Here is a 144,179-nt window from a genome sequence, read left to right as displayed (position 1 = left end):
GATGCTGATATTGGTTTGATAGGATGCCCCGGCTCTTGATTGATAGATTACGGTATGGTGATTCCCCCTCAGGAGATCAATTGAGATATTTGCTCTTTGGAGTTTTGCGAAATTGATATCTTGATAGATTTGATTTGATTCGATTGATAAGATCTAGATTCAGTTTGGTTTCAAGAAGAATTCATCCTGTATAAGACAAAGATGATCAAAGTGTCTAGTTTCAAGAAGGATTCATCATGTATAAGACATGATTGATCACAATATCTGGTTTCAGGAAGGATTCATCCTGTATAAGACATGATCGAAGTGTCTGGTTTCAGGAAGGATACATCCTGTATAAGACATGACTGATCACAACGTCTGGTTTCAAGAAGGATTCATCCTGTATAAGACATGATCAGAGTGTCTAGTTTCAGGAAGGATACATCCTGTATAAGACATGACTGATCACAACACCTGGTTTCAGAAAGGATTCATCCTGTATAAGACATGATCGGAGTGTCTGGTTTCAGGAAGGATACATTCTGTATAAGACATGACTGATCATAACGTCTGGTTTCAGGAAGGATTCATCCTGTATAAGACATGATCAGATCATAATGTCTGGTTTCAGGAAGGATTCATCCTGTATAAGACATGATCGGAGTGTCTGGTTTCAAGAAGGATACATCCTGTATAAGACATGACTAATCACAATGTCTGGTTTCAGGAATGATTCATCCTGTATAAGACATGATTAGATCACAACGTTTGGTTTCAGGAAGGATTCATCTTGTATAAGACATGATTGATCACAACGTCTAGTTTTAGGAAGGATTCATCCTATATAAGACATGATCAGAGCGTCTAGTTTCAGGAAGGATACATCCTGTATAAGACATGACTGATCACAACGTCTGGTTTCATGAAGGATTCATCCTGTATAAGACATGATCAGATCACAACGTCTAGTTTCAGGTAGGATTCATCCTGTATAAGACATGATCAGAGTGTCTGGTTTCAGGAAGGATACATCCTATATAAGACATGACTGATCACAACGTCTGGTTTCAGGAAGGATTCATCCTGTATAAGACATGATCAGATCACAACGTCTGGTTTCAGGAAGGATTTATCCTGTATAAGACATGATCGAAGTGTTTGGTTTCAGGAAGGATACATCCTGTATAAGACATGATTGATCACAACGTCTAGTTTCAAGAAGGATTCATCCTGTATAAGACATGATCAGATCACAACGTCTGGTTTCAGGAAGGATTCATCCTGTATAAGACATGATTGATCACAACGTCTGGTTTCAGGAAGGATTCATCCTGTATAAGACATGATTGATCACAACGTCTGGTTTCAGGAAGGATTCATCCTGTATAAGACATGATCAGAGCATTTGGTTTTAGGAAGGATTCATCCTATATAAGACATGATTCAGAATCAGAATTGATTATGTGAGGAAAAAAAATATATATAGAGGAAGAAAAATTAGGGTGGAAGGGATAAATGAGGAAGATATATGAAGTAGTCGTGAGGTATTTGGAAAGAAGAATAAGAGATGTGAGACCGCGGAGGAAAATGGGGGCAATTGAGAATTCCATGGGATTATTGAGTTTAGGATTTGATGGAATGATGGTGAGATTTTGTGCACAACAAATGTGGAGAGCCAACCTAGTTTTATGTTGCCCTGAGTGACTTGCACCACTGATTATAGAAATCAGGATGCCATGAGAAACCCAGGGCGTGGACTGACTCTATAGACAAACGGGAATTTCTTGCACACAACAATGCAAGTGTTAAGAAACACTAATACAAAACTGTGGGTCCATGCAAGGAAACCCTCAAACACACCGATACCTCTTGTACACGAGAAGGTAAGTGTTGATAAACACTAGTACCAGGTCGCCGATTTATACAAGAAGGATCCAAAACATGTCATACTATGAAATATGCCCCAGTATGCACCTATCATAATGTACCTGGATATGGAAGAACCCAAGTAGTTGTAAATAGTGGCAGTCATAGCGCAAAAGATGCAAGCCTATATGAAAAGATCTAACAAAATCTAACAAGTCTCTTTCTTGCAACCACATGATACCTCTTGCCAAGAGTAGAACTAGGATGGACTTGGGATTGTTTCACAAGACTTCTTGAAGCTTACACATAGAGGCATAAAATCTCAGTTTCAATGGGACATTCCTTGTTCATGACTCGGGTGAAGACTCATCATCATACACATGTTTTATTGGGAGGCAGAAAAGAAGGAATGTTGCGCATGGGTGGGCTGGATGGCAGATGATTTGTAGTATTGACATGATAGACGGTGGATCCGGTTATTTACCTTGGCGTCTACACAAAGGTTTTCACCAAGGTACTTGTCCATAATGCCACCAAGTGGTTTTCACTAATGGACGAATTGTTTTTCTTTCTTTTTCTGATTTTTTTTATTTTTATTTTTATTTTTATTTTTTTTGACCATTTAAGACTTTCTGAGGACTAAGCATAAAATCTTTTGAGGTGCATGATATTCATTGGATCATCCAAAGGATCGCCTTCAGGAGTAGCCAACTGATAAGCTCCTGATCCATATTTCGCTGTGATTACATATGGTCCAAGCCAATTAGGCTCAAACTTTCTTTTCTTTTCTCTTTCTTGTAGATTTTTCTGATTCTCCATGAGGACAAGATCACCAACTTGGAATTCTCGGGTTTTGACTTTTTTATGATAACTCATGCGCAGATGATTTTGATATACCCGGAGATGATTCAAGGCCTTGAGGCGCCTTTCATCTAACAATTCTAGATCAAGTAAGAAGGCAATTCTGTATTCTTCCTCTAGTATGATGTTTTGCAGCGATACCCTTAGAGACGGGATCTCGATCTCAAGGGGAAGGATGGCTTCAGAACAAAATCCTAGGGAATAAGGAGTGGCACCTGTGGGGGTGCGGATGGAGGTGCGGTAGGCCCACAATGTAGGATGGATTTGGAGGTGCCAATCACGGCCCGCTTCATTGACTGTCTTTTTGAGGATTTTTATTAGGGTTTTATTAGAAGCCTCAGCTTGGCCATTGCCTTGGGGGTAATATGGAGTGGAGAAGCGGTGTTGGATGTTGAATTTTTGGCAGAGTTCTTTGACATCCTGGTTCTTAAATTGTTTACCATTATCTGTGATGATAACTTTTGGGATGCCATATCAGCAGATTAGGTAGTTCAGGATGAATTTGGATATTTGCTTGCCGGTGGTGAAAGTAAGAGGGATAGCCTCTACTCACTTGGTGAAGTATTCAGTGGCGGTGATAATGAATTTATGTCCGTTGGAAGATGAAGGGTGGATTTTCCCAATGAGATCGAGCCCCCATTGCGAGAAGGGCCATGGTGTAATGAATGGCTGCAATTCTTGTGACAGTGCATGAATGTTGTCGCCATGCTGCTGGCAAGAGATGCATTTCTTCACATAATTGTATGCATCTTCTTCCATTTTAGGCCAATAGTATCCTATTCTCAAAAGTTTTTAGCCAACATGAGTCCACTTGAGTGTGCCCCACAGATACCCTCGTGTACTTTGCGTAATGCCCATTCTGCTTCTTGTTTATCTAAACACCTTAGGAGGGAACCATCAAAATGCCTTCTGAACAAGGTGTCTGCAAGGATGGTGTAACGGGCACATCGGGGGATGAAGGTTTGTTGTTGAGTTTTGGTGAGGTGTGGAGGAATGGTGTTGTCTTTGAGGAAAGCAAAGGTTTCTTGGTACCAAGGGGACTCGGGACCAATGAGAACACACACCATTTCAGACTCTGGTAGGTCGTATGCCGGTATAAACAATTGCTCGACCAAGAACTCGCACTTCTGATTGTGTGCTGGCATTTGAAAGAGGGAGCCAATGGTGGCCATTGCATCTATAGCCCTGTTGTTTGTTCGTGGGATTTGGTCAAACTTGATTGCCGTGAAATATTGCTTAAGATCTTCAACCATGGTATGGTAGAGAAGGAGTTTATCATCTTTTGTCTGGTATTCATCATTGACTTGTTTTATGATGAGTTGGGAATCACCATAGACTTGTAATTCCTTTATTTTCCAGTGGATAGCCAAGCATAAACCTATGATGAGGGCTTCATATTCTGCTATGTTATTGGTACATGCAAAGGCTATCTTGTATGATTTGGGGATGCCATCTCCTTGAGGTGTGACCAATAATATTCATTCCCCCAATCCATTTTGAGTGTAGGAGCCATCAAAATACAATTTCCATGTGGAGGATGTGGTAACAATCATAATGAACTCATATGGTAATTATGTGAGAAGAGGATGGTCGCCTGGAAGTAGAGCTTCAACCAACTGATCTGCAATGACTTGTCCCTTGATTGTCTTTCTGTCCACATATTCATTGTCAAACGTGCTTAAGAGCATGACCCATTTGGCGGTTCTGCCAATGAGAACAGCTTTGGACAAGAGATATTTAAGTGGATCAATTTTAGCAATTAATTCAATCTTATTATTTAGCATATAGTGTCATAGTTTCCCTGTGTTGAACACTAATGCTAAACATGCTCTTTCAATGGGGATGTAATTGAGTTCATATCCTACCAACGTCCGACTGATGTAGTAAATGGCGTGTTCCCTCCCTTGATCATCTGTTTGGGCCAATAATGCCCCCAATGCCACTGCAGTAGCACATATATACAAAATAAGGGGTTTTCTAGGAGCAGGAGGCATCAATACGGGAGGTGATGCTAGATATTCTTTTAATTTCTCAAAGGTCTTTTGACATAGGCAATCCCATTTAAATTTTTTGTCTTTATGCAACAGGTGTGCAAATGGATGGCACTTGTCTACTAGCTGTGAAATGAAACGCCTGATAGACTGGAGTTTTCCCTGGAGACTGTGCAGTTGTCTCGGAGTTTTTGGCAGAGGCATTTCCATAATAGCTTTTACCTTTGCGGGATCAACCTCGATGCCTCTGCAGGAAACAATGAATCCCAGCAGTTTTCCCGATGTGACGCCAAACATACACTTTTTGGGATTTAGGCGCAGCTTGTATTTTTCCAATCTTTTGAAGATTTGTTTTAGAATGGGGATGTGTTCTTGTCTTGTCTTGGATTTTCCTAGCAGATCATCCACGTAGTCCTCCATAATTTTGTGCAAGAGGTCATGAAAAATTGTTTTCATTGTCCGTTGATACGTAGCTCCAACATTTTTAAGGCCAAAAGGCATGACTCGGTAACAGAAGGTACCCCATGGTGTTGTGAATGCAGTTTTATGCTGATCCTTATCTGCTATCCTGATTTGGTTGTATCCAGAAAACCCATCCATTAGTGATAACATTTCATGTCCTACTGTAAGGTCCACAATCATGTCTATATTAGGGAGCAGGAAATCATCTTTAGGACAAGCTATATTTAGATCTCGAAAATCTGTGCAGATGCGGATGCCCCCAGCAGGTTTGCCGACAGGTACAATGTTGGAGACCCATTCAACATAATTTATTGGTTTGATAAATTCTACCTCTAACAACTGTTGGAGTTCCGCCTTGACCAGGAGTGCAATATGTGGGTGCATTTTCCGCAATTTTTGTTTTACAGGTTTTGCATCTGGGCGGACAGCGAGATTGTGAACCACCAAGGCAGGGTCCAACCCTGGCATATCGGAATAGGACCATGCAAAATTGATTTTTACCTCTGTTAGGAAGTTAATGAAGTCTTGTTTCTCGATTTCTATGAGGGATTTGGTAGTGAGCACATTTTTCAGAATGACCTCGGTGCCCATGTTGATGCTGTCTATTTCTTCTATCAACAAATTTGATTTGTCCTATGGAAGGTAACCAATGGTAGGGAGGTCAAATCTCTCATCGTCAAGTGTCTTTTCCAGGTTTTCACTTTCAGATACGGCCTTTGTTTTTATTTCTTGTTCATCCAAAGGCGCTTGAGGGAGGTTTTCACTTAGGGAATCATATATTTTTCTTTTATTATCTTTTTTGTGGCTAAGGGCGTTGATTTGACTACCAAAGTATCCCTTTTTGTGTAGTTGAATACCCTCGATTCTGCTACAATCTTCCATATTTTGCGCTGTTAGGAGAGAAATGAGAGCATTATCGTCGGTGCAGATATCTAAAGTGGGTTTGTCTCATTGGCCCCAGTCAATGAGTTCAGGATGGATAAGATGTAGCTCATGTGAAGTGGGAGGGGTTACAAGGGTGATGTTATTGATGTAAGCGTCCAAGAAGATATCTTTCTCATATTCATAAGGAATTTCGTAGAATTCCTCTTCGTCAGCACTTTTGATATTCGAAGAAGGACTAGAAGGGGCACCAGCGATAGTAATATTAGGCACCGGGGTGTACCCCAAGCCTCTGTTGTATCTGTAGGAGATAGGATTTATGGGTGTTTTTCTTCCTTTCTCCTCTGGTCCCAGGCCGTGTCCTTTGTAACCCATTTTTTCAACTATGGTAGATGCTTTTGGGTACATTTCTTTGGATATTCTTGTTGGATCTTCATCTTCTTCCCGGTACAGCCATGAAGAGATATCTGCTTCGAGGCTCTCGTTATCAAGTGGGCCCCATTGTTGGAAGGTAGTGTTTTGGCATTGCATGACTGGTTTTGGGTCCTTTTTTATCTCTTTTGGTTTGCCAAATGACTTAGGAGAAAGAGGGAGGTTGCCTATTAATAAGACATCCTCCAATTTGTATTCTCCACAGCCATTGTCCAAGATCTTGATTTGATTATCTAGTTGGGATGATGTGGAGGCAACATTTGATGTGTTAGATGGAGGCGTTGGCGAGGGTCTATTTAGTGGGCAATGATACGGATGCTTCCCCTCTAATAGTTTGCAATATTGAAAAGGTTGGGGATCACCTTTGATAGTGATCACTCTTCCATTATAGGGGAATTTGATGCATTGGTGATAGGTGGAGGGTACGGCCTGCAAGGAATGAATCCATGGCCTCCCGAGGAGAATGTTGTAGGGGAGATCAAGATCCAGTACTTGGCAAGGGGTTTCAATTGTAATGGGGCCCACTTGAAGAGGTAAGGTGACCACACCCTTTGAAATTCTTTATGCATCATCATATGCCTTTATTGTGATCCTTCCTGATGTGTCTATCAGATCCTCAGAAAGTCCCAATTGTTTTATTAATTTGTATGTGCACAGATTAAGCCTGGATCCACCATTTATTAGGATACGTTTGACCTTGTGTTTGTGGATAAGAGCTTCGATGTGCAAAGGTTTGTTATGGTCTTCATCTGCGGGAGCATCTTTGGAGTTAAATACAATGTGCTGCTAGGCAACAAGGTTTCCAATGAGGGCTTGGAATTGGGTGGCGTTGATGTTATCTGGAACGCGTGATTGGAGAAGGGCTCGTTCCAAAATTTCTTTATGGACCGGGGAGGTCTTGAGAAGTTCCAAAATGGAAATCTGCGCGGGTGTCCTCCCAAGTTGATCAAGGAGGTCATATCGGCGGGTGGAAGACATGGGTGGGGGGTTTGGTGGGGGAGGGACTCCTTGGATGGTGACCCTTCCTCGACATGTAGTTGCATTGTAGTCATTCTGGAAATGGGAAGTGGAAGGCGTGGCGCCTTGAATGACTATCCTAGCAGGATTTGGTTTGCTTTGGGAAGAAGGAGAATTGACTCCTTGGATGGTTATGACATTGACATGATTGTCTATAGGTTCAATGCGACCTACTAAAAAATCAAAACCGGTTATGTGATTAGAGTAGTCATAACCCATTGTGTTAGATGATGAGCCTTTTCCTTTATCATGATTCGGGAAGGGTTCCTGGTACATTTTGAGTTTGTCATTGTTATTACCAGGTTTTGCATTTGCTACTTCAATCTCACCTCTATCAATGAGATCTTGTATGTAGATCTTCAGTTTCATACACTTTCGTGTATCATGTCCCTTGATACGATGGTATTCACAATACTCATTTTCATTATACCATCTCGGTTTAGGTTGATTGGGGTCAAATGGGTGAGTGATTGGAAAAACCACTGCACCTGCTTGGACAAGTTTTTGAAACACCCCTTCAATAGGCTCAGCCAGAGGAGTGAAATCTCTTGGAGTTCTATTATTCGATCGGGGTGGTCATCCCTGGATTGAGACATTGTTGTGAGGTTTTTTGGATTGATTTGGATTGTCTCAATTATTGAATTGATGATTATTGGTGGTGGATTTTGGGGGAGCGGCCACGATTTGGACCCGCTTTGCATCAGTTATACCATCATTGACCACATTTTTGTTTTTGGACCAGAATTTTGGCTTGTCGTTATAATAAGAGGAAGAACTTTGTGTTGATTTCTGGTAATGTTTCAAGGTTCCTTCCTCCAACAAGACATGTTCGAGGGTGAGGCCCTTATCTATCAATTTTTGGAAGGATTTGATACATTGAGATATTAAAGGTCTTGAAATTTCAAGCACTAAGTTCTTTTGGAATAATTCAATTTGATGTTGTTCTGGCATGTCCCACTAGAATTTCTTGACAAGATGTCGCCATCTTTGTAGGAAATTGGCGAAGGTTTCTCCGGGCCTTTGTTTTGTATTACATAGGTCCATCATAGAAACATCATTACCCATGTTGTATGCATAGTGGGCCACAAATTTTTCTACCAAGTCTAGAAAAGAGACAATGGAACCTCGTGGTACAGATGAGAACCATGCCAGGGCGTCTCCCGTGAGACTCTTGGGAAAGAGTCTGCAAAGATAAAGGTCACTATAGGAGACTTCTTGGCATAAGATATGGAATTCTCGAACATGATTACGGGGGTCTCCTTTGCCTTCATACTTGGTGAATTCAGGAATCTCAAATCCCGAGGGATATGGTGTAGCTGATATAGACGGATCGTAAGGACAAGGGCAAAACTCTTCGAACGAGTAAGTTTTCTTTTATTAGTCCTTTGTTTCATGTCCTTGATGATATTTTTCATGTCTTGAATTTCCTTGATGAGGTCTTGTTGTGGGCTTTGATAATGGGGAAGTGTATTTGCCCCAAGAATTGGATGAGCCAAAGAAGGTGCACCACCACCAATATATTGATATGATGAGGAGGTGGGAATGTGGAATGTGATGACCGATGTCGCTGGGGTTTGAGTGACAGTCGGTTGTGGTCCGCAAACGATTGTGATGGGATTGAATATGGCCCGGATAAAATTTGCAACATTGTTGGGAGGAAGGGAAGTTTGTGGAATAGAAATTTGTGGTTGAATAGAAGGAGGTGGTATAGAAGTTTGTTGGAGAATGGATGAGATCGGATTTGATAGTGGTATAGTTGGTAAGGAGGAAGAAGGTGGGATGGAGACCATGGTGGGAGGTACCGCGGGTGGCATTGATTGAGCTTGGATGATTGATGGGGCTGCAATTGATTGAGTTTGAATAGTAGGTGCAACATTTTGTGTGGGAGCGAGGTCTCCTTGTGGTTGTTGGGTGAGAGCGGATCTATTAAATTCAGGTGGAAGTTGAGATTCATGTTCAAGGAGAGTTTTCAGAAGTGTAGTAGGATTGTGTTTAATAAACTTTTCCATCATCTCTTGGTTATAAGAATCCGCTAGGAAAGTTTGCACTTCCAGACAAAGTTCATCTTGGTTAACCATGTCAAGATTTTGACTTTGATCTTGATCGCTAGGTTGCCCACTTTGTGTATGATCTTGCGTGGGATCTTCATATAGGACATCAATGTCCGGCATGCCATATTGTTGTTCATCCATCTTTTTCTTTTGGGATCGAGTTGCAACCATACATGATATTTGTGATGAAAAGACTTAGGAAAAATGTGATGAAAGGACTTAAGAAATTTGTGATGAAAGGATTTAAGAAATTTGAGGATGAAAGGACTTAAGAAATTTGATGATGAAAGGACTTAAGAAATTTGTGATGAAAGGATTTAAGAAATTTGAGGATGAAAGGAATTAAGAAATTTGTGATGAAAGGATTTAAGAATTTTGAGATGAAAAGACTTGAGAAATTTGTGATGAAAGGATTTGAGAAATCTCAGGATGAAAAGACTTGAGAAATTTATGATGAAAGGATTTAAGAAATTTATGATGAAAGGACTTGAGAAATTTGTGATGAAAGGATTTAAGAAATTTGTGATGAAAGGACTTGAGAAATTTGTGATGAAAGGATTTAAGAAAATTGAGGATGAAAGGATTTGAGAAATTTGTGATGAAAGGATTTAATAAAATTGAGGATGAAAGGATTTAAGAAATTTGAAGATGATTGATAAAGAAGGTATGGTAGTGATGGTTTAGAAGAAACTTGATAATTAGGTTGTCTTTGACATGAATACGACTTAATGGAGGATCAATTTGAATGGCAAGTTGTATGAAGGGATATGACCACCCTAATTTGGATGATAGTTGGTGTTTCAAAGGACAAACTTGAATGTTGATGGAGATGATGGACTCTTAGCTTCTCTCTTAGGCTTATGAAAAATGGGACGGACAGAGTTTTGACACAATTTTGGACTTTGTGTGGGTAATGACTTGGACAATTGTTTGTGTCTTGACAAATGTTTTTGCAAAGTGTTTGGGGATAGTGATGTGTTTTTAGTCTACTCTTGGCAAGTATGTATCAAACAAAGCAAACACAGTGATCAAATGCATAGTATATCAAAGACACTCATGCTCATATACAACATTCTTAAGGCTGGCAAGGACAATAGTCATTGAATCCCAATTGGTTTCCCATCTACACTTACCTAGAGTGGACACTTAGATGCTTGACCCCACTGGCTCCCCTCCACGGCACTCACTTCTCGGGGCAGCCAAGCATCAATTCCCATGAAAACTCCTCATGGCGAACTTTGTGTCTCTACTAAGGGCCATAAGAATATGGGCCACTTCAAAGGTCCAACCTCCTGCACCAATGACTAGAAGGTTTTTGGCCACTATGAATAATGCGTTTAGTAAGTCTTTCCGTTAGGAGCTACCCATCGAAGTTGTGCAAGCGCAATTGAGGCCTATATCCCAACGAAGCATCGAGAACTTAGTAGTCACGCAAGCATGATTGAGATCTTTAGGATCCTACTAAGCACCCAATGTAAGAGTGAACTCTCATATAGCCCCAACCATTAACCCTTTCATAGTTAGTGGCCTATTTATTATAGTGAGTTGGGAACCCCAGGTCCGGGTGTACTCACTTGGGTCGTTCCCCTCTTACCTTCTCAAAGAGCAAGTTGGGAGGACAGACCCGCTAGAGGTAAACACACAATCAAACAAGAAAAGGTTGGAGGGTCTGGATTTCTGATCGTCTAGTAAGACAAGAGCATACTTTCCTACCTTTACGCTTTTCTTAAAGACACATAAGACAATGGTTCATTCCATTTTAATCAATATCTAGGTGCCTAATTTAAATAAATGCACAATATTTGGTTGAATAAGCTAGGAAACCTGCAAAACCACTTGATTAGTAGTTTGAAAAATGGAGTCTTCAAAAAGCATCCTACAAAACAACTTGATTAGTAGTTTGGAAAAACAGAGTCTTCAACAAGTGTCCTGCAAAAAACAACAAAATGACAAAAATATTTTTTATTTTTTATTTTTTGGGAATGAATAGAAAAACATGAATAAAAACTTTTTTACTAATGACAAATGTGGATTTGAAGAAAGCTTTGATGGGTAAATGGGGTTTGACTAGGTTTTTGCCACTTTCCAAGGGATAGGCAAGCGAAAAATGGGGATTTTGGAGGAGAGATGAAGAAATGAGAAAATTTGTCCAAGAGGGACAAAGAAGCAAAAGTTGGAGATGGATAATATGAGAAAAATTTGGAGGTGATTGGATAAAAGGGGAAGGAGTTATGACAAACCCTAAAAATAGAGAAATATGAGATTTAGGCTTCAAAAAGTGGATTTTTTAGATAAGGCCCCCAAGGAAGAAAATGTGGAAAATGGCAATGCGGAGAATCTAGTGGAGTTTGGAGGAAAATGTGGAGATTTTTGAGAGCAAATAGAAACCCTAGATTTAACAGAGAAAAAACCCTAAATTTAACAGAATAAAAAAAAATGTCAAAGGTCCGAATTTCTAATTGTCTAGATAGACAAGAGCATAATCTCCTACTTTCACACTTTCCTGCTGTCAAACAGATTATCTTTAAATAGAGCAGATAACAGGAAAAAAAAAAAGAAATGCAAATTACAGTTAGCGCCTAAAAATTTTAGACAAATTAACAGAGCAGACAATAGCTCTAAACAGATAGAAAAGTGTCAAAGGTCCGGATTTCTGATTCTCTAGATAGACAAGAGCATACTCTCCTATTTTCACACTTTCCTACGATCAGAGCATATAGTCGCGCTAAACAGAATAGAAAAGTGAAAGGTCTGGATTTTTGATTGTTTATATAGACAAGTGTTGGCAATATAACAAGGATATCGAGAAGGTTGTTGATGATTATGGACATAACTAATTAAAGATGTTTTACTGTCTTGATATTATTATTTTGTTATTGATGTCAAGAAATTGATTTTCTCATTCAGTATGATGTTGCCATATCTTAAGAAATATGATATGAAGATCATAAAGAAGTCGGTAAAGACACAGGAAAGAATATGATGAATAAAGGGATAAGTTATTCAATGGGCAACTCTACCGAGTCAGACAATTATGAGATCTTGATGTTTTAAATTGTTTTAACATCATACATATGTTGTAAAATGTAAAGGTTAATACTACACTATGTTATCAGCCAAAGGACCTAGTCGGTAAACCCTAAGGTTATCACAATCGGTTAATGAAGACAGAATGTCTACCGAGTAAAGTTTAGTATTCACCGAGTTGTAACCGAGCTATAACAGAATGCATTAAATGTTTACATGTGATATTTAATGAAAGAAGCTGCTGAGCTGAAGCTGATCAATGATTGGCAAGCCGTGGAAGAAGTTTGTTAACAAATCTAAGGCAATGGAAAGTCGGCAAGAAGATCTACAGCTCATATGGAACCGCATTACCCTAACACAAGTTCCAAGATGATTGTGCAAGTTCCGAGGCAGGGTAAAACATTTTTCAAATCGTAAGATACAATGAACCTAGACAAGATTGAAGATCTGATGGCTATGATTGATCATGGGAAATGTGATCAAGAAGATTAAGCGGTTAGATGATTGTTTATAAATAAGGAACTATTGATAAACAGTGTATGCGAGCAAGTGTATGCACAGGGATGCTACATAGTGATCACCGAGCATAGAAGCTTGAAGACCTGTTGGAATAACAGAGTATTGATGCCCAACAGATAGACAAGATTAGTTCTATGTCTAGATTGTGATTGAACAAATAAGAATCTGGTTTAGCATTTTAGATGTAAAGTTGCAGATAGATTGTATTACTGTTAGCTTGTGAAAGTAATAGAAAATCTCTTAACCGAGTGGACTTAACAGTCTTATAAGTAAATTCTCTAACAAGGTGACATTCTAAATGAGTGTTTGAAATCCTTTGACAAGGTCACTTCTAACAAAGTGAAGATCCTAACAGATCTGAGGGAAATCCCTTAACCGGGTCACATCTAGCAATGTGTTTTGTAATCTTTAACAGGATTGGCTTTTAACCAAGTATACTCTAGAAGAGTATATTTCTTAGTGGGTCCGAAATCCCACAGTGATTTTTTCCTATTTGGGTTTAACATGTACATGAAGAATGATGAAAATGGAATACTAATCTCAGCCATATTTGTTGATGATATTATATTCTGTGGAAATGACTCTTTATGCAAAAACTTTGGTAATGAAATGAGCAAAGAATTTGAGATGTCATTAATCGGTGAGATAAAGTATTTTATAGGCTTACAGATACTGCAAATGAAAAATGAAATTTTTATTACTCAATCCAAATATATAAAGGAAATCTTGAAGAAATTTGGAATGGAGGATTCAAAGCCAGTAAGTACTCCTATGACTACAAACTGCAAACTATCAAAGAATGATGAATCTGCATCTGTTGATGAGACACTCTACCGATCCATGATTGGAAAACTACAATATGTTGTTCACAGCAGGCCTGATATAGCACATGCAGTTGGTATTGTTGCAAGACTCTCTGCAGATCCTAAGGAAATACACATGACAGCAATCAAAAGAATTTTCAGATACTTGAAAGGCACTGAAGATTATGGCTTAGTATATCAGAAAGGAAATGATTTTGATTTGAAAGTCTATACTGATGCTGATTGGGTAGGCAACATTGATGACAGGAAAAGCACAAGTGGAGGAGCTTTCTTCTTAGGAGAAAGACTAGTGAGTTGGCTTAGCAAGAAACAAGGATGTGTTTCTCAGTCAACAGCCGAAGCTGAATATGTTGCTGCAGCACTGAATTGTACCAACATTGCATGGATCAAACAATTGTTGGAAGGTATAAATGAGAAAGTTACCGAGCCAGTAACTATATTCTGTGACAATACTAGTGCTATTAATATTTCAAAGAACCCTGTTATGCACTCTAAGACAAAGCACATATCTATCAAATATCATTATCTTAGAGAAGAAGCTCTTGAAAAGAGAGTGGTGTTGGAATATGTTAACACAAAGGAACAAATAGCTGATATCTTCACCAAGCCACTACCAAATGATATTTTTGAATATCTCAGAAGTAAGTTAGGGGTCCTACCCCTATCTTCTACTCACTGACCGAGTTCGGTGAAAGCATCACTTCGATGAATCTATTGAATATCTTTTAGGGAGCTGATGCTGGAGTGTTACACTTTAAGAATGCTTTTCTGAAAGTGTATTGGAACAATATTGAGATAATACAGACAATGATACAGGGGACAGGAATTGTAATCAAATGCTCTGATCGAGACTCAGTTGATACACAACAGCAGGGAATAACTTCTTACAGAAACAACTTATGTTTTAGTTCTTTTCTTTTTGGCATTGTTGTCAAAGGGGGAGAAGAGTACCCAAGGGGGAGAAGACCTACCAAAGGGGGAGAAGACTAAAGGAGGAGAAGACCTGAGAAGATTGAGAGAAATTTGATGTATGGGGGAGAGCAAAAACCCTAAATTTAACAGAATAAAAAAAAATGTCAAAGGTCCGGATTTCTGATTGTCTAGATAGACAAGAGCATAATCTCCTACTTTCACACTTTCCTGCGGTCAAACAGATTATCTTTAAACAGAGCAGATAACAGGAAATGGAAAAAAAAAAGAAATGCAGACTACAGTTAGCGCCTAAAAATTTTAGATAGATTAACAGAGCAAACAGTAGCACTAAACAGATAGAAAAGTGTCAAAGGTCCAGATTTCTGATTCTCTAGATAGACAAGAGCATACTCTCCTATTTTCACACTTTCCTACGATCAAAGCATATAGTCGCGCTAAACAGAATAGAAAAGTGAAAGGTCTGGATTTCTGATTGTCTATATAGACAAGAGCATACTCTCCTACTTTCACACAGATTCTAATTAAACAGAGCAGATAACAAAGAAAATAACAAATCGGATAACAGGAATTCAAATTCCCACAAAAACGCTCGCGCTAATCGCAGAGCTATCGTGCTGAAACTGAAACAAAAATAGAAAAAGAACATAAACAAAAATGCAATAGAAACAGAAAAGAAGCTGTTGCGCAGAAATACAGAGCCGTTATTCTGGAACCTGCAAAAAACAATTATTTTTTTCTGCAGTCGTGCTATTCTGGAACCTATGTCTCACAACTCACAAAAACCTAAAAAAAAAACATTAGTTCTTAGGGACATGGGTCCCACCAGGCGTGCCAAAATGAAGAGGAGAAAACAAATTTGAAGGTCAAATGATCAAAACATAACGAAATAAACATGCAGAATGCTAAAATATCATTAAAAGACCATTTCACCTTGCTATTTTACCTTCTCCTTCGGATTGAGCTTGATGAAGTGAAGGCGCCCCTTGATAATGCTCCACTTGATGTGCTCCTTTGATTGTTGGATGTGGATGGCTCTCCAATGTTGTGCACAAATGGAATGGATTTAAAAAATGATAAGGATGAGATGATCAAGTTGCCAAGATGATTTCCTGGGCTCAAAAGGGCAGCATAAGCTTACTGGATTTCAAAATGTTTTGAATGAAGGGATGGAGCCCTATTTTATAGGAAGAGGAGAGGAAAACAGATGGCTAGGATGAATTCGAGATGAAGGGCTAAGATTTACTTGTGAGCTCACACAAGGTCCAAGAGAGGGTGTGGAGACCAAGAAATATGCCTTAAAGGCATTTTGTATCTCCACACTCCACAAGATGCATTGAAAGAATTAAAAATTCTCCAAAAAAGGATGTCATGGGGATTGGAGGAATAAAAAGGAATTAAAAATTCCTTGGGAGAGTGGATGCCTAGAGGAATGTGTGATTTCGAAAATCTTACATTCACCTAGGAAAAGAGCATTTAAAGCTAGTGGCTGGATGAAAAGGACAAAGAGTTGACTTTGTGGCTAATCATGATGATTAACCATTAATGACTCATTAGGAGGGGGATTAGAGGAAATGTTAGGTGGGATTAATATTTGTAGGAGAATTTGACTAGGAGAGAGAATGAGTGGAGGGAATAAAAAATTAGAAGAATAATGTTAAGTGAGTTTAGGGAGTTTCTAGAAGAATGAATTAAGAAGATGATTTGTAGGAATCATGTAGGTTAACTAATTAATTGAAATTAATTAGCTAAGAGGAATATTTGTGAGGATTTGATTTTTTTAGAAGAATAAAGAAAGGGATTGATTTTAAATCAATCATATGCTATAGTGACAATATTAATTATATTTAATTAATATTGAGAGGAATTTGAATTAACATAATTAATTAATTAATTAATTATGCGAGGAATAATTAAAATAATTATTTTTAAGTGTCCACATACACTACGACATCAAATGACTCTTCTTGTCCCTCATGTGAATGTGCTCCTCTTGAAGCACTATGACATGGATGACCCTTCCTTCCATTTCATACACCCTATTTTCTAACCCACACCTCATAACCTTTACCTCACTTCCTATCATTATTACCTTCCATCTACCTTTCATATCCCCTCTCTTAACCCCCTTCACTTTCCTACATCCTATCCTAAACCTTAATCTCGTACACATTTACTTTTACTTCGCCTACCTAACCCCATTCCAACATTCACATCATTTTAACTCCCCCCATTCACTTTCCTACCTTCCAAACCCCTGACATATCCTAACTTACTCTTTCACCATTACATCCTTCATCACTTACCTCCCTATCTTATCCTAACCCACACCTCATAACCTTATACCTCTCAGCTTCCATTTTATACCACCTTCCTATCACGGTACGCTTATCCTCCCTTCCAAAACATCGATAAAAAATGGCACTCTATCACTACACAATGTTCTGACGGTCCTACAGCAGGGAGTTTCTATCACAGCCATATATACTAAGATCCATACCCAAGGTAAGCTCCTGAGCCAAAGCCTATGTTCAGGCCACTTCCAACGGATGTCGGATACAAGAGTGGCACAATTTGTGTTCTTCCCTATTTGATCACGCAGGTTTAGGTCATCCTGGTCCTTAATTAGGGTCTGCCCTAAGAGGTTATGCCTATAAAGAGGATAATTGATCATTTCATTTGATCAACCATCCAAATTAATCTTATTTTTCTCTTTTTCTACCAGACTGAATATGAGATAGGGAAAAAAAATTATGAGCAGGAAAATTCATTATAATACCAACACAAATGCAACCTCCTATGTATATTTCAATCAATTTCATCACTACATAAAGCAAATTTGACACATTATCACAAACATAACGATTTATTCTTCAAGAAAACATCTTGTGAATGAATTGGTTGATTACCCTACCTTTTTTCTTCAACCGGATCTTGGCGGCACCACAATCCAAAACTGTTTCCCTCCTTGTAATGCCCAATTTTCTTTTTGAATATGGCAGAGGTCGACGGGACGAAGAGGTGGGATTAATGTTTATCAAATGACTTGGTTTTTTTTTTTTTTAAAGTAATGCCCGCTTTCGTCGCAATTTTGACGAACGCGGACATTTTTTCAAAAAAACACAAATTTTGTTGCCAATTCCTTCTCCGTCAAAACAAAATGTTGAATTATCGTCTAAATTCCAATGAATGAGGGCATTTTTAAAAAAAAAAATCAAATTTGGTCACAATATGTCTTCTCCGTCGGAAACCTTCGTCGGAATTTTAGGCCAAATGTATTAGTGACCCTAACAAAAACCCTAATCCTAACCCTAGCCCTTGTTATATTATAATCCAAACCCTAACAAAAAATTAATATAAAGTCAAATAAAAGAAAAGTACATTGGATAGATTATGGTTAGGGTTAGGATAAACCCTTACCCTACCTACTAATGTAAACCCTACTCACTAGATGTTTTTATTTCTCACAATAAAATGAATAAAGTCAAATAAAAGAAAAGTATATTTTGAAATATTTTAGAAATTGCAAAAGTTTTAATCCTGTAAGAACCATTGGTCAAGTATTTATTTCAAATCCTTAATAGTATGCAAATCTTTTAAATTTTTCATTTTTCTCAAATTATATTAAATTAAAAACATGTATATCTTGTAATTTATTTAGCCATCAATCACACAAGTAATAATCACTTCTCGATCATAAGTCTCCATTATATTCATGGAAAAGCTACTCTACAAGAGAATGTGCAGGAAGTAATACTATCGGCTGGAAATGGAGCGCAGGAGGAAGCTAGGGTTTGCAGGAGGTGGCGATTTTCGATCACGAGAATGGGAGAATGGCTCCAGGCGGATGGAAAATAGGCAGCCATGGCGTCCACTGTGTGTAAACTAGTGGCAGTGGTAGGATGTGAGCCGGAGGAGGAGAGATGGATTTAGTTTTTGTGAAGCCAGATTCCCCTTTGAGCATGACAAAAACAAATGGGGGTACTCTCGGCTTCTGAACTTCTCGAAGTGGGGCAAGAAATAGACAAAGGATAGGTTGAGTAAGAAGTCTCTAGCACCAACAGATAACCCTATCTCTGGTGAGATTCCGATGATGTCTGATAAGAGAACTATCAGCATCTACATTGAATCAGAGGCTTGGAAGGAATCAGTTTAAGTCCTAAGTGGGGAGGGGATTGGTCGGCCTTTTTCAAGGTTAGGAAATGGGTTGATGAGGAGTGGGGGAGCCACTTTGAGATCAAAACCCTAACGAATGGGTTTTTCCTAATCATAGTTGGGTCAGAAGAGGAGAAAAACAAGTTGATAAACAATGGGCCTTTCATGATGATGGGAATAGGCTTTTACATCAAGCACTGGATCCCCAACTTTGATCCCCGACAAGCCACCATAGAGGAAATACATGTTTGGATCAGACTATACAATCTCTCGCATGAATATTGGAAGGAGGAATTTTTTAAGGTTATTGGTGATAAGCTAGAGAAATTTATCAAATTGGATGAAGCTATTGACAAACTGAATTCATGTATGTATGCCCGTATTTGTATCATGTGGAAACCACACCCGGGGCTCCCTAAGGCTATTGGGATTTGCTCGCCAGAGCGCATATGGAGGCAAGAGATTAAAGTTGAATAAATCATGGTGAAGTGTAAGTCCTGCAAAGAATGGGGGCATGAGAAACTTGATTGCAAGGCAGGACAGAAGGGTAAGGGAAGGGCAGACAGAGCTTTGGAGGACCAGTTGTTAGCAGGGTCGGAGGCTGTAAAGAAGTTGTTGGTTCACACAGAGTTGGCTCCGGGCTTTGATCCGACTGTAACACTGGTTGGGAAGCATCATCATAGTGTTATAGACATAGGTGGGGTCGAAGCGCCTTTGGCTTCTTGCTCTGTTCAAGAGGAGTTGATGGTTAATCAAGTCAAGGTTTATGTTCCTACTGGAGATGAGATAGCTGAGATTGAGAATGACTCGCTGGGAGAGACCTCCTTGGATCATCTTCAGCTTCTGACAGGCTATGCAGATGGGTCTCATGTGCGTCAAGCAATTGGAGAGGAGTGTGGGGACATTTGTTTCCAAAAAGTTGGTTCGGCCGCGGAGGTTGGTCCTGGGATTATTCTTCATGATAATGCAGTAGGAGGGGGGATTCCCTCCCGACACAGGTTTTTTTCTACTTCTCGGTTTGGGTTGGAGGGCCTGGTGGATGGCATGAATGGTAAGCCACTGGTGAACCAGAGTTCCGATATTGGTGCAGGGTTTGAAGAGGATAAGGTAAACAGCTTTAAAGACATCCACATGTCCCCGGTCAAGGTGGATTATGGTATCTCAGTGGAGTTGGAGTCCAATGAGGAGGATGGGTTGAGCGATGATTCCTTGGGGATGTCTGCAGAGGTAGGGGAGATAGAGGTAAGGACCATTAAACAGACTAAAACAAATCATGTTAAGTTGTCCAAAGGGAATTTGAGAGGTAGGAAAAATAGGCAGAAGTTACTTGAGGAAGCAGGCAACATGAAGGGTCAAACAAGACTGCTTAGATTTGGGAGAGACTTGTTCTCTCCTGGGTAGTAATGAAGTTCCTTACTTGGAATGTTAGGGGCTGCAATGCCCCTGACAAGAGACGCCTGATCAAAAGAGGTTTTGATCAGGCGAAGCCGGATGTTATTTGCATTCAGGAAACTAAATTAGGTAGTGAAGAAGCAGCTAGTGTTCTTGGTGTTAGGCAGAGATAGTCTGGTTTCTTTGTGGATTCGGAGGGGGATTCAGGTGGGTTAGGCATCTTGTGGAATCCCATGGCTGTTCAGGTGGATGTTGTCTCAAGTTCTAGATATTGGCAGATGGTTAAGGTGAATTCAAGGATTCTGAAGTTTACTTGTTTTTTAATCAACGTTTATGGTCCCACTATTGCTGCGGAGAAAAGTTGTCTGTAGGAGGATATTTCCAAGCTTCTAGAGGAGGTGAGGTCGGCCTTAACGATTGTTGTCGGGGATTTCAATGCCACTCTCTCCTTCTCAAAAAAACGTGGGGGGGTGAGAAGGATGTGGAGGACTCAAACAGATTTTCAGACCTTTGTGGACTCCAATGCCTTGTTTGAAGTGGCTGCTAAAGGGGGGAGTTTTACTTGGACCAATATACAGTGGGGCTTTTCCAACATTGCTGAGAAACTTGATAGGTTCTTCCTTGGAGGGGATTTGAATGTGGCTCCCCTTATCTTTAAGGCAGAAATTTTAACTATTTCAGGTTCGGACCACTACCCGGTCTCCTTGGTTGTGCAAAAGGACGGAGTTCTGCTTAAGTGTCCCTTCAAGGTGGAAGAGATGTGGCTAAGGGAGCATGGCTTTAGAGAGCAGGTGATTTGTTGGTGGAAGGAGGCCCTGGTGGTGGAAGGCTTCTTGGCCTTTAGTTCTTTAAAAAGCTTAGTAATGTGAAACTGAAACTGAAATCTTGGAACAAGGATGTGTTTGGTAATATCTTTGATGAAAAACATAGGATTGAAGGAGATTTGGGGGCCTTGAACTCGAAAGTCTTGGCTGAAGGGATGGATCAAGTGGATTATCTCACGGAGAAAGATCTGCTTAGTAGTTATGGTGAAGTTCTATAGAGGGAGGAGATTCACTGGAAACAAAAATCGTGAGAGAATTGGCTTTAAGTTGGAGATAGAAACACCAAATTTTTTCATAGTTCGGTGAAGGCTAGGAGATGTCTCAATAGAATCCTTTCCCTAAGACTTGTGGATGCAACCTTAACGGAGGATCATGTTCAAATTAGCAAGGAGGCAGTGGATTTCTTTGGGAATCTATGGAGGAAGAGTGGGACTAGTCAGGGCAGTATGCAAGCAGAGTTTTTGGAGGTAATTCCTCCATTAGTCTCTAGGGAGGATAATAGGATGCTTGAGGAAACAGTCTCGCTGAAGGAAGTGAAAGCTGCTATCTTTGGTTTGGGTGGGGAGAAAGCATCGGGCCCAGATGGTTTTTAGGCTTTCTTTTTTCAATTCTTTTGGGATTTGCTTGGTGGGGAGTTACTGGAAGTGATTGAAGAGTCAAGGTTAAGGGGATTTGTTCTGAAATAATTTAATTGTACTTTGGTAGCACTCGTCCCTATGAAAGACAAGCTGGAGGGATTTGAGGAGTTTCATCTAATCTAGTTGTGTAATACCATTTACAAAATCATTTTAAAAGTTGCTGCAAACAAGCTTAAATTGATTTTAGACAAACTGATTTCTTGTAAACAGGGTGGATTTACCCTAGGGAGGAATATTGTGGATGGGGTTATTGTGGCTCATGAGGCGATTCACACGTCCATGAAGAGTAGACAGAGAAGAATGATTCTAAAGTTAGATATTTGAAAATCCGACTTTAGAGTTGATAGGTCTTTCCTGGTGGCTGTGTTAGCCAAGTTCGAGTTTAGTAAGTCTTGGATTAAGTGGATTTCTAGTATGATTATGCAGTTTTTAGCTTCGGTTTTAGTTAACAGCAGCCCCCAAGGTTTCTTTCCCACCTCGTAGGGCATTCAGCAAGGGGATCCAATATCCCCCTTTCTCTTCATCTTAATGGCAGAAGTTCTTGGTTGTTCGATTGCTTGAAAGCGTTCTCGGGGGCTGTGGAAAGGCATTGAGATAGCTCGTGGGGTGGATTCCACAACTCATTCTCAATTTGCTAATGATACTTGTCTTTTTGGAGTAGCCTCCATGCAAGAAGCATTGGTGATGAAGAAAGATGGAGGGTTGGAAAAGTAAGTGGCTCACCTTGGTTGGTTGCCTTCTAATGCTAAAGACAGTTGTCTTGGCTATGTCTATCTTCCCCATGGCTTGTTTTAAACTCCCAGGCACAATCATTAAGAATATGCAACAGAAGATGAGGAAGTTTTTGTGGAATGGTAATCAGGAGCAGGATAAAATCTCGTTAATGGCCTGGGATAGAGTGTGCAAACCCAAAGGGGGAGGAGGTGCGGGGCTTCGCGACTAGAAGCTAATCAATGAGGCTATGAGGGATAAGTTAGTGTGGCAAACGTACAACAAGCTGGAGTAGAGGTGGGTCCGAATTCTTCAAGCTAAGTATTTGGATTGTGGTGACAGGGAGAGGATTCTCACGGTTGAAAACTCCTGAGAGGATCAGCTTTGTGCAATTTTTTGGTGAATTGCAGGAGTCTGATTACAAACCATCTTTCTTGGCGGATTGGAGACGGGCGCTAGTCGTGTTTCTAGCAGGATTCCTGGGATGGTCGCCCATCGTTGGATTCCAGGGTCCCCTAGCAGATTAAGCTAAAGACTGCTCAACTTTGGGGTACCAAGGTGTGTGATTTTCTATCTCATGAATCATCTGAGTTGGGCCAGTGTTTGAACTGGAAGGATCCCTGTGTTTTAAACCTGGAGGAGGAGGATGAAAGGTTTCTCAGGGATGTCCTAGACATCAGAGAGGTGTCATGCTCTAGGGAAGTGGATGAGATAATTTGGTGTGGTACCAAGAGTGGCAGTTATTTTGTCAAGCTGGGGTATACTCTGTTGGAGACAGAAGGCAGGAAGAAGGATTGGGAAACTAAGGTTTGCTGGAACAAAGAGTGTTTACCAAAGGCGGGTGCCTTCTCCTGGCTGGCAGGCAATAAGCAGATTCTGTCAAGAGATAGACTCAATAAAATGGGGTTTGCAGACCCATTCCGTTGTGTGCTTTGTGAGAAGGAGGAGGAAGATGTGGACCACCTTCTGCTGAATTGCGAGTTTGCCCAGGAAGCCTAGCGTTTTGGGTTGCAGAGGCTGAACTGGAAGGGATCGATGGTAGGGAATTTGTGTGATTGGTTGGAATCTTGGCCAGTTTTGGGTAAGTCTTCAATATTTGCTACTATTTGGAAGATTATGCCTTCTACTGTAATATGGGAACTCTGGAAAGAATAGAACCGAAGACTGTTTGAGGATAAAGCGGAAACTATGTATCGCTTTCTGATCAAATTAGAGAAGGAAATTTCAGAATTAGCCACTAACGCTGCTTCCCAGGTTAACTTGGCAAAATCTCCTTTCACTCAATTTGATGTTGGAGTCTTGGTGAGTTGGCCTTTGATTAAATTTAGGCCTGCTAATGGGATTTTGAGGGCTAATCCTCATAGGAAGGGTGAAATATGACAGGAGTGGGTTCCGCCAGATAATGGTTGGACTAAGGTCAATTTTGATGGCACTTCAAGGGGGAATCTCGGGGTTTCTGGAGTCGAGGTCATAGCCCAGGATGATTGTGGAAACACTCTAGCCATTGGGGCTAAAAGGTTGGCGGATGGTTCGAACAATGAAGCCGAGTGTCAAGCGGCTATAGAAACCATTCTTTTGGCTAAGAAATTGGGAGTGAAGAAACTCCACCTGGAGGGGGACTCTCAAATTGTGGTAAGTGAGATAGATGGAGGTCATATGGAGGCATGGCAATTGGATAAACACATTAGAAGAATGAATCTCCTTCTTTGTGGGTTTGAAGATTTCAAGGTGTCACATGCTCTCAAGGAAGCAAATGTAGAGGCTAACAAGATTTCGAATGTGGGAGCAAATGGTTCTTTGGATAGCAACTTTAATTTATTTGAGGACCTATGAAATGCATTTCCTCATGATTTTGGTTGATTTTGCTTAAAATATGGGAAGAGAACCCGAGTTGTGTTTTTGAGCCTGGTGTGTTTTTTACATTGGATATGTGTGGGAAGTGATGTCCCTTGTGGATTATGATCTATGATCATATAGCAAGTTGCATTGGTGGTGTAGGAGTGATGATGGAGGCAATTGCTGGGCTGATCAGGTGATGATGCTTGATTTGAGATGCTACGTGTGAAGTAATTATTTCTTGTGGTGTCGCTGGCTATTTTAGGGCCTTGGTTCTTAGTTTCCTAGCAATTCGCAGTTGTTGGTCTTGGCTTTGTTAGTGAGTGCAGGTTTTGGACGAGGGTGAGAGGAAAGATGGAAGCCAATTTATCTCTGTCGACTAGCGGTCAGATGTCAACATTTTGTGGCCCAATTTTGTGCAATAGGTTGTTGAATATTTTTAGGGTTGATGGGGATGTGTTTTGGAGGGTCGTGCATTTGATGGTTGGGGAGGAATTTCTGGTGTTTGATTGTCACCCTTGAACTAATATGGACATCTGGTCATTGTTCGTTGTGTTGGCCTTGATGGTGGGTGGGTTGACGGAGGACGTGCGGCGAGTAAAGTCCTTGGTGTTGCGACCTAAATTGTCAGGCGGGTTGGAAGATGTGATGGCTCGTGCAAAAATTGGCAAAGGTTTGAAGATACTGCAAGAACTGTGGCAGAGGATTGGTGTGGAAATGGGGGGTGTGCAGTCGTTCGTGATCTGGTCGGCTTCTCAACCTGTGGAAATCCAGCTAGAGGATGCAAGAAAGGGGTGGAGGGATGTTGTGAATTTTGTGCGAGAATTGGGACTGACAGAAAGAGAAAAAATGTGTGGTAAGATGACCCCAATAAGGTCAGAGGCTCCATTGGATGAAGACGGGCGACCACTGATCCGTCATCAGATTCCTCAGAAGCATGCGAAGGTGGTGGAGCGCAGTTCACTTCGAGATGACAAGTCGGGAACCATTCCAAGTGGTGGGAGGGAGACTCATGTGGCAGGCCCCAGCCAGGGCATTCCGAATTTCTCAAGGGAAGAGGCCCTGGGTTGGTTTCGTTAGGCAAGTCCCTTGGGTTTATCAGGTTTTGGGTGGGGAAGTATGTTTGTATGGTTTGTTTTTTTGAAGTGGGAGGACTTGTAGGTCCAGTGTCTTTCTCGGGTTCTAATGGTTTTGTAGGGGCGAGACCCCATGTAGTGGTAGGATGTTGGACAACTTTATGGATGTAATCTTTCCTTTTTAAGCAATATAATATCCTAGTTATTGATAAAAAAAAATAAAAAAAAATCACTTCTCGATCTCATGTAACATAATATATGAAAAGTCAATAAACATCTAAATTACAACGAAAGCACTACATTATATCACAATCAAGAACATATAAGATGTCAAAATAATCAATATTCCATCATCTCCTCTTAATTGAGTAATACCTCAAGCATATACCAAAATAATAATAAAAATATTAAATAAAGTATCGAATCAAGCTTCTCAAATGATGTATCATAATAGTGTATCATATAAATGAATAATAAAGTAAAAAGAGAAGGGTATTCCTTAAAGTAAATATGTCACCATCTTCCCAAGTAACACCTATCATCAATTTATGCCTATAACACCTTCAATTGTATGACTATCCTATTTAACCTACCTATGATTTATTAGGATCCATGCAAGACCCCCTTTGATAATCCACTTTTACATCTTGTCACTATATCATGTGTGAAGGATTATACATATACTTCCTCAATAAAGAAATATGGAAAATATCATTAATTCTAAAAAATGTTAGTTGTGAAGAAAGGTGATAAGACACATAATTGATCTTCTCTAGGATATCATAAGTCAATTTTGAAGCCTTCCAATATTTTATTTGACTCTTATATAGTGTAACTCTTAGAAACACCTTGTCTCCTACCTCAAATTATTTATCAACTCATTTAAGACTTGCATAACTCTTTTAATAAGATTATTCTTCCTCCAATTTCTCTCTAACTATTTGACTACATTGGTGACCATACTCTCGAAGCATGTCATACTCACCCATCATTCAATTCTCCAAAGCCTCCCATTTAATAGGATTGATGCAATTTCTATAATACAAAGCTTCAAATAGAGTGATTTTCTATGATGCATGATAATAATAATAATAATTGTTTTATGATTTTTAGTAATTTTAGATTCAATTAGGGTTATGGTTAGGGTTAAGACTAAGGCTAAGGTCTAGCTATGGATATGGTAAAGGTTGGATTAGAGTCATAGGAGAAATACTTGATTCAGGGTTAGGGTAAAATTATGCTTAGACTTTAAACAAGGTTAGGGTTAACATTACATTACAGTTACATTAAGGTTATAGATGAAATGTTTTATTTAGGGTTAGGGTTACATTAGGGATATGACTTAGTCAGGGTGCGACTTCAATGAGAGTTATTGGAGAAATCTGTGAGTTAAGGTTACAGTTCAATTAGGGTTAGGGTTAACTGTTGGTAAAAATTTAGATTTTTTATGAAAGAGATTTTTATTATTAAATATTTTCTATTTAATTAAGGATTAGGGTTCAATTATAGTTAGGATTAGTGTTTAATTAGGATAGTACGAGAAATATTTGATTTTGGGTTAGGGTTATAGTTAGAGCTATGATTCAGTTAGGGTTAGGCTTCAATTAGACTTATATGAGAAATCTTTGAATTAAGTTTACAGTTAGAGTTAAATGATGATTATGAGTCAAATATTGTTAGGATTATGTTTTATGTTTAAATAGGGTTGGGGTTAATGTTAAGCTAGGGATTAAATAGGGGGAAATAGTTTACTTGAGGTTAGCATTGGTCTTCAATTAGGCCTATGTTAAAGGTTAGATTTCAATTTGGGTTAGAGTTTAGTAAGTGTTAAAATCTTAGGGTTTAATGAAATTTATGATTAGGGTTCAATTAGAGTTAGGATTATGGTTAGGGCTAAAGTCTACTTAGGGATAGGTTTAGGGTTAAATCAGGGTTGCAGGATAAATACTTGATTTAGGGTTAGGAATAAGTTTTAGTTAGAGTTCAAATAAGGTTACAATTAGGGTTAGGGTTAGGGTTAGGATTTAATTAGGGTTAGGTTTAGGGATTAATTAGGATTAGTCTTACTATCAGGTTTCAATCAAGTTAGGGTTACAAATAGAATCAAAGTTAGGGTTAGAAATAGAATTACAATTAGGGTCAACATTCAATTAAATTAGAGATTAACATTAAAATAGCTTTAGGATTCGGGTTCAGTTATGGCTAAAGGGTTTAATTAGGGTTAAGGTTGAATTAAAGTTATGATAAAAAATAAAGTTAAATTAGGGTTACATTTCAAGATGATTATGGTTTAAACATATTACCTAAAATAAAAAAATTCTCATATAAACCTGATTGAACCCTAATCCTAACTATAATTGAACCCCACCACTACCCCTAATTGCAGTCCTAACTCAATCAATAATAATAACTCTAATCCTAACCCTAATATTAATCACACTAATCCTTATTATATCTCTATCCCTAACCCTAATCTTACCCTTAACCCTAACATGATTTTATCTCTAATATTGGTACCTAACCCTAAACATAATATCTCTATTTACTTAACTGTAATCCTAACCCTCACTCAAATTCATTAATGTCATTACCTTAATTAGATCTCTATTGATAACCCTAATTGTATTTATATCTACAAATCTAACCCTAACCTTAATTCTAAACCTGACTTTAATCCTAACCTTAAACTATTATTATTACCTTAAACTTAATAATAATAATATTGTTCAATATAATATTATAATGTGATATCATTTAATAATATATTTATTATATAATATTTTTTTGAATAAAAGGCATAAAGCCTAAAATATATATTAATGTAATAGATACAGATACATATGTTTGGATATTACAATTGATAAGAGAGCATTTAAACCTTTTACAATAACATACTCAAACGGGGACAAAAAGTGTGTATGAAGATCTGTGTACATGCTTAACAAAAAACCATCTCACAATACCCATATAGCTAAGAGAAAAAAGGTGTTGTAGATGTTAATATATATATATATATATATATATATATATATATATATATATATATATATATATATATAGACATGGCAATTGTAAGAGGCATGTATTCTAAACACAACCAAACTTTCAAAAACATCAGAACTTAGGAAATTTTTCTCTAGTTTTCTCCTCATCTTTATCATGATTATCCATAAAGAAACGCCTTTTCTATGCATGCACATCCTCCCTATAATGCAAATGAACTAGCTTATGGGAGTGCGGTTGATGAAATAATAACTGGTGAAGATCATAAAACAGAGGAAAAAATTGGCTTGCCATAGAGGGGGATATGATATCCGAGAACAATCCTAGCTTACTTTGAAAGAGCTTGTAGTTATTTACCTCCAAACTTACCTTCATTGCATCATATATTTTAGCATATGTAGGTTGTTTCTTTAGATGCTTCCTAGAGAAAATCCCCCTACCCAAACTTTACCCACAAAAAGATCATATTTCTTAACTACCCTATTTAAACCCTCCCTAGAAATGAAATCCTCTTTGGCATATTGCATTGCAATTTGAAGCAAAAGACCATATTTCTACAAAATATCAAAACTATTGGAGAGAAAATTAGAGACAACCTAAGAAGGATGGATGTTATGAGAAGCTTTTGGGTTGAACAGGTCTTCACCTATCAAAATGACTCCTTAATATTTCAAACCATCCCAATTAAACATGTGTTTCAGATGCTCAATAGTGAATGGGATAGAAGTAGGAAATTCCCAACCTTTGAAAGGAATTGAAATCCTACAGTTAAGTGACCTATATTCCATTGCGACTGGGTGCTTAAACCTGCAACCTCAACAGAGCCTTATAGTTGTGCTTCACTTGGCAACTAGAAAAATATGCCTCCACTTCACTTATCTATAATCAAACCACTTGGAGAGAACACAAGCTATCACAGTTGATTCAAGATGATATGCATTAAATCACACATGGAAAAGGACTCAAAATGATATCTTGAAAATTTGAAGTGCATTAAAAAACTCATCCTTGCTAACATATCAATTAATGATGGAAGACATACTATAAGGTACACCAACTTCATGTGAAGATCTATCAAAGTAGCCAAACACTAGCATGAACGTGTGTGTGTGTGTGTGTGTGTGTGTGTGTGTGTGTGTGTGTGTGTGTGAGAGAGAGAGAGAGAGAGAGAGAGAGAGAGAGAGAGAGAGAGAGAGAGAGATGTACACACACACATATACATATATATGCTAGTCTACTTGTGTGAAATATCCATGGTAATTATGTGTAAATATCTATTTTATTTTGACCTTAGCTATCTCAAGTAGGGGTGATTTTTTCCACTCCATTTTATCTTGGATTTATAGTTTTTTATTCTTATTTAATATGTTTGTTTTAAGGTTTTGTTTTGTTTTAAATTTTGTGACAACTCCAAAGTCTTGAAGTCACTTCAAAACAATCAAAGAAAAACTACCTTAGAAAGTTATAAAGTATCCTCCTTTTTTTTGCATAGCTTTTGGCCTAAATAAATGTATTGCTTTTAGTAACTTGACAATGCAAGATGGAGATGGAGGTTGTTTTGAACATGTCACGAAGAAATGTAATCAATTTGTTCATCTTTTGGAGTTTGATAACTTTGTATTTGTGTTTTACAAAAAAAGTTGATTTGTAAAGAGTATTTTTTAATGTATTCAATTTTATTTTATTTTGTCTATGTTATAAGTAGGTATGGAGATTCAAATGGATCTCTTCCATATTTTCATCGTTCACCTCCTATTCATTCTCATAATCAATCAGTTTGTGATTTAAAGTTTATTTAGAAGTATTTACCATTATCCTATATTAAGTTGACACATAAATCCTCATGTGGTGTGTGATGTCCCTGATGTAATTAAATAATAAATTTAATTACTTTATTGTAAGGCCCCAAATTTAATAACAATCTTTCGGGCCCTTTTTATTTAATTAGATTAGACGAGTCTTCGTTGGTCGTGTCGCCCCATTTCTAATCCTTCGAGAAGTTTCTCGGAGCCCATATATATGGCCGAGTTAGTCTTTGTCATAGGCATGTGAATTTTGATATTTTTCTCTCTTGTGTGAATTCCTGTTGGAAATCTGGTATTCGCCATTTCAGAGGTGAAAGACCCTCCCTATTTGGTATTTACAGTTTCGATGAGAATCACCCCTCACCGTATTATGTTTTGTGTTCTTGTTTCGGATTTGGCAAATCTTGAATCTCATCATTGTTACTTCTCCAGTTGTGTATTTGTTAATTTGATTTACATGCATAAAGGATTCCTAATATTCAAAATTTTACGCTTGTGGGAGACTAAACCCTTCACAGGTTGAAGTCCACCGTACCCCCCCTTCACCGTACGGTTACACTCCCTCCTCACTATCGTACGACCTGCTTCCCACACAACCATACGACCCAGTCTCACACTGACCTATCTTGGGAACCACTGTACGACTTGTCTTGGCACCACCATACGACCTATCTTGGCACCACCCTACGCCCCTCTCTTGACAACCATATGCCCAGTCTCACATCCACCGTACGACCTTTGCTCAAACACCCGTACGACCCTGCTCCAACACCACCATACGCCTTTGCCTCCTCCGCCAGTACGGTCAGGGAACATTACATGGTGTAGCATATGGGGCAAATCCCTCTATCTTGTTTAGGGATTTGCTTCTTCAAGCTTTACATTGTCATTACTCTTGCATAATATTGTACTCCCCTTTGAAGACTGTGGAAATATTTTTAGTTTTTTATTTATTTCTAAAAATGTTGGCATTCAAATATAGTGGTTATCCTTAGATTCACATCAAATTATACCTTGTTACATCTAGAGGGGACTTTGTGTTGAAGGTAACTTAGTTTTGTACATCAAATCAAACAAGGCTTTTGCTAACTAGTGTTAAATAATCACTAGAGAATATTCTTGTAGACATGATTTTATTTGTCAAATGGTAGATGAGGAAGGGTAGTTGTCATTACTTTTCATCTACATGAGTTTCTTTGAATTTTTGAAAGAGTGCCTAATGGTATAACAATATCTATATAGTTAGAGATCTTGTAACTTTTTAATTCAAATATTAATGTTTATCTGTTGAGTTCCTATGCATTTTCATGCTAAGTGACAAGGGGATGAGATGTAGGTATGTATTGCTAGATGAATGCAACATGTGGGAGAGGCTAATATCTTTTCTTTCCCTTGTATTTTGTCGACAATTACAAAGGATCTAAACATATTTTATTTTGATTGATAAGCTACTATAAATATTCAATTATTCTCTTGGCTTTTGTTCTATAGAAGCACTATTCTATATTGATTTTTTTGTTATTTATGAAAATTTATAACATGATAAGAGTTTAAGTTTGGTCTTTAAATTTGATAATTACTCACGAGCCCAAGAAAGTCTAAATAACAATAAAAATGTAGTACACATTAGAAATGTCTTTCATTGTTGCATATTAGTCATTACTAGTGGCAACATTATTTTAGCCACAACTTCTTACATATGCCCTTACAATTATTTTTTGTGTGCATGCCTTATATTTTTAGAAAATTTGATATATTTTTGTAATAAAAATTAAGTCTATGTTTTGTGTCATCTCAAAATGACAACATAATTTTTAATTATTCTATATTCTTACTACTTGTATCCATATAAAATCATATCATTTTATTTCCTCATTTATGGGGTTAATCAGATTGATGTAACTATTAATCCAAGGATGAATGTGAGACGGACCAAAGTCAAGATGGTTCAAGATAAACTTTGATAGCCTAGCACATGGAAATCTTGGCAACGTTGAGGCAGGATGTATCATTTGAAACCATAAAGATATTCTCTTGTTGAGAGTGACAAATAAATTGAGAGTGAGGACTAATAATGATGATGTGTTTCAATTAGCCTTAAAGGGCTTCTCAATAAGAATCAAATTGAGGCTATGAAGAATTGAAAAGAATTCATCTGACATAATACAACTCTGAGCTAAAAATTTAAAAAATGGCTAAATCCAATATGGGAGCATTATAAAGTTTTCCACATATATAAGGAAGGTAATGGTGTGCCTGACATCTTGCCAAATTTGGCAATTGAGAATGACATGATTGATGTACTTGAGGAGGATGGGCAAGTCATTATAGTGTAAGGGTTGATTTGGGAGGTGATGATGCCATACAAATATAATAAGATAGGTTAGTTGAGTAATGATTTCATTGACACTAGGCTTCATTCGTAATATGGTCGATAAGGTGGCCATTAAATATGAAGCTTGGAAAAACATAATTCATTTCTTGCCTTTGGTTGCAGTTGTGAGTGATGATATCCCCCTTCGATTAACCTGCAAGCACAGACAAATGGCTTTTGCTGGGAGAGATTATGGTCTTGCGACTGAAAAATGTATTCAAATCCAATAATGGGCTGGTGTTATTTGTAGTGAAGGGGTTATGGGAGAATATTTTCTCAAGACGGACCACCGTCATAGAGTAAATTTTGACATCTTTTATATGCTCTTGGTGGTATTATTAGATGTGGGTGAGACAGAGGAAATGGCAAAGACACTTCGTAAGAAGATCAGTAAGAACAAATTTTTGGGTGGTTTGGGGGACGCATTATACATGGTGTCAAAAGGGGTTACTGTCTCCTTTCCGTTGGATTAATACAAGACTAAAGCCAAATGGGAAAACAGTGGAGAAATTTTCGTTGGTATTCTTGATAACGTACTCCAAACTCCCATACAACAGGTTGGGGGAAGTGAAAGGTGTTTGGTTCCTAAAAAAGTTATTGGGGTTGGTACCTATCGAGGGTTTGGAATCCCTATGAATTCACCTGCTAGTAGAGCTCTAAGAGGATGGCAGTAAAGTAAAAGGTGGATAGTAGTTGGGATGTCAGGTATGACAATAGAATAGGTGGTAGCATAGTTAATCTGTGTTTTCTGCATTTCCTACAATTTCATTTCAAAGTGGAGCTAGTATAGGCATATCATTAGATTTTTTGTAATACTACATACACAAGACAATGTATACATTACATTTGCCCCAAATTTTGTATGGCTGAAGGCCATGGGGTGCAAGCACTATAAATGAAAAACAATGTACACTTTTACTTTCTTCTTCTTTTTTTTTCTTTCTTTTGTTCAATCAATACAATGGGTGTAGTTTCTTTAGAATGTTATTTATCGATAAAAACATCATATCATGTGGTTCTCATAGTGAAAAACAAAAATATGTATCTTTCTCTAATTACAAATTTAAATATTTTTTCTCTACTTTCAATTTTGTAGTTGTAATGTAATGGAAATGTGGTTCCCTAATCTAACATGCAAACTAGGAATCAAACCCAATCTCATCATTTACATTGGAGAATAACCAATAGACCCAACTTCAAACACTTCGGAGAGGTAAGCACTTGATGGTTTTGAATGTTCTCTTTTGTGTTTGATTGATCAGGTTAAATGATGCAATATTGACAATAAACAACATAAACAAACAATGCAAATTTGGAAACCAACTAACATGTACAAAACCAAAAAGGGGATATAAAGAGGAACTCGTCACAAAAATCTAAGCTCAAAATGGGTAGACATTGTGGCTAGGCACCCTAGTCCAGACAACTTTTTAGGAGTCAAACAAGAATAAAACTAATTTTGAAAGCTTCCAAACTGTCTTCTAATTAATCTATAGGTCAAAACACCTAGACTATGATAGTATGTGCCCTAGTCCTTCGCCTTTATGATGTATAATTGCCTCTATCTATGTCTACACTATACTTTTGTACCTTCAAACTTATTCCTGGACCTATTTCTGAACCTGCAAATGCACAAAAGGAGAGGGAAATGGTGTTGGGTTGTATAGGGGCTTGTCTAGAAGTCAAACTCTGGGTTAAAATTAACCTACAACAATGATGATTGGAAGGAGAGCTTACCCTTGCAAGGTAGAGATAAATTTGGAATGAAATGCTTGAATAGAAATACTAGATTGAAATGATTATACCTTCAATTGATGATGCAATTCTCTTAGGATAAGTCATCCATGTGTTGATGTAATAACATAATAAATCATCACAAAATCCATCACGAAAACATACTTGAAGATGCCTTGTTGTAGCTTGATGCTCCTTGAACTCAAATTTGCTCTTGAAATAAAATTTGTAGATGATAAAATGAATTAGGGGTGATGTCTTATATAGGGTTCTCAAGGTATTTTCACTTATAGGCCAACTTATAATGGTCATATCCCAACTTTGAGGATAGATCTAGAAATGTCAAGGTCGACACATTACTCCCAAAATTTCAACCAAAAAAGAATCAAATACTTTAGAAAAGTTTGAAGTGTCTTGACAAACTAGGCCCAAATTTTAAGGAAAGTGAGATAATAGGGCCTTGATATTGGTTTTGTAATTTATATTGGGATTGATGACATTTAAGTGGGGGAAAAGGTGGTTTGAAATTTAAAATGAGATAGAACCTATATAGACATAAAATGATATAGAAGAAAGGGCACACTAAAAGTAAGGGCCCAAAAAGGAGCGTGTTGAAGTTTTAAAGTAGGATAAGACTCATTTTCTTGAATTTAGGATTAATTCAAGGCAAGAAATGGTCCCAAAATGCTTAAAGGAATGGGAAAACTAAAATGAGTGCTAAGGAGAGTGTGAAATTGGACTCAATAATTAAAGGAATACAATTTACATCACTATGATAGTAAAAAATGAATTTAGATTTTTTTTATTCTTTATGAGTTTGTAAAGCTACTTAAAAAATTTGTTCTATTTGTACTACATATCTATTAGCCACTTGTATGTGGACAATAGTCAAGTTTCTAAATATAGGTACATATAAACACTTTCAAATTATCTATGGAATATCTATTCCAAATCATTTTAAAAAAGATAGTTTTGTAACCAAATATCAGCACAACAACCATTGAATTTATTCTTTAACTAATTAGATAATCAAGTTAATTGTAATATTTACATTAATTAGTCATAAAAAATTCATTGCATTGACCAAAACATTCATAAGAACTTGACACAATGCGACTTGTTTTAGAATAACTATAGTGTTATATAAAAGACACATTACTTAATGTAAAATTAAATAAATTAAATTTCTTGTGATTTATATTTTTATAACCATTCTTGGCGTTGTTGGAAAATTTTTTATTTTTTATTTTGGTAGGTAAATCACTACTAAGGAATGACACTCATTAAAAATAAAATTTACAAGTATAGTCCATCAACATGGGTCATTCATTTTTGCTACATATCAACCCCATATCCTCCTATACATGTTTAATATCTAATCTCTCCCCCACATTCAACCTCCACACCACAAAAATGGAGGTGTATAAACATCTGCTTTCATTCCCATTCACTATAGACAAAATGGTGATAATATCTACATTCTCTCTTATAAGAGTATTTAGCTATATATAAGCTAACTACACAACAAAAATTGGGGGAAGAAGTTGCCAAAACTTGATTTCACATGGTTGTCATGCAATTCTTCTTCACTTGCCTTTTTAATTGCCAAAGCTCTAGCCACCACAGGGCATTTTGGCCCACATGCATCATTGACCACAATGTTTGTCATCTCCAAAGGATCAAGTATGCCATTCTCTACCCATTATTCCTCCTAGATGAGAGACCCAACATCTAGGCTCACATCTAGTTCCACTTCATCCTGTTTCAACAAACACTCCGATTTCACGTATTACTTCACCCATCCGTCCTTTGTAATCATCAACATCCCGGTCAACCTTTGCAAAAATAGAATGCTTCTCCCAATCTCCTCTTCCCGTCCTACCAAAAAGTCTGGCTCCAGGGTTTGAATAAGGGGAAATTTCCTCACCTTACCATCTTGGTCTTTTTGCATGTATTAATTCTCATCCATATTGTTCAAAATTGCATCAATCTCACCTAGGAAGGCATGCTTAAACACCTTTTGACATAACACCTCGGTCCTAGCCTTCGGCTCCCAAAAACATGGCAAACACATTAGTGTTTACCCTATGGTGATGAAAAGCTGAAAGGAGTTCCTTCCCCAGGATGACCTTCACCTCATGAATGACCAGAGGATGGTCTATGACCAGTATAACCATCAACTTTTTTATCGGTCACTTTGTTGCAAATAATTATTGATATTGATAAATTATGATATATTAAAAGTCACTTCTTTTTAATATATTCATCAAAATGTCTTGAATTATTAAAACCATCAAATTGTTATAAATTAGTAAGCACCTAAAGTTATTATTAGATGATTGAAGGACACATATATAAATAGTTTTATCAGCCAAACATTAGATTAAATGACTTTGACAAAAAAAATTAAATCTGCAGTGCTCAAGAACTATATATATATTTGTTTTTTTTATAATAATAGAATATAAATAAAAATGAATTATTACTAACTAAACTAGCCACATGAAAAATTTGATTGTCTTTTATCTGTTGACCTAAAAAAAAAATTCGATCGATAATTGGGTCACTTACACTTTTTGACTGGAGCTTTGAATAGTTGGATCACATTGGGGGATCCCATCCTCGTGATTGCATTGTCGACACCTCCTAGATTTGACTCTTGCGGCTTATAAATTAGTAAGCACCTAAAATTACTATCAGATGATTGAAGGACACATATGTAAATAGTTTTATCATCCAAACATTTTATTTAATGACTTTGACAAAAACAACTTAAATCTGTAGTGATCAAGGACAATATGACTCTCTCTCTCTCTCTCTCTCTATATATATATATATATATATATTTGTTTTTATAATAATGGAATATAAATAAAAGTAAAAATGAATTATTACTGACTAAACTAGCCACGTGAGAATTTTGATTGTCCTTTATTTATTTATATATATATATATATATATATTTGTTTTTATAATAATAGAATATAAATAAAAGTAAAAATGAATTATTACTGACTAAACTAGCCACGTGAGAATTTTGATTGTCCTTTATCTATTGACTGGAGCTTTGAATGGGTCACTCACGCTTTTTGACTGGAACCGTAAAGCCTTCATATCTCTCCGAGCGCCTCCAAGCTCGTGCAACTCCTTATCTCTCCACTGCTACGAGCATCTCCTTATCTCTTCGTCAACGATTCCTTACCGCTCCACTGAAGGCTCCACAGGACCGCAACCATTGTGTTTTTGGACCACCACGATAGATGGTATTAACACCATCTACCCCGCATTCCGCACACCAAACTGCCTTTGCTCCTCTGTGGCGCAACAACAATGCAGATTCGAGGTGTCCACTGTGGCATGTAGGGGTCAGCATCGTCAAACTCCTCGGGCATATCATCTCCAAGCACCTGCGCTCGACTCGAACCTGTGACGCCGTATCAACACGGCCTACAGTATTGCCGCTGCACTGTGGGGTGAACCCATCCATTGACCTAAATATTCAAATGTACAAGAAAATAAGAAATTTGATTTCCAACAATACATATATATCATATTTTCCATAAAAAAAAATTATCATCTATAAACTTTAAGAAAACATTTTAAAAAATTCATTGATCCTATGTTATACATTCAAAAATGATTTTGATTAAAAATCATCAATTTATATCAAATAATTTATTTTTTGGAAGCCAACCACACTTTAACCGTAGGAAACAAACCATAATACTATTTATTGATAGTTCATATAATAAGCTTGCCCATAAGAACAATGATGCCTAGTGTCAATAAAGATGATTAATGGTTTTATAAGAGGTAGTTCTCAAATGGCAATGATATACACCATTTCAATAACAAGTAGTTGAAAGCTTATAATCATATCTCAGTTGGATAGATAGAAGCTTAGTTGGATAAGGTTGCAACAAAGCTAAACATCTCGCCTCATACAAAAAACACTATGTGTCGTGATTCTAAATTCACAGAGCTACCAAAGCTTGCCCCACAAGTGAATATGAGATTATGGGGTTAGAGATAAGTCATCCATATTTTAGGGGGTATAATGTTAGTGTAGCATAACTAGACGTGCACAATCTATATGTGTTTCCACACAAACAAATTACAAAAAGGCTACATGTTATAATTGCCATGAGCAGGTCTGTAAAGTTGGACATATAATATGTTGAGATTAATCTAATTTTTCCTAGAATCCTCATTTTGTATCTTAAAGAAAATTGGAACAGTAATGGATGCCATGAATTTCATTTTGAGCATGAAATTATGTTTAAGAAGATATAAGGGCATACACTATTGAAGAAAATTACAATAATTGATCTGATTCATTTTCATTCAAGCTAATGCATTCATCATGTACATAAATAAACAATTTTAAATTGAGTTTTGACATGATGAATTTGGTTACGAGATATGTTAAATTTATATTTGTGAAGGATCTTGTTGAAATTTTACACATAACATGATATTGAGATTGGATTTAACTATCAACTTTATGTATGAATAATATTTAATTAAATACAGTGTTTTTTTGGATTAAATATCATAAGGTCATTACATATCACCAGAACTGACTGAGGAAATCTACATCAAGGCACCATAGGAGGGTGCAGCCAACAAAAAGAGACATACCACTAGTACTGACTGAGAGTTATAGTTCTGGAGTTATAGTATCATCGCATAAGGGGAGATGGTTACAATAGTTACATCGTAATATACGAGCAAAAATATCAAAATAAAGAGACATAATAGATTATGTGTAAGAAATTTCAGAGTCTGGAGAAGAGTTGGCTCCCACTGGTTGGATCCAAGTCACCCAACCCATATCTGCATCTTGCCATACTTCCATACGACCATCAAGAATGTCCTGCTTGTGAGGGTGTGAGGTGTTCTGGTGTATCAGGTCAGCTTCCTCCCAAGAAATCTCCATATGTAGATGTCTACAGTCCATCTGTTTCATGAAGGCCATCAGTGCCTGCTCAAAGGTCGCCTTTCCTAGTTCATCTCTTTCCCATGTGAATCCGTGGGATAGCTCTCTGATGTAGACAGTGGTGGCACCCTCCTTTATCCATTTATCAAACTTATCTGAATCTAGCTTTATAACCATAGTGACTTGCATTGAGACAGTATGAAAGATGAGTCTCCTAAGAGACTCAGTGAGGTGTCTGGTGCTATTATTAAAGACATCATCATTATGATATTTCCAAATGAGCCAAAGAATTTCTAAAGATAAACAAGACCAGAAGATATTTGCAGTTTTCCTACGGCCCTTAATGTAGTCTAAAACAACATTTATGATTTCAACATAATTAGCATCCAAATTTAGTCCGAACAAGTTCCAGATTTCCTTTGCAAAATGACAATAAAAAAAAATATGTTTCACAGTCTTTGGAATCCTACAAATCTTGCAATTTAGGTAGTTACCCTCCTTGTCCTTAAGAGGGAGTTTATTTAACAGTAGTCTCCATCCAAAGAACTATTTTTTTGGTTCATTTGGAGTCATCCAAAATTTACCTAATCTCTCTTTCCAAACCCCAGGCTCCCAATTTAGCTCCCAACATTTATTAAGGTGAAGAAAAATGGTATCTGCCTTAGTGAGGGATTCATAAATGTTTTTGGCTTTAAGAGTGGAAAGAGGTGTGCCATCAACCCAACTAAGCCCAAAGAAGGAGAAGAGGGGGGGAGAAAGGTGAGGGGGGGGGAGAGCTTTGGCTAAGGCCGTCTTGAGGATGTTATAGGTTCTGCTTTGGGATAACGGAATAGAGAAGGAAAGTTGCATATCCTCCCATGATCTTAATTGGCCATTCACCAGAATATGTTCAAAATACTTGATTCCCATATTGTGCCATTTAAGTGCAGAGCAACCTTGAAGAGATGTCAATGGTTTTCCATTATGTACTAGATTCCACCAGATAGATCTATCACTAGTGACCTGATTTTGTCTATTTCCTTTCAGATTGTACTGTACCAAGTGTTTCACCTGCTCCCAGGCCTTCCATAGGGACTTGAAGACTCCCGATCCAGCTGGGGCTATATCTATCTGTCCAAGAAGAAGGTCACTCATGGGAAGGTCTTTCCACTTCTTGGCTTTTTGGGGGTTGAGGATGATATATTGTTTCTTATTAGGACTTTCCATGGCTCGTCACCATCCATGGCTTTAAGGATCCATTTGGAGGTGAGTGCAATCCCTTGTGTTCTAAGATCTTTTAGCCCCATCCCACCATACAACTTGTGCATAGTACACCATTCCCATTTCACTGCATGTTGTTTCCTAGTACCTTTCCCATGTGACCAAAGAAATTCCCTTATCTGTTTTTGGATATGGTTAAATTGATAGTTCTTGAAGAGCCAGGTAGCAGAGAAATAGATATTATATGATGCCAAGATCTTTTGACAGACCTGAAATCTTCCAGCCAGAGATAGATAGTTCCTATTCCATTTAGAGAGTTTCTTCTCTATCTTATTCCTTACCCATTCCCACATTTCTTTTAGATTTGGGAGGACAGAGAAGGGGATACCTAGATATTTAACCATATGGGAAGGACCCAACCAATTGAGAGAGAATTTTGAGAGCCAGCCCGGAGGGCTATCATCCCAGCCAAGAAGGTTAAATTTGTGCATAGCTATCTTACTTCCAGAGGCAAGGCAAAAAATATTTATATTTCCCAATAGGGCAGTGAGGTTTTCTTCATCCAGTTTAATTAACATTGCAGTATCGTCAACAAATTGAATATTACATATTTCCTTTTTATTAGGTAAGGATATGCTCTTAACAGGAGGAGTGACAGAGGAGTCATTGAGTAAATATTACATTGCATCAACAACTATAACAAATAGTGCAGGGGCTAGAGGGCAACCTTGCCTTATTGACTTGGATAGTGCAAATTTGGGGGATCTCGTTCCATTCACTTCAACTGAGGCATTAGCATCACTTAATAGTGTTTTGACCAATTTATAGAACCCAGGGGGAAATCCTAGTTTCTGAAGCATCTGCATAATATACTCCCATTCAATTCTGTCATAAGCTTTCTCGAAGTCGATGAGTAACATAGCTCCATTTTGTCCCGTTTCTCTTGCCCAATGAAGTGATTCCCAACATGTGATTAAGTTCTCTAATATATATCGTCCTTTGACAAACCCTGTTTGTGTATTACTGATGATCTTAGGTAGAATATTTTCCAATCTGCTTGCTATCAATTTTGCTAATATCTTATATGATATATTTAACAATGTAATGGGTCTCCAATTTTTAACAAGGGTTCTATCTCCCTCTTTGGGAATGAGTTTAATCAGTCCTTGGTTTATGCTTTCACCTAGGGATCCCTTGTGAATAGCCTCAGAGTATAGCTCGTGGAGATCATCTACAATCCAGTCAACATTATCCTTGTAAAATTCTACTGAGAACCGATCAGGGCCAGGGGATTTGTCATTACTGAGGGCATCTATAGCCTCTTTGATTTCTACTTTGGAGATATCTCCTCCAAGGATCCTGCTATCTTCTTTATCAAGGAGTTTGGGAACTAAAGACATAATTACTTTCCTTGCATTTTCCTGTTCCTCCCTAACTGGTTCTGCAGAAAATAATTGCTTGTAATACTGAGCAAAACATTCTAGAATTTCTTTTGGTTCAGAGAGGTTTTTATTGTTTTCCCATATAGAATCTATATTCTCTCTTGCTTGTTTCATTTTGAGCATCTGGAAGAAGAACTTGGACCCCCGGCCCCTTGAATCTAACCAGTTAAGCTTAGCTCTTGCTCTCCATCCTTTAATTTTTTGGTTTTGTAGCCTTCTAAGATCATTTTTGGCTCTGATTAGTTGATAGGTGAGTGTTGCATTTTCCGGGTCCCCTTGTAGATCAAATTCTGCCACTTGTAGTGCATTGTTCAATTGCATCTCAGTTGCCCTGGCATCCTTAGCTTTCTTTTTACCTACCACCTAACAAAGTGAGGTCCAGGTTGCAATATTTTGGTTCCACCTTTCTATGTTTGACAACTTGTTGTTTCCACATTTGTTATACATTCTGACCAGGTATAGTGCACATTTAAGATCACCATCTTTTAGCAGGTTAGTGTTCATTCTAAAATTCAAGTTCGGGCATGGATGGGCCATTTTAGTATTATTTATCTTAAGCCCAATCGTGATGGAATGATGGTCAGATAATGTATATGGTATGACAATATACTGAACACCTTCCTCATTTTTAATAATTTCAAAATAATCCCTGTTGAAGTAAAATCTGTCTAGCTTGCAGTACACTCTCTTATTGTATTGCTGGTGGTTACACCAGGTGTACCATATTGAGTTGTGTTCTCCTTTTTTACCTGCTATTGGGTCAAGAAACCTCATTTTATTGACCATCTTCTCCCAGTGCAACCTCTCCACTCCTTTCCATTCCACCTTATTCCCTCCTTGCTTATCTTGTGCATTGAGTACCATATTAAAGTCTCCTCATAAGAGCCGAGGGATGTCTTCTAATTTTGCAATCCATTCCCACATCTCCCCTCTTTCTCGGTAGTCATTTGAGGCATAGATTGAGCATAGACCAAATGTCTTATTTTCATTCTGTATTATTACCCATACTGCCCTATCACGGGGGGATTGTCCCCATTTGAGAACCTTGTTCTTCCATTTCAGACTTAGCAATATTGCAGCTCCACCCTTGCCCTTAGGGTGTTTGGTAGAGAAGGGGGTGGCTTCCCTCCATATGGATTTTAGCCCAATTTCTAGAGAGAATCCTATTGATTTTAATTCTTGGAGCATAAGACAGTCAATTTCCTTGTGCATATTTAAGAATCTCTTGACCACATATTTCCTGTCAAGGGCCTCTAGTCCCCTGATGTTCCATGAAATGGTTTTCATCATTGGGGGGTTGATTCAGAATTGTCCCCTAAGGCTTTAAAGCCTTCAAAACATTTGGGCCATTCCTCAGATTTAGAGAGGTGGCTGGCATCAAAGGCCATAGTTGATAGTGGTCTCCCTCTTTTTTTCCCGAGTTTAGAGAGCTGATCAGGTCCTAAGGAATCTTTCGTAGCTGAATTCTCTTTATTAACTCTAGGAGACCTTTTCCTCCTTTTTTATTTATTTTTGGTTATATTACTAAATAGTTCCTCTCCTCCACCATTGGTTCCAACCTCAAAGGTTCTAGGATCAGGGGAGAATGTACTTTCCCTTTCAATACTGTTATTCACTGTTTCTGCCAACTGCAACCCTGGATTAGTACCATGCCCTTTCTCAAGGGGTTGGTCAGAAGGGGAAGTGATAGTCTCCACCTCCCCATCAGTGTTATCAGAGGTTTTTTCAGTAAGATTTAGCTCTCCTCCTTCCTTAGCCTCCACTGGAATATTTTCCATATGAGGGACACTTGTGGGGGCATTTACATTAACTTTAGGTCCAATAGGGGAGTGACTAACCTTAGCGGTAGCACTGGTGGCAACCTGAGTACCACCATCTTCCCCTTCGATCAACTCTTGGAGGAAGGGTATGGTACATGATTCAATTTCCTTTTTTTGATTAAATAATGCTAATTCCAGTTCGATGTTCTGCAGCCATCTTCAGCTTTTCAAATACAATTTCCTGAGCATTTTGCTTCCTAGGTTCACCAGAAGGAATGGAGATTTTGATCTTATCTATTTCCACTACATCAGGTTCACTAGTGGCCCGATTAGCTTCTTTTAATGCCAACTGAGGGAGGTGAAGTGGAAGGGCAGGGGGGTTGGGGTTGAGAGAAGAGGGGAGAAGGATCAGATGAGGGTAAAGTCTCAACAACCCTAGGTTGAGGGGAAGGGTCAAGGGGTGGGTTTGCAGAGGGAACGGGGTCTGACTTATTGATTTCTTCTGACTTCGGGTGAAGGCGGGTTCCGGTGGAAGTCTTCTTGAAGGAGGTACCATTTTTCTTCACCAACAGAGGGCAGTTCTTCAAGTAATGTCCACTTCTTCTACATCTATGGCATGCATTAATCCCTCCTAAATATTTTAGTGGGCACGATAAGAGATGGTTATCTATACAAATGTCAATACCAGAGGGGAGGGTTACTCCAGGGTTGAATGCAATGAGTACCCTCGCATCCATGTGACGTGGTAGAGAAGCCGAGGAATCAATTTTAATAACCTTTCCAAGTGGCTCCGTGATTTTAGAGATGTAGTTCCACAAAAAAGGAGGGACATTTTTAATAACTACCCATTTAGGGTTGGAGAGTGCCATTATTTCTTCATTACAAGCAAGTGGAGTCCAGGGAACGGCCCTAAAACAGGCATTGCCTATACTCCAAAATTATTTTTCAATAACTTTACTTTGCATCTCATTATCATTAAAGAATATAAGAAATAAACCTTTTTGTAACATTCTGCAAAACAAAAATTGAATTCCAAATTTAATAGACCAAGTATCCTGAAACCATTTATTGAGATATTGTCTAGATGGCATTTTATCTACATCAAGGGCTGCTAAAAAATTTGCAGAATCCCTAAGCCTAGCTATTTCTTTAGAGATACATTCAGTCATAGAAGAATTAGATTTAATGATGACTCTCGGGGCTGAGGCAGCCTCAACTTCTTCGCAACTTGCTGCTGCATCTTGTATTGCCTCTGGTTCGAACCTCGCCTCGTCTGGGAAGGTCGCTCGGAGCCCTTGAACTGCTTCATTGAAAGTCTTTTTGCCATTGATGGGGGTTTTGCGGGTATTATGCCCTTCACTGTCGGTTTTGCTCTCCATTAATGGAGGCATGAAGAGAATTAATGCGGGGGCCTCCCACTAGGTTTGGGAGCCCCCGGGCAGAGAGTCAACTTGCAGCCAAGGACCGTTCATGTACCTTGGTTGCAGAGCTCCCTCTCCCCTCTTTTTTTCGTCTTAAAATAATTATCTTAGATAATAAATACAGTGTTAATATGTAAAATTCAATTATTAAATAAACATAAATTTACATCAATATTGGGTAAGTGCACAAATATGGAGGACCAAAAAGTGGAGTGCTAGAGACCATAACGTGAGTGCGTTATAATGCACTCGCATTATAATGTGCTCAAGTTATGGTTTGGATCAAGACCAAGCCTCAAGCTTAACCAATTTAAACCATAATGTGAGCACATTATAGTGTGCTTGTGTTATGGTCTATTGATCATTAAAATAAGAAAAATTGAACCATAGAGAGGGAGAGAGAGAGAGATGGAGGAAGAGAGGGCTCATGGGAGGGAGAAAGGGAAAGAGAGGAGGTAAGGAGGGAGGAAGGGATAGGTAGACCCTCAAACCTCAATTATGATTTGCAAACACTAAACACTTTATAATGAACCTTAAACCTTGAACCATAGGCCCTAAACTCCAAATCATATTCCCTAAATGCTATGCACTAAATCCTCATCCCTAAACACTCATTACATTCATAAAAAAAAACCTAATTCATAGAGGGAGAGGTAGGGAGGGCGAGGTGGACCCTTAAACCTCCATTATCAATTGTAATACCTAAACCTTAAATATTATACATTGTATCTTAAAACCTAGGCCCTAGAGAACGGGGTAAAGATGAAGGGAGAGGTAGAGAGGGAATGAGGGGGGGAGAGACCTAGGGAGGGGAGAGAGAGGTATGAGAGATAGAGAGAGACGAGGGGGGGGAGGGGGGAAGGAGGGAGGAAGGGAATGAGAGAGAGAGGGGGGTGAGGAGGGAGAGTAGAAGAGGTAGATTCTCAACCCTCCATCATTAATCATAAACCCTAAAACTTAGGCCCTATAACATAAACCCTAAACCATGAGTAATTTAGAGATAGAGGAAGAGAGGAAGATGGAGGGAATGATGGAGAGGGAGGGGGTAAGGGGGGAGGGAGAGACCTAGAGAGAGGGTGGGGGGGAGAGGTAATGACTTGGAGAGGGGAGAGAGAGATAAAATAGAGGGGGAGAGACCTAGTAAGTGAGAGAGATAAGAGAGGGAGAGAGAGAGGGTCAAGTATAGGGAGGGAGGGGTAAATCCTCTACCCTTCATCATTAATCATACACCTTAAACCCTAAACCATGAATACTTTAGAGAGAGGAAAGTAGAAAGATAGTTTTGGATCTCAAAAGAGGGAGAGAGAGGGAAGGAGGAAGGAAGGTTGAGGGAAGAGAGTGGGAGAGAGAGAAGGTGAGGGAAGTAGAAAGTGAGGGATAGAGGTTATTATCCTTCAGAGAAATGCAAGTGTGTTATAAACATAAGCACATTTTGTATTTTATTTTGTTTGCCTTGGAAATTTCCAATCTTTTGGGTTGGATTTGCCTTGGGCATCCAACCCAAAGGGTTGAATAGACATTTCAACACCCAAAGACGCATTTTATTAAATTATAAAAAGAATTGTCACAATCTTGAGCACTGCTTTCCATGTGTTTCAATGTTAAGTAAAAAAAATGACATGGTAACATTAAGCTCTCTTATATTTCTAACGATATAAATTGTTTCACGTTTTGAGTATGTTAAGGTTTTCATTTTTAATTTCTTTTGTTAGCATATGCCCCTTTTTAAAAAACCAATGTGTGGTATTTTGATATCTTTTTTTACTCATTCATTGGAATTTGAAGCAAATTACATATTTAGAAAGTTAAGTTCTCTACACGTATTCAAAAAAATATTTACGATTAGTTTCCAAAAAAAATAGGGGGAGCACACTCAATTTTTTGTTTCCAGGATGTTTCCACATCAAAAATTAGTAAATAATCATATATTCATTAAAAAATAGTAGAAAAATCAGGCATAAACTACATGGTGTTAGCTAATTTCTCACTAAAGTGGTTTTTGAAATACTAAAAAAAAGTTATCATTTTAGGGGGCCACTGAGTATGCTATGTTATGTTTATAATTATTAATAGGACCATCGTGTGGTCCTCCTTTTTGAACCCCTTAATCTCCACCATTAAAAAAAAACAGTTGTTTAGAAAGTAGATTTAGAGCACTAAAACTCTTTTTCTAATTGCATCTTGAAATATTGAGCATAACTATCTTCAATTTCTCATCCAAGCCTAGACTTTACTGATTTAGAAAAGTAAGTGGCCATTTAAACCCCATATTTGTGCACTTATCCTATTATCAAATTTCAAATATCACATTTGAAATAAAAAATAAAGTAATGCTTATATGAGATAAGCCCAAGGATTAACTCTACACTCTCTAACAGTATGGTCATGAGGTATTGCAATTATGATACAATTTTAGGAGGAACATATGTAATCAACATAGAACATGCACATGCACCACAACCATAGCTAGGGTAGTTCCAAGTGACACTGTACCTTGACTTGGATGCACATTGTATGCCCCTTCTCCTATGCCTATAGTCTACCTACAAAACAACCTTTCCAAGAGTGACAAAAAAAATAACATGTCATTTTACAATTATTCCATGGGTTTATATAATAACATGAAGGGTGACTTCCAACCATTAGACTTGTCTATTGCATCATTACAATTATTAATTTCTATTTACACTATTTTCATAACATTTCACTCAAATACAAATATTATGTAATATTTTAACTTTATTTTTATTTTTTCTATTAAATAAATTACTATTTGATTTTCTAATGAAGTTTCATAAACTTTGTTTTTTTTTAAATTCTTTTCATAGGAATGAATTCCATAATATTTGAATTAATAAAAATTAAAATCCCTCTAAAAATACTTTTTCGACAAATCCACGGTATGACAAAGAATGCAAGGCTACAAATAGAACTTTGAAAGAGGTATGATGAACGAAGACAATAAATAAGCTAATGAGAAATTGATACAATAAAAAAAAATGTGAACATGAGAAGGAAAGAATTTAATCATTTAAAAAAAAACCACCCTAGAGGCTTTTGGAGGGAACTCTAACAAAAAAATTAAAACAATATTAAATAAATGTGAGTAATGTCCAAAAGTTAGAATATGTGAAACTTATTTATAAGTGAGTCTAGGATAAAGACACCTCTCTTGCAATTTCACAACAACTAAGCTATTTGGTGGAGGTTATCAAGTGGGGCATAAATAGTATAGTATGAGGCAATATCAGGAATATAATTTAAGAGCAATATATAGTAGAGTGAATGCAAAATTAAAAGATATAAAATAACACAAAACATAGATACATAAATATACATGATTCATTCAATATGGACTACATCCATGGAGAATCAACTAATCGTTCCTGTGAATTTATGTGATAAAACAAAGGGATGCAACTTACAATAAATCCTCTACAACGCGTTCTTCTCTCTATCATAGTTTCCACACACAACACACAACCACAATGAAATGCCCTCACAAAAGAGGGTTGTCTTATGTGTCAATAAAAATCAACATAATCTCTATCGTTAGATATGTGATCTAATGACGAATGATCTAGATTTACCAAGTAAAAAATAACATATAATTAAAATGTGTATCTAAAATTTGGCCTCATGGGCATTGCCCTCAAATCCCCACCCATGGGATAACCCCCCCATCCTGAAGGGAGGTAACCCCCCTTCCACCCCCTAGAATGAGATGGGCTCCAAACACTGTTGCGAAAACACCCAAAAAATTAGACCTTTGACAATATCATGCTCCATTCTCAATAGATATAACACAAGATATAGGTGGATAAAAAACTAAAATTTTAAATTGGGGAGTACAGACCCTTGCACTACTCATCAAAATAATTTTGAATCTAGCATAAGCCAAGATGGCTTCCCAATAGAGTGGATGATTAGTGTCGATGTTCCTCTCTCTCTCTCTCTCTCTCTCTCTCTCTCTCTCTCTCTCTCTCTCTCTCTCTCTCTCTATCTCTCTCTCTCTCTCTCTATATATATATATATATATTGTAGACACTAAAAAATGGTCAACACCTATGTCTCCTATTTTTAACATGTCATGCACATAGTGTTGACTAACCTGATTCCCCCAATTCTTCCCATTTTTGTCCAATTTGACCTAATTTGATCTAATTTGACTTAATTTGACCAAATTGAGGTTTATGGATGTCAGTTTGACTAATTTGACCTCTTAGGTTTAATTAATTAATTAAACCCCCTTTTACTAATAATTCTTCAAGTCCTTAATAAATAAATTAAATAATTTATTTTTATTTGTCTCCTTTGTCCATTAATTAAATAAATTCATTTTATTTAATTAACTAATTCATAAATATGAACAATAAATTAATAAATCATTTTTATTAATTGACCATATTTATCTTCCTCCAAAATAAAGATAATTAATAAATTTTATTTATTAATTCATCTTTATCTGCTTTTTGCGAGGAGATAATTAATAAATCTTATTTATTAATTATCTCTATTTATTCTCTCATGTGACGATATTTCTTGCTTTTTATTTTATTTTTTATTCTTTGTTTTATCCTCTTATATGGAGATATTTAATAATTTAATTATTAAATCTTCTCTTAAAATCCTCCTAATTTTTGAATTTGAAAACTAATATCTTTCCTCAATTTTCAAAAATCAAGCTTTTTGGCAATATCTTTTTAATTTTATTTTTTAAATTAAAAAATGAGGTATGCATCTTCAAAAATCTGTTTTTTATGTGAGAAGACATTTAATAAATCTTATTTATTAATTTTCTTATAAGAGGATATATTTTTTTTTTAATTCTTCTATTTATCTTTTCGAATGAAGATATTTAATAATTTTTAATTATTAAAATCTTCTTGATATTTTCAACTTGCTAATTTGGTATTTGAGAAGGTCATTAAAGATTATATTATTTATTCTCATCATATCTTCCCATTTCCATCTTCATCCTTCTTCAAATGGAAGCTCTGTCGTGCACTCAATCAGGTCCATCCATCTAACCAAAAATCTTTTCAATCTTAGCCATCCAATCAATCCTAATTTTTCTATAAATTGAGCTCTCATTGCTCATTTTTAACAACCATGCTTCTAGTATCCTTACGTTGTCGATTTCACAATCATCTTGTCATCCAATTTGCTTTCAATTGCATTTGCACTTGTAGGTGAGATCCACAAATATCAATCTGAAGGAGAAAGAAGAACAATGGAGGAACAATGAAGGAGATTCCAACATTTTGGTTTGCATTTCAATTTTAGAATCTTGTCTTCATGCCTTTGTTGAACGTGTTAGGAGTATTTTCATTGCATTTTAGTCTTCATGGTTGGCTAATTTATTGCTTTGATGTTTTACCTAATTTCCTACATCACATATATAATCCATACAACTATTACACTATTATAGTTAGCCTTCTTTTAGTATTGTTTTGGGAGAATGATTGAGTATATAATTAGCAATTAGACAAAAAAAGAGAAAAAAAACAAAAGGATTTTAGGCCAAGATACTCCATTATTGATCATTCATTGAGCCCATAGACACTTGATTGAAAAAATATGGGACACTCAAAGAGAATAATGTTTTCGTTGCTTTGTTTTTTTAAAAATGTTTTAACATGGCGCATATGGGCAAGCATTGGATAAGGATATGTGAACTTATAAATTCTAGATGAATATAGAGTGGTAGTTCATAAGCTTTATGAGTATGTTAGGACAAAAACCAGATCAAGAGATGGAATGTTGGGATGCTTTGGAAGTAATATTAGTGTCAAACAGGGTTGCCCTCTCTTCCCACACTTTCTTTGGGGTGTACATTGATAAACTTGAAGAGTGGTTAAATAAAATTATGGGCGTAGGGGCATCCAACTTGTAAGATACATGGTGAAGTTACTCTTATAGACCAATGGTCTCATCCTTTGAACAAATAGTTCATGGTTTGAGAGAGCATTTGAGTGCCTCAAACCATTTTTGGTAAAGGTCAGATGAAAGTGAACACTAGCAAAACCAAATTCATGACCTTTTTGTTTGGAAGAAAAACGAAACAATTTTATTTTCTTTTTGAAAAAAGCTTGTTGGAAATAGTGGAAGAGTACACGTACCTTGGAATCAATTTCCATAGTAGGTTTAACTAGGAGATTTGCAAGGTAAAAATGAGACTAGAGGGTGTAAAGCTTCATACTTATCACAAAATTTAAGTAGTGATACTAATTAATGAGATTGAGAAAAGGAGAAAATCCTTTTTGAATTGCTTGTCACATTAGTAGTCCTTTATGAGGTGTGAATTATAGGGGAGTAGTATGTTAAATCACAAATAGAGGTAGTTGGAAAGAATTGAAAAGCACATCACAAGCAACCTTGAAATTAAAAATGTAATTCCGTATAACATTCTTTTGGCTAAAGTAGATACTTTCTTGTTGGAAGTGTCAAGAATAACTCAAACAATAATTTATCTAAAAAATGTTCAAAGTATGGAGAAGCATTGCTGGCCTAGAATGGTAATGGAGGAGGAACTAAATTGAACAAATAGCACATGAATGAAACAAAATAGTAAATGAATGAGTAAATGAGACATTGAGTTGCAAGTGTGTCCAAACACCAATAAGGACATAGAAAAACAAGTTCTAGAAAAATTCAAGACTACCATGTGGACAAAGCAAATTGGTCTAAAGAAACTTTACCATGTTAAATAGTTTAACTCCAAATGGGAACATGACCAAAAGACATACATGATAGTTACAATAATGAGAAAGTGAAGTAGTTAATTTTCTAGTTGAGAACTACATCACACCATCTTAGGCATGAGATCAATAGATGGATTATATATAAGAAAGAATGGGAAATGAGAACATGCCTATTCTATAACAAGGGATTGATGGAGATAGAATAACATATCATCCTAGAATGTACAAACTACAATGATTTACATATATCAAGTAGGGGAAGAGCACCAATAGCCATTATAGCTAACTTCATGCACTCTAAGCTCGTAAATGGTATATCGGATTTTGATGCTTTTTTTTGGTTGTCTTCGTATGTGACTTAATTGCTTATAGCTATTGCCCTAGCTTTTGGATAGTAAAGATGAACACTTTGGGATCCATTATGCGTATAAGGGTCAAAAAGTGGTCATTTCAAAGTGTCATCCAAAACATATTCCCTATTGCCCCATTACTCGTTCGCTTTGACAACCAAAAAAATTGCACAATTGATCCAATACTTGTACACAAATGCCCCAATGATCATGTGTTATTGGTATCAATAAAGTTGCACAATTGTTACTAATTACTAATTGTTTTTCTCACTATTAGATATACCAATGGGTGACTATTAAGCCACTAGATAATTTTTAATGAGTTTTAATTAGCAAAATCCAATGAATAATAATTAAAACATGAATGGTAATTGAACCTTTTCCCCTATGAAAACCACCTAAAAATAGATAACCTAACCCTCTTATCTAGAAAAACAACAAGACTAAAAAAACAAATTTATAAATGAAAAATCTATTTTTTAATTTTTTAATTTTTTAATTTTTTAATTTTTTAATTTTTTAATTTTTTAATTTTTTATAGCTACAACTCTCAATCCCTTGTAGTCTTTACATTTCGTTTCCCATTGAAAGGGTCTGAACTGTCATAAGCAAATTTGCGCTGTTCTCTTCACATGACCCGCCCTTAAAAGCCTTAAATAGCTCATACTAAAATCTTAAATTCATCCGGAGTGAACCATCAATAAAGATTTCTATCACCGACATCCCCACGCAAAAGCACCCATAAAGGCCAAAACATAAAAAATTCCTCTTAAAACTGATTCGCCTTACCATCTTAATCTAAAGTAAAGCCCACAAACGGAAACAGCAGGGCTTACATGCTAAGGTCTCTCCTCTTATGCAGCAGTGAACATAACTGAGCCGAATGTGACATAACAGAACGAGATAGGTAATTCCTACTACAATGTCTCAGAACGGTAAAATAGTTCCGCAGCTAAGCCAGCAAGCCACCAACGACTCCAATTTAACTGTTCTTCAGCGGATCGATCGCCATGTCGAAGAAATTCTCACCACGGCAGCTCACGTGACTTTGTACGACTTCAATGTCGACCTCACTCAATGGGTATCGAAATCTTGATCTCTTTCATCTTTTTCTTTACAAAAACGAATTCTGGTTATTGATTTGTAGCTATTAGTTATGTGGTTTTCAATTTTTATGTATTGAGCATATACCCTGTGATTGGATTCTGGTAGGTGTGAGTATTTATTGCGTCTTATTTATCTAGGGCTTATCAAACCCAAATGGCCTTTATGTCGAGTATTTTTTTATGTTTTAATTTGGTAAATTTCTTCTTTTCGGACAACCTTTGGCTTAGATGCCACGGCCAAGATTTATCTTTTGGAGATTGCCTTGGCCTAACCCAGCTTGTTGGAAGTGGCATTTTACCCAATTTCAACTCTTTACAATAACTACCAGAATTTGAACTCGTGAGCCAAATTAGTTTTGCTACTTGATTTCATCCCATTCAACATTCAGCTTGTTGGATGCAGTATTTTATCCAATTTTAACCTTTTTATCGGGTGTTCTAAGATTTGAAGCTGGGTCTCAATTTTCTGAACCAATTCACATCTGCTACCCTAGCTTGTCCCAATCCATGGTCAGCTTGTTGGATGCAGAATTTTATTCAATTTTAATTTTTTATCATATCCACTACAATTTGAACCCGTGTCTTAACTCTCGGAGCCAGTTTGCATTTGCCACTCAGCTTGTTGGATGCAGCATTTTATTCAATTTTGACTCTCTATCATTTCCATTTGGATATAAATCCCGTTTTACACGTTGATTACCAATTCGCTTTTGCTATATGAGCTCATCCGATGTGATGTTCAACTTGTTGAATTGGTATTTTGCACAATGCTAACTCTTTATCATATTTACTAGGATTTGAATCTGGTTCTTCACTTTAATAGCTAATCTATGTTTGCTATCGGACCTCATTCTATTCAATATTCAGCTTGTTCAATGTGTTTTTTAATCCAATTTGAACTCTACTAGAGTTTGAATTTGGGTATCTGTTTCGCGAACTAATTTACTTTTGCCATTCAAGGTCATCCCATTTGGTGCTCAGCTTGTTGGATGCAGTATTTTACCCGATTGTAACTCTTTATCATGTCCACTAGGATTTGAATTTGCCCCTTCAGATTGAGAGCTAATTTTCTTTTGCTACCTGAGCTCATCTCATTTGATGCTTGATGTTGATCTCATTTGATGTTTTTTTTCTGTTTATTGGGTGTATTGTTTTCTGTTAAGTTTATAGCTTATCCATCCTGATATCAAGTATTCTTAAGTAGTCTTAATATCAATCATTTAGAGTTCTTGACTACACCACCCCTAGGGTCGAGGTTGCAGTTTAGTCTCAATGTTAAACTCTACATGTTTGGGTGAAAATCTGTGGTTTCTATTACCTGGTGATGGATAAGAAGGTCGAAAAATTCTCCCTAACTGACTGGGCCACCAGCAGGATTTGAAAATGGATTTTACCAAGGAGAGGGCTCACATCTATCCTTGGGGTGGCTTACAAGATTGAAATGTTTTTTATATAGGAGGGTTTTATTTTTTCCTGCTAAATTAGTTTTTTCTATCCAATTTTTTATATGTGCATGGTTATGGTAGTCCAAATTCCTATTATTTTAAGTATTCTAAATATCACTTACTCTTGAGTGCATGGATTGTGGCATTCACAATTCACTGCCAATTTAATACTTCAACACGTCTACAAGGAATTCAAACATGATTTTTTGCATGATGGAGTGGTATCCATTCCATCATAATTTCAAATTCAGTTAGGGCTTGCAACTGGTCTCGACTCTCAACTAATTAGAGAAAAATGTATACAGCTCTGGAGTACTTTTTCTCACTCTATTAATATGCTCTTTCATTGTTACTTGCTTTTTAATTTTTTATCTCTGTGCAGCTATGCTAGTCTTAATATCAATTATTCTTGAATGGTCTCAACATCGAACATTCTTGAGATTCCAGCATTTAAGTTTGGATACCATAATTTTCAGTCAATTTTATAGTCAATATTGTCTGTTAAGGGATTTGAGCCTCATCTTTCCCGTTGATTTACCTGGCATTGGCTTCTCACAGTGAAACTCGTTTGGTGTTAAAGTATCTTTGTTAGTCTATTAAATAGTTTTTTATTTTCTTGTTTGGTTTTGAAGTTCTTGCCTCTGCAAAACTAAGCTTCCCTTTATATTCTTGTTTATTATTAATATCACTTATTCTCCAGTACAAGGCACTTAGGATTGGATTCCACAATTTATTTGAAATTTAACATTTAACATGTCCTCATAGTAACATGTTTGGTGTTGGAGTTCTCCAGTCAATTAGATAAGTTTTTATTTTGTATTCGCCTTGAAGCTTTTGTCTCTGTACAGGTATGCTCATCTTTATATTCCAGGGTAGCCTTAATATGAATTTTGCTTGAGCACACAAAATTTTATGATTTAACATGTCATTAAGGAGTTTGAACTTTGATATTTGCTATGAAATCCCATTGATTTTCTTGGTCTGGGCTCAGTAGAGAAAAACTATTTTGTGTTCAAGTATGCCACTCAATCTATCAAATACGTTTTCTAATATCTTGTTTAAATTTTCCTTCAAATTTTTTATTGTTGCCGAGTTACATTACTCATAATTTAAGTTATTCTCAAGTACCCTTAATATTTTTTTATACTTGAAACTGGGACTCAGGATTGGATTCCACCAATTTAGTCCTACTTTTGCTAATTTTAATTTCAATTATTCCAAGGTCATGTTAATATTAACCATACTTGAATACATGGCACTTAGGATCGAGTTCCACAAGTGTACTCTTAATCTTGCACCTTAACATGTCTATTGTGGATTTGAACATATGTCTTTGTTGTGAAAGAGCATTGATTGATCACTTGAGCTGGTCCCAGTTTTCGTTGAACCTTACACATGTTATTTCTGCTGACATTCCCAATTTGAACAAGATAATAATTCTAACTTCTTATTGAATGTTATCATTTGTTTGTGCAGAGTCGAAAAGATGTGGAGGGATCTCTATTTGTTGTCAAGAGGTTATATTTCATTTTTGTATTTATTTGCCACCAATATATGATTTTAATATTTCCCATTGCATTACGAGTTCCAGTTTCTGTTAATAAAAACTCTGATTATAGATTCTGTGTAACTAATAGATTGGTGTTTGTTCACAGGAGGACCCAACCACGGTTTCAATTCATTGTTATGAATCGGCGTAGTACTGGTATATTTTTTGGGTATTTTATTCTATATTTTGAAGTGGGTATATTTAATTTTGTCTGTTGAACATGTGAGTTTGTTTTGCTGCAACTATTGAAATTGTGGACTTTTGCATAAGGATTTTGAATTCCCTTTTATACATTGGCCATTTTAAGGGAATAATGAGAAGATAGTCTAAGTCTGGAGAAAGATAGCGGTTCAATTTGGTATTTTATTTGGGTTGCTTTTTGCCTGTTGGCTAATTTTGACAAATTTTAAAAAAATTATATTTGCCAACTAGCATTACTTAAAATACTAATTGGAAGATAGTCCATCAGCTTCTGGAGACAGCAGTTTAATTAGTTATTTTCTCAGGGTTTCTTTTTCTGCCAGTTGGCTAACTGTTGACAAATATAGAAAAAAGTTATGTTCGCCAATTAGCATAACTTAAAAATATTAGTCGCTAGATTTTCCTTTAAAATGTACATAAACTTATCAAAATTTCCAAAATATACGTAAATTCTATGATTTTCCTCAACTTTGACTGTGATACATTTTGTATTTTTTGAATTACAAATAGTTCCCTCCCATTCTATCATTATGAAAAAATTTCTTTCCTTAAAGTTTCCCTCAGCAGCTTTTATATGGAACATTTGTTATAGAAGACTTCAAATATGAAGAAATATGGTAAACTTATACATCTATAACTATGATCTAAGGTTACAGTCTAATGTTCATGTTTGTGCTCAAATTTGGCAAGGAAAAAATTCACAAGAAGTTTGTCAAATGATAAAGTTTGAAAAAAAAATGTGATTAAGTTCAAAGAACATAAGTCCAAAATTTTAATTATCTTTATTTTAGTGTTAAAATACTTATTGCATAATTTTTTTTGATTAGTAAACTGTGATTGTGGGGCTGCTCCCTTCTGATTAAAAACATAAAAATGAAAATACATTTTAGTTTGCTGGATTATAGCAGAGATTCAGTTTTGTCATCCTCTAACAAAATGCCCTCATTGTTACAAAATTGTTCCTATTTTCTAATCATACTGATTTTAAACACAAAATGCCCCGAATTCATTCATATGACAATTTTGTTTTTGATTCAAAACATTCTATCAAAATCTAGCAAAGCAGTACCAAGGCACTAGTTGCTCTCCTCGTTAGAGCTATCAATCAATAGAGAAATCATCCATACTATCCTAGGCTCCTCGATTAGTCCCATGACTTGTTTCAGGAAGTCAATGACTCTTTTGGCTTTGCAGTGCCTTCTGTTCTCCATTGCAGGGTCACTAGTCATGATGAATAGTCTCTAATCACTTGAAAATGAGTTCTCTTGTAAAGAAGCTCCACTATTAGTTGGAGTGTGTAGTCTTGGAGTGACAACCTGCAACAGCACTCTAAAATTGCCCAACATATACTTTTTGACCAATGCTTTAATCAATTCTCTTACCGTTTCCTTGTCCTCACTCAAATCAAGAAAAACCACCACAAACAAAGAGAAAATGTCAGTAGTAACCTGGTACCTGTGCTCTACAACTAGAAACTACTCACCTAGGACCCATTGGACAGCATATAAAGGAAAACAAGAATGGGTTTTGAAGACTTTCTTAAGCTTCAATTTTGTCATCTGGTGAACCTTGCATGTCAATCTAACAGTTGTATCCATTTTCTAGCCATCGAGGGTGTTTAGCAGAATGAAGAACAAACATTGGGCTTTGAGATAGTTTTTTCCTCAACATACAACTTCATAATGACTTGGGAGATGGTACGATTACCATCTTTGTTAAGCCCATGCTGAGAGAATATTTCACCATAAGCCAATGTCTTAATTGCCAACAATAATTTTGATATACACCAAATCTCCAAAGATCATTTCATGCAATGATTGGTGGCTGAATTATAGTCTGGGATTTAAATAGGAATGAAAATCATCCTGGCCTCTGACCAGCAAACTTGGTTTATTTTCTTCTTTCATTTCAAAATCGTATTAGCAAGATAATGCATGGTTGAATTAGCCTTTCTATATGTATGTTCATTATTGGGCCATAACGGAGTTTAAATTGTTGATGAATGGCCAAGCTTGCAATAGCATGTTGTTGATTTTCTAGCTAGCATTTTGCTTTCCTAATTGAATTTATAATATTGATCGAGTCTTCTTTTATTTCTACATTGCTCAATCCAAGATGATGGCAAATTTCGAGGCCAAGCACCAATTCCTAAGCCTCAATCTCTTTTGTTCCTTATTTAATTTTAAGTGATGTAGCAGCTATGAAGTTCCCTTTTGAGTTCTTGATTATGCGTCCTGCCCTTGATTAATTTGGATTGCCTCTTGAAGTGCCATCAAAATTCATTTAACCCATCCACTAGGAGGAGATTGCCATTTTATCTCCTTTCTAAAGTTTGATTGTGGAATTGACTCAGCAAACCCCATTAACAAGGGAGATTCATATTCCATGCCATCTTTGACATGTCTCACAGCCCCATGACCATGACGTGATTATTTTGTTTTTGGTTGCTTATCCAGTTGCTCTATTATTTGCCACTTCAACAATGACACTTTCCAGTTTTTTGAGGGATTATGTTTCTAACATAGCTGTGGTTTGGGAAGTCCTTTTGTTCTGCAAATTCCATATCTCCCAAATCAGAAGAGATGGGCTTAAAATCCAGAGCCATGCAAAAAGTTGAATGTTTCTATGTTATTGGCCAAGATAGGAAGAAATCCTTGATATCATTTGGTAAGGCCAATTTCCATCTCAATCTTGCACACAACCACTGCTGGCATTTGTTTGCAAAGGGGCAGCCTAACAATTGGCAAGGACATTTTCCATCTCAACCTTGCACACAACCATTGCTAGCATTTGTTTGCAAAGGGGCAACTTAACAAAACATGATTCACATCCTTTTCGCTAGTTCACACATTACACACCTTGATTGGCCATTATAGCCCATTTTCAAAATGTATCCACTATTATAATATTTCTGGACTGTGACCCAAGCAAAAGTTCTTATCTTTGGTGGACAGAATTTGTGCCAAAATATGTGAGTTAACCAGTCTATATTAGCTACATGCCTTTCCTCCACCTGATAGCCCAACTTGATGGAATATTCCCTAGCTTTTGTACAATTCCATTTTATACTTTCTTCCCCGTCTGAGATGAAGACTTTCCTTTGCTGCGTTTATCCTTGAGCAATTGTCACTCCATGTTCATGATTCTTAGAACTGAAGGATCCTTCTGTTTCTATTCTTTGATTCTTCTTCTGTTTTCTAGGGAGAGGAAATTTACCACCTTTGGACTCCAATTTAATGTCCTGTTATAGAATTTTCTTATTTAAATAAATATCTAACATTAACAATAGGGCTTACAAGTATTATTACAATTTTGATATAAATTTTAGATTTTACATTTAATAATATAAGTCTGGAAATGCAAACTTACTTTTGAATATCTACTGTAATCTTCTTGCAATTTGCAGCTATTTTATTTGTACAGTTGTCTGGAAATATTCTTGCTAAAGTTAGGGGTTTTCTTCCACTAACTTGTCAAAAGAAATTAATGGTTTGCCTCCTTGAATTTCTTATCTGTGAGGGGTTTCATCCTCAAGATTGCTGAATCATTGATTCATACTCCATGAAGGAAACATAAATAATAATCTCTGCTCAATATGCTTTTCCTTCTTCTTGGTTTCTCTTCTTCTATAACCCTTTACATACAATAGTCATGACTTTTGATATGTTGCTTCTTGTTAATTATAACCCTTTACATACAATAGTCATGACTTTTGATATGTTGCTTCTTGTTAATTATAATTTAGTCTCTGTTTATTTTTTCAAATGAATCGTTGGGCTGGGAATAAATCCCACGGCCTAGCTGCCATCCTTTATTTAAAATGTCTGAATTACTATTGTCTCTCTAATATCTTCAATTTACTACCTGCAATGGAATTGATGAGCATAAGATGAATGGGAATGTTTAGGCAGGGGCATGATACCCAAACTTGCATTGAACCCAACTTTTGATTCCCTTCTAGAGAGGGGAGGCTATTCCATGAGTCTTCGCCAAGATTTGCAGAATGCTTGTTTCTAATCTCTCATGTTATGTGGTTAGTGATGATCTATCTACTTGACATGAGAAAATTCCACAAGCTTGAGCCTTTCAGGGGGTTGGGTATTGTAAATATTCTTGTTGGATTATTTGATTCTAGACATTTGTTTTGGAGTATTTTGGCCCAGCTGAGATGCTGATTCTTGTAGAGTTTCTAGATTATCTTGTGTCCCATGCCTTGTTTTGAATAGCTAGATTTCTTATACCAACCCCACTTGCATCTAATCAACAAACACTTAATCATCACTCACCAATTCCTCAAATCATACAATCAAAGGAATTCATTTAGTCAGTCAATCATTCATACGGATCAATTATTCGACATCAATCCATCAGTCAAGTGAAATCGAATAGTAAAGTTTGAGTAATTAATTACATGATTTCCATCAAGAAATAATGTTTGGAACCAATGTGAAATGTTTTATAGGAAGATGCAGCAGCACTGGTCTTCCCTCATCAAGCATGCAACCACGAGATGGATGCACTGAAGGTCTTGACATACTTGTGGGCCTTGGGGCTGAATGACTTGGAGGTTCATTCTGTGCCCTTGGGCTTGTTTGAGGAAGAGATTCTCCAAGTGTCCTATCAAGCTTTTCCATTGGATTCCTAATAGGGTTGACTGTGGAAATAAGCTACGAAATAGATATAAATGATTTTAGGACACTTTGATTTTAATAAAGATTATCTTGTATATGAATATAGTTTCTTGATATCAATGCTTTGATGTTAATTAATATTGTTTATAAGACCTAAATTAGGGTTTTCTCTAAATTGGTGTTGCAATTATATAATTTTATTATAGAATTCTATTTGTAAATAAATTGCATTTGTTGGAATTGTTATTTTTGGGCAAAATCAGGTATATCCCAAAAGGGGACATTACAACATGACACTTTAGCCTTAAAGACTAAATGGTGAAGACTATCATGACCATGATAGCCCCTAACCTATTCCAATTTGTTCTACATACCGTTAGTCACAAGAAGCAAAATTTCATAGTGGAGGGTTTGTCAAGAAAGGCTTATAATCACCATCACATGCAAAATTAAAATTTTTGATTAGGAAAACTACTTGCACTAGAAATCTCAACAGTTGAGAAGTTTCTAGATAAATTTGAATCAAACCCTATTTTAAAGGAAAAAATTGCTGGACTTAACCATCATTTTATTGTTGAATAGAGCATGCAGTTCATGCCATATACATTGCCTATGTCATGATTAGAATTTAGCGCATGTCCATATAGCAGAAAGAGCGAGCAAGAGATTTCAAGGGTTGTCCCAAGTTCACACCTGGTGCCCAACAATTTTTTTTCGCATGCATGAAGTTTCACTGGGTTTTCAAAAGATAGGGCATATGATTTGCTCTCTCTTGTAACTAATGGGGCCAAGTTCAATATTGAGCATGTTTGATCTTGTGGGTGACTTGGCCCTGTATTTTTGACCCGTCCAGGGTGATAGGTTGTATCTCTTCAATTTTAAGCATTAATTAAACCTTATTTTTAAAATGTTTTTTCACTTCTTTTCACGTAGAAAGTTAAGTTTTGAGTAGGGGATTTGTAACAATGAACACCATATGTTTTAGGGTAGGAAGAAATTTTTATAGGGATTCGAAATTAGGGTTATCTTATTGGCCCTTCACCTTTTGCATGACACACCTAGCTTTTTTCACAAGCTGAATCTGAAGGTGCTGAAGAAAAATTTAGGGGAGGTTATTATGCTTAAAAATTTCAAAAAAACTATAGGGGGAAACGTCATTTAAATGTCACATTTTTGCAACTTTTTTTTGGGAAATGCCCACTATTTTTGTGACTATTTTACTAATTGAGATATTCAAGGGGAATAGTCATATTGGGCAATGAGCAATCAATTTACAAGACAAGAATTGTTCACATTTAATACATAATTATCTTTTTAGATGGGCAAAGAATTCCCCTCGTAATGTCTTTACTTTTTATTGGCAACATTATGGGATAGGAAAATTAATATTAATTAGTTTGTAAATATAGAATTATATATACGTGATGTTGTATTGTTGGCTCATCATCACTTTTTTGCAAAGTTGCATCGACATGTATACGGATATGGCCATTTTTTAAGACCTCGAATATGGAAATGGCTAGATATGACATTCATAAAAAACTCATACACATCTATTTAACACAATTTTCTAAGTTATTGGAGGAGATCTTCATTGCTTCAAGAGCAATTTAGACACATAATTGCTACATAAATAATTAGAAGTTGATTTAACAATTTACAATATGCAAAAAAAGTAGAGTTGCATTGGAAGACAACCCAAAACACTGGGTCACTGAAATAGAAAAACATTTCAATTGTCTTTCTCATTTAGTGTAGGTTTTGTTTACACCAACATTTGTTTTTCAAGTTGTATGATTGAAGTTTTTTAAAAATAAATTTAGAAAGGTTTACATTAAATTTTAAAAAATTAAAATCACATAGTATTCGATATGTTTGGAAAATCAAGGTTTTTTGGGCATGCGTGGGTACAATATTCGATGTGTATCTGGGCTGTATTGGATACGTATCTGTTTTGGATATAGGGATACATGTGCCCAGGGAGGGACAAAGGAGTATCCTGCTACTCTGCATTTTTGGTTCTACTTGAAATAGGCACCTCTGCAAGTGGACTCACCTATGCAAATTCTTTATTTATTCAACATTGAGATGGAAAATCACAATATCAAACATACATTTGAAGAACACAGTTCTTCTACTGAGGGGGGGGGGTGAATCAGCAGTAGATGCAAACTTTAGTTTTTAACCAATTTAAACTTTTAATGAATCTTTTCAAACTTCAAACTCAAATTGAAATTGAAATAAAAAAGAGATGTAACCACAAGAAGAGACAATGCACAAGATTTTGTGTGGAAACCCAGGATGGGAAAAACCATAGTGAGTAACGCTGCTAGGATCTACTGTCTGAATCCAGCCTCACAGTTAAAGAATTTACAATTTTTACGGCGCCAACCCAAGGAATCACCAAATTCCTTATAAGAGCACCAACTCTTCCACAACTACAATACAATGACCGAAGTAACTCTAAGAAATTACAATCATGTGTTACAACTTGGTTACAAGCACAACTTCTGAAATTTCTCTTTACGATATAAGTAGACAAGTATTATACTTTGAACAAACTTCAGCTGTACCAAAATAAACTGCTATATGGCCTTCAAACCTTAAATAATATTTATGTTTAAAATATTTTTTTCATATACATTTTTTATTAAAACATTCAATTTTGCTTTTATCGTATTTTTATTTTTATAATCTTTTTAATTTTATTATTAATTTCATTTTTCAGTTTTTTTTTATCATATCTTTATTTTTCTAATCTTTTTAATATTCTTATTGATTTACAGGAGATTATTGTTTGCTTGTTATATATTTTTTTTAATAAAATTAAAATATATATATATATTTCTGTGTATAATTTAGGGAATCAATATAAAAATTATCTATTTTGGGATATATATAAACAATCAATATATTGACTCGAATACATCTTTATTTAAACTCTTTTTTAAGATTAAACAGATCTACATACAATCTCTATATAAATAACATAACCAATTTTTTTATAACTTTTTTAAAATTTATATAACTCAACTTTCTATTTATTAGATTTAACTTTTAAAAATATTGTAATTATTCTATATACCTATTCTTTAAATCATGCTACAGGTGTAGTCTTTTTTACATGCTATGATTAACTGTAAAGTCAAAATGTTTTACTGTTAAAGAATAAGTCTTCGTCACCAATTTTTTTTATATCTTCAACAATAGTAAATATTCATAAAATTTAAAAGATATCCAAATAGAGGCTAATTGTTTATCATTGTGAAATAAATTTATTTTCTTGATTATAATCTTCTCTAATTAATAAAATAAATATATATGAACTTTATAGTCTTGCACTTGCTAGCTAATTAGTGTTTTCCATAGGTCAAATTGATAACAGTGTGTACACTAGATTTGACATGAAGTAACAATAGCAGAAAATTTTTCATGTTCTTCTACATGGGCAAAAACAAGAACTATTGTGGAAGACGAGCCAATTGACCTTGACAAGATTGATCAAGAGTTTGAGAGGATTGATGTTGATGATGATGATGATGGTTTGCTTGAGCTTGATGATTTTGATATCATGGGGGAAGCCAACTTGGATCTTGAATGGATTGAACGAACTCGGATATGCTCACCCTGGAGCTTCATCATCATTGGCTACATTTGAATTTTTGGAACTTTGTACTTAGTTTATAGGTTGACTTTGTACAAAGTCACAAAGTATATTGTAATTGACATTTTGACAATTATCACCTTCTAGTTATTATTTATATTGTGGTATGTTTCATGCAATGTAGTCAGCGATATGAATATTAACAACGAAAATCTATTTTCTACAATTCATGTGTCGAAGTCTCTATTTTATCTGCTTACAATATCTGTATGCTAAGGAAATGCCCTTAAATATATAAAACAGATAGTTTTTGACTGTCTTTTTTCAATTTTTTACATTTTTTAATAAATCTGATTTTTTCCCGATTTATTCCCCTTTTTTTCAAAAAATTGCCGATTAATTCCCCAAACGATCAATTCTTCTTTGATCCAAACCACATTGACTACGATTCTTGATAACAAAGGTATGATATTCATCACCAAACATCTTGCTTTTTTCAGAGTTGAATTTCTGCATGATATCTAAGTGACATCAATGACAAGTATTCTAACAATATTTTTGTAGACACCTAAAATTGATCTGCGCCTGCGAACGCTAATTTTACTAATTATTTCTTTTTATTAATCAAATAATTTTAAATATTTAATTAATTTAACATCATTCCTCCATGTTAAATTCAAAATTCCATTTTCCCTTCAACTTCATAATTAAATATTTTTTAAATCATTTAATTTTCCTCGAATATTAAATAAATAATTAAATTTTTTAATTAATCCTTTTCCACATACTTAATTAAATAATCTTTATTGTTTAATTAAATCAATTTCTATTATTTTCCCATGATTAAATAATTATTTCAAATTATTTAATTAACTAATTATGTTCTCTCAATTAAATAAATTTCTTAATTAATTAAATTTCTCTCACATGTCAAATTTCAAATTTCTCCAAATTAAATGAGATGAAATGATAATTTCATTTATGCTCCTACAACACGTCTAAAATGACTAATTATCCTCTCCTCTCTAACTGCCACTGACTCTTAGTTCCACTAGTCACTTGTCTCCCCTAACTCATCGATCACCTTTTTCTAACTAGTTAGCCAGTCCACCTTTAAACTTGTTGCTGCTTTTGGATTAGATTGTGTGTATTTTTTTGCATCAAAATAGACAAAAAATACACACAAGGAGCTTCAAGTTTAATTTCATGGATTGTGGAAATCTACTATCGCTAACAGTCCACTTCTATCGAAATCACTTTTTCTGACTAACTCATCTATCCACTAAGTCAGTCAAATGAATTCACTTGCCAATCAACACAACACAAGAAGGAGAAGAGCAATGGAGGCACTCACATGATCTTGACACTTTGGTCTGCATTTGCTTATTTGGTTTATTTTCATTTGTTGAATTCGTATGCTTCCTTCATTGTTTACAATTAGAGATTATTGTGATAGATTTTGAGTTAGTGGTTACTCTTATGGTTTTTCACACTCCTTTCTTGTTTTCTGGTCGTTACCCATTTCATTCTTCAAACAACAAGTTAATGCATTTTTAGCACACTTATACCATATTGCTTGTGTAACTTTAGATTGGTCAGTAAAACTTGCATAAGGAGTGGGTGGTGATTCCCCTATGTATGCCGCAAGGCTACTGCAAGGACGACAAAAAGAGGACCATTGATGGTTCATCAGTAGAATTCAACAAGATAGGCAATACACAATGTGCTCAATTCTCGGAGAGGGAATTACGAAACTTCCCTACTCAATGCCAGGCAGGTGATAAATGATAGTTTCCATATGCCTCCACTAAATTTCCATTTTGGCTCATAGAGGACCCTAGCCATCTGGTAGTAGATTAGCCAAATTCATCTAATGAAGTAGCTCATCTGTTTTGGTTGATGAATTGACTCATCATCTATTTCAGATTGCTGGTTACCATACTTTTATCCTAATCTCAAGATGTACACTCATTAAAACCATCTTCATTTTGACAGAGTCTAGGATCTTATCAAATGTTTCCCTTTTCCTACACTCCAGTGTTATCTTATTGGTGCATTCTTTCAACCTATTTTGAAGTCTAACATGTTCATGAGAATTCTGAATATTTTTCAAGTTTGTTTTATTTCTCTGAATGAAGTTATGGCATTTTCATGTCTGTATTAGGGTTTCAGTCTTATTGACTTTGTCACTGCTTGTTTCTCTTGCACTTGTTGAAGGCAGATGCTAAAATAACTTGCCTGTTTAATAGAGTTACCAACTGAATTAATTTCTGTCATCACGCATAAAGTGAATGTTTGGATAAAAATGCAAAGGAGAACATGCTTCTGTTAACTAAATATCTCAAGAAGTTGCACAAGTTGGCAAATTTGTTTCTTATTATGATCTGAGGAGTATAGTTTGAAAATTAAATATGTAATCAGAAATTGATTTGTTTTGTTTTGTGCTGTGTTGCACAGTCAGTAAAATAAGATAAACATTGATAATTTGTTTTTCAATATTCATTCATTTCAATCAGAGAATCTAGTGGAAGATCTGCTCAGTGATTTTGAATACGAAGTACAACTTCCTTATTTACTCTATCGAAATGCAAACCAAGAAGTGATTGGGATTTGGTTTTATAATCCAAGAGAATGTGAAGAGGTTGCAAAGCTTTTCTCGAGGTATTAATCACTTCCCATTTCTCTTCTTTTTGTACCTTCTTATCTTACTTTGTTATCAAGCAATGTGATTGTCAATATATGGAATACATAAAGTTTTAGAGGAGCTACATTGAAAAGATGATAATTTTCGATGTGAATGAGAATCAAGTTTGTGGATTTTTGTTTTTATCATTGACTCTTTTGAGTTTCATATATTCAGTTGAATGTCGTTTCTTTCAATTAGTTGTGGCTTTGGTAAGAAGTTGATATATAGGATGTTTAATCCCAATAAATGTTTTCTATGGTTTTATCATTTATGTTTTGTTGTATATTTTTCTGTGGGGCCTTGCATGTTAGTAATTAATTATTGTTATAACGAAGATATTAAATTTTGCATGCTTGTCATAGTTCAGCAAGTCTCATCAATCTTAGTTAAGCTACACCATAGTTTGAAGACTATTAAAATACCTGTAAAGCAATAAGGTTGAACATGAAGAAAATAAATAGTACCAGACTAGGCCTAGTAATTGGTTTCTATCTATGACTTAGAATTCTTGAGATTAACTTGATTAATAGCTCTCAGTGGTTTCAATCTTTCCATGGCCATCAGATGACCTCTAGTATCTGCCTGTTATTGAGATCTTTAGCATCGATTTAATCTAGATTGTATTCTTGAAAGAACTTGTATGGCAAGTTTGGACTTTGTAGTCATTCTGAATTCAATGAGAGATGTTTGGATGATTATTAAACTCAAGTGACAACTAATAAATACTTCTGGATACAACAAGGGCAAGACATTTATTCTTTTTTAATTTTGGGGAGGGTGGGAGGATGTTTAGAAATTGAAATTGATCTGCCATCAACTATAATTCTCTTGTTTGTCTTGTTTTGTTGGGAATGTCTTACTACTCCCTTCAAACCCACGATCATGTACTTTGCCTTTTAGCTATTCTAAAATTATTGTGTGTTTAATTTGTGCTTGTGTTGCTATGGAGCCTTGCAGAATACAAAAGCAGAACATTTTTGGTTACCTTATGTTTAGATATTAGAAGACATGGATGCATGCCCCATTATCCCTCCCAATAAGTGGTTTTAAAAGTGAATTAATATTTTTGCATTGTAAAGTGCTAGAAATACTTCTTCTGTTTTAGTGATCAACAAATTGGTAGCTCAGCCATAAATGCTGACCTCTAAAGTTGTTAAAGCTATTTTAGAGTTGTATTTGTGTATGTTGTAGTCAGAGATTGCTGCAAGTGTAAGTTATGAATAGAAAGCAAGGCAGAATATATCTCATAAAACTGGGAGGTTTTGTTCAGATTGGTATAGATCACTTTTGGAGTATTGTCTTCCTAAGCAGATTTATGTTTTCTTGCTGAAAAATGCTGATTTGTGATTTTTTCAGAATTTAGATTTTGTTTACCCAACCAATAAAATCTATTTATTTGTTGTTTGTTCTTGTAAATTGCCTAAGAAATTCATATGTTGTGTTGTTCAATATGTAGTTTTTGCATGCGATTACAACCATTCTACAAAATTTGGAGCTTTGAAATAATGTTTTGGAATCACCATTGTGGAAGAAGATTGATTTGCACATTTTCCCAGAGCATTTTTACTAGAATTATGCATCTTATGGTGTTGTCCTTTTGATAGTTTTCTCTGGATTTTCAGAGAACTGTTGTCTAAGAAATAACATGCTTGGATGCTTCTAGTAGGCATATTTCTGAGTGAATTTTTTTTAACTAATCACTCAATTGTGGCTTTGATGCAGCAGGATTTTGAACGCTTTCTCTAAAGTTCCTCCAAAACCAAAAGTATTCACAAATCAAAGGTAAGTACTTCAATCTGAAGAACTACAAACATGTATTTGTTAATTTAGCTGTCTTGTAAAGGGAACACTAAAATTGACTGATAGGTGAATAAACTACTTATGAATTTCGTCTCTTTTTATTTGGAATATAAATCACCACGCCTGTATGTTTTGCCTTGTCAAAGTATGTGTTGTAAAAGGAAAAGTACAATTATGTGCAAATTTATATTGATAGTAGCATAATGTGACCTATCCAGACCTAGAAGAGATTACTGAGTATGGATAGTCCTATGAAACCCTCATTATGAAGCCATTGTCAGACCTAAATTAGATAAGCATGATTTTCACTTAACATATGTAGGACGGTTAGAGATTCTGCAAGTTGGACCCTTGACCTACTACCTTTCTGCATTGTCTTCAAGATAAGATGCTGTCCAGGGCCAACACAAAGCAATCTTGTAATGTCGTAGTTGTTGAAACTTGAAATATCTAGCTAGTATCGGATTCTACTATGCTAAATTTTAATGTTGCCTTTGGCAATTAAAATTTAAGTAATATGTGAGCGATTAGCTGTTGTAATTTTAAATTGGGCCCTAAGTCAATGTTATGTAAAGTGTGGCCCCAATTTGTAAATTAAAAGGTGGCGCCAAAAGCAAGGAAATAAAATAACTTAATTATGAGGCAGGTGCTAACTTGACACCTCAAGTCAAGTATATAATCAAGTAAATTGCATGGCATTACATATACACATTACATCGGCGAATTATCTCTGCAAGACTAGCGAATTCATTCAGCAAATTGTCTTCATCTCATTGAGCAAATATCTCCTATATGTCATCAAGAAGACAGCAAACATATCCAGTAATCAGCAGAACATATCTAGAAGACAGCGAATCCTAATCGGAAGTCAGCAAGCATCATTAGATCACAGCGAACTTGATTGAAGGCTCAGCGAATCTTATCAGAGCAGAGCGAACTTGATTAAGAGCACAGCGATCACCTTTGGAGATCTGAATTAGATTCAGTTGCTGATTGATTTCGATCTGCACATTGGCATTGGGACAAGCTAGATGACTGTGCATCTGTCATTAATCAGATAAGTGTAATCTGCTAATTAATGAAAAAGGTTTTGATCTGGACTTGATGCTGGGTTTTTCCTCCAAGAGGGAGGTTTTCCCAGGGTATTCTTGGTGTCTTGTCTCTTTTGTGTGATTGCTTTGTGTTATTTCTGAGTTATATCTAAATCTGATCACTAAAATTAACAGTAGTTGGTATCCAACCTTCATGATATCTCCAAGCAAATCCTTATCCAAAGAAGTGTAAATCATCAAAACAAAAAGAGGCCATTTTTAGAAAAAGTGCCCATACATCTTCCTAGAAGTGTATAGGACCAGATCATAAATGATTTTGAATAATGATATTAATAAGGTCAGATATATAACCTGCCAAATCTAAATTTATGTTCTCATAAATTGAAATTTATAAGGTCTCAGTTCTAAATTTTTAAGTGATGAAATTTAATTTATAAATGTGATATATATATTTGTACTCCTGAAATCATTAAATTTACAAATTAATTTTCCATTTCAATGAAGACTTCATTTTTTGTTTACCATTTTAAAATCCAAAATCACCTCTGTTTCACTCGTGCTTAAAACAAGAAATCATCAGGATATCGAAGGTTATTAAGTTACTCAAACTATTGATGGTGTGTCAAGAGATCCTCAGAAGAGGGCATTCGTTGTGCTTTGATAGGTTAAATAAAGTGAAATCATCAGAATACATATGGTTATTAAGTTCCTTAAATTGATGATGCCAGATGGTATGTCAAGAGGTCCTCAGAAGAGGGCAGTTGCTGTGCTTTGATAGAAAAAAAAGGTGAAAAGTGAATTACGATTTAGCTGTTGTAATACACAATGTTATAGGACTGCTATAAAATTGCTCTTCAAAGGAGAAAATAGTAAAAAATGATCACTGTAAACATGAAAGTTAAAGTGTGGTCTTTATATGTTTTGTTTTCAACTATCCTTTACAAATCAGCTGTCTAGTTCAATAAATGCACCTAAAGCTATGCCCTTATTCCATTCATAAACTCTACTAGGAGAGCCTATGTTTTACTTTTGATCATGTATAGGTGGTTTTCTACTTGTCTTGTGCACGTAATCATTCATGTCTGGAGTGATTGAGGGGTCATTAGGATTAGCTTTGTGTGTCCTGTGCTTAAACATCGCATCAAGTATTTACTCATTAGTCTATTCTGCCTTCAGGGAATGCAGTGCTCTGGTGGGACCTGGTTATAAATTTCTTTGTACTTGACTTGATTTTCTCTTTTGAGCAATTGCTTAAAGCTTGACTCCATTTTCTTGAAGATGGATGCAGCTGATTTATTTGTTATATACATTTTTTGTTAGAATATCTTGGGAAACTCATTATACTCTACAAGTCTTGATTCTTGTGCAACCCATTCAAGACTTAGGTTGCTTATTCAATAGTTTTTATTTTCCCCTTTGTTAAGATGTTATTCTAATTATTTTTTGTCAACTTGTTTCTATTCTATTGAAAGGTTGTATGATTTGTGTTCCAATTCTTTGACATCTGTATAACTTGGAAGTTTGTTGTCATATTGTGATGATGGTTTGTCAAGATAGTTATTGCCGATGATTGGGTGTCTTGACAAGTTGAGCTTATTGTAATCTATAAGCTACTTCGTTTACTTATTTTAATATGTTGAAGTTAAATAGGATCTTGGGGAGAGTTTTGTGCATCTTCTCGTTGACAGAAAAATGTTTGGGTTGAAACTGAGATCCAAATTCAAGAGATTGAAGTTGTCTGTGATAACTTTGGTAAAGCTTAGGTTTCATGCATACTCTTTCCTTATTCTATTTTGCTTCTATTCATTTTATTGTACTTTATCCAGCATTTGGTGCAATAACATATTTTTCCTTAGATGTTTTGGAAGTCCGTGCTTATAGGTGTGAGTGCATTGGATCCTGAAATAGCCTTTAAAGGGATCATCGTCATGCTTGAATGTTTGTTCTTTTTGGAATTTGAAATTCACCCTTTTTTGTGGCAACCTTCACCTTTGGTGTTATGATTGAGGGGTAACTTGGTTCTCTTTCATCTAATCACCTTGGACTTGGCCTCATCTGCACTACATCTGGGGCGTTGGATGCAGTATTTTACCTTATTTGACTATTTTATCATATCTCCTGGGGTTTAAACCCAGAGATTCTTGTAGAAACTAATTTATTTTAACAACTTGAGCTCATCCCCTTTGGCGATGATTGAATGTGTGCTGTTATTGTATTGGCACTTTGTATAAGCTAGTTTCTGTACCAATAACATTTGTCTTGATTTTCTGTGGAATCTTGATGTTCCATTATTTGAATTATTCACTTGTTTATTTGGTCCCTCTTGTTGTTTTTCTGTATTTGAAGGTATTCATCTTATATTTCTATTTTTATTTTTCTGATTGGTAATGTGCAACATCTTATATTTCTGTTTTATTTTTTTGTTGTTAAATTTTAGGTTTTTTTATGAGGTCTTTCTTGGCTTTTTTATGATTTATTTTGCTTTTTGGAAAGGCATCATTTGAGTCAATTCAAACTTTTTAAGAATATAATATGTACAATGTGTTCTGTTCTGTCATCTGTGTACCATGGGAAAATGAAGGAACAAATCTTGCTAGTTTGGTTAGTGTAAAAGTTGCGAGGATGGAATGATTATGTTTTAACTTTTAATATTCAAGCGGTGTCATGAGGAAATCAATGCACATGCTTTTTTATTTGTTCTTAGAAATTTTTTTCTCTGAGCATCTGACACTTTTCTATGTCTATATGTTTTCAATTCACTGTCTACCTTTCTACCTTATCTTTTGAGTCATCTAACTTGTTGAAGGTTGTCAGGGAAATTAAGAGTGAAAGAAAGGAAGCAATTAAATCATATCTTTAGGACTCAAAAGTAGAAGGTATAATAGGTAACTGGGAGTGCTTAAAAAAGAAAAATGACCCAAAACTAAATTTAGGAAGTGATAAAACCAAATAAGAGGGAGTTGAACAAATTTATAAACTCTAGGCTAGCTAGTATGTACAAAAGTCATAAAGTACAAACCAATCCCGTGAAAGGAAGGCTCCTTGTCAAAGACAAGAGAAAGGGTTACTGGAGATAAACAATCTGGTATGCATCAGAGTTAGGAGAGGAAGAAGGGCCCCATACCCTTGTCAATCGCCCCATTAGGGTCAGATGTTCGGAGAGGACCCATCTTCACAATCATAGGAGGAAACAGTGTACTCTTGATGCCTCTCCAAACATCCATGATTTATAATCCTCTAGGCATAAAGAAAGATTAGTGATATGCATCCTACTCCTGTAGTACGTATGATCGATGGGTGATTTAGCTGACTCAATATGTAGGGTGCAGGAATACGATTTCTAAGTTACTTGTGAAGAAGGATGTTGTCTGACATATTTATCACAATTTTTGACAATTGCTCCATTAACCAATGGACACATGAAACAACAATGATTGAAATTGTCTAAAATAGAGATCTGATTGATACAGCGGTCCTGGACATCCATTATAGAGCTTGATCTCTGAAGATGGTTGCTTGAACAAGGCAAATGGCTGATTATTTGTGTATTATATGATATAAAGAATGTGATATGAAATCCATCCGAGTCTTTATATAAGAAACTATATCTTCCTTGGATCTTGTTTATGATTTTATATGCATTGTTTTTTTTGTTGACTTATTTCTTCTTATGCAATGATTTTTAATTGACTTGAAGTTAAATGTGGCTGTGCCAGGGGTTATGTTTATCTATTTTGAAACATCAGACTGTAGTTTCTTGGTTATGTCATAGGGTTCATAATTTGCGTTTTGTTGCTGCATTTTGTCATACATTTTGAGTGTATTTGAGTGTGGATGTAAGTGTTTGTAAAGAGGTTAAATGTTTGCAAAGCATGGGTTGCACATTGCATCTGAGAAAATATTTCTCCTACTGACAATTTTACATGGTTTGTATATGTTGAGGAGTGAAGAGCAACCGTCCTATTTACTGTGATCAAGCTCTAGATAAACTGCTTGAAACCTTTGCCTTTTTTGAAATTACATCCATTGCTCAGTTTGTATGTATACTTTTCTGGAGTTTATAGATATCTGCAAAACATGTCTGGCACTTGGGGATTTAAATTGAATTCATCACAGTTATACTGCTGTATGATTTTAGGCTGGCTATGAGGAGAAAATAGTGGGCCTTGCCACAGCAAATTTTGTTCTTTGCAGTCAGTTTCCAGTTTCTTCTGTCTGTAGTGAAGTGATGTACATGAAATCAAATATCATAACTGATACATGAAATTAGAAGGCACTCATTTCAAATTTCTTCTGGAATTGAGGGTGTGCTGATTTTCAAATGCAAATTTTGAATTATTATTTTTGTTTAAAACCACAAAGAATGCAATTGCCAATCCTGTATTGCACATCAAAAGTATCCTCATTTTCATACACATCCAGATTATTTGTGCATGCATTTGTATAAGTTTTTTTAACATTTTCATTTAAAATTTGTTTGCATTCTGGTGCAGCAACTCTTGTACTGGGGTATGTTGTCCATATAATATACAACTACACCACCGTGCTTTTATTTTCTGTTTTAAAGCAATTTCGTGTGGACCAATCAGCAACTTGTGTTTTATTTGATGTCATCTCTTAGATTATTTTTTTGAAGATTGAAAACATATTGTTTCATTTAAAGAATTTGTTGTATTGATTTGTGTTTTGCAGCAACGAGTTTCAGGAGCTGGAGTCAGTTCCGACGTCAGCAACTATAGAGGGTCCTCTAGAGCCGACATCATCCACTGGAACCATTGCAGATTCTCCTGAAGAACCCCTTGAGCGTTTCTTTAGTGTATGTTTTTCTACTTTGGTTTGTCCTCATTAGTGTGGGCTCTTAAGTTTTATGATCAGATTAGATAGACAGTGAATCAAATACAACTGCACAAGGTTTATCCTTGGAAAGCCTTCCTCTTGAAGGTAAAAAACCCAGCAACAAGGAGTCTCAATTACTTTCAATAATATGACGAGTTTTTACAATGAGATGCTTCACACTTTGAAGCTGTGCGACAAAATGCATTCACCCTAGACTGCAATGAACAATTCGAACTATAGTATAATTGAAAACTGCTATATAGTGATCTCTTCTTTATCGGTCTTCCTTCTATATCAATTAATGTCCTTTGACGATAAGAGCGCATTGCTGAAGAATGAATTCAGTCTTGTTATAGAAGAACACAAACTGCTGTTTGTGGAACTGCTGTAGAATAATATGTGTCTGATCTGCTTTATGTAATAATCATTCGATGCCTTTGGCGGATGGAGACCATGTCTTATATACACCCGATATGTTCTTTTAACCATCACGACTCGTCCAAGAGTCGTCCACCATAAGCATCGTGTCTCTTCATTACACGTACCAAGGGTGGCGGGTTTTGGTTATTAAATGATATCGGCACAATATATTTATACAACTCTTAATTGTTGTCTTTAATTGTTTTATTAAATCGACGTGAAATTGTCTTGGACAATTGCGTCGGTCCTAAAGGAGTCTGACATTAGCTATTTACATTAACATGGGCAAGGGCTGTTTGTCCTGTACTGAGAAGGATAATGTATTTCCATATGGATCATTGTGGGGTTACTGCAAAAGTATTATTATAACTGATCAGAATGACATTTATGAGGGCAATGCCATAATATCAAATTACGTTTATTTAAATCTTTCTTATTTTCCATTTTAGTACAAGATCAGATATATTGGTATTAAACTTATCTTGTAGTGGCAGAATCTCTTCATCTAAGTAAAAAATACAATTTTATAAAACTAAAACAAACAAGATAATTTGCTTTCACTTATAACATGTTAAATGCTAGCAATTAAACCCCAAAATGTATTATATATTCTCAGATAGAAAAATGTTGCATCATTTTCATTAGTCAATTTTCATCATTTTCATATTTTGAAAGCTCAACATGCTTTTCTCTTGCATCTTTAGATGATCGTGAGAGCCATAAAGGTTTGAAAGAGAATCAGGCAGTGGGATGGTAGCTAATTTTGAATTTTTGTTTTGCTTGTGTTGATTTTTTCAGATTAACACGTTTTGGGGTATACTGGCGAGTTTTTGAGCCCCCCATTGCTTCTAGAAACAATTTTTTTTAAGTTTAATTGTTTTTCCTAAATTTGAGTACTTAGTATGGAGTTCCCATTCATTATTGCATGTGTGATCTTGGAGGTAACTTGATTTTTGGGGCATTTTGATGAATTTTTAAGCATGCCATTTCATTTGGGAGCACATAAAACATTAAAATTGATTGTTTCATTCACTGAAAATGGAGCACTATGTTTGGAGGCCACTACGAGTTTTCTCTAGTACATTGTTTGAGAAATTGTATGGTTTGTTCTTTGTTTGAGGAAGTTTTGGTTTGTTGTTCAAGTTCAATGTTGGGCTGTTAATGGGTTGGAGGAAGATTTTTTCTTTTTTTTAAAGCACCTTGGATGAGGTTGAGGAGATTTTATTGCTCGAGGACAATAGTACTTTTTAGTGTACATAGCATGCTTTGCGCTTTACTTTGTTTCCATGTGAGCTTGGCTTTCAATTGATTGTCGGCTGATCATCGGCACTGCGTGCCATACTACATTGTCCTTCCCTTAACGACATTGGCTTGTTGTTACATGTGTGGTGTCCTTTTGTTGCACCAATGGTTTTTTATTCAAATTACCGGTGGCCTTATTATGAAAAGTAATGGTTTAGAGAATGAGCACCAATATATTTGATATTTCAAACAATTCGACAACAACAAAACCTGCCCAATTTGAAAATGTGAACTTGTTGTGACCTTTTCACACATCACCCCATTGCAAACGGGGACCCCCTCTTTCTTGCTTTCTGCGACATGTTAGTTTAGGGTTTTTGGCATTTAGGTAGATAATTTTGAGCTTTCAAAGCTCAAGTCTCGGTTTTGAAGTGATCATGCCTAAGGTGCTATTTGGGATTTGAATTTTGAGTAGGATCAAGTGTGTAAAAATGTCAAAATTGTTAGAGTGATCCTAAAATTTTCTCTAAGTCTGGGAGTTTCAACAAGTGTGATTTGAGCGTGAACATGCCTAAGTGTGTCTAAGTCGGTGATATTTTTGTGCCTAAGCATCAAGAGGTTCTTTAGGGTTGTTTTTTCCACTCCTAGTAGGTAAATTAAGTCAAAATTGCACATTTTTTTGATGGATCCCAATTTTCTTGCTCAAAATCTAGTTAAAATGGTGAATGTCCCGATGCATAGCGATGAAATTTGACATGTTTGGATACTTAGTGGTGCGAAAATCATCAAAGTCCTGATGGGAAACATGAAATTAAAGTCTAAAAACAAGTTTTCTTGATGAACGATTTTTCTTGAGTTTTAAGGCATAAAAGGACTTTTTTCCAATGGGTCATGATTTTTCCCACTCATTTTCTTGATGAGGGGCATTTTTCCCCAAGTATCTTGAGAATTGTCCTGATGGACCATGTTTTTCCACTGGGAGGCCCAAAATTTGACTAAGTGCTGGAAATTTTCCTTATGAGGTGCAAATTTCCCCAGGAATGAATGATGAAGTTTAATGTAGACAAAATTCTTTGTCCTGATGGGGGTCGTTTTTCCCTTGGACCAATTTTTGGACAAATTTTATGAAATTAATGAGGATGAAAGTCTAGATAGGGAGTGAATTTCCCCAAGGTGAGTTTGTGGATAAAAATGATGAAGTGAACATGATTTTGGTGTCCAAATGACTTACATTTTCCCCAAAGATGGCTTTTTTCGGACAAAATGAAGAAAATGACGAATTTTGGTGTCCAGATGGGGGTCGATTTTTGGGACTTAGCAAATGAAATGAAGCAATTTAATGCTTCATGATGGGGGTTGTTTTTCTCCAAATGGCCATTTGTGATGAGTTATGGCAAATTTTAATGCAAAATGTTGTCCAGACATGAATCGATTTTCCCCAGTTGGCTTAAATTTAATGAAAAGTGAATTATTTAAATGCTAAGTGTGCCTTGTTACAATTATTTAATGCTTGGCAACGATTATTTAATGATAAATTTTTATCCAAAGGCAAATCGATTTTCCCTAGTTAGCTATAAAGGCAAGTTTTTATCCCACATTGCTTGTGTGGTGAAGTTTTAGGGTGAAAACATGAATAAAGGGACCCAGCCAGCAATATAATATTATTATATTTTGTTGATGTGACTGATTGATGACACCATTGGAGGCTGATTTGAGTTCCCAGCTGGGCAATTTTTGCCCAAGTGTCGATTTGACACCATTGTTGAAGGTTAAGTTGCAGATTAGAAGGGCGATTTTGCCCAATCAGACTTAGGCGCTACCATTGGAGGGGAGGTTGTAGCGATTCAGGTGGCTGATCGAGCCACATTCTTGGTGATTTGAGGTGTGAAGCCATTATTGGGGAGCCACGATTTTGTTTGTGTGGCTGATTACCCCACATTTTGGGCAATTTTTGTGATTAAGTTTGGGCGCTCTTGGTGGTAAAGGGCTGCAACTACATTCAGATCTGAGTTTGGCACCTATAGCTGAAGGTTGTTTTGACAGCATTATTGGCTGGAACTTTCATTTCCAAACCTGATTTCTCATTTCCAGCCATCCTCACACTTAGGCGATTTCATTTTGACATCAAATTTGGAGGGTTTGGAGGCATTTCGTGTGTACACCATTGCAGGTGTAAGTCTGAAACTTCATTTGCAGGTTATATTCAGACTGATTTTTCATTTCCAGCCACATGTGCCCAGATTTAGCCATTTCGACCTTGGAGAGTGTTGTGCGAATCGCACACCCATCCCCGTCTTGGACAGGGACCCCCCGGTTTGTGCCTTTCTGTCCTTGTGGAAGAGGAAGGGGATATGAAGGGTCAAGTGCCGCTAAAACCAAATTCGGCCTCTAGGGCCATATTGCGAACTTAAAACTCCCCAATTCTCGCAAAATCGCCTAAATATGAAGAAAGAGTTAAAGCCTGCAATGACGTTGAAATGCCGATTTTCGCCAAGGGATACAAAGGAGATAAAATATGCAAAGTGCCAACGTTGACAAACTCGCCCAAGTGCCCAAGCTTGCACTTCTTGAGGAGAAAGTTAAAATTGCCAAAATTGCCTTATGGGTCGAATTTCGGGACCCAGGAGCCAAAATCTCAAAAATTCAAAAAATTCCCAAAACTGGCTTAAGGTCCGAAATTTGCAAAATTTGCAAAAGACCCCCAGAGGTCCGAATTTCACTTAAGTCATCCAAATTTTGGACCCTGGGGCCGAAATTCGAAAAAGTGAAAAGTTTGCAAAAAGTGCCCAAAGGGCCGAATTTGGGCCTTTAAGCCAAAATTTGAAAAGTGAAAAGTTTGCAAAAAGTGCCCAAACGGCCGAATTTGGGCCTTTAAGTGAAAAAGTTTGCAAAAAGTGCCCAAAGGGCCAAATTTGGGCCTTTAAGCCAAAATTTAAAAAGTGAAAAGTTTGCAAGAAGTGCCCAAAGGGCCGAATTTGGGTGCCTTTAAGTGAAAATTTAAAAAGTGAAAAGTTTGCAAAAAGTGCCCAAAGTGCCCAAAGGGCCGAATTCGGACCTTTTAGCCAAAATGTTAAAAAGTGAAAGTTGGCAAAACACTCCAAAATCCCAAAGTTTGTAGAAGTGCCCAAAATCCTGAAATTCACCATTAAGGGGTGAAAATGTCAAAAGTTTTTAAAACTTTTCAAACGCCCCTCTTGCCCGAAATTGTCAGGAACAACTAAATTCACGGAAGGAGTAAAGCATTAAAACTTGGGAAATTTTCAAATGACCCTCCAGGCGTTAAATTTTAATATTTGTTAAATTAATTAATTAATTTTTCAAATTGATTTATTGAAATGAAATTGATCGTTCGCAGGTCGCAGGACGTCATTAGAGAACTAGGAGAAAGACCTGAAACGCACTTCAAAGAAGGATCACAATCAAGGCCAGGCACTGAAGACTGGAAAAGAAAAAAGATGTGGGAACGCGCCGCAGGAGCGCAAGAGAAACCAAACATTGGTAATTGTGCCACTGAACAAAGATGAAGTCCACCATCGGGACCAAAGACCAAAGAACACTCTGAATGCTGCAAGTTTATGCCTTCTCGAGAAAAAGCACACAACTGGATTTAATTCCAGGAATTCAATTTCTAAAAAGCTGAAATTTTTTTATTGTAAAACTGCTTGTAGGTCCCACTTAGATATTTTGAAAGAAAGGGGAAACAAGTCAGTTGTGGATAGTTATGTCCAACTACCGGATAGACTCAAATTGAAGCAAATAGTGGCAGGTAGTTGAAATTGTGGTTGAATGGATGAGTGAGAATTTAATGGGCATGGGTTGGGGCTGCTAGTTTCTGGAAGGCAGATCAGGACCCTTGGATGCAGTCCATCCTAGCCTTCGATTCAAAATTGTAATATCTATAAAAGGCAGAGGCCTTTCTTTTGTAAAGGGTTAGATGGTTAGATAGTTAGAGATTTTTGTTAAATAGTTAGATTCTGGTGAGAGAGTTAGATTTTAGAGTTAGAATAGGTTAGATTTTAAGTAGTAGCATAGAGATGCAGCAGAAATTGTTGTAATAGGCAGCTGAAATCAATATATAGACATTGATTTGGTGTTTATTGTCTTGTTTTCATCCTGTTTGCATGGTTTCTCTCAGCATTTTAGATAGAGATTTCTATTTTGGGTGTGCAGGTATTTGATAGATTCAGGCTCATACCACTGAGGATATACTGATTATGTATCCTTTTGTATGGTTAACCTGAGCCTTTAATTGTGCTTAGTTCAATTGCAGGTGTCCGTTTAAGTTGCGCCAGAATTGGGTGCTTAGCCGTGCATCTCCAGTCTGAAAACCTTCTAAGTCCCTTTGAAGATTGCACTGTTCCTGCAAGGTTGTGAGCTATTCTGGCCAAGCAGGAATTGGTTATGTTGAATCCGTCTACCCGCATACCCGTGTTGTTAGTTTTAGATCTCCTAACCCTTTCCTTTTTCTCTTTATTACGTAATTCGAGAATCGCAGCAGACCAGCTTGTTGCAAATCGTAAGTACCCTTGTGCTCCTAGCAAATCACATCGACCACTGAGTAATCCCGTAGTCAAGACTTGACAATCAAAACCTTGAGGTCGTCCCCTTTGATCAAACGTAGAAAATAGCATTAGGGATTCCCTTATCTCAAGTGAGGATAGGATACTCAGCAGGTTTATTCTATTCTGCGCTGGCCGTATGGAGTTTGCAGCAATGCGATTTCAAACATGTCAACAGAGAGGTAAAACAATTCAAATGCAAGCGTACTGCTGGGCTGTGACTACTTCCAGTCACTATTTTTTTGTGATTTGCAAGGTGTCTTCAGACTTTTGGAGTCAAATTTTGACCTTGGAAGGTGTATTCAGACTTTGGAATTGAAAATCAGACTTACACACATATTTTCCAAGTGTATTCAAACTTCTAGTATACTCTTTTGACCTCATTTTATCATTTTTCTGAGTATATCAGCTTGTCTTCAGACTTTGTTTTTATGATCTGACCTTATAAAGTCTGAAAATGGAGATTTATGAGGGTTTTAGACCCTACTTTTGATCAAATCTTAAGTTGTTTCAATAATTCGTGATAAACATTGTTAGAATTTCTGATTTTAGGTCCCTATATTTATCAAAATAATTAAAAATCAGAACTTAGATAATTCTAGAAACACATTGTTTTAAGTATTTTTGCATGATATTGACTTCGAGTTTCATCAGGTGCCATGTCTAGGGTAGGGATCTTTGCGAGGAAGGAACAATTGAGGATAGTGCAAGAGGATTTCTATCCGGATTCACAATTGTCATCCCGATGGAAGAAAATTATGGACACAAACATGGAATTCCTAGACATAGAGTAGATGCGACAAAGAATGCTCAGAGTGAAGAATCAACTTCCACACTTTCCGCCAATATCATGAAGAGTGGCATATACCAAGCGGTTGGCTTTCCTCCATCCATATAGTGCAGTGAGCTAATTGTGGAGTGTGCAAAGCACTATGACCCGATGACCCAAATGATCAGATCACCTAAAGGGTCTGTGCTTGCATACCTTGCAGAGGATGCAATCGTGGTAGTGTTTGGGATCCCCATGAGTGCAGATATGCGAGAGAAAACCAAGGATGAATATGAAGCTAAGTTCCTGAAGAGGGTGGAAGCATGCATGACAGTTGTGAATAAAGAGTGGATAATCAAGCCTAGGCCTCACCATTCTAAGGTTCCCAAGAGGCTCTTATGTATGGACTTCAAAGATGAATATAGTGACTTGATATTTTTGCTCAATCGAGTAATGGGGATGCCTCAAGGTGCCTTATTTGAGGGCTGGATGTTCTACTTTATCCAGGATTGTGTAAGAGGAATAGTGGTCAATTGGGCCAAGATTATAAGTGATAACCTTGACTTCCAGTTGAGAAATGTGGAAAAAACCAAGTCATTTGGAATGACTTCCTACCTTGTGTACTTGCAAGATTTGTCACATACAAAGGATTGATATGCAAAGGTGAAGTCGGAAACGGACTAGGACAATACAAAGTTTATGAATGCTATCCACAACTTCATATGCACATAATCGAACACTATAGGAGGGTGAACAATGCTTTCACCATGTATATCACAAGGCTACTGCAGGGCCGATCCACAAACGGTTGTCCAAGGTGGCAACGAAGCTTATTGAAAAATATGGATCGTGGTAAGAATTCCGGGATTCAGATCCAAACCTTACAAACTTCCTAGGTATCCGACAGACAGAATGATCATACTTGAGGTGGTGAGACAACTTTTGGAATTTGATTTTATCTAGAAGAAGCACATAATAGGGAAAACTCTCCCTATTGCATTAGGGAAGACTTTGGAGGTGTGCCACAATGCAGCTGCAACTAGTTCAGTCATTGGGGCACTTGAGTTCTATCGCCTTGAAACCTTTAAGAGCAGAGATCGATTTGATCTGCATAAGAATGTTGTGAAGATTAGAGGAGAAAAGTTCATACATAAGATTGACATTGAGGATTATTGGGCTAATCTCATGGATGAGCAAGTAGTAAGGAAGAGAATATGGTCCCGAATGTCAATGGATTTCGTTAGGAATTGTGAACTCTTTTCCATTCCTAATTAGGTAGCTGATGATAGTGATCATACTCATCTGCAGTATGAAATTGAAGTGAGCAAGCCCATCTTATTATCTAGTTGGACACGGCCTGAGGTGGTGGACTTGAATGAACTTATGAGAGAAATTAATTATTTCTCCAAGGAATGGGTGGACAAATATGTGGACAAATTGATAGAAATGGGTGTCACCCTCACCTATAAAAAATGAGACAAGTGGAGCCTTCTTTTGATAATGATAAAAGAACACCCACAGATATAAGGATACATGTAGATGAGGAAAGTCATGCTCCCAAAAGAAGGAAGGGTATGCCTGGAGAATCTAAAATGAAGAAGCACAAGCCTAACACTCCTTTATCCACCACCAGTTCCCCATCTGTAAAGGAAATAGGAATGTCAGAGAAGAGTAAAGAGTTTGAACAATGTTCCAATACCAAGATCTTGCCGGAGAATAATCAGGAAATACATACTACAACACAATCGACACCGCCAAATGAGGATGAAGAGCAATCAGGATCTCCCACCATCCAGTTCAATGTTAGTTTGGGCAACAATGTGTTCGATTTGACTAAGGATATGGAAGAGGACGATGATGTCATATCAACTATGAGAGGACTCGATCGAGAAATGTGCCTTGATGATGGGATGGGTATTTCCACCATTCTAGATTGGTTACTTCAGAGCATGGAGAAAAGCAAGATGATAGGGACACAACTCACTGAAGATATTGATGATGTCTTAGCAAGGACAGACAAAGGAAAAGAGCGAAAGAAGGCTAAGCTGTTTTCTAATGCGGCTAGAGATGAGACATTTGTGTGAATTGCACAAGTGGCTATCTCGATGGCTGATGTGACCAAGGATGTGGCCACTCCCATGGATTACCAGATTACTTCGATTGCCCTTGGACGAACTACAAAGAAGTAGGAGTTCCAGTAACTTGATGATACGATCCAGGTAATCAGGGCACTATTGGATAGGACAATTGAAAAGATGTATAAGGATGAGATTAGGAGACTTAAGGAATATATTGTAGGGATGAGTTCCCATAGGTGTGGGGATCCGAATTTTGTCTCACATATTGCAATCGATCGCGGTTTCCCTTTGATCATGAGGTAGCGAGGAATACACATACAAAATTTGGAAAGTGGATTGAAGATATGACAAAACAAGTAGTTGATTTCCTGACTCAATTTGTCAAAGTATTTGACAAATCGTCAATTATCACATTCAAAATATAATATTTGGAAGGAGTTTGGGATGATTTCTAGCCAGTGTAGGAAAAGCAATTCCTCGCCTCAAGGTATTGAAGCGAATCTCGATGCCCATATTGATCCAGAAGGGAATTGTGCATGAGTGAGATATTTATGATTTTCAAGGATGGTATTGCTCATTGGCCATGCGAAAGTCTACTTATGATCATGCAAGGAAAGATTGTGCAGAGATGGAAGGATCAATCCAAGGGATTCAATCCAAGATCCTTTCATCCATGGAAGAGTTGTTAGGGGTAGATGTCAGTGCTTCCATTGGTCTACACTTAGAAGAGTTGAGAGGAAAGATGAATTTAACGTACTTAATTAGATGGATTCTTTGAAGAAGAATCAGAATGATGATTTGGTTTCCCTGTTGATCCACATCCACAGTTTGCAGAAGCTTATGCCAGATTGGGAGTGTTCTTGATTCTTTCTCAGATGCACTGGATGTGATGGATGCACAACAAGAGGCTTTGCCCAACATCACCATGGAGGAGCTTGATTTACTTTTGGCTAGATTTTTGGAATATGCTACTAGGGAGAGGGATGTAGGCTGAAATCTTCTAGAAGATTCACTATTTGATGATTAGGTGTCATTCCATGCATCACATGGTGGTGATTCTTTTTTTGATATAAACCCTAGTTAGGGCAAATTTAGGGCTGTGTTGGCATGATCTTGGCCCTTGATTCTAAATGAATCTTGGCTGTTCATTTCTTTTGAGACTCTATATATACCCCATTGCCACTCATTTGTAAGAGAGATTTTTGAGAATTGTCGCCTATATGTTGCAGATTTGAATACAATCATTGAAGTTTGGTGATTTTGTTTAAGTGTTGTATGCATTTGTGGTTCTCATTGCCTCCAAGATTAGATTAGAATTTTCTTTCAAGTATTGTAGATTGAATGAAAGAGTTATTGAATGCATTTGTGATGAATCCATTTAGTCCATACCACTAGTTTCTTGCTAATTGTAAGTTTGCCTTGTGTGGTCAATTGGAATTTAGAATTGAACTTAACTTCAATTATTGCTTGTCCATTGGTATGCATTGCCTTGATGATATTGACGTTGATGGTGATAATTTGAACATCTATAAAATTTACCCTAGATGATTTCACTAAGCTTGTGTCAAATTATTCTTTGATGGTGAGACCTTGCCTAGTAGGATTCCATTGAATTGTTCATTGCCTCTTGCATTCTAGGTTTTAGAGATAGAATTCGTAAGCCCTTATCTCTTTTGCATTTTATTTAAAATCTTTGTTAGATTAGATCAAGAGCTATATTGTAAAATCCTAAGTCATTGGCATAACCTATTCCAAATCCATGAAAATATCTCCAAATTCAAAGAATTATATAAGTTCCCAAGTGAAAAAAACATATCACAACAAGCCATTGAGTTACCCACATGTCAAGAACTGACTGTAGAAACCTTGGAATCGTCTGAGTTGATCAAATATTTAGCATCTGAGGTGATTTTGTTCAAGAGAGGGTAAAATGCCTTGGTATTTTATTATGTGTTTGTATGTGCATAAAACCGACATCAATAGAACCCAACTAGCCTAGGATCTTTGCTTTTGCTATACAGAATGCCAAAGTTGAGTTTCCCTTTCACATATCATGGCACCCTCTTTGTTGTAATGAATGCCACCTTGTCTTAGGTGCTGTCATGCATCTAGAAATGTAACTCACAACATAGCCCAAGTCAGGTCTAATGGATGTATGATAGATAAGGCTGCCCACTAGTTGCTTGAATTCTAATCCACTGATCACCTTTGAGTTTGTTTTTGCGGAAAGCTTCAACACTTTATCCATACGTGTAGATGAGATCTTGCAATATGTCATTATGAACTTGTCTAGTAAACTCCTCACATATTTAGATTGAGAACTACCACTTGTTTGCCAAACCTCTACACCTAGGCAATAATGTAGGAGGTTAATTCTATCATGTCAAAAACTTGGCCCAAATTCCATTTGATTTGCTCAATCAAATATCCCTCACTACTTGTTATGATGATATCATCCACATAAATGACTAGAAGTATGATATCATTGCTCGTGCTTTTGATGTACAAGTTAGGATTTGAAGGACTTCTTTTAAACCCTTGTTCATCCAAATACCTATCAATCTTTATGTACCATGCATTGGGTGCTTGTTTTAGATTGTAAAGAGCCTTTACTAGTCTGTATAATTGATGCTCCTTTCTTGCAACCCGAAATCCTTGAGGTTGAGTCATGGGCAGTTCTTCTTCTAAGTCACCATTATGGAAGGCACTCTTCATGTCCATTTGATGGACTTCCCAACCAAACTATGCTGCCATGGCTAGAAATGGGTGTATGGTGCTCATCTTTTCTGAAGGAGCAATGGTCTCCTCATAATCAATACCTTCTCTTTGGGAGAATCCTTTAGCCACCAATCATACTTTGTACTTGCCAAGCGTCCATCAACTTTGTACTTGATTTTGTACACCCATTTGCAGCCAATGAGTTTCTTTCTAGGTGGAAAATTTGAAAGAATCAAAATCTTATTTTTCATAAGGCTTTGATGTTCGCCTTCCTTGGCCTTTTCCTATTTGGTATACCTTTCGCGTTTGAAAGAGCAAAATTAAGTGTATTCGGTTTGCTCTTGCCTTTGGGTGATCTGCCCTCGCATCACCAATGAGATTTTTCCACCCTTTAGGTCTTCATGACTTGGGCTGCTTTGTACTATATCATCTAGATGTTGATCCAAGTGCTTCAGAAGAAGCTCTCTTGGTTCAAATACTGGTACTTGTCTGGGAGAATCCACATGTTTAGAATCATTGAGTCCTCCCTTTAGGTGTAGCCAATTGAAGTTGGACACCTAATTCTTTAGCCTTTAGAGGCTGATCTACAAAACTTGTATTGTTAGAAGAGAGCTGAAAAGGTCCAACTTCTTCATCAATCACCACATCCTTGCTAAATGTCGAACGATCAATGTCCACATCAATCAACCTGTAGGTTTTATGATTGTCAGTGTACCTTGTGATCATCAACTTCTAACTCTTGGAGTCAATTTTGGTTCTCTTGGCATCTAGAATCTAGGCATGCCCAGTTGAATTGAAAACCTTCAGATGACTCACTCTTGGTTTCCTCCCAAACCATGCTTCCTCCCAAACCATGCTTCCTTTGGGGTCTTCTCCTTCATTGCATGTGTTGGAGACTTGTGGAGAAGGTACGTTGCAATGTAAACTGCCTCTGCCCAAAACTTCATCGAACATTTCGGTTCTCCAAGATGCACCGGACCATCTACGTATTTGTACAATTCCTCCTCCCAACAACCCCATTCAGCTGAGGTGTATAGGGTGTTGTGAGTTGGCATTTGATATTGTGTTTAGTATGGAAGTCAAATAATTTGTTGGAATAGAATTGCCCCTCACCTTATCAGATATAAGAGTTATGATTGCACATCTTAACTCTTTTTCTACTAATGACTTGAACTTCTGAATTGTTTTAAACACTTCTGATTTTGTTTTTAGGAAAAGCACTCACATTTTCCTACTGTAATCATCTACAAACAAAAGAAAATGCCTGGTACTAGTGACCGATGTTGTATTAATTGGTCCACATATATCTACATGAACCAACTGAAGGACCTTCTGTGCTTTGACAGCTATCCTTCTGAAGTCACATTTTTGTGCTGCTTCCCTACTTGACAAGCTCTGCGAACACCCTGTATCTACTGCTGGCTCTCATGAACCCATCAACCATATTCTCTCAACCAAGAGAGATAAGAAAGGTTGAGATGCCCATAACAGTGATGCCAAAGAGTATTGGCAGCAAATGAACTCCTTGCAGTTAATTCATGCTCTTGAAACTCTCTAGTGTCAACAAGTCAATACAAACCATGATCTATGCCAATTGCGATGGTTTTCTTGGACTCCGTGTCAACAATATGGCACTTGTGTGCACTGAAGATGATGTCCAACTTGTGAGAGTGGCACTTAATCTGGCTCATTGAGAGTAGACCGTGCTCCATCCCCAAAACATAGTATACATTGAGGAAAATAAGAGATTTTCCTCCAGAGCGTATCTGAATATTGGCTTTGTCGACAATTGTATACTCACCACCACCGAAGATCATTGAAACTGAGCAAGCCGTATACTTGGTAAACCAATCCTTCCTATGTGAAAAATGTTTAGATGCTTCAGAACTGATGTATTGTGCAAAAGACTTGGAGTGATCTGTTGGTCTTTTGGCCATAAAATTGTAGAAGGTTGACTCTTACTCAGAGTGCTCTATGACATGAGCCTTTGGTGGAGGCCCTTTGTGAAGTTTTGATCAACCAACCTTTTCTTGGAGTGCTTCTTTATGTGACCAAGTTCACCACAATAATATGTGATAGTCTTAAGATTTTGTTGAATTTTTTTCCTTCTGTCCTTGACCTTTCTTTTGAGGCTACTTGCCTTTGCCCTTGTCCTTGGTTGCAAAGGCCTGTTTTGTACTTGGGGAATCACTGCTTCTACCAAATTGCTTCTTCCATCTGTCTTGCTGCAAGAGTTTGTTGCAGAATCATCTAACCGCAAGTTAACATTGGTAGATGTGATGTTGACTATTTCTACGAAATACTCATAGGATTGTGGTAAGCTTTTCAGCATTATGACCATGTCTTCTTCCATCGTGTGACCTGTAGTAGCTAATTGATCATGAATGCTGTTGATCTTCATCAAATGTTCCTACAAAGACATCTTCTCATCCTTCATAATCGAGAGAACATTTTTTTAAGGAAGAAGGCCCTCCCTTTATCTGATGTCTCGTGCAATTCTCGAAGGCATTTCCAAACCTCTAGAGAAGTTTCACTTGAATGTATCTCTATAAGCATTTCATTTGTGATAGATAATCTAATGAGCATAATGGCTTCACAATTATGCTCATAAAACTTGTCCTGGTCTTTGCCTGTAGCTGGGTCTTTGTCCCAAGGACGATTTGATCAAGGCATTGGTATTCAAAGATAGCGGGCATCCTTTATTTCCAGGTGTTGTAATTTTCGCCAGTGAACCTCTATCTACCTTCAAACATGATGTTGGTCAATGAAGCCTCCCCACCACAATTTGAAATTACAAAAAATGAAGAAACTCGCTGCCATGAAAGGAAAATCACTAAAATTTTTAGGAAAAAAGTTTGGAAAATCCTAGTATCAAAAAGCTAAAACTTGTAAAAAATTTCAAGATAAAATTCTGCAAATTTTTGAGCCCATGTTTTTAGATAAATAGTTAAAAAAATGACAGAAAAATTCCAGATTTGCTTCTAGAATTCACCAAGCGTACCCTAAGCACAGAGAAAAACACAATTTTGTAAAAAAAATGTTCAAGAAATTGTCTGATTTTTTTTTGAAATCGTGGCTAAACCCTAGGCATCATTCAAAATCCACAATTTTGTAGAAAAATTGCAAAAAATGGTAGAATATCAGTTGACCGCTAAAACATTTTGTTGTGCTTCTTAGAAAAACTGAGGAAAACTCACGAAATCCTCAAGGAACCCACTGCTGTCCCGAAAAGGGCAAGGGGTGACTAGAAATGCGAAAAAAAATGGCATGATTTTTAGCTTACAGAGCCATGATTTTTAGCTAACAAAGCCATGATTTTCGAATAAACCCTTGCATGATTTTGACAAAATAATAGTCATGATTTTTGTGTCATGCCCCCACAAATTAGTACAGCAGATCACAAAATTTATGAGGTGAAATCGCAGCCTCTTTAATATTATACATGGTCAATAAAAAGTAATAGGAGGTTGACCCAGTTCAAGGAAACCAGATAAATAACTAATAAAGAAATTATTTTAAGGAGGTGGACCTTATCCGAGTGATGGAATTAATGGGAATTAATAAAGGGGCCGACTTATTCTAAGGGGCAGTGCTGATATTAAAATAAATTGAAATAAATTAAAATTTCTTAAACATAAAGCCGACCTTCACTATAATGCACTGCTGGCTGACCTTCACTATAATACATTATTCAACTTGAGATTACCTTAATAAAAGGGCTGCAACCTTAATTAGCTGGGGGGAGGATAAGATTAAGAGCAACGAATATACTATTAAGAGCAGTGATGTTAATGAAATTGCCCAAACCAACTTATGATTAATGTTGTCGATTGTAGTGGTGGGAGTCTCCTTGGCCGACTACGATCAAAGATGCAATTAGCCTTTCGGCTTTGCATATTTGTATATGCCAATTAAAATAAATGATTGTTAATAAAATATATTTATTTTGTTGAAGGGCTGACTTGTTAAAAGTCTGCCACCCTTGAGGAAAGACGTGTTGATTTGAATGGAGCCGACCCTTGGTGAAGAGACACCCACATATGGGTATAAACAAAGATCGGTTCCCTCTCCATTAGATGGCACACAATCTACAGCCGCTCGAATATTATACACAGCAGTTCAAATACATACAGCAGTTCACTCTCACACTCCAGATTGTAGAACATCCACAGCAGTTTGCACTTCTAGAGTAGATCGGGTATCATCTAGAATAGTTCGTGTATCCTCAGCAGACCGATTCTTTCTGATCGTGCTTCTAGGAGTGAAGTGATTCACATTGATATTGTAAAGGCGTCTTATTGTACCTATTTGTTAAATATAATGAGAGATCTTGTTGCTGGGTTTTTTCCCCTCACGTTGGAGGGTTTTCCAAGGGTATATGCTGTGCAAATTTGATTAAATTGTCTTATATCTGCATTCTATTAATCTGATCATAAAAATAGAATGGTATCAGAGCGGGTTTAAGAAGATCGTGATCAAATTTCTCTAAAGCAGCGATGTTCACTATTCTCCTCCCCATTCTAAGGAGTGATTCTTAACATCAATAGGGTGAACGGACTCAAGGTTGAGGATAGGCTTGAAGGTGCAACAAACTTCACTTCATGGAAATATAGAATTCTAATTGCACTTGAAGAAAATGATCTTCTTGAGTTCGTAGAAAAGGATGATATATCTGAACCAACCGATGAAGCTGAGAAACTTCAAATGAAGAAAAATGGCATAAAGGCCAAGAAGATGTTGATTGATTCAGTGAAGGATCATTTAGTGCCACTTATCTCCAAGGTGTCAACTGCTAGAGATATGTTCAAAACCTTGGAAGGACTTTATGAGATCAACAACACTAGTAGAGCCCTAGCTCTAAGGCAACAACTTCATCAAATCAAGATGGTGAAAGGAGAATCTGTCATATCATACTTCATGAAGATTACTGAGTTAAGAGATCAACTAAGTGCCATTGGAGATCAAGTTGTGGACAAAGACCTTGTCATGTTGGTATTAAATGGTCTCCCTCAATCTTGGGAACCATTTATTCAAAGTGTTAGTGGGAGATTCAAGTTTCCCAAGTTTGACTATCTTCGTGCAAATTGCAGCCAAGAAGAATCTACGTTGACTGCAAGGGGAAATGGCTGAAACTCTCACAATGAAGACAATCATGTTCCAGCCACTCAAACTACAAAGAAGAAAGGAAGAATGGGAGAAAAGGCAACTTCAAAAGAAACAGAGATAGAAGTTCAGTTTCCGCACCTAATTCTAAGAAGAAGAAAGATCTCTCTCACATCCAGTGTTTTAGATGTGACAAGTATGGTCACTATGCCAGAGATTGTTTGACAAGGCCAAAGCAACATGCTTCTATGGCGAATGTTGGTTAAGTATCTCCTCAAAAGGAATCTAGGAACAACCAAGAAGGGTTTGTATTTATTTCTGCCCTGTCTAGCTATGTTCCAATCGATAGCAACACTTGGTTGATTGATAGTGGCGCTTCTCATCACATCACAGGTTATAGGGAACATCTTTTAGACTCGGTGGAAAGAAAGACCAATCTTCAAGTGATAATTGGAGATGATGCATGCTACTCGGTGAAAGGCTCTGGATCTACATCTCTCAACTTAGAATCTGGCATCCCTCTCCATCTAAGTGATGTCTTATTTGTGCCGGGAATCAAGAGGAAACTTGTCCCCATTTCAGCCTTGGAAGACAAAGGTTATCAAGTTGCATTTTTAGAAGGGAAAGTTCTTGCTTGGCCAAATAACTCTAGCATCAAGACAACACGTGTGATTGGGAATCAGCATGAAACTCTATACAAGCTTTCCATCCGCCCAGTTCAAGCTCTCCTACATGACTCTACTAGTTCCAGCGAGCTATGGCATAGAAGACTCGCTCATTTGCACTACAAGGCTCTCCCATCATTGGAGAAAATGGTTAAAAGTGTACCTAAGCTCAGCCATGAGCATGATGGCACTTGTAAAGGTTGTGCCATGGGTAAAAATACTAAGAGTCCAATGTCAAAGTAGGTCAAAAGAAATATTAGGCCTTGTGCATTTTGATTTATGTGGTCCAATGTCAATGGCATCCCTAAGTGGATTTTTGTATTATGTAATTTCATAGATGATTACTCTAGGAGGACTTGGATTTATTTTTGAAGTCCAAAGAGTTTGAAGAAGTCCTAGATAGGTTTAAAGAGTTTACGGCCCAAGTAGAAAACTTGTTTGTTAACAGGATTAAAGTCTTAAGGTCTGATAATGGAGGTGAATACACTTTAGCAAGGTTTCATAATTTCTGCATTGAGGCAGGAATTAAGAGGGAGCTTTGTGTTCCTTACAACCTACAACAAAATGGGATTGCAGAAAGGAAGAGCAGATCCATAGTTGAAGCAGCTAAAGCCATGATTCATGACCAAGACTTGCAAACCTTTCTTTGGGCAGAAGCTTCTAGAACAACAATATATCGTTCAAAATAGATGTCCTCATCGGATATTGCAGAATATGACTCCAGAAGAAGCCTTTTCAGGGGTTAAGCTTGAAGTCAGTCATTTGAGAATCTTTGGTTGTCTAGTATATGTTGATGTACCTAAAGATAAAGGAACCAAGTTGGAACCTTTTGGCAAGAGAGGAATATTTGTGGGCTACAACGAAACTTCAAAAGCTTATAGGATTTACATTCCAGGACAGAAACAAATAGAGGTTAGTAGAGATGTCACATTTGAGGAAGATGTTGCATTCAGAAGATCTAAAGGTTCATGCATGGAGATAGATGATGATGACTCAGAAACTCCTGAAGACATGGATGTTGATCATACTCCTGAGATTCAGAGGGAGTCTACTGACCCTGTAGAGGCTGTTGATCCAATTGAACCCTTGGAACCTACTGATGGTTCGAGAGACATTGTCATAAGCAAGAAGAGACCTCTTTGGGCTAGGAAAACTATGCAGGAGGCAGAAAAGTTTGCAGCTCCTAGAGGCACATTCAAAGAAAGCAAAAGACCTCAAAAATTTTCAAGCTATGTTGTATTAATGAGTAATATCATTGAATTTGAACCTTCCAGTGTTGAGGAAGCTTCAAGTCAGCATGTATAGAGAGATGCTATGGATGAAGAATATCAATCCATTATTAAGAATGATGTTTGGGACATTGTTCCAAGACTTGAAGGTAAATCAATTGTATCCTCCAAATGGCTGTTCAAGATCAAGCATGCAATGGATGGAAGTATTGAGAAATACAAAGCAAGATTTGTAGCTAGTGGATTCTCTCAAAAGGAGGGAATAGACTATGAAGAAACCTTTGCTCCAGTTGCCCGCAATACTTCTATCAGGACCATTATTGCCATTGCAGCAGCAAAAGGATGGAAGCTACATCAGATGGATGTGAAGACAACTTTTCTCAATGTGTTAATTGAAGAAGAGGTCTACATTGAGCAACCTGAAGGCTTGGTGATTCATGGGAAGGAGTCTCATGTTTGCAGATTAAAGAAGGCTTTGTATGGCCTAAAGTAGGTTCTTCGTGCTTGGTATGAGAGGATTGATCAATATATGGGCTTGGGGTTCTTCAAGAATGATGCAGATCCAAATCTTTACTTCAAGGTAATTGATGGCGAGGCTCTTATTTTGGTTTTTTATGTTGATGATTTATTTATTATTGGAGAAGATCATCTCATTGACAAATGTAAGGAGTTAGCTTTTGAGTTTGAGATGAAGGACCTAGGTCTTATGCACTACTTTCTAGGATTGGAGGTATGGCAAAGATCCAGTGAGATTATTCTAAGTCAAGGGAAATATACCATAGATATCTTGAAGAGATTTGGAATGATAGACTGCAAGTCTATGTTTACACCTATGGAGACAAATTTGAAGAAGTTGAGTGAGTCTGCAGCTAGTTCAGATTTGGTAGATCCTACCATGTACAGATAGTTGATTGGTACATTGATGTATCTAGTCAATACTAGACTTGACATTTGTTATGCAGTGAGTGCTCTCAATCAGTTTATGTGTGAACCAAGACATATTCATCTAGTTGCAGCAAAACATATATTGAGGTACTTGCATGGCACTGTAGGATATGGGTTTGAGATATACTTTCAGTGCTGAACTAAATCTGCAAGGATATTCTGATTTTGATTGGGCAGGGAGTGTTATTGATTGGAAGAGCACCTTAGGTTTTTGCTTCAGTTTGGGGTCTACTATGGTTTCTTGGTGTAGCAAGAAGCAGTCTTTAGTGGCACTAAGCACCGCAGAAGCAGAGTATATTGCAGCTTGTGTGGCAGCCTGAGAAGCAGTGTGGCTTCGGAAGCTCCTTGCAGTGTGGCCTACTGTCATTCATTGTGATAATCAAAGTTGTGTGAAACTTTCTGTCTACCTTGTGTTTCATGATAGTACAAATCATGTGGAGATCAAATACCACTACATTCGAGATATGGTTCTAAGGAAATCCATTCAGCTGAGGTACATTAGCACTGGTGATTAGACGACCAATATTCTCACCAAGCCCCTTGCCAAAGTGAAGTTTGTGCATTTTCGAGACAAGCTTGGAGTTGTGGAGAATGAAGCACTTGCTAAGAGGGAGTCTCAACATCAGTGATTTCTTGAGATGTACTTCAATGCATTCTTCTCTGTGAGAAAGAAGTTTGAGGTGAAAGCCCTTGTTCCACCCTCTGGGAGTAGCCAAGGTGGATGTCATGTTGAGAGACTCCATGATAACATCACTTGTATTTGTTCACCCTCCTGGGAGTAGCCATGGTGACTGTCATGATGAGATGACAACATCACGTTGAGTGACTCTGTGATGGGCACTTGTGTTCATATTCATTTCCATACATGGGAGTAGCCATGATGGATGTCAGCACGTTGAGTGCCTTTGTGATGAACTCTGTTCCACCCTCTGGGAGTAGCCGTAGTGAATGTCATTCCATGACATAGATATCAAGAAGGATTCCTCCCTAGCTAAGAGGGAGTGTTGTCGATTGTAGTGGCGGGAGTCTCCTTGGTTGACTACGATCAAATATGCAATTAGCCTTTCAGCTTTGCATATTTGTATATGCCGATTAAAATAAACGATATGTTAATAAAATATATTTATTTTGTTGAAGGGCTGACTTGGTAAAAGTCCGCCACCCTTGAGGAAAGATGTGTTGATTTGAATGGAGCCGACCCTTGGTGAAGAGACACCCACGTATGGGTATAAACAAAGATCGGCTCCCTCTCCAGTAGATGGCACATAATCTACAGCAGTTTGAATATTATACACAGCAGTTCGAATACATACGACAGTTCACTCACATTCCAGATTGCAGAACATCCACAACAGTTTTCACTTCTAGAGTAGATCGGGTATCATCTAGAATAGTTCGTGTATCCTCAGCAGACCGATTCATTCTGATCGTTCTTCAAGGAGTGAAGTGATTCGCATTGATATTGTAAAGGCGTCTTATTGTACCTATTTGTTAAATATAATAAGAGATCTTGTTGCTGGGTTTTTTCCCTCATGTTGGAGGGTTTTCCCAGGGTATGCTGTGCAAATTTGATTAAATTGTCTTACATCTGCATTTTATTAATCCGATCATAAAAATAACAATTAAGACTGAAGCGATCAATGTAAAGGAAGAGCCACAATTAATTAGGAAGAGATGCGTTGCTTAAGAGGTGGAACTTTTGGAAAGAAGGTGACTCTCTGTCACCTTGAAGATATATAAGGCAAGTCATTGGATTAAGTAATGAGATCAGAACATTTTCTGCTATAAGCAATCTGCAGTCTAATAGAGTAATCTGGTGATTTTAACAAATATTGTGTTATCCAAGAAGGATCAATGAAATTGAAAAGAGATCAGAAAACATTATCTAACCTGCACTCATCAAACAAGAACAGAAGTCAGCATTCATCAAAGAGATCTATAGATAACTCGTATTTTACAAGTATTTTGGTATGCAATGTAATAATATATTTAATGCATAACTTCATATATTTTATGGAAGTGCTATTCCTTAGTCATTAAATTTATTATGCCCAAACAGGCAATCATGTAGAGGTAAGGAAATACAAGGAGGGAGAGCAGATATGAAATTCCTTTCTAAGTAGGCAACCCCATGATGGATGGCTGACGTGCCTGCTACATGTGGGCCAAGGGGGTATTGTATTCTGCCCTTGGACTTAGATAAGAGGATTTTTGGGCACCCTATTGCGGTTTCCTCTCCAAGCTCTACAATGGTTGATTGTTGGAATTGAATTAAGAGAAGTCACAATCATAGGTGGGGGAATAAGGTGACACGAATTGGGAGGGCAGAGATGAGTTCCCCCACTACGTAGATCAGCCCATGTTGGATGTCTGACATGCCTGCCACATGTGGGCGAAGGGGGTGTTGTATCCGCCCTTGGGCTTAGTGTGAGGGATGCTTTGGGCACCCAATCGTGCTCCCCTCATTCAACCCGTATTGTTGTTGAACTCTAAAAGTGAATCATGGATGTTCATGATTTATCTAAATGGATAAAGATGATTATATATATATGTTTGATCCCTAACCCCTGTAGAAATAATTGGTCTTATGAATTATATTTCCAATATTGTCTAACATGATTGCAGAACCTAAACCAGGATTTATTTTGCTTAAATTTTTTTTATTGGTAAAATTATAACTTTCGCTATATTACATTTCTTATTTTAATGGAACTTGTGATTTTAGAACAATATTTAGGGCAATCCCAAAAGGGGACATTACATTTTTCTATACGAAAAAAACTTGCGATTTCCTACAATAAATCCAATGCTATTCTAGATAGAGAAAACCCACAAATTTTTTTGCTAATTTGGAGTCATGATTTTCTTAGAAAGAGAACCCATGAATTTTATAAAAAATCTCTCAATAAAATTAAATACAATAGACCCATGAATTTATTGAAAAATTCACCAAAACTTTTCTACAAAATTGTACAGCTTCCTTTTGATAAGTTCTTTGTCAGTGATCTCAAGGTTCCTTCAAAACCGGAGCTCAAGATATTCAATATTAACAAAGGAGTGAAAATCTCCTTAAATAAAAGTTGCAAACTATTTATCGGATAAAAATAAGATGACAACTAAAAGTATAAAGAATATTCCTAAAGTATTGTTATATCTAAAAATAATTATCCAACAACATGTACCTCTCCCTTTGACCAATGACATCTTTTTACTGCGTAGGAGGAAGATTAATGTGTTTGTTATCTCTTTACTGAAGGCATATGCAAGTACTGACTGCTGCAGATCTAGTATTGGTCTAGTACCTCTATGCAACTACATTGTAACATATGCATGTCAATCATTATTGCTGAAGATTTTGTGAGCTTACAGCCCTACACCAGTACGGGATATAATGCTTGTGTGGAAAGTTTTGGCCCGTGGGCTTTTTTTTTTTGAATTGTACAAGCTCTTTAATGTTCGTGTGGTGGTTGCTTTGACTACATGGAGTGGTGTGCACAAATGGGAATTGTTTTTGGTGTTTTTACTGCGTTCGACTGTGTAATGCATTTATGTTTTTACTTGGCTTGGCTGATGTGGACTTGATGACATCACCTTGGATGGCGATTGGGGTCTTTTGGCTGTCTGTACACTTGCTTATGCTATGTTGACATCATCATCATCACTTTGTGCGTAGAGGGAGACCCTTGCTCTATTGAGCTTTTGCATTTTGCTTATGCTATGTCGACATCATCATCATCACTTTGTGCGTAGAGGGAGACCCTTGCTCTATTGAGCTTTTGCATTTTGCATCCTGATTTCGAGGAACCATTTCTCCATCAGCTGATGTGGAATTAGGTACATTTTGTTTTTGGATATGGCCCACTTCTTTATTAGTTTCATTACAATGTAATTGTTTTCTATTTTGGCTTCTTATTGTTCTAGAAATCATGTTTTCTCTGAGTTTTGATTGTTCTGTTCCCATTTTGAGACCTTTGGAGGGCCATGTCTTGCACAAATGGACCCCTTTTTGAGTCTTATTATATTGGAAGTGTGTTTCTTTTGCATATTTTCCATTGATGTTCTATGTTTTTTCTTATTCTATATCAAAATGGTTTATTTGAGAAAATCATGTATTATAAAAACATTGATGATAAAGTGCCACTCCTTGTACTTGTGGAGGGGGTTTTATATAAGATCTCATATTCATTGAATTATGATAAAGTTCAATTCTAAGGGGTCTCATAATTAGTTTATTGTTTGATTGACTTGAGTGTAATTTAGTTGTTCTTTATGAATTGTAGCGTCGTAAATTGTACGCACTTGCTAGGGTGGTACAATTTCACACCTAGTTTAGCACCCGCCTTGGCGCATTTTGCATTTTGCATTGCATTTCCCCTTTAGCACTTAATTAATTAAATTAATTAGGTCTAAGGTTCTATTTTATCATCTTCCATATCATAAAGTTGGGCCCTTTTCATTAAAGTGTGCCCCTTTCATTTTATTCTTCCAATACATCATTTAATCAAAAACCCTAATTAGGTCCTATTTTGAACTTGGGGGCTTGATTTCGGGGGTCAAAACATCTCGAAATCACCTGTAACTTCGGGATTCGCTCTAAAATCATCATATCCGACGGCCCTGAAAATTTGGTGAAAAGTTGTCGGGACCATGGCGCCCGGAGTGCACACGGTCCCGGACATTTTTCCCGAAATTTTAGGAGCGCAATCCAATCATAAAATAAAGCTTAACCCCAAGAAATTGGCGGGAGATTCAATCTCTAGGTCGGCCAAAAGTTGAAATTAAGACCTAGGGTTTCATATATAAGAGCTCTCTTTCTTCATTGGAAAGGAGACAAGGATTTTGGTTTCAGGGGCCTTCTATGTAGCGAAAGAGCAGATCTTTGAAGACTTCAACAACATTCAACATCCATCCATCAAGCATTCATCAATTTCATTCATCCATTTAGGGCTTTGAAGACATTGAAGAGCAATAGGGGATCACCGACTGAAGATTGGGTTGTACCCCTCCCTTGGGGTTGGGTATGATTTCATGTTGTTTTCATGTCTTTGTATAAGCCTCATTATATCATTTGTATTCATGCTTTAGATCACTTTGCATCTTGATTTGGAGCATTTACATTATCATTTGCAAGCAATTAGGGTTTACTTTCTAGGTTGCTCTAGTTTGCTTACTTGCATTTTAGGATCTTGCACACACACAAGGTCTGCACACACACAACTTTTACTATACAACTTGGCTATTCGTGGAGGTGGAAATCACCAAAGCGGGGGTTTGACTAAGGCAAAACCCTTTATAGCCGCCCACCACACCTTTTCAGATATAAGTGCAGGTTTCGGAATTCGGACGACGCCGCAAGTTGCAGATCCGGAAGAAGCAGACCGAGACAGAACTTCACACCAAGTTTCAGAGCAAAAGACCAGGACAGGGGCGTGGGGCGCCCTGGTCCTGCCAGGACAAGGGCGCTGGGCGCCCTGGGCCCTCTGTCAGACAGCAAGTTTCAGCATTTTTGACAGCTTTTCAGGTTGCAAAACAGCAGTTTCAGGAGCAGTTTCAGGGGCAGAATCAGGACAGTGGCGCCTGCGCCCCCGTCCCAAACATTTTCACTCAGATTTTAACACCAGGTACGCATTTACATTCTTGTCTTGTCCTTGTGTTTACAACTTTCCATTGTTTAAGTTCAATTCTGCAATCTTGTTATTAGTTCATACTTGCACTTTGGGGTTAGGGATTGAACTTGCATCATTCTATCTATCATTTGCAACAAAGGAATAGAAATCCTAATAGGTAGCCCGTGGCTCTCTCTTCCACAAAAAGAAGTAGCCAATTGTGTGATACCTCTAGGCTCTTTCGTATTCCACAAATGTGTGATTGAAAGTGAGATTAGGGCATGTTTGCTTAGTGTCACTTTTTCCCCCACACATGGATGTTTCATTATTTCATTTGTATGTTATCAAATTGAAAAGAGGAAACTCTAAATCTTGGCAAGATGAAATGTTGAAGCATTTCAAGTGGCCTCATCCCATCCCCATCTTACGAACTTTTTCCAAAAGTCAAGTTCTTGTTGGTGGAAGCAGGTATAGATGAAAAGATTGATTATGTCATGGGATTGATTCTTTGTTGTGTTAATATCAACACAATGTGGGCCACCTTGCATATTGAGTGTCCTCGTTGTCCTTGGATCAAAATTTGGAGATGCATGGAGATTGTGCTCCTTGGACCAAAATTTGGAGGTCCATGGAGATCTTATTGATTTTCCATTCCTAGATGATCATGCTATATTATGGATTTTCTTCTAACATGTCCATCATATGCTTGTGGTATAGCCAAGAAGCTTGTTGATTGAGAATTTCATGAACACGGTGATGACATGGAGACTTCTTCTAAAGCTCCTCCTACGTAGACTTTTTCTGGTTATTTGGCTTATTTGAATCCTATATCTTAAGTCATCATTTTGAGGTATGGAGGCTTCACCTAGTGAACCTGGGTTATAGCATGTGCGTTCATGGCATACTAAAGAATCCCCCTATTTTCAAAAAATATTGCCCTAAACTCCTTTTTTGTCACACCCTCCTAATACACAACCTGAATTAAAAGCCCCCCTATTTCACTAGATATTGTATTTTTTCATAGTCTGAATTAAAAAGCCCCCTATTTTCGCCGATAGGCAATATATTGTACCCTCATTTTTGGGATATTGAACCCCCGAATATGAATGCAAGTGATATAATATTGCCTAGCCAATGAAGCTCCCATGTTTTGAGGATGAGGACTTGTATCCTACATCACTTTTTGCTTTGTTATAGTTCAATATCCTTTCATCTTGGGTTTCCAATGATTCCTTGCAACAAGATCTCATTTGTCTTCTTGATATACCTCATTGGGATGTTTATGTATTAGACATTCATCATTTGTTTGTAGACCCTTATCTTAGAATCTTGAGGATACTATCGATGACATTTGTCTCCTCTTTGATGACAACTATGATTGAGTTGCATCTCCTTGGATATTCTTTCTTTGCCTTGACATGTTTACATGGTGTTACATTTTGCAATTCTTGAATCATATGATTCACCCCCATCATCATTCATGTTGTCATTTTAGTAAGACTACTTGTTTTCTGGTTTAATTTTCATGCCTATGTTGAGAGCCATTTTGAGTCTTATTTGGTATTTGATTTGATGGATTAGCACCTATCATGGTCTAGCATTAACCTAGAGATGCTTGAGCGATTTTTGTGGACAGCCTCTTTATCTCCTCATTGAGGGGTTTCTCTCTTCCTTTGTTTGGGGGAATATCTTTGTACATGGGTATATTATTTAGCTTTGTTGTCGAGACCCATTTTTGGTTCTCTTTTTTCTTAGAGGGGGCTTTCTCTTTGGGTGTAACTAGGGTACATATAAACCTTCTTGCTTTCTCCCCTCCTTTTCATGCTCTCTTGTTGTCATCTTCTACAGTTAGGCTTGAGACTCTTGATTAGGTTTTGGCACATCTTAGTACAATACGTGACCATTTTCTAGAGATCTTCATCCTATTTCTATCTTGCATTCACCTTTGGAATGAGAATTCAATAGTTTGATTGCTTGATATTTTGGCACATCTTAGTGTCAACATGGAGTTTCTGCCCTTCGGTCCACCTTCGGAGTAGGAATTCAATAGTTTGATTGCTTGAGGTTTCTTTCTTTCAAAAGGAAGGCATGTTGTTTGTTGTAGATGGACCTACTACAACGCTCACTATGTGGACATTGTGCATCGAAATGTTCACAAGAACATTGAACATTGAACATTGAACATTGAACATTGTTCCTAGGTCTATATTATGGTGGTCTTAATAATGACTAGGATTAGGCAACATAGGATGTTCACTTTAGATTGTTTTCTTTCTATTTTGTCTATTTAGTTTGTTTAGGTTGAGCGGTTCATTGATTTTTCCCTTGTTTTTAATATGATGGGGTTCGGTCTACTATATATGTATATGTTTTTGAGCTAGTTGCTACCGTAGGGGTAGCTCTCTTTCATTAATATCAAACCTATGTTACAGCTAGAGTTGATAGGACATAGATGTCCATGTAGATTAGTTTACATTGAATGGCAGGTAAGTGAGTCCCTCCAATTCTTGTACTCGCTTCTTTTGTTCAAAGGACATATTGTTGGGAAAATTATTGTTAGTGCTCATATTGTTGTGTTAGGTACGAGTTGTTTTATTAACTTCCTATTTCTAGAATAAGGTAAAATTATATGGGAGAAATTTAAGGAATCCACCTCCCATAATGTATTGTCCTAGATGTTTTGAGGTAGCGAGTACTCAAGCAATATTTTTTTTGTTTTTTGCGTGCTGCATTGAAAAGCTTAATGCTATTGGAGCACTATATGTGTATCCTGTGAAGTAGATTGTGCAGAACAATGAAATATGGATGAGGCTTTCATGTCTATATCTCAATAACTCAACATCTGAAACACTGCCAAAGTAAGTAATCGCTGCTGATATGTTAGCAGGAAGAAGCTTGCTTCAAACATCTTCTTTCAGTGAGACTCGACATCTTGTCAGGCCACTACAAATTATTGTTGACGGAAACTATGATTTGGGAGTATGCAAGATCCAAATACTCTGCCTGTTGAGCTTGACAGCTGATCTGTCATAAGTGTTTGGATTCCATTTGTGGGACTTCTTTGATGTGGTAGAGGCCATTTTGAATGTCCATGGAATAATTGACCATGTTTGTCTTATGAAGCAGCTTGATCTTAGACTTGTGGATTTGGTCATCATAATATAGTTGCTTCTCTTGCACGATTTCTAGTAGAGGGTGCGCTTCATACTTGTCCATCTTGAGAATTAACTTTGATGTTAGATTGTACTATGCCATTCTTACTTCTCTGCGGTTTGTAAGATCACAAAATCAATCAAGTGTTGTATCCACAGGATGCTTATGTATTAGTATCTAATGCATCAAGGGGAAAGGTTTGAATTCTACAGATTTTATGGGGTATGTTGCACCTGTGGTTAACAAAGAAGAGTATTCAGGAGCTATAATTGGTATTTTAGAAAGAGTTTCAGCATTTTTTATTCTTTTATATCTCCATTATTGAGTTTAAGGTTGCCACAGTGACCATTACTTCAGATTTATCTCTAGGGTTAGGTTTGTGATTTTCTGCTACTTTTTGTGTAGTAATATCTAGTGCATTGCTTGCTTTATTTAGTGCACTACATAAGGATAAATTAAGTTTCATTGAGAAATTCAAAGGTAGAGATTTTCATACACGGCAAATATAGATGTAGTTACATCTAGTAGGAAAAGGTCTTTGGGATGTTGTCCAACCTAATTCAGTTTCACCAGCTGATGCAAATGAACTTGCCAAGTGGACCATCAAAAATCAAAAAGCATTGGGGACTATTGGCCTTGGCTTTTCAAAAGCATACTTACACCATGTGGATTTTATGAAGTCTACAAAGGAGATTTAGGAAGTTAATAATTTTAAGAATGACCCTAAGCTTATCTAGGAAATGAACAATGGTATGCATCTATGACCCCTACAAACATCAGGCCTTTTTTCACTAGGGATTCTAGTGTGGTCTCTGGTAGTCGTCCTCAATCATGCCTTCACAAGCACACGCTATCTCTAGTGGATGGAATGTTTGAGATGGAAATGAACTTGAGGCTGGCTTTAGAAGAGGAGTAGAAGATCCAACAACCAAATTTGTCTTGTTATGCATGAGGCATTGAGGCCCTTTACCCTCTTGAAGATAGTATATTGGTTCATCAAAGGTGACTGTTTTTGTATATATTTTCAGAGAAGAATGGATACTCTGCCAGATATTCATATAGCGAATATAATTATCAGTGAGTAGAATGACAATGTTGGGAGTGGGAAATAGCAGTAGTTCTAGTTTTAATTTTTGAGTAAGTAGAAGTGTTACTTTTTTAGGCTTTTGGGTCTTGGTCTCAGAAGATTGAATATCTAATGTAAAATATTGGTTTGTTACCCACTCTTTCCTGTTAGCGGGCAACAATGGGCCTCCATCTGACATTGCACATTTTTCATGATCTAATATAATGTTGATTTATATTAAAAAATACTGAAGTTAATTATTTGGTTGATTCATGGGATAAATTTTCTGAGGATAGTAATAAGCCAGGTAGATTTATGCATGCTTGATTAGCTATAAGAAGATAAGCTAAAATTTCTCTAGAGTTGGCCATGTCCTTTGATCTCATATATTTTCCAATTGTCATAATCTGGAAAGCAAACTTATACATCTCATTTTAACTTCTTCTGTTGCTATTATTTCTGTCTTATGATGTTGTGTGTAATGTTTATTTGTTTTTTAGAGGGTAATATTGTATATTTGATTTATTGTAAAATATGCAGGCATCATTACATTTAAACAATCGTCAAGAGCTGTCATCCTCAACATCTGTGAGGCCTTCAACCATGGTGCATTCTCTGCCAGCCGGTTCATCATCAGTGGCTTCTCCTAGTCTACCTCCAATGCCAGCACCATCTCCTCCATTGCCTGCTTCATCAGTATCTTTAGTCCCCATGACTGCTCGTCCATTAGACATATCTGAAGTGAGCAGCAGTAGTCATGCTACTCTTGTTAAACCTTCATTTTTTGTACCACCGCCACTTTTATCTACATCGATGCCATTATCACTTCCTTCTGCACCAATGGCTCCGCCTATTAATCCTCTTGCATCCCTTCAGCCTTCACTTGGTGCACCACTACTGCAACCTTTTCCTCCTCCGGCTCCTTCCCAATCTCTGGCTTCAGCTTCAACATTGAATCAAGGCCCGGTTATTACAAGAGATGGAGTCCGTGATGCACTGGTTCGGTTAGTAAAGGTATACCTTTCTTTAATATATTATATGCTTGTTTGTATTTTCTAGTTCAAGTTTATGTTTTCTTCATTTGGCTTCTCATAGAGTTGACCATTGTTTTTGCCAGTTATGCATCCTCATCCTCTATTTCCTTATTTTCGTCTGTCATTTCCTTCACTCTTAGAAGATGAAACCTAATTGGAAGAATTGCCTTTTTAATGAGCATAACACATATTCTTTCTCATGGTTTTAGTCTTTCTTACAAAGGATTTTTTTCTTTCAGCCTTCTTTTCAATTAACTGATCAAAAGTGAGTGATTTCAATTGACTGCTTGTTTGCAATTACTTAAAATAGGTTGGATAAGTGGAAAGAAAAGATTTTATTAAGGTAGTCATATATACATCAATTTTACCAGCAGTAGCTTCATCATCATGTTTGATTGCTTGTATTTTTGAAGACAAACTCACTGTTTTTCAATTCAAGGTTGCAAAACTTAACCTGCAATTGTATGAATTCCAATTTTGAATGGGAATCATACAAATTCTATAACTTGTGTAGTACTTCCCATGGTGTGTTGCATCCATGAAGTGAGCAGCAGTACTTCCCATGTTTGATTGCTTGTATTTTTGAAGACAAACTCACTGTTTTTCAATTCAAGGTTGCAAAACTTAACCTGCAATTGTATGAATTCCAATTTTGAATGGGAATCATACAAATTCTATAACTTGTGTAGTACTTCCCATGGTGTGTTGCATCCTTTTATGCGATAGAAGACTTATCAAATCAGATGCTTTAGAAATTTTTATACCTCAATATTTGTATTTTTGCCTTTGCTGTTGGTCCAACTGCCTTTTGCCCCTCCATCACAAATTTCAAACCATAAATGGTTGAAGATTAGAGTATACTCATATACTCAATTTGCTTTTGCTATTTTGACCAGGTTTGCTTTCCGGTTAGTGTTGTACCAACTATTGATGTGATTGAATGTATTTATCAAAGTGAGATGGATTGGTTCCATCACTCCAGTAGGGTTGCCATCAATATCACAAATCCTTTTTAGTACAACGTAAGTTCCATGTATCATTTTACTCTCTGCTTAAAGGCCCCTTTAATATATCAACAAGTATGTTGAAAGGACTAGTTTCTTCCATTTACCAATAAAACGATCGGAAGTACAAGCTTCCTATAAGCTTTGTGATGATCTACTTCGGATTTTATAGCCAAATGATAGTTCACAAATGGGTAGTGGAGGGGAAGGAGAAAATGAAAATGATTGTGTTTTATTTTTCTATGGTGATTTATCAGGATGATCCCATAGATGTTATTGTTGGAGCTATATTAGGAGTTGGATGTTGTAGTTCAAGCATGATGGCATTACCTATAAGCATGAACTAGAAACATTGTATATGCCAAACATTGCATTTTGTTTAAGGTTTGCAAGATCCGTTTTGATTTTTTGAATTTTGATTGCACTAAATACTTATTTTGTAATATTTAAATAAGCCCTGAAAATCTTCTCAATGGATTTTTTATGCTTTTCTTGAAAAGAGTTTTCCTCTAAAAAGATTCAAAAGTTAACTATATTCAATAAATTATTTCCAAAGATTGAGAAAAAAAGAAGCTTATCAATTTCCTTCTGCCTATAATTGTCTCCAATTTTCAATACTGAAGTCTTTTGAAACCTTCTAGTCCTCAACAAAGAAGCATGGGAAAGTATTACATGCTGCAATACTTACGGTCCTCTAATTTTTAGAAAATAGATTGAGTGCAAGATCTTGGACAGGTATGCCACTGCATGAACTTTCCTGGTCTCACCTATCCAAGTGTAGTTGTGAACTTTTCTGTTGACTCCTGCCATGTAAGAAGCCACACACTATTAAAATAATATTGTTATATTTAGTTATAATGGTCAATTAAGTTGTTAGCATAGACTTTAGGAATGTTCTTTATTCTTTTAGTAGTTATAATGTTGAAGGCTTGTCCAAAGATGTGTGAGAAGACGAAGGTAACTATTTAATAGACTATTTATGGAGGATTAAGCATGTTTTTAAATGAAATCTATGTATTAAAAATATCTACAAATTTGTTGATATTAATTAAGCATTAATATATTCTTTAATTTATTTAATATCTTTTATAGATTGTTTAAATAAAATACATGTTTTTGTCTGTTTATAATGTTGAACAATATTCAATATTTAATTTGAGCTTCAATCCATTTCATATATAATTTTTACTTTACATATAAATAAATATATATATTTTTTGGTCAGTTATAAATACATATATATTATTTAATAAATTATATATGAAATGAATTGAAGCTCAAATTAAATATTGAATACCGTTTTTCTATTAAAAACACAAAAAAAAGAAAATAATAAAAAAAATTAAATAAATTAAAAAATATATAAAATATAATAATAAAATCATTTATATTTTTCATACTCAAATTTTATCAAAAAACACTAATTTTTTATAGTAAGAAATTTTTATAACTAGAAAAAGAAAAAATAATAATAATAAGTTTTGATAAAAGTTTTGAAAAAAAAAATTAATAGCAGTTATTGTAAATAACTTTACTTGGAGACTTGAAAAACCCGTGCGGTGGTTTTTGTCGTATAACAGCTTGTCTTCACGTCGTCAAAGCTTGAACCCGACAATGGTGCGTGACCAGTGAATTTAGTCTAGCAATGGCACAACCTTCCTTCCTTCGAAATGCCATCATTGATGACCGGTTGCGTTCGTGCAATGCATTTATAAATTTTTTGCTTATGTTTTCTGCGTTTCGCAGGCATCTAGGGTTTTCGCGAGCTTTTTTTTTCTTTAAACGCATTTTATTGGTGATTAATCACACGATTTTTGTCCTATTTTTTCGCGATTATGCATGATAAAAATTGTTGAAAAACTTTGACCGATTTTAGTGTGTTTGTTTGGAGGAAAAATCGGCATCACTGGTGATTGAGGATTAATCGTGACTGATCGCGATTTTTTGCAGTGTTTTGCTTCTTTGCTTTCTTCTTGTTTAGGAGTTCAAGTTGACCTCCGAATTGTTGATACATGATAGCCTCGGTAAGATAAATGATTGAATGAGAGATAAATGAAGTCTCTCATTTAATCATCTATCTCATCGATAGACTATGATAAGACTTCAGTCATCATTCCTTCGTTTGATAAATATAATTACTCTTCGATGTGTTATTTTTGTTTTATGTTGTATCAATAATAGTATGCATGATATACGATCTAGTTATGATCGTATCCCTCGATTCATATATATAACCTTGCTAATAATCGGGTTCTTAACTAATGCACGAAATATTGATTGTTATCGGGTTTATTGTTAACTGCATACATACCGATTGTTATCGAGTTTATTGATAACTGCATACATACCGATTGGTATCGGTTTCACTTGTTAATTATATGCATACCGATTGATATCGGTTAAACTTGTTAATTATATGCACACCGATTGGTATCGGTTAAACTTGTTAGTTATATGCACACCGATTGGTATCGGTTAAACGCGATTATGATTGAAGAGGTGCGATCAAGTAATATCTTGATCGGTCATGTCTAATAGACATGATCGGTCAAGGTATTGCTTGATCCTCCTTATTGGCATATATATATATCAATCAGTGATTGTGAGAAGGACATTGAAATTAATAAATGCTCTTTCTCCATCTGCAACATACCAGATAATAATCAGATTTATTATATTAAGAAATAACATATACTTGAAAGAAAAAAAAACCTTGAATATAACTTGCATCTTGAATTGAAAATTGAATTACATGTACATGGTATCAGAGCTATAGTTAAATCGAACCTAAGGCTATTCAATTTTGTGGAAAATTCAAGACAAGCATATATTCAACATCACATTTCTCCAAATGGCTAGCACCATCAGATTCGAAGATAGACTCGGAGGAGGCGATGACAACTCGGCATGGAAGTTCAGAATTAAGATGGTTCTAAGAGAAAATAAAGTCGAATCATTTGTAAAAACTAAAACTACAAAACCTGAGACTGAACCTGACAAAGCAACTTGGATAGAGGGAAATGAAAAGGCCATCAAAATCATAGTTGATGGGGTGAGGAATAATATTATGCCTATCATAAGGAAACATGAAACGGCCTACAACATGTTCAAAGCACTTGATGCATTTGAGATATCCAATGCTAGTACAACCTTGGCTTTAAAGAGAGAAATAAATCATATAGCTATGATCAAAGGGGAGTCAGTTAATGCCTACTTCATGCGGATATCAGCCCTAAGGGATGAGCTAGCAACCCTTGGATATGAGATCCAAAGCAAAGAATTAACACTCATTGCTCTAGATGGGTTGCCTAGTATATGGGAAACATTTGTCCAAGGCATCAGTGCAAGGGATAAATTTCCAAAGTTTGAAAGGCTAAAGGCAGACTGTCTCCAAGAAGAATCAAGGTTAAATAAGAAAGGGATCAAACAAAAGAATATAGATGAAGATCTTCGAGTCCTAAATACAAACTCCAATAAGAAAAGCAAGCAGAAACAATTTAGGAAGAGGAAAGGTCATCATGGCAAGAACACCTTCAAGAAGAATCTTTCACAGATTCAATGTTACAAATGTCACAAATTCGGATACTATGTTGCCAAATGTCTGGAAAGAGCCAAACAACAAGCCACATTTGCCAAAGAAGGAAAATCTAAAGGGGAAGATGACTCCGAGAAGTATGTACTCTACTCAGCACTTACAAATCAAGCATCAAACAAGGTTAACTCCTGGATGATCAACAGTGGCTCATCCAGACACATTACAGGGTTTAAAGAAGTGCTAGTCTCCATGATAGAGGAGAATGATGAGGAAGTGACTATCGGAGATGACTCCACACATATAGTCAGAGGAGTTGGAACCTGCACTATCAAACTGAAGTCGGGCGTATCATTGCAACTTAAAGGAGTACTATATGTCCCAGGCATCAAGAGAAATCTAGTCTCCATATCAGCACTAGAGGATAATGGGTACAAAGTGACCTTTATGGACAACAGAGTGTTCGCTTGGCCAAATAATTCATCTATCAAGAAAGCTAAAACCATTGGTCAAAGACAAGGCTACTTGTATGAGTTGTGCACAGAGCCCAACCTAGCCCTAATCCATGAAACTACATATGCTAATGAAGTTTGGCATAGAAGACTAGGTCACCTGAATTTTAGAGCTTTATCATCAATGGGAAACCTTGTCACAAGCCTACCTAAGTTAAAGCAATATCATTTAGGGGCATGCAAGGGATGTGCCCTAGGTAAAAATGCTAAAGGTGTTTTTCAAAATAGTACTAGGAAAACAAGCAAAGTTTTAGAATTAGTTCATTCTGATGTATGTGGACCTATGTCCGTACCTTCTTTAGGGGGATTTTTGTATTATGTAATAGTTGTTGATGACTACTCTAGGAAAACTTGGATCTACTTTCTGAAATGTGAAGAATTAGAATAGATCCTTAATAGGTTTAAGGAATTTAAATCACTAACAGAAAACTACTCAGGAAATAAAATAAAAACCTTAAGAACTGACAATGGGGGAGAATACACCTCAGATTTGTTTAAAGTTTTTTGTAAAAATGCTGGGATTAAGAGGGAGCTTACTATACCTTATAATCCTCAACAAAATGGGGTAGCTGAGAGGAAAAATAGGACAATTGTAGAAGCTGCCAAAGTCATGATTCTTGATCAGAATCTAAATACCAATCTTTGGGCAGAAGCAACAAGCACTGCTGTATATATACAAAATAGATGTCCTCACTCCCATCTTGAAGATAAAACCCCTGAGGAAGTCTTTACTAAAACAAAGCTAGATATTAGCCACCTTAGAATATTTGGGTGTCATGTCTATATTCATGTACCTAAGGAGAAAAGATTAAAATTAGAGCCTTCTAGAAAAAGGGGGAATACTTGTAGGATATAGTGAAACCTCCAAGGCCTACATGATCTATATACGTGGTCAGAGGAATATTGAACTGAGTAGGGATGTAATCTTTGAAGAAGACTTAGCCTTCAAAAGAGCCCAAAGCTCAATAGAACTTGAAGTCTATATTCCTACCCCTAGCATAGAGGAAGACCCTGCTCCTGAGCTTCAGAGGGAGTCTTGAGGAAAATGAAGGTGAAACTCAAAACGCACCTAGAGAAAATTTCGAGAAAAGACCACTATGGGCCACCAAAACTGTAGAAGAAGCTCAGAAGTATGCTGCTCCTTCAGGAACCTTCAGAGAAAGCAAAAGGCCTAACAAACTTACCAACTATGTTGCCCTCATGAATGATCTTTCAAAAGCTGAACCTACTAATGTATCAGATGCACTTAAACATCAAGTATGGAAGAATGCCATGTCTGAGGAATACCGGTCCATTATGAAAAATGATGTTTGGAAGATTGTTCCTAGACCAGCTAGAAAATCTGTTGTCACCTCCAAATGGCTCTTCAAAATCAAACATGTTGCAGATGGTAGCATTGAGAAACACACGACTAGATTTGTAGCCAAAGGGTTCTCACAAAAGGAAGGAATTGACTATGAAGAAACCTTTGCACCTGTAGCCAGATATACCTCAGTAAGAACAGTCTTAGCCATTGCAGCAACAAAAGGATGGAAAGTACATCAGATGGATGTAAAGACAACATTTCTTAATGGAGAGATTGCACAAGAAGTATACCTAGAGCAACTTGAAGGGTTTGAGATTCATGATGTAGAATCTCATGTATGTAAACTCAAGAAAGCTCTTTATGGGCTTAAACAGGCTCCTAGGGCCTGGTATGAAAGAATTGACACTTATCTCTCAGGGCTAGGCTTCTCAAAGAATGATGCAGATCCAAATCTCTACTATAAGCAAGACAAAGGTGATATGCTGATATTGATTTTATATGTTGATGATTTGTTAATCACAGGAAAAGATCACCTCATAGATTAGTATAAGAAATACCTTGCTAAAGAATTTGATATGAAGGACTTGGGACTCCTTCATTACTTCCTAGGTTTGGAAGTATGGCAAAATTCTGATGGCATTATACTAAACCAGGGTAAATATACCTTGGACATTTTGAAGAGATTTGGAATGCTAAACTGCAGACCCATGACCTCTCCAATGGAAACAAACCTTCATAAACTTAAGGAAGCAGCAGCAGAATCACAACCCTCACATCCCACTCTATATAGGCAAATGATTGGGTCCCTGATGTATCTTGTAAATACGAGACCAGATATCTGTTATGCAGTTAATGCCTTGAGTCAGTTTATGTGTGAACCAAAGGAGATACACCTGGTAGTAGTAAAACATATCATGAGATATCTGCAAGGTACCCTAAAACTTGGTCTCAAATATGAGAGAGTTGAACTAGATCTACACAGATTCACAGATTCAAATTGGGCTGGAAGTGTAACTGACAGGAAAAGCACCTCAGGATGCTGTTTCAGTTTAGGTTCAGCCATGATATCCTGGATTAGCAGGAAATAGTCATCAGTAGCACAGAGTTCCACTGAGGCCGAATACATTGCAACCTCCATGGCTGCTCGAGAGGCAGTATGGCTTAGGAAGCTGCTTGTGGGGTTATTCGGTGAACCAATGAAGCCTACAGTTATTCATTGCGACAACCAAAGTTGTATAAAACTTTCAGTGAATCGGGTGTTTCATGACAGATCCAAACATATTGAGATTCCATATCATTATGTATGAGACATGGTAGATAGGAATGTGATCCAGATGGAATACATTTGTACAGGAGATCAGACAGCAGATATTCTTACCAAACCAATTTCAAGGGTGAAAGTTGAGCACTTCAGAAAAGGTCTTGGTATGATTGAAATTTAATTTACTTTGTACTCCTATACTTATTAAGATGTTTTATGTGTAAACTTCTTTGTCATGTTAAGACTTTTATGGGTTTAACCCCCTGTGTTCATTTCTAAGAGGTGACGATCTCTTAGATAATGAACACTTGTATGTAGACATTATAAGATGACGATCTTATGATGTTCAAACCAGTTATCATGTTGGATCTCTGGTATGCCATGGATGTGCCATGATTGTGTTGTGGTAAAACATTTGGATAAAATGTTAGTGCACATACCACAACTTGGATGAGTTGAGAATTTAATTATTCTCATGTGCTTATTCTTAAAGTATCACGTGCTTTAGCAATACTGATATCACATGCTTGGGTGATATCTTGTCATCACAAGTTAATGTGATGAACGTTTGTATCACGCGTTTAGGTGATACTTCATGTCACGTGCTTAGGTGATGTGATTTCTTGTATCAAATGATTGATGATAGTTGATGTCACATGTCTAGGTGATATGATTCCCTAGAGAGTAAGATTACGTAAGGAATATTGACCATCATGAGAAATGTGATGCTAGATATATTGTTTTTCATTTATCTTCCCTAGCTAAGAGGGAGTGTTGATGCATGATAGCCTCGGTAAGATAAATGATTGAATGAGAGATAAATGAAGTCTCTCATTCAATCATCTATCTCATCGATAGACTATGATAAGACTTCAATCATCATTCCTTCGTCTGATAAATATAATTACTCTTCGATATGTTATTTTCGTTTTATGTTATATCAATAATAGTATGCATGATATACGATCTAGTTATGATTGTATCCCTCGATTCATATATATAACCTTGCTAATAATCGGGTTCTTAACTAATGCACGAAATACCGATTGTTATCGGGTTTATTGTTAACTGCATACATACCGATTGTTATCGGGTTTATTGATAACTGCATACATACAGATTGTTATCGGTTTCACTTGTTAATTATATGCATACCGATTGATATCGGTTAAACTTGTTAATTATATGCACACTGATTGGTATCGGTTAAACTTGTTAGTTATATGCACACTGTATGGTATCGGTTAAACGTGATTATGATTGAAGAGGTGCGATCAAGTAATATCTTGATCGGTCAATAGACATGACCAGTCAAGGTTTTGCTTGATCCTTCTTATTGGCATATATATATATCAATTGGTGATTGTGAGAAGGACATTGAAATTAATAAATGCTCTTTCTCCATCTACAACATACCAGATAATAATCAGATTTATCATATTAAGAAATAACATATGCTTGAAAGAAAAAAAATAACCTTGAATTTAACTTGCATCTTGAATTACATTTACACGAATATCTAGTTTTCCACTTGGATATCTAAACCCCATATCCCCATTCTAGCCTTTTAACCTGCATCAAAACTTTGCATTTTTTCTTGTTCACCTCAATGACTCAACCACTCTTGTAAACTTTCCAGGACTTTATTGATAATCAGATTTGACTTTGCAACTACTCCAGAAGGATTTCCCCGCCTAGATATCATCGCCCATCTTAAGGGTGCAAATTTTCTCAAAAGTTCAAATGGTGGATGAAATTTTTTCTAGTTTGCTATTAATGCAATGGTTGCATTTAGTTCCCACTTGTCCTCACAATTTTTCCTAACCTTTCATTTCACACATTTCATGGGTTTTAACTTATCTTGCACGCATAAGTCACTATAACCATTTTATTGAATTTTTTGCAAGTTCTTGGGAAAAGGATCATCTACTTACCTTGTAAGAACCCTGTTGGTTCTAATTCTCCTGAAATACTATTGCTGTTGTGTTTTTGGATTTTCAAGGTTTTTGAACAATTTTAAAGCATAAAATAACACGTGCTAGGCAACAATTGCACATAAAACCGAATAGAAATAAAATTGAGAGCAACTGCAACTATATTATGAATAAGATACCTGCTACAATAAATCCTACTGCTAATTGCATATCCGTAGGTCCTTAAGCTTATTTTTAAATGAATAAATCTGGTGTTTGCCAGCCAAAACTGGGAAACTGACCAAAATGGCCGTACAAGTCTGGAAAGCAATTTCTCCAGGCCAGAAAGTAGACAAATCAACCTGTCAGAGCTCGGCATTGGGGAATGTGCCACTAAATTGCAAAAAGGGGAGGCGTTTCAGCCTCCAGCAAAAAACACCCAATCTGGGACCCCACATGCTAAGCAGGAATTGTACGGCCAACAAGAAAACCTGTACGGCTGGTTATTGAATTGATGCATTGCTGCTAATGAGACGTTTAACCTGCAATGCCTCCTTCCTTATCCCAATTCTGCAAATAACTAACACAATTAACCTCTGATGAAGCACATAAAGACTCCTGTGTGAAGCCCTCTCAGTTTGCAATAATTCAGCTGATCTTTCACAACCTCAAAATCATAGATCCATGAAGAATGAACATTCTTCAATAGCAAACCTTTTGAAACCATTGTCTTAGACAATCCACAGAGAAAATATCAAGCAATGTCAAATAATCAATAATGGAGTTTGAATTGCTTCCAATTTCCTTATAACCCCCAAATGCATGATTTTCACTAAGTACGCCCACATGCTTTTTAAATACATTAAAATGTATTTAATTAACTTTGCATAGTTTGATATTCAACTTGGGCGCCCAAAATCATTGAAGTGATTTAATAGAAATTACTTTATAATATTAAGTGGCTTTTTTTAATTTAATAAAGTCACTTTATGACTTTATAATTACCATATAAGTTAATTAAATAACTTAGCCACTAGAATATTAATATCTCCTTCATTATTCAGTCTTTTGATGTGTCGTCTGAAGCTGGAGTCAACACTGAATACTCCCCATGTGTCCAGGTGCCCAGACTAAAAATAGCACAACTGCCAGATTGACTTACTAAAAATAGTAAGTCCCTCAACTAAGCCCACACACCAACTGCTAAGGCCCTGGAACTGAACCCAAGACTGAATTGAAGAAGTGGAACTACCACTTGAGATTCTCTATCCAGAATGTTAGCCTACGAGAGTCCAAAAATAATAGGCTAACCCATCAGTCACAGAGATTGACTAGAGTGGGGACATCACATACCTGCACGACCCTAGCAGCAGATGCACTTAGATGGGGAAGGATTTGTAATGTCTCGTAGTGCTTGTGGACCTCAAGGGCATGGTTTATGTACAAAGACGTATGTTTGCTGATGTAAAAGGTATGTGGACATGATGCAAGCTGGTATGGATTGCTTTTGCAACTATTGATGACACTAGTTCTTCCTTCAAGGTTGTGTGGTGGTATGGAAGACATAATCTTTAATGAGGGAGACAAGATGTTATAGGTTGCAAAGTTGAGACAAAAGATGAGGTTACAAACCATTAGGGTTGCTTTCTAGTAATAGTTTAGGGCATTTGCTGTATTGTAAATTTTTGGGTTTTCTCCCGAAGTATGTATTATCATACTATAACTCTGAAAGTAATGCTTTAAATGTGCAGATTCAACTTCTTCTGAATGTCTCCACAAGTATTGTATGCATCTTTGATGATCTTATTGGTCGTCTTAATCACATTTGCCAGTTCAAATGTTATTTGACAAATTTGTCATCTAGAAGGTAGTTATAACTCTTTGCAAGGCATCTTATCAAAACAACAAAAGAGATGCATAGGTTTTGCTTATGGATAGCTAAGGTAAGTTCAATTGAATGTCCTACAATTTCAGATGTACCTGCTTGTTTGCATTCAGAGCCTAGCTTAAGTGTGGAATCTAGAGGTATAGTTCTTAATGATATATTGATTAAGATATCATATAGTGTGTTTCATTTTGTGATCCCTTTTGGATCATTAAAATTTGAGGCTCTATTGCCCTTGTTGGATAAAGACACCCGTCGTCTTTAAACTCACTCCCATCTCACCAACACATTCATAACATAAAACTAGATTTCTTTTTTTATTTTGTGTTCTTATTTCCTTTACTTCCACGTATAGATGTGTAACAACATTAGGGATGTCAAAACCACATCTTAAATCTCCCTACATGGCTGTTCATCTGCTTTATTAAGGTGCAAAAACCTTGTATTGTGAAACCAGCATATACACACTTAGTGACATAGAGTAGGAGTGTCCAATGCAATGGGTATCGTTTGTTTCAGGGTTGATTTTCTCTCCTTGTAGTCATCTTTAACACAACACCTTAGGGAACAACCCTATTGGCCTATCATCATTTGTAAGTGCTCTTTAATACAGCTTATCATTGGGTTTTTCTCATATCTAACACTTGGTGCAGCTTCTCACTGCTGCCCATCAAATCCATTAAGCTTTCCATTCCCAAGCCCTGAGCATAATTGGATGCAATGAAGGGGGACACTATTTTGAAGATCAAGAAACTTTTCATCATCATTTAGATACCGTAGCAGTAGCACCTAGTTCGGGGCCTAAAAAATTGAGTTACATTAGGAGAGGAAAGAGAAAGATGTAGATTGTATTTAGTTGTTTTTCTCATTTTGACATATCATTATATGTAAACATTTTTAAACTTATGATGTTATACATTTGAATTTGAAACTGTGTATGAAATTATGAAATTTGAATGATGAATTTTCAAATACTGAGTGTTTGAATATCATATAACATGTGTAATGTTTGAATTATGACAAATTGATAATCAAATTAGTCTCCTATGTTCTCTAAATCATATCTTATTTGCCGAGTCCTAGCCAAGCTTTTTGCCGAGTCCTAAGTTCGACTCCTATGTTGGGTTGCCAAGTTCGCGCTGAGTCCAAGTCCTCAAATTATGTCTGAAACTATATAAATTATATCAAAACTAAATAATTCTAACGAAATGTAGCAAAATCTAAAAAAATTGCGAACATAGAGGATAAACAACAAAAATTGTTTCAGTGGTGGCACTCCCTTTGGGTACCCAGACAGACCACTTTGCTGAAGCAATTGTGAAAGCCTGACTTCTTTTGGTTTAATTTTTAGTTTTTAGAGAGTTATTTTGGCCTTTAATCAAGGTTGCCTGGGTACGGGGGTACTTGGAGACTTTGGAGACTGGTGCTGGTACCGGTACGACTATTTTTTCAAAATAGGAGACGTGGGTACTTGGAGACTCCAATTTCTTTTAAATATAATTTAATAATTTATAGAAATTCCGAAAATATAATGACATTGAACATTAAATATAATGACATGAAATGTAATATAATAATTTAGTAATGGCTGTTGCAACGTTTTAAGAAATCCTTGTGACCTCCATTTGTTTTGAGTGTTTTTTTTTTCCGTTTGTACTGCAATTTGATTATTTGCTGCCTGTGTTTTTTTTTTTTTAAACATTTTAGGGTTTCCCTTTTTTTTTTTGGCTTGGAGACGGTGGGAGACAGGCGGATATGTTAGCGGAAAGTCTCCTCTCTATGGAGACGTTTCCAACCAAGTTTCCGGTGCGGGATACGCGTCTGAGTCTCCGGTACGAGTACCCAGGGGCTGGGTACGAGTACCCAGGCAACTATGCCTATAATTATTTGTTTCACCATTGAAAGCACATTATCTGTGGTCAGTATGTTAAATTTATGCAAGCAACATTTTTGTGTCCTGCGTTGGTTGGGCTGATTTGATGGTCAGAATGGGATCCTGCAAGGGAAACAACACTGGCTTCAGCCCAAGGGGCTTAATATCTTGAGGAGGTGTGGATAAGGTAGTAGATTTCTCCAATTTTCAGGTTGGAGATTTCTCCTAGTCTTTGGCAGTATGTTTAATAGAGATGGCATCTTTTGCTGTTGTCGTTTTGACACTGTAGGTTGACTGTGATGTAAGAAATAAATTTCATTCTCTCCAAACAATATTCATGATATTTTGGTTTTTTAAACCTGGTAATTTTAATCTATGCAATAGTTATCATGTTTTATTGTCCAAATTGCTGCTTAGCACTCCTTCACCAGCAGCTTAAATTGTTGGTTTGATTTGCAGAATGAACACTTTATTGACATGGTGTACCGTGAGATGCTGAATGCACATACTTCATGAAGATTCCACAGTGGATGATCTCGTTAACGACTTCTGTTCATTCATTTACCAGCAAGCAAAGGTTCTGTATACGGTCTTTTGCATGGCTTCATTGTGTATCTTGTGTGGAGCACCAATTTCAGGATGGAAGGCTATGGATTTAAGTGTGCTAGTTAAGTTTCATATTTTGCAGACTTAAGTATCTGTGATCGATCTTGTCCAAGATTCATCTGTTTCAAGTGCACAGAAGTTTTTTTATGATGACTTCATAAAATATAATTCATACGTTGTTGTCTATCTTCTACTTGTCCTCACTTATTGTCTGAATATGGACTACTGGGCTTATTTTGAAAAATCCAGTACGTGATCTTATAGGTGTTTTCCCCAGAAATGTCTACAAAACCTTCCTTGTGGGAGATCGTATGTAATTGATAGTTGTACGGAACTTCTATTTAGTTGTACACTAAGATTTGCTTATGTCTTTATTGCTAAGCACCTATTGTTTTGTCCTATCGATTTGTAAATCATATGCTAGCAGTGCTGGCATCTTTTTTTTGTCATTCTGCCTGTTTTTTCATAGTACTCTTTTTCTGGAAACTGGCTTAAATTGCTATTCTAGATGAATTGTATATTATGTCTCTCCTAGCATTAATCTTTAATATGATTACTAATCTCTTGAAAGTTTAATCTGGAGTGTGTGTTATTATGTCTCTCCTAGCATTAATCTTTAATATGATTACTAATCTTTTGAAAGTCTAATCTGGAGAGTGTGTGTTATTATGTCTCTCCTAGCATTAATCTTTGACATGATTACTAATCTTTTGAAAGTCTAATCTGGAGTGTGTGTTATTATATCTCTCAAAATGATAGTTTATTTCATAAAAGACTATCAAGGTATTCTTTGTCTTTTCCAGAAAAATAGAAGAATTCTGCTAAGCTTTCAGCATCTGTAATGAATAGAATAATGCTTGATATCTCTTACAATTATGATATTGTTATTGTGTTAGGTTGGAGTTTTAAATTTGTTAGTATGCCTGTGGAGAGACTCATAATTGATAGATTCCTTTCTAACGGTGTGTCAATTCACATTCTCTGTATCAATATATAAGTAAGTTTTCAACTATCGTACTCTATTTCTCTGTGCAAATTTCATTCTGGTTCGGTTGATCACATCTTTTTCCATTTGCTGTACATTAGTAACCGGTAGATGGGCAATTAGTACATGGCCAATTAGTACTTGTGGTCAAGGTGTTTCTCCTCACCCTATAATTCAATTCACTGATGTAAAAGGCTAGATTTTGTAGAACATTTCTCTACAAGTTTACATGATTTTGCTCATCTTGTAGTTTTACATTACAACTTTACCTCTTCTCATGCCTAACTGAACTTACCTTGTGTATGTACATGATTCTCCTGGCATTAATTGCTTATTCTTGCTTGACACAGTATGAGTGGCCTTGTGAAGTACACAAACATGCTTGATTTTGTTTTGTGCTTCAGCTTTAGTATGTGCATTGTATGTAGAAATGGTTGAACATGCTTTAATGTTTCTCAGATTGATTCTTTCTTGAAATCTTGGTTCACAACCTACAGTACTCTGCATCTTGGATCTTGATGTATTGCACAGACGTTCAATTTTTGGGCCCATTGTTTACACCTTTTTACACACCCTTGCTGGATTAACTATTTTGTGTACCAAGGTTGAAGTCTTCAAGTCAGCTGGAGGAAACAAATATATCAGCGCACATTCCTCAAATAAAAATTTCTTGTGTCATCGCATCATTTGATTTGAATGCCAAAAGTTATCCTGCCTGCAATTGCTTGAGATTTGCTCATGCTGGTAGCCTTTAAATGGTCTAGGATACAACTCCAGCTCCCTGCTTTACAAGCACACTCATTTTGTTAGCTGTCTTCATAATACCTAAATGGCAGGATTGTGCGTCCCTTAAGACACACCTCTCTTATATGCAGAGATCCTTTCCTCACCAATTTTTCCTGTATTTGGAAATATCCAACGCAATGAGAAGCCTGTTGAAGTTTATCATCTCTGCATCAGCTAGCTGTAAAATGAAATGTTTTCATCTGTGCAGCAAAGGACAATGTGGACCATGAAGTCAGATATCTAAGTATGTTTTAGTTCTAGATGGAAATTTCTACCCTTGTCAGAAATCTAAGTTTAACTGATAACTACCCTTGTTACTACCCTTGTCAGAAATCAAAGTGTGTTTAACTGATAACTTCCCTTGTTTAATGGATAACTACCCTTGTTATTACCCTTGTCAGAAATCAAAGTACGTTTAACTGATAACTACCCTTTTTTAATGGATAACTACCCTTGGTACTACCCTTGTCAGAAATCAAAGTACGTTTAACTGATAACTACCCTTGTTTAATGGATAACTACCCTCGGTAGTACCCTTGTCAGAAATCTAAGTATGTTTTACCTGATAACTAGCCCTGTTTAACGGATAACTACCCTTGTTACTACCCTTGTCAGAAATCCAAGTATGTTTAACCGATAACTACCCTTGTCAGAAATCCAAGTATGTTTAACAGATAACTACCCTTGTTACTACTTGCCATAGGTGAATCAGAAAAGACAGAACAAAGAAGAGGGCCAAAAAGCCCAGAAAGCCAAAACAATCCAAACCAACAATGCTAGGGAAGCCTATGAAAGGTCCTTTCTAATTCATCAGATCCTTCCTAATAATCTCCTCAAACTCTTTGGCACACTTCGGGGGCAGCTGACCCCACTCTCTAATATCCCAACCTTCCAGGCGATCAGAAGCCCACTTAGCTAAACAACTTGCTGCCATATTCCACTCATGAGGGATATAGCAGAAGGAATTTGAATTAATGGACTCCCTGAAAACTAAGAATTTGTCTGCCCACTAAGGCCAAATGCCACTCCATATCTTCAAAGTCCTGTTTATTCAAAATCTCCACCACAACTTGAGAATCAAACTCACAAATAAACTTTCTCCATCCAATTGCACATCCTTTTTCTAAAGCCAAGAGAACAACAAGGGCCTCAATAAGGTTATTAGACTGTTGCCCCTTATATACAAAAAAGAGGAAAATCACATTTCCCCCACTACGTTACCAATTTCTCCAATTCTTGCATGTCCAGGATTTTCTTTGGATGACACGTTAGTGTTGATCTTAATAACTCTCGGATGTGGAGGGGACCACTTACCAACCTGCTGAGCACCTCTTTTTACCATGACGACTCCTAACCTGTCTTCTCCACAACTCAAACCCATGACCTTGACCAAAAATATCCAAGTTTTGAACAATATGCAAATCTTCAGGATCCACATCCGCAGTAAGGTCGCACTTAGGCAGTAAAGTTTCTTGAACCATGTGAATAACTCGCAACCATACTAATTGCACCAACATATTCTTATCCTGGGAAATCCTACGATCTCTCTAACCATGATTGCCAAATAATAAAACATGGTTTGATATTCCAAGTAGCATGGAGGGAGTTTTAGCCGGGGGTCTGCCAAGACTATTCCAGAATTCCATCAGAAAGGTGGCATGAACACAAGTATGCCTCCAAGCTTCCCATAGGAGATGCTAGATCTTCCCAGCAAAAGAATGTTGGAAGAAAAGATGGGAGGTCTCTTCACTGTTGCGACAAAGAACACAAACTGAAGGCCCATGAAACCCCCTCCTCCGAAGATTCTCCTGAGTGAGATGTCTGTTTTGCACAACTAACCACACAAAAGTTACACTTAGGCCAAGACAGTCAATTCCAAACCTGCTTCCACCACTGAACATTCATCTTTCCAAAGCTCAATTTGTTCGACTCCATATATTCAAAAGCCAAAAAAAAATTCGCCTGTCAGGTTCGGGCCCCAAGCAAGAATATACTCCCCTTTTAGGTAGTTATATAGTCTTCTTGCCAATATCTTAGTAATATCCTCCCTATCCTCAACTAATCCTCGAGGAGGCCACTCATGTGGTTCTTTCCATTTGGCCATTTCCTGCTAGATTGTACTGTGGAACATCCTTTCCATCCACTCCCCCAAGGTACTTAGCATTAACTATTTTAGCCTAACACTTATCCTAGTTGGCGCACCATCACCAAAAGTTCTTAGCCGTTAGGACCAGACCATTCATACTTGAAAGTCGTAGTCCTAACCCACCATCTTGCATTGGCCTACAAACATAGTCCTACTTGACTAGACTCCATTTGGAGGAGAGCAAGTTACTTGTCCACAAGAATTTCTTGGAGAGCGTCTCAAATTCCTTAATAAAGCTAAGAGGAGCTGTCTACACAAAATATCTATAAATAGGAACGACTTGTACTACAACCTTTAGAAGTGTTACTCTTCAAGGAGTTGAGAGCCAATGGTTAGTCCAAAGACTAACCTTATGACAAAGCTTATTTGAATATCTTGCCAAAATCCCCCCATGCAGGTGGCTAGCTGAGAGAGGAAATCCAAGGTAAACCACAAGAAGAGCCCCAATTTGAAACCTCAAAATCTTGGCAATCTTGGCTTGAATGAGAGCAGGGGTATTAAAGAAGAAAATAAAAGATTTAATCCTCATCGATCTTTTGACTTGAAGCTTTCAAATAGATATCCAAAGCCCTTCTAAAGTTGGCAACCTCGTTAATTCTAGTAGAACCCATCAAAGTAATGTCGTCCACAAATTGAAGCTGAGAGCAAGGAAGAAGGCCATGATCCCACTTCCATGCTCGAATCAACCCTTGCCAAACACGACTTGGTGAATCTCTCCAAATCTCCTGCCATTAAAAGGAACAAATATGGGGAAAGGGGATCACCTTGACAAAGGCCTTTGGAGGCACCAAATTAATTTGTGGGTTCACTATTGATGAGAACCGCAAAAGAAGAAAGTGATACAACTCATCACCCAATTGATCCAATCACTTCTGAAACCAAAGGCAACAAGCACTTTGTGTAGGAAGCTCCATTTAACTCTATCATACACTTTGGCCATATCCAACTTAATGAACATAACCGCCTTCTCCTTAGAGACTGTCATATAATGGATAGCTTTCAAAGCTATGATAATCCCATCTAGGATTTGTCAACCTACAACAAACCCACCTTGCTCTTTAGATATCAATTTATTAAGCCAAGGTTTGAGTCTATTCGTAATTAGCTTCGTGATTATTTTATAAATCACATTACACAATGCAACAGGATGAAAGAAGTGAAGAGAATTAGCTCCTTCCTTTTTAGGTGTGATTGCAAGGATTGTAGCATTCATAGCCTTGAGCATTTGCTTGTTTCTGTAAGACTCTTGCACCACTTCCAAGAGATTAAACTTAATAATTTCTAAAAACTCTTACTAAAATTCTATAGGAAACCCATCTGGACCAGGAGCTTTACCCTTCTTCATGCCAAACACCACCATTTCAACCTTAGATAGAGAGATAGGCTTAAGCAGATCTTCATTCATTTCATTACTATTCATGGTGGGAATTCTGTCTAGCACAAGTCTTTCCTCCTCCCTAGTAGGAACAAAATCTTCAAAAAATAAATCTGCAAAAAATCTCATGGCTTTCTGAGCAATCTCCTTGTGGGAAGATAGAAGAACCTTCTAAGAGGATATGAGTGAAGTAATAGAGTTCCCTTATCTCTTGTGTTGCACTATATTGCGAAAAAACTGTTTTCCTATCACCTTCTTGGAGCCACTCAACCTGTGACTTCTGTTTTCGATAGATCTCTTCATGGAGTTCCTACTCTAGCTCTTTCACTGCGGCAAACTCCTCTCTATAAAGAGCCTCCGATAAACCTTGGTCCCTGATTCTACGGGTGACAGAATCAACTTGGTCCTAAGCATCCCTTTTTGCTGAAAATATTTTACCAAAGCAATTCTTGTTCCATCTTTTAAGCTTATATTTTATGTATTGCAAAAGTTTGACAAACAAATACATTGTATTACGAAAGGCGGGTTGCCCCTCAGTCCACCACTCCATTATAAGGTCCTGTAGAAGAGGACCACAAAGCCACATAAGCTGAAACTTGAACGAAGTATTTTTTGTGACACACAAATTAGAAGCAAAAAGCTTGATCGACCAATGATCATATTATTACCAATCTAATATTTTAGAGGTAGTAGCCCAATTAACCCCCATCTAATGACAAGAAATAAGAAACCTGTCTAGTCTCTTAGCTATTGCCCCTTCTCCACATCTTTTGTTATTCCAAGTAAACAACCCATTGGTGGGTTTAACATCAACTACCCTCAGAAACTCAATATTGTTTTTCAGAAGACACGTAGAAGGGCCAAGTCTTAAATTGCTTCTCCTCTTCTCATCCAAACTAAAGATTGCATTAAAGTCCCCTGCCAAAATCCAAGGAAATAGGGAGGCAAGGGAATGAACATATATAATATGCGACCAAAGCAAAGTTTTTCCCATAAAATCAGGAGCATAGACATTAGTGAAAAGAATATTCTTACCGGATTTACAACTTGTAGCAAGCATTAAGAGAGAGGATCTACTAGAAATCCACCAAATTGGAACAATTTTACGCGGGTCCCACATACAAGCCATATCACCTGAGCTGCCTTGAGCCCCGATGCATTGACAATGACATCTACACCTAATTTTTCTCGCCTTAAGCATATTATCAATAGATAACTTAGTTTCTTGAATAAAAACAACATCAAGAGAATTAGAAACAATCAACTCTCAAATAGCCTTTTGTGGAGAGATGCTATTCTACCCCCTTACATTCCATGAAAGAACAATCATTTATGAGACAAGGAGAAGTGAGAGTCAATGGTCTTCACAATTCTAGACTCCACTAATGTCTTTCCAACTAGCTTCATCTTTTCTTGATCTTTCTTCCTTCCCACCTTAGGAGGCTTGTCCATAGCACCCCTTTTAAGAGGTTTTTGGTGAATTCCAAGACTAGGTGGGGTCCCTCTACTTTTACTACCATCTTGAGAATCCTTCCCCACACTTATGACAAGACAAGTGAGGCCAGGACTATTTTTCAAAACTAAGCTTCTACTTGTTCTCAATTCTTCTAAGTTTTCCAAGGGGAGCTCTATGTCCAATTGCATACCTTTCCCTTCCTCCTATGTTTCTAGCTGAATAGCATTATTCTCTTCCTCAACTGGTTCCCCTATGCCCACAAGATCTTGGCCAATAGGCATATTAGCAATAGCTCCATCCAACTGATCCAAATCATCTAGAGCATCAAACTTATTAAAAACCTCATCATTCTGCCTATCATTAAAAGTCCTCTTCTTAACACGACCCTTATTATGAGTTCTAACTAGGATGAAGTCCACTTTATCCTCCATTATAGGAGCCTTCCCTTTATCCTGATTAGGAGGTGAGCTATTCTGCCAAGTTTTAGAAGATCCTGCAAATTTGAATTTGGGACACATCCTTTGCAAATGCCCATATTTATGATAGACGCAACAACAAAATGACAACATTTCATAATCAAGCTGTTGAATCCACGAGCTTGTTTCCATTCGGATTTCCATAGATTTAGGTAAAGGTTTATTCAAATCAATTTCAACGTAGACGCAAGCGTAGGTGATTACTTTTTTCTCCATAGTTTGTTGTGAAGGGCCCACTAGCAATCCAAGTTGGGCAACAACTAGATTGAAGATGTTATCTCTCCAGAATTCCAAAGGGAACCATAGAAGTCTCACCCATAAAGTAACCTTCAATGGAAGCTCTTCAGTAGGATTGAATCCAACGTGCTATGGCTTTATGAAGAGGCCAACCTGATTGTAGAAATAGGGTACCCCTTCAAAAAACCATTAACTTCCACAACCATTAGCAGCTAGTAGCACTTCCATTTCTCCCTCTGGACTCCGTGTGCATCACGCCCACAATTCCAAATCCCTAGAAACTTGTAAATCAAGGTGTGGTTGGACAACTAATTAATGTTCTCCACAGAATCAGGTTGCATCAAAAGAGCAGGTCTATTGTCACTCTTTGTAAGGCATCCATTAACTTCCATAGGCTTCAAGCTCCCAGTATGAGAAGAATTCCCCCCCAAGCCGATACTATTCCCACCAAAGATAGGATTCTCGTGGATGATTGGGGATGAGTTACTTCTGATCACCATCCCTGAAAAAGAAAACTCTTCCCTTCGAAAGGAGCTCCATGCATAGCCATGCAAGGCAAAATGAAGAAAACACCCTTTCAAAGTCGAGGGTTTGATCGAAAACAAACACAAAAACAACAAGAAATCGGAAACAAAAGCTAGAATAATGACTCAACACACAGCCCTCCAAGCATCAAGAACCAACATAAATCGTTAAAAAACCTCTTCTCCCCTGCACGCACCACCTCCTAATTTCCGAGCAACCCACAACAAACAAAAGAACGCCCCCACCCCCCCGAACACAACATAACCCCCAAAACACCCAAGACTCTGATCAAAACACAACACACAATAGAGAATGAAACGCAGCTAGGAACAAACCCTAGGTTGCGACTATGCAAACACCAGGTTGCCACTCATCCATTGTCTTCACATCTTCATTTTTCACTATAATTGATTAAATGATACAATACTATTGTAATCACTTAAGCCTAATTAATTGATTTTTTGCACCAAGCAAAAGTGATTATTATTTTTGTTTCAAAATAAATTTGATTTTTATAAAGTTAAGATTTATATTTTTAAACTAGAAATATATTATATACAATATGATTGATGAAAAAATTTGGTGTTACAGGAGCAAATTTAAAAAAATAAATTGTCTATATATATATATATATATAATTGATAATCTTGTAAACAAAGTTGTATAAATATATATAAATTAGGTAATAAAATTGATTAACTATTGTACAAGGCTCTGACACACCATTTAAATAAAATAAAATAAAAATTTAAATAAGTAATTAAACTATTTCATTATAAGCATTACACAACAAATATTTCTATTTAAAAAATAAATCTAAGTATGTATCTTTTATAATTATAATTTTGTATTTTTTTTTGAAAGCATTATTTTTTAAAAAATATTTTTTGAAAATTTTATATATATATATATATATATATATATATATATATATATATATATATATATATATATATATATATATATATATATATATATATATATATATATATATATATATAATCATTTTAATATATACATTATAACTTATTTTGTAACATTTAATCATAAATTTAAATGTTACAAAATTTAATATACACATTATAACTTATTTAATCATTAAAAATACTTATTTTCACCTTATTGTTTATATTATATAATTTTATAATTATTAATAATCATTTTATTAACATCAATTATTATTAATATTACATAAATATATTTAAAATATTTTATAATTTTAAACTAATAATTAATAATTAATTTTAAAATTAATTTTTTATTTATAATTAAAATTATATAGAATTTATAATTAAATTAGAGTTATATTCTTAAGAAAAATGTATATCTTCACTATAATGTTTATATTATATTATAATTATTAATATTATTTTGTTTTTGATTAAGAAAACAACAAAACAAGGGTGCTAACCCTTAATACAAGAATCCATAGGTGGCAAGGCAACAAAATAGAGGTGCAAACCCTTAACACAATGAGGTTAGACATGTCAAGAGAAAAAACCTGTTAGACCAACAACCTAAAACCCAAATCAAGGATGGGGAGAAACACCCAAGCCTTGACAAGGACGAGTTTGGGGAGGGAGGGGGGAGACTTCCCCTTTCGCCAATAGTGTCATTAAAACCATCAAAAGAAGGATCTTGCGGGGAGGACCCTATAGGGTTTCATCAACAACAACAACGGTCTATTGTTGCAGCAGAACAACATCAGGGGCAAATTCAACAGGAGTAGATCGAAGTTGCAGAACAAGAGCAACACGAGTTGGAAACTCAAGGAGGAAAGAGGCCACAACAATAGCAGTGAGAGGGTCGACAACATCTTTAGCAGCAGTAAGAGGCACAACTTCATCCCAGGAGGAGACATCATCCTCTTGGGAGGAGCCAACAAAATCAGAATTAGAAGCATTGACAATCAAGTGATCAACTATAGCATCCTTTCACCAAGTAGTAGCACATTAATATTAATTTGTTGAATTGAGAGTTATAGTTAATATTACAAAAATATAATTATAATAGTATTTTAAAATAACAATAATACCTATACCTTGAAGCATGTTTACATTTATCATCTTTCACAAAAAGTTTGACTATTATTTCATTGAAAATTTCAAGTGAGCGAGATTTGAATTTGAATGAAGATCATCTCATTAGAATGTTAGTTCTTAAAGTATTTTTGAAAATGCACTCACATACACACACTCACATACATACACACACACGTGCACTTATGCACATACACAGGTACACACACATGCATAGACATGTATGCATGCACATACATATGCACACATACACACACATGCATGAAATAGTCAACATAGTCAATTATTTATTTTAGCCACACATAATTAAATAAAAATATCAAAATATGTAAAATTTATATTAGACACAATTTTTTTAAAAAAAAAAAATGTAAAAAATGGCGATATCTTTGTATTGGTATTAGCTAAACAAAACAATTGATTGATTATTTGGTGTAAGATTAACTAGTTGCATTTTGACAATTTTATGCTATATTTATCAAAAAAATATTTGCTTCTATATTTTTGAATTAGATTATTGTGTAACTATAATTGTCACATACGTTAGGTTTTAGATCATTGGCCAAGTATAAGTGGCTAACAATGAAATTTAATAATTAACAACAAAAGAGGTAGACATCTTGCATATTAATTTGTGGAGATTCAATAAATATACATGCATTTTTTTGTAAATTTAATTAGTTAAATATAAAATTGATGTGCCTTTTAATAATTTATAATTGTAATGACTGGTCCATAGGAACCCTTACCTATAGATCTAAAAACTCATGGTTGTTAGTCCATATATGAAAGATGGATAATTCAAGTATAATACCTAAACAAATCGATATACTTCATCTAATTCAAACCATGAGGTAAACCTATTAGACAATGAACTCTTAGATTCTTGTAAAAATATTGACTAATATAAAATGAAAAATAAGTTAATTATCAATTAACGATGAAATATGGATCATGAAAGCTAAAAAAATATTAAAACTTGGGACCAAATACAATACACGATGAAGAGGTTGGTGAAAGCTTTTGAGAAATTAATATTGGAAAGTTATAGATAACACACTACTATGTAGCAAAGGAGTAAGGGTATAAAAAGGAGTACCCTAACGTTGTAGTATAGAGGGAAGTGGTGGATGATTGTATTAAGCTAGTGGTGGAAGTATGGAATATAGATAGCTTTGAATAAGATATTGGGAATGCAAAGAAGAAAAGAAAATTAATAGTCGAAAAACGAATAAAAAAATAGGACATTTCTATAAGTATTGGAATAAGGAAAAAAATTGTAAAAATATATCATATATAAGGAGAGTAGAAAGGAAGTCTCATAAAAGAGGATAAATGTGTTGTACGATGTGCCATTAGAAAAAAGCTATCTTGATCAATATAGAGTTGAATGATCAAATAGTAAAAGGTGGACTATTAGATCTTGTCTCAAAAATTAATGTATTGTTGCAAAACACTTAGGGATGACAGGTAGACCCAAGCTATAACTAACCTCTTATGACATAATACTAGTAAATGACATGGTGTAGTTTTTGATATAATTCACATATAGAAGAAAACAAATATTTGGATTTCATGCACATACATAAAAACCAAGCGACATATCGTGTTCTACTCAAATTGGTGTAATGTCGTAAATTGCACCTTGTGCAGTTTCATGTCACATGACGCTTTCACTTTCACTGAATTGAGGACAATGATTGAGCTTCCCCCTCACCAACCTTCCTTGCCATTTGTCATGCTTGTCTTCCCAATCTTTTGGACTAGATTATAAATGGACACCCGCATGCCACAAAGACATTCGTGCACCACACATTCGTCTTGCAAATATCCGCGACTGAAGGTGGCCATTGAGACATTATACCTGCTAATTCTGATAGTGTAATGCCTCTTTCGACTCCCATTGGTGTTAGGAGGATTTCCAGTCCCCTTTAACTTGCTCTTTTTGCTTCATTTCTCCCTCTCTGATATTTTTCAAGCTCTCTGGTTACACTTTTAGCTCTCTTTTGTATTCTTGATCTTTTACAACCCCTTTACTTCACTGGTTCACTTCATCTCCATTGTTATCCATGTCGAAGCTCTGCCAACTTGGGAAGCTTGTATTCTTCTTCACTCTAGCAAGCTCTTGACTTCTAGTGTTGGAGGGAAGTGCTCTTTCTTGATTTATCTCATCTTCATTGTTTAGCATATCAATAATTATTCATTATCGTTCACTTCTCTTTTCATCATTTAATTTCTTATCCAATCTATCTATTTAGTTGTCTGTGGATGTGGAAACACCAAAACAATGGTTTGACCATGGAAAACATCTAATCAAAGCCACCCCAATATTTCATCATTGGTTGTATGTGTGTAAGTACAACAAGGAAGATCGTGGAGCGTGTTGGAGGCTTCATCGTTGGACTTGCATAAGTATCTCTCCCTTCTTTTTATCTTTTCATCAATCCTTTCCATTTTGTTAGTTTCCTATTCAGATTTTTCATCGCATTTGGAACAGAGTGGGAATTATCTGTTGTTTTTCACCATCTAGTACAAACTTTCATACCTCGCTTGTTTAGGATGTTTGCATGCCACACTATTATCCACTACTCATGCAAGCATCTTGGATAGAGAAGGTACAAAGTTGTCCAAGTGGTCTCGATAACTTGTATCTTTGGCTCTTGTGGTTAAAATATGTTTACCTCATAGTATCATATAGTTATACAAACTCTACCATCCTGGTGGGAAAACTCAAAGGTTGTAGTACCTCGAAGGTTATCTTGGAGTGGAGAGAAGGATATTGAGTCCTCATGGGGTCTGACCACCTTTCGTAGTGGTTTGAATTTCGTATACATTTTGATGAACCTGACATGAAACTCACCTTTGATTTAAAAAACAACATTAACTGGGGCATTGACCCTTAACAAAAGCAACATTAAGAGAGATGATGTTGGAAGAGAACCACAACCTAAAGGCGGAAAGGAACAAACATAGGAACCTAACCAACTAGGGAATAAACCCCACTCAAGGGAGGGACGAGCCACCCAAACGCCCACAAGGGGGGTATGGGGCAGGGGAGAAGATTTCCCCTTACGCCTGCAAGCAACCATAAATCAGGAAATGCAAAGATCCACTACAAGGGACCCCGTAGGGTCAACAACAGTAGTGACAACAGAAGGCTTGAAGAGGGCCATAGAGGCTGCATAACAACAACAATAGGTTGTGATAGAACAACAATAGCCAAAGCAGATCCAGTAGCAGGGGAGGGATGCAGTATAGTAGAAGTGGAAGTGGGGGCCTCTGGAGACGAGGCCACAATAACATTAGTAGGAGCAATAGGAGCCATGGGGGGCATAACATTATCCTCATGGGAGGAGCCAAAAGACGTAGAATCCGTAGCATTTACTGTTAAGTGGTCAGTAGTAGTATTCTTCCACCAGGTAGAAACCCCTTTGTGTTGTGGAGAAGAGCAATTCAAAGCAAGATGGCCTTTAGAGAAGCATCTTTTGTAGCGAAAGGGGAGGCCTTCAAAATCTAGCAGTTGTGACAAAGGCCTATCCCCCACCATAAGAACCACATCACCAGGGAGAGGAGCAAGGATGTCGATATCAACAAAAATGCAGGCAAATTTAGTTTGTTCCATTGAGGATGTAGCATCATCAACCTTCAAGAAATGACCAATAGAGTTACCGATCGCCTCATAGCAAGAGTGCTCCTAGGAATGAAGAGGGAGATAGATGAGCCATTAAGTGGTTCAGTGCGAGGGTTGAAATTTCTTCTTCTTCTTCTTCTTCTTCTTCTTCCTCCTTCTTCTCCTTCTCCCTCCTTCTCCTTCTCCTTCTCCTTCTCCTTCTTCTCCTCCTTCTTCTCCTTCTTCTCCTTCTTCTCCTTCTTCTTCTCCTTCTTCTTCTTCTCCTTCTTCTTCTTCTCCTTCTTCTCCTTCTCCTTCTTCTCCTTCTCCTTCTCCTTCTCCTTCTGCTCCTGCTCCTGCTTCTTCTCCTTCTTCTTCTTCTTCTTCTTCTCCTTCTCCTCCTTCGTCTCCTCCTCCTCCTCCTTCTCCTCCTCCTCCTCCTCCTCCTCCTCCTCCTCCTTCTCCTTCTCCTCCTCCTCCTCCTCCTTCTCCTTCTCCTCCTCCTCCTCCTTCTCCTCCTCCTCCTTCTTCTCCTCCTCCCTTATAGGTGACCTGCTAAGCTAGGTGACATCAAAGTCATCACATCTGGTATGCATCAATGACAGTACTGTACATACATCTCCCATACCAGTTGCCATCCTATACCGGTTGATATCAATGACAACTCAATGCCAACAAGCTGGAGGCAACAAATATATCAGCGCACATTCCTCAAATAAAAATTTCTTGTGTCATCACATCGCTTGATTTTAATGCCAAAAGTTATCTTGCTTGCAATTGCTTGAGATTTGCTCATGCTGGTAGCCTTTTAAATGGTCTAGGATACAACTTTGGCTCCCCGCTTTACAAGCACACTCATTTTGTTAGCTATCTTTATAATACGTAAATGGCAGGATTGTGCGTCCCTTAAGACACACCTCTCTTATATGCAGAGATCCTTTCCTCACTATTTTTCCTTTATTTGGAAATATCCAAAGCAATGAGAAGCCTGTTGAAGCTTATCATCTTTTCATCAGCTAGCCGTAAAATAAAATGTTTTCATCTATGCAATGAAGGACCACTGTGGACCATGAAGTCAGATATATAAGTATATTTTAGTTCTAGGATGAAAATTTCTACCCTTGTTAGAAATGTAAGTTAAACTGATAACTACCCTTGTTAGAAATCTAAGTACGTTTAACTAATAATTTCCCTTGTTTAATTGATAACTACCCTTGTTATTACCCTTGTCAGAAATCAAAGTACGTTTAATTGATAACTGCCCCTTTTTAATAAATAACTAGCCTTGGTACTACCCTTGTCAGAAATCAAAGTACGTTTAACAGATAACTACCCTTGTTTAATGGATAACTACCCTCGGTACTACCCTTGCCAAAAATCAAAGTACGTTTAACTGATAACTACCCTTGTTTAAGGGATAACTACCCTCGGTACCACCCTTGTCAAAAATGTAAGTACGTTTAATTGATAACTACCCTTGTTTAACGGATAACTACCCTTGTTACTACCCTTGTCAGAAATCCAAGTACATTTAACTGATAACTACCCTTGTTACTACCCTTGTCAGAAATCCAAGTACGTTTAACTGATAACTACCCTTATTACTACTTGTTGTAGGCAATACTATTATTTTTTTTTTGAAAAAGGTAAAAGTTTATTAAATCAGAAAAGACAGAACAAAGAAGAGGGCTAAAAAGCCCAGAAAGACAAAACAATCTAAACCAACAACGCTTGGGAAGCCTATGAAAAGTCCTTTCTAATTCATTAGATCCTTCCTAATAATCTCCTCAAACTCTTTGGCACACTTCGGGGGCAGCTGACCCCACTCTCTAATATCCCAACCATCTAAGCGATTAGAAGCCCACTTAGCTAAACAACTTGCTGCCATATTCCACTCATGAGGGATATAACAAAACGAATTTGAATCAAGAGACTCCTTGGAACTAAGAATTTGTCTGCCAATTAAGGCCAAATGCCACTCCATATCCTCCAAGTTCTGTTTATTCAACGTCATCTCCACCACAAGTTGAGAATCAAACTCAAATAATCTTTCTCCATCCAATTGCACATCCTCTTTCTAAAGCTGAGAGAACAACAAGGGCCTTAATAAGGTTATTAGACTGTTGTCCCTTATATACAAAAAAGAGGAAAATAACATTTCCCCACTCCTCCAATTCCTGCTTGTCCAAGATTTTCTGTGGATGACCCGTTAGTGTTGATCTTAATAACTCCCGGATGTGGAGGAGACCACTTACCAACCTGCTGATCCCTCTTTTTACCATGATGACTCCTAACCTATCTTCTCCACAACGGAAACCCAATACCTTGCCCAAAAATATCCAAGTTTTGAACAATATGCAAATCATCAGGATCCACATTCGCAGTAAGGTCGCACTTAGCTAGTAAATTTTCTTGAATCATGTGAATAACTCGCAAGCATACTAATTACACCAACATATTCTTATCTTGGAAAATCCTACAATTTCTCTCTAACCATAATTGCCAAATAATAAAACATGGTTTGATATTCCAAGTAGCATGGAGGGAGTTTTAGCTAGGGGTTTGCCAAGACTATTCCAAAATTCCATCAGAAAGGTGGGATGAAGACAAGTATGCCTCCAAGCTTTCCACAGGAGATGCTAGATCTTCCTAGCAAAAGAATGTTGGAAGAAAAGATGGGAGGTCTCTTCACTGTTACGACAAAGAACACAAACAGAAGGCCCATGAAACCCCCTCCTCTGAAGATTCTCCAAAGTGAGATGTCTGTTTTGCACAATTAACCACACAAAAAAATTACACTTAGGCCAAGACAGTCTATTCCAAACCTGCTTCCACCATTGAACATTCAATTTTTCAAAGTTCAATTTGTCCGACTCCATCTATTCAGAAGACAATTTTTTTTTTGCCTTTTAGGTTCGGGCCCCAAGAAAGAATATCCTCCCCTTTCAAGGAGTTACATAGTTTTCCTGCCAATATCTTAGCTAGATCCTCCCTATCCTCAACTGATCCTCCAGGAGGCCACTCATGTGGCTTTTTCCATTTGGCCACCTCACCTTGTCTCAAATTAAAAGTAACCTTAAAAGTAATTATGGAGCCATTTCCTACCAGATTGTACTGTGCAAAATCCTTTCTATCCACTCTCCCAAGGTACTTAGCATTAATTATTTTAGCCTAACACTTATCTTGGTTGATGCACCATCACCAAAAATTCTTAGCCGCTAGAACCAGACCATTCATACTTGAAAGTCGCAGTCCTAACCCACCATCTTGCATTGGCCTACAAACATAGTCCTACTTGACTAGACTCCATTTGGAGGAGAGCAAGTTACTTGTCCACAAGAATTCCCTGGAGAGTTTCTCAAATTCCTCATAGAGCTAAGAGGAGCTGTTTACACAAAACATCTATAAATAGGAAGAGCTTGTATCACAACCTATAGAAGTGTTACTCTTCAAGGAGTTGAGAGCCAATGGTTATTCCAATGACTAACCTTATGACAAAGCTTATCCAAATATCTTGCCAAAATCCCCCATGTAGGTGGCTAGCTAAGAGAGGAATTCCAAGGTAAACTAGATGAAAAGCCCCAATTTGAAACCTCAAAATGTTTGCAATGTTGGCTTGAATGAGAGATGGGGTGTTAAAGAAGAAAATAAAAGATTTAATCCTCATTGATCTTTTGACTTGAGGCTTTCAAATAGATATCCCAAGCCTTTCTAAAGTTGGCAACCTCATTAGTTCTAGTAGAACCCATCAAAGCAGTGTCATCCACAAATTGAAGATGAGAGCAAGGAAGAAGGCCATGACCCCACTTCTATCCTCGAATCAAGACTTGCCAAACACGACTTGATGAATCTCCCCAAATCTTCTGCCATTAAAAGGAATAAATATGGGGAAAGGGGATCACGTTGACAAAGGCCTCTAGAGACATGGAATTAATTTGTGGGTTCACTGTTGATGAGATCCGCGAAAGAAGTAATACAACTCATCACCCAATTGATCCAATCACTTTTGAAACCAAAGGCAACAAGCACTTTGTGTAGGAAGCTCCATTTAACTCTATCATACACTTTGGCCATGCCCAACTTAATGAACATATCCACCTTCTCCTTAAAGACTACCATAAAATGGATAGCTTCCAAAGTTATGAAAATCGCATCTAGGATTTGTCGACCTGCAACAAACCCACCTTTCTCTTTATATATCAATTTATTAAGCCAAGGTTTGAGTCACTTCGCAGTTAGCTTCGTGATCATTTTATAAATCACATTACACAATGCAATATGATGAAAGGAGTGAAGAGAATTAGCTTCTTCCTTTTTACGTGTGATTGCAAGGACTTTAGCGTTCATAGCCTTGAGCATTTGCTTGTTTCTGTAAGACTTTTGCACCACTACCAGGAGAGGAAACTCAATAATTTCTCAAAACTCTTAATAAAATTCTATAGGAAACCCATCTGGACTACGAGCTTTACCCTTCTTCATCCCAAACACCACCATTTGAACCTCAGATAGAGAGATAGGCTTAAGCAGATCTTCATTCATTTCATTACTATTCATGGTGGGAATGCTGTCTAGCACAAGCCTTTCCTCCTCCCTAGTAGGAACAAAATCTTAAAAAAATAAATTTGCAAAAAATCTCATGGCTTTCTGAGAAATCTCCTTGTAGGAAGATAGAAGAACCTTCTCAGAGGATATGAGTGAAGTAATAGAGTTGGCTTATCTCTTGTCTTGCACTATATTATGAAAAAACTGTGTTCCTATCACCTTCTTGGAGCCACTCAACCTATGACTTCTCTTTTCAATAGATATCTTTATGGAGTTCCCACTCTAGCTCTTTTAGTGTGGAAAACTCCTCTCTATAAAGAGCCTTCGGTAAACCTTGGTTCTTGATTCTACGGGTGACAGTATCAACCTGGTCCTAAGCATCCCTTTTTGCTGAAAAGATATTACCAAAGCGATTCTTGTTCGATCTTTTAAGCTTATATTTTATGTATCGAAACAACTTGACAAAGAAATACATTGTACTATGAAAGGCATGTTGCCCCTCAATCCACCACTCCATTATAAGGTCCTGTAGAAGAGGACCACAAAGCCACATAAGCTGAAACTTGAGCGAAGTATTTTTTGAGACACACAAATTAGAAGCAAAATGCTTGATTGACCAATGATCATATTATTACCAATCTAATATTTTAGAGGTAGTAGCCCAATTAACCCCCATCTAATGACAAGAAATAAGAAACTTGTCTAGTCTCTTAGCTATTGCCCCTTCTCCACATCTTTTGTTATTCCAAGTAAACAACCCATTGGAATGTTTAACATCAACTACCCTCTAAAACTCAATATTGTTTCTCAAAAGACCCATAGAAGGGCCAAGTATTAAATTGATTCTCCTCTTCTCATCCAAACTAAAGATTGCATTAAAGTCCCCTTTCAAAATTCAAGGAAATAGAGGGGCAAGGGAATGAACATATCTAATATGCGACCAAAGCAAAGTTTTTCCCATAAAATTAGTAGGAGCATAGACATTAGTGAAAATAATATTCTTACCGGATTCACAACTTGTAGCAAGCATCAAGAGAGAGGATCTACTAGAAATCCACCAAATTGGAACAATCTTACGCGGGTCCCACATACAAGCCATACCACCTGAGCTACCTTGAGCCCAGATGCATTGACAATGGCATCTAGGCCAAATTTTTCTCGCCTTGTTAAGCATATTATCAACAGATAACTTAGTTTCTTGAATAAAAAAAACATTAGGAGAATTAGAAACAACCAATTCTCAAATAGCCTTTTGTGTAGAGATGCTATTCAACCCCCTTACATTCCATGAAAAAAAAATCATTTATGAGACAAGGAGAAGTGAAAGTCAATGGTTTTCATAGTTCCAGACTCCACTAATGTCTCTCCAATTGGCTTCATCTTTTCTTGATCTTTCTTCCTTCCCACCTTGGGAGGATTCTCCATAGCACCCCTTTTAAGAGGTTTTGGGTGAATTTGAAGACTAGGTGGGGTCCCTCTACTTTTACTACCATCTTGTGAATCCTTCCCCACACTTATCATAGGAGAAGTGAGGCCAGGAGTATTTTTCAAAATTGAGCTTATACTTGTTCTCAATTCTCCCAAGTTTCCCAAGGGGAGATCTGTGTCCAACTGCATACCTATCCCTTCCTCCCATGTTTCTAGTTGAATAGCATTACTCTCTTCCTCAACTGGTTCCCCTATCCTCACAAGATCTTGGCCAATAGGCATATTAGCAATAGCTCCATCCAACTGATCCAAATCATCTAGAGCATCAAACTTATTAAAAACCTCATCATTTTGCCTCTCATTAAAAGTCCTCTTCTTAACACGACCCTTATTATGAGTTCTAACTAGGATGAAGCCCTCTTTATCCTCCATTATAGGAGCCTTCCCTTTATCCTGAATAGGAGGTGAGCTATTCTGCCAAGTTGTAGAAGAACCTGCAAATTTGAATTTGGGACACATCCTTTGTAAATGCCCATATTTATGATAGATGCAACAACAAAATGACAACATTTCATAATCAAGTTGTTGAATCCATGATCTTGTTTCCATTCAGATTTCCATAGATTTAGGTAAGGTTTTATTTAAATAAATTTCAACGTAGATGCAAGCGTAGGTGATTACTTTTTTCTCCATAGTTTGTTGTGAAGGGCCCACTAGCTTTTCAAGTTGGGCAATGACTAGATTGAAGATGTTATCACTCCAGAATTCCAAAGGGAACCACGTAAGTCTCACCCATAAAGGAACCTTCAGTGGAAGCTCTTTTGTAGGATTGAATCCAACATGCTATGGCTTTATGAAGAGGCCAACCTGATTGTAGAAATAGGGCACCCCTTCAAAAACCTTATTCCTATCTGACATGCATGCAAAAATCACTAGAAAATAACCATTAGCAGCTAGTAGCACTTCCATTTCTCCCTCTGGACTCCATGTACATCGCACCCACGATTCCAAATCCCCAGAAACTTGTAAATCAAGGTGTGGCTGGACAAGTAATTAATGTTCTCCACAGAATCAGGTTGAGAGCAGGTCTATTGTCACACTTTGAAGGGCATCCATTAACTTCCATAGACTGAAAGCTCTTGGTTTGAGAAGATTTTTCCCCCAACCCGATACTATTCCCACCAAAGATAGAATTCTCATGCATGATTGAGGATGAGTTACTTCCGATCACCATCTCTGAAAAGAAAACTCTTCCCTTTGAAAGGAGCTCCATGCATAGCCATGCAAGGCAAAATCAAGAAAACACCCTTTCGAAGTCGAGGGTTTGATCGAAAACAAACACAAAAACAACAAGAAACTGGAAACAAAAGCGAGAATAATGGCTCAACACATAGCCCTCCAAGCACCAAGAACCAACATAAATCGTTAAAAAATCTCTTCTCCCCTGCACGCACTACCTCTCAATTTCTGAGCAACCCACAACAAACAAAAGAATGCGCCCCACCCCCCTCCACCCCCAAATGCAACATAACCCCTAAAACACCCAAGACTTTGATCAAAACACAACACACAATAGAGAAAGAAACTCCCTAGCTTGTGACTATGCAAACACCAGGTCGCCACTAATCCATTGTCTTCACATCTTCCTTTTTCACTATAATTGATTAAATGATACAATACTATTGTATTCACTTAAGCCTAATTAATTGATTTTTTGCACCAAGCAAAAGTGATTATTATTTTTGTTTCAAAATAAATTTGATTTTTATAAAGTTAAGATTTATATTTTAAACTATAAATTATTTATATACAATATGATTGATGAAAAAATTTGGTGTTACAAGTGCAAATTTATAGGAATGATAGATTTTATGTTTTTTTAGATTTTTTATATTTAAAAAATAATTGTCTATATATATATATATTATTGATAATCTTGTAAATAAAGTTGTATAAATATATATAAATTAGGTAATAAAACTGATCAACTATTGTATAAGGATAACTCACACCATTTAAATAAAATAAAATAAAAATTTAAATAAATAATTAAACTATTTCATTATAAGCATTACACAACAAATATTTCTATTTAAAAAATAAATTTAAGTATGTATCTTTTATAATTTTAATTTTGTATTTTTTTTGAAAGGATTTTTTTTTAAAATAATTTTTGAAAATTATATATATATATTTTTAATCATTTTAATATATACAATATAAGTTTGTAACATTTAATCATAAATTTAAATATTTTTTATTTAATCATTAAAAATACTTATTTTCACCTTATTGTTTATATTATATAATTTTATAATTATTAAGTCATTTTATTAACATCAATTATTATTAGTATTACATAAATATAATTAAAATATTTTATAATTTTAAACTAATAATTAATAATTAATTTTAAAATTGTTTTTTTAATTATAATTAAAATTATATAGAATTTATAATTAAATTAGAGTTATATTCTTTAAAAAAATGTATATCTTCATTATAATGTTTATATTATATTATAATTATTAATATTATTTTGATTTTGATTTTGATTAAGAAAGCAACAAAACAAGGGTGTTGACCCTTAATACTACAATCCGTAGGTGGCAAGGCAACAAAACAGAGGTGCAAACCCTTAACAAAATAAGGTTAGACATGCCAAGAGAAAAAACCTATTAGACCAACAAACCAAAACCCAAATCAAGGATGGGGAGAAACACCCAAACCTTGACATGGATGGGTTTGGGGGAGGGGGGAAGACTTCCCTTTTCGCCAATAGTGTAATTAAAGCCATCAAAAGAAGGATCAAGTGGGGAGGACCCCGTAGGGTTTCATCAGCAACAACAACGGTGTACTGTTGTAGTAGAACAACACGAGGGGCCAATTCAACATGGGTAAATCAAAGTTGCAGAACAAGAGAAAGATGAGTTGGAAACTCAGGAATGGAAGAGACCACAACAATAGCAGTGAGGGGGTTGAAAAAATCTTTTGTAGAAGTAAGAGGCACAACTTCATCTCGGGAGGAGACATCATCCTCTTGGGAGGAGCCAACATAATCAGAATCAAAAGCATTGACAATCAAGTGATCAACTATAGCATCCTTTCACCAAGTAGTAGCATATTGGTATTAATTTTTTGAATTGAGAGTTATAGTTAATATTACAAAAATATAATTAGAATAGTATTTTAAAATAACGATAATTCAAAATTATACTAATTAAGAATTACAACAAATATTTTTATTACAATACTATAAATTCAATTACTCACCACTACGTGACACTTGTTTACAATTATAATATTATTGTATGTACATGAAAAAAATGATCTTAATTTGGTGTTTAGTAAATGCCTCAACATATTTTTAGAGACAACTTTGATGCAAGACACAAATTTACATTTTTTGTAACAGTATTGTTGTTTTTAGATTGTGTTGTGAAATGTTTTAGTGGTCTTTTCCCTAATTGATAATCTAATTTCTTTTTCTCACAATTTCCTCTTTTTAGGTGGTGGAGATGGGTAAATGACATTGGTATTTAATCCCTTTGGTTATCTTATTAGATTTATCCCTATTTCTTTTTGGCAAGTTTTCATATAAACATTGTTCCTTGATCCTTGGTAGGCTCATTCACAACCTTTCAACTTCACTAGTAGACCAACGGCGCATTGATTAATAATAATAATATTTTGAAGAAGGCTGTCACTATAATTTTAGATTTATTCTATATTTATTTAACTATTTATTAGTTAAAAAAATATTGATTACTCATATAAGTAAAATAAATTTTTATAATATTCTAATTATTGATAATATTAAAATTATTATTCTTTTTTTTGCTTGGTAATGGGCTGAAGCTAAATCACTTTTGACTGGAGCTATGAACCAATAAGATCACATTTTTGAGGGGCCTCATCCTCATATTTGCTCGACAATAACACCCTTATATCTCGTTGTGTCAGTCTGTCTTCCACGCTTAGGCATCACCTTATCTCTCTATTGCCTGTGTGTGGGACACATGAGCCTCGAGCGAACTTGAACCCAAGACCTTCCATATAAGAAATCCATAGCTAACCACTGCGTTGTAGGGTCACCCCCTATTAAATTTATTATTCTTATTAACAATAAAAGATTAAACTATTGTTGTCAATATAGTTCTTAATAGTGTTATTATAATAAAATTATTAATATTGAATTAATGCACTGTTGTTGTTGATCATCAATCATTTATCTTGTCACTATCACACCAGTAGAGAGGATAGCACCATACACAACAAAAATGCTCCTAGTCAGAGTAAGAAGCTCAAACACACATTTTTTTTTAAAATTTAGAACAAGGAGGTTCATCTTGTTCATGTGTAGAATGACTTATCTAAAGTTTCTCTTCTAAGTAATGGGCTTCCCTTATTAACACTCGTGTTGTCGATGCAAAATATTATACTGCGTACTTTGCCATTGCCGACTTTTGTACTGTTTTAATATCATAATCTTGTGTCTTGTATCTTGTTTGAATGCATCTATTTGGTTCTCTAATGTATGGTCATTTGCATGATCACACTACCATGGACTCTACTATTCTTTCTTGGATCACACGTAATTAAATAAAATGCTAAAATATGTAAAATTTATATTGGACACAATTAAAAAAAATACTAAAATATGTAAAAAATGCCGATATCTTTGTTTTGGTATTGGCTAAACAAAACAATTGATTGATTATTTGGTGTAAGATTAACCAGTTGCATTTTGACAATTTTATGTGACATTTATCAAAGAAATATTTGCTTCTATATTTTTGATTAAGATTATAGTCTAACTATAATTGTCACATACGTTAGGTTTTAGATGATTGGCCAAGTAATAAGTGGCTAACAATGAAATGTAATAATTAACAACAAAAGAGGTAGACATCTTGCATATTAATTTGTGGAGATTCAATAAATATACATGCATTTTTTGTAAATTTAATTAGTTAA

The 144,179-nt window shown here is 36.5% G+C and overlaps 1 protein-coding gene across 2 annotated transcripts; it reads left to right on the top strand.

The window, feature by feature from the left end:
* Positions 1-52,845: 52,845 nt before the first annotated feature.
* Positions 52,846-120,046, top strand: LOC131046354 (mRNA-decapping enzyme-like protein). Of its 2 annotated transcripts, none has more exons than XM_057980082.2 (8): positions 52,846-53,289; positions 56,236-56,276; positions 56,415-56,464; positions 67,261-67,405; positions 69,153-69,212; positions 74,975-75,098; positions 105,212-105,685; positions 119,451-120,046. In XM_057980082.2, exons 1-8 carry the CDS (start codon positions 53,131-53,133, stop codon positions 119,505-119,507), a joined length of 1,110 nt encoding a protein of 369 aa, XP_057836065.1. In that variant the 5' UTR covers positions 52,846-53,130; the 3' UTR covers positions 119,508-120,046. The 2 variants fall into 2 exon arrangements, with proteins under 2 accessions (XP_057836065.1, XP_057836066.1); XM_057980083.2 differs by having other exon boundaries at positions 52,851-53,289; positions 69,156-69,212.
* Positions 120,047-144,179: the final 24,133 nt, after the last annotated feature.

The sequence above is a fragment of the Cryptomeria japonica genome, chromosome 8 (assembly GCF_030272615.1).
Source record: "Cryptomeria japonica chromosome 8, Sugi_1.0, whole genome shotgun sequence".
NCBI classification, from domain to species: Eukaryota; Viridiplantae; Streptophyta; class Pinopsida; order Cupressales; family Cupressaceae; genus Cryptomeria; species Cryptomeria japonica.
The sequence above is the reverse complement of the archived record's forward strand: the minus strand, read 5'-3'. Positions and strand labels throughout refer to the sequence as shown.

Excerpts from the sequence above, each read along its gene's own strand:
- LOC131046354 (XM_057980082.2), top strand. The coding sequence starts at position 53,131 with ATGTCTCAGAACGGTAAAATAGTTCCGCAGCTAAGCCAGCAAGCCACC. Across the intron at positions 67,406-69,152 it reads GTTGCAAAGCTTTTCTCGAG|CAGGATTTTGAACGCTTTCT; the intron begins GTATTAATCACT and ends GCTTTGATGCAG. Across the intron at positions 69,213-74,974 it reads AAAGTATTCACAAATCAAAG|CAACGAGTTTCAGGAGCTGG; the intron begins GTAAGTACTTCA and ends TGTGTTTTGCAG.